Here is a 107,001-nt window from a genome sequence, read left to right on the forward strand (position 1 = left end):
AGATACTTTATTGTCATCAGGATACACACACGTTTCATATGACATGAAAAAACAAAAATAAAACTTTCAATGACTTATCCTCGGTCAGAAACGGTCACACTGCCTGATGTTCCAGTAGCGCCCATGAATGTCTGCCCCAGACACACATTCAGACCTGACAACTGTCCAGTAGTACACTAGCCTCGGAGACCGCAGGCGTTTTGTTAAAAAAAAAAAAAAAAAGGATCCACTAGGTTTTCACCAGCAATTTTGAATCTACGCCTCTAGACCTGAAATCATGCTGGCTGGGGCAAGCTAATAGTACACTGAACCAACTTTCCATTGTTGGCTGACCACTAAACGAGTGGTTCTCAAGCTTTTTTTTACTCTGGACACTCCTGTGAAATAACCTTTACTACAGCAACTTACATTTATGTCAAATCTTTCCGCCTGAGATACAGTATGTCACGAGGAAACTATCTGTTTCCCTATAGAGGGTATTTTATACTTGGCGTTTGCATTCTGGGGGGAAACTTTCACCAAAAATAGACGATCCACAAGCTCACAACGCTCCACAGCGTGATTCGCTGTGAGCTTGTAGATCTATTATTTTTGGTGAAGAGACTTGGGGCTATGTCTTGCACCACCCCTTATCCCTTATCCCTACACTTTTAAAATGGTTCAAAAAGCCGATCTACAGGCTCACAATGTCTCGATGTAGATCACCTAGTCAAAATATTAAAGAATGACATACTTTTCGGGATAAGGTGTAAGGTATAAGGCAAGATAGGGCCCTTATAGTGTACTGTAGACTGAAAAAGATACCAAGCACAGTGCAACTCAGGTTTCCCAAAGTTCAGAGGGTCTAAGTGGTTAAAGTGAAGTGATATTGATGAATTCCAAATATTATCAAAGACTTACGTCCCCGGACCACACTTTGAGAACCAAATATGCCATGCTTTTGTTATTGCTTAATGTAAGTCGCTCTGGATTAAGAGCGTCTGCTAAATGCCTAAATTGTAAATTGTAATTAGCTACAGAGGGTTTGCAAATTGAAAAGGAATAGACCTTAGCCTATAGTCTATAGGCTAAGGTCTATTCCTTTTCTAGGCCCTAGACAAACCCCACTCAGGACAGCAGTGAGTTCAGTCAACATCATTTGGATGAATACCAATGAAGTCGCCCTTTTACCAACTCGCACCGGATGTACTGCCGGCGGAACTGCTCAGCCTGGTATTCCTAAAGTAACCTAAGTAAATTATGTTTAACCCATTCAGGCCTGACGTCGAAATTTATTTTAATTTTTTTTCTAAATCATGAAAATTTTCGGAAAGATTTGAGGCACATTTTAACGATTTTTCAAAAATAGCAGACCTACAAGTTCATAGCGCGCCACTCGGTGGCGCGCTATGAGCTTGTAGATCTGCTATTTTTCAATAGCTAAATTATAACAATGTTTAAAACGCTAACGCTAACGTGACATGGATGCGTTCCAGGTCTCAATGGGTTAAACGGTTAAACTATTAACTATTAAAAATGTTATGCCTAACCCTAAACTTATTTCTAACCTTATTCTCAGTAAAACAAAATAAAGAATACAAGAACCGCCACAACAATGCGTTCGGCGTGAGGCTGGATGGAACACTTAAGAATGGCCGCCGCCGCACGTCATGAGTGCCGCCTTTTGCAGTCAATTGCTGTTCACCTTTTAACTGTATAATTCAATAGAATCAAAACTGCTGCACAAGCCTATATAGTTTACATTTATTTCAAAGGGTTAATGCATGGCTACATTTGCTGAATAGCAGAATTACATAATCACATGTGGGCTCTAAACTGCACAGCCCAGCAGCTCTATTGGATTTGTATTGTATTGTACATAATAAGTGCAGCTGTTCCGCTTATGGGTAAATAAATACAAGGGCCAAATATAGCGCCATTAGAAAGCTTTCCCATATGGTGCTATGAATTAATGCACGCCATGCGGTAGGATGAGGCTACATACACAGTAATATACAGTACATGATGTGTATATTGGATCTGTAAGGATTCTTTTATAATGTGACTTATTGTTATTAACTTGTTATTTCTTTTAGCATCTTCTACCTTCCCTCTCCGCACTCCAGAGTCCTTTGCCTTTTGTAACTGTAAATAATAATTTGTTCTTTATTTGTCTGGTTAAATTAAAGTTAAAATAAATAAAAATACCATGAAATGACCTGTTTCTTATTGCGACCGCAGGTCGCAGTTAACTATGAAATTGTGCATTTCGTCATGCCCCATATGGTCATGCCTCGTGACATCACGTGATGTCATCAATATTATGGAGATCCCTGATGTCATCAATATTGGCCAGCAACTCTACATCTCACATCAAACCTCAAACCCTTAGATCGCCATATATGTAGCTGACCTACATTCCATATGTTGATACTTCGGCGGTGGCTCAGGGGTAGAGTGGCCGGATAGTGTCGAAGTGTCCCTGAGCAAGACACTGAACCCCTAATTGCTCCTAATGTGCAGCTTGGTGCCTTGCATGCATGGTTTCCTCTGTCATTGGTGTATGAATGGGTGAATGTAATGCACAATCTATGTAAAGCGCCTATATATAAATGCACCATTTACCATTTTAACTATAAAGATTTCAAATAATTGCAGTAGGCCTAGATTTAAAGTACAATATTGCCTCTAAGATGTAACCTAATGCAGTAAAAGTATTGGAATTTGGAAATACTCAAGTAAAGTATACGTGCCTACTGCCTATCGCACAAAAATATGTGGTGGGGGACCCCCCTCCCCGTAGTAGCACTGAGGACCCACTAGGGGTCACGCACCCCTGTTGGCTGAAGACCCATGAATATAGCTCAATGCTTGCAGGGTGGTCTTCTCACAGCAGGGGGCGGGGCATGGCTTTATTGTGAGGAGGACTAGGAGGGGATGGGTGGTGTCACGGTGAGTGAGTGTTGCCAGGTCTGCTTGTTATTAAGCGACTTTGGGCTTGTTTTTCTGTAAAGTAGCTTGTAAATATTGGTCGTTTAATTATTTTTAATCTGGTTTCTAAAGTTTCTAAAGTATATTAGTTGCTTTTTTGGGCATTACTAATGTTTTGATTATTGTTTGAAGTTGAACCAGTCAGTGTCAAGGACCAATGTCAAGGATCCCTTGAGCATCAAGGACCAATGTCAAGTATATATATACATATATATATATATATATATATATATATATATATATATATATATATAGAGAGAGAGAGAGAGAGAGAGAGAGAGAGAGAGAGAGAGAAAGAGAGAGAGAGAGAGAGAGCTTAGATCTATACGATCAAAATATATTAGCTAGATAAATACAAATAGCAAACATTTAAAGTGGCACTTCTTTCGGGCTTGTCTTCATAGACCTGGGTGGCTTAGTTCTTCTCTCAAAATCTGGCAACACTGGTCATGGTGAGTGTATAGGAGAGAGAGAGAGACAGAGAGAGAGAGAGAGAGAGAGGGGTGGGGGCTTATCATCACACTGGTCCTCACCACACTGAAAGGATGCTGATGTGAGTATGTGACTGTGACAGACAGTATAACGCTATCATCTCGGCACAGTCACAAGTCAACACAAGTCGATTACCGGACCGGAGGGGGGAAAAAAACATCTTTTTCAGAGCCTTTGGAAGCTCGAGCGGGTCTGGTAAGCCAACATATTGGTCTAAACTAAAGATCTTTCTGCTTTCCGCTGTCTTTGATTGAGTTACTTTTCTTTCTTTCTTTTTTCTTTTTCTTCTGCACTGTAACTGTATCTGTTATTGTCTTTTATTTTATTCTTACTTCTTTTGTTTTATGCATCCTAATTGTGTTTTCTTTGCTTGATGTTCTGTGTAAAGCATTGAATTGCCTTGTTGAAACTGCCTTGCCTTGTCTACTTTAAATTATCCTCAGTGGCCATTTAGTAATGAGTAATAAGTAATTAACTATGAGTACTTTTTCAGATCCAATATTAAAGAATAATTTGATGTCGTTGGATAGTATTTTGTTGACAATTCCATGCTGTATTGACGTGGCATAGGAGAGATAACAGGCAAACATTGATCAAAATAACAATTCTTTTACATTCTCTAATTGTGTAGATTTCTTGTAAATTAAGTAATGCAGATTCTTTTACAATAATTTAACTCTTGGGACTGTAAGATGACACTGTAAAATGTACACTCTCAGAGTGAAAGATCTATACAAATATAGTCCATTTGGTTACCAACTCTCCGTCATTTAGCTCGGGACCACCTGGAACCCCCCCAAGTAGCCTACATTAACTACAGTACTTGGCAAACAATAGACAATAATGCACATGTTTTATAGCATCATTCTATGCAACTACTTCCAGAGTAGCCTAATAACACTAACAGAAATAGGATATAGTTACAATGTAACCTAAAGCTTTATAGTCAAGTCAATACATCCTCAGTTTTCATTTATCTAAGCACACATTACAGTGGCCACTCAATCCTGTAGGTTTACACTCTTTAACATTCTTAGGATTAGACCCTTCCTCACCCAGGAGTCAGGCTCAGCTCCAGTCATCAGTCATATCAAAGCTTGACTATTTATTTTAATGTTTTTTTGTGGCTTTCGCCTTTATTTTATATTTTTTATAGAGGGACAGACAGTAGGCTGACAGGAAATGGGGAGAGAGATAGGGGGAAGACATGCAGTAAAGGCCGTCGGGATCGGGAGTCGAACCCGCGGCACATTGCCAGACTGGATTACCAGCCAAGGTGCCTGGATCATTGAGCCATGGCCCAGGCAAGCTTGACTATTCTAACTCTCTCCTTACTAGCCTATCGGCATGCGTGTGCTCTTAAGCCTCTCCAATTGATCCAGAATGCCGCAGCACGCTTGGTCTTAAACCAGCCACATGTCTCCCCCCTTTTCCACTCCATCCAGTACAAAACTCTGATGCTGGCCTTCAAAGCATCCAAAGGTATGGCCCCCCATATCTTCAAAGTCTGATGGGACCCTACAAAGTACAAACCCTCCCGCTCGCTCAGATCAGCCAACACAGGGAGGGCTGGCAGAACCTTCACTAAAAGAGACAACGCTCCACACATCCCAGACTCTTCTCCCTTCTGGCTCCAAAACTATGAAATTATCTTCCCATTTCAATTAGAACTGTGCAGACTCACTCCCAATCTTCCGCCGTAGACTTAGTCTGAAAACTCACTTCTTCAGACTCCATCTTAGCCCGCAGCACTGGCCGTAGCACTTGCACTAGCCTCGACGACCTTACGTATATGTCTCTGCATATGTCGACATAGCACTCAGTCTATAGTGTATTCTCATAGTTTCATTGTATAGATATTCTATAGATGTTAGGTTCTTAGCTTGCTTATGATTGAAATCTTTTTTACTTGCACTTGAACCCTCGCATCCCTATAGTCCCGGGGGAACATTAGCCGAAAAATTGAAAAAGAGCAGACTCAAGTACCGAGCCAAAGGTCACGTTTGTTCAAGTATTGAGGGTTTAACTGGGTTAGATGTCTGAAAACACACATTTAACATGAATCTGTACATTTAGCAGTGTATAGTGTTTGGTCCCCTGCTGTGTCTTTCTGGCCCGAGGGAGCAGGCAGCTGGCCAGATGTAATGCACAGTGACAGCAGTGACGGAATAGGTCACCATGGTGGAGAGACATGCAGGAGGAGTGGTGTGTGCACTGTAAAAACCCTCAGTAACCATTCAGACCATGGTGGAGAGACATGCAGGAGGAGTGGTGTGTGCACTGTAAAAACCCTCAGTAACCATTCAGATCGGGAAGGTCTAATAATGGTCGTGGTTCCAAAAGAGACCAATGGAAAAGGGGAATATCCGCACTCAGAGAGTCAGAGAGTGCGGATATTCCCATTTCCCATTGATCTTCAAGAATCTGCACCCATCAGCTATACAGAGACTATCAACTTGACTCCCTGAGTAGAGCACGCCTTCACCTATAACGGTTTTGTTGTCCAAAATAGACCATTCATTTTCCCATAGAGGTTTCTGATTAATTTCGTTTTTTTTATCTCAATTAATTTAAGCCTAGAATCAAACCATCCACAGGATCCCGGTGAATCGTGATTCTGTGATTATTTTTTCTTTGAAAACCCGGCCTCAGGTTCTAAATGAGTGTGGTACAAATGAGACCAATAAGGTTTACATTACATTAGTACCTACACACTGCCGCTCTTGAGTTGCGGACCCATAAAGGTCAATGTTTGGTTTTGAACTTTTACAATCGCATCATGTCGTTACTCGTTTGGCAGAGTTGGAAATGGGTTAAATTAACACTGAGGACTTTTACTGTGTGTGTGCGTGTGTCCGTGTCTGCGTGTGCGCGCGTGTGCGTGTGTGTGTGTGTGTGTGTATGTGTGTGTGTGTGTGTGTGTGTGTGTGTGTGTGTGTGTGTGTGTGTGTGTGTGTGTGTGTGTGTGTGTGTGTGTGTGTCGGAGGGAAGAAAGTGATCAAAGGTCAATTTGGTTCTGAACTACAATCAGATCATGTATACATCATTTAGCAGAATTGCAAATGGATTGAATTAACCCTTTTTACTGTGTGTGTGTGTGTGTGTGTGTGTGTGTGTGTGTGTGTGTGTGTGTGTGTGTGTGTGTGTGTGTGTGTGTGTGTGTGTGTGTGTGTGTGTGTGTGTGTGTGTGTGTGTGGCTGCATGTGCGTGCACGTTTTTGTGGGAGGCATAGATAGAGAGTGATTAATTTCCAGTCCTGGCCTTTGATTAGCCCTTCAATCACCATCAGCCTTTGAAAGCGCCGTCATTTATTGACCACGGCTACTTTCCCATGCCCCCTCTGTCTCCACTCCCCCTGACCCCCCCCCCCCCTCTGTCTCCACTCCCCCTGACTCCCCCCCTCTGTCTCCACTCCCCCTGACTCCCCCCCTCTGTCTCCACTCCCCCTGACTCCCCCCCTCCTGTCATCCTTATGGTCAATAGCTGCTTACCGCATACCTTGAGTGAGGAAGGGGCAGTGGCGTAAAGTAACTAAGTACATTTACTTAGGTGCTGTACTACAATTTTGAGGTGTTTGTACTTTACTTTGAGTATTTCTGATGTCCAGTACTTGTACTTCCACTCTGCTACATCTCTGAGCCAAAATATTGTAGCCTACTCCACTACAAGTAATATTATAATAATAATAATAATAACGCTTTATTTATATAGCACCTTTTAAGAACAAGGTCACAAAGTGCTGAACAACAAGAGCATATTTTACATTGTAAAATATTGTTGTACATATATTTGAAAACTTTAGTTATAGTTACTTTGCAGATTTTGATTATTATTACAAAACATGCACTAACAATTTCAGCCCTATATACATTTCGGCCATTTGAAAATAGCCAATCTACAAGCTCACAATACGTTGCGATGCAACAAATATGTTTATACATTTGAAAACTTGAAATGAGACATTCTACCTAATGAGTGCTTATACGGTTGGTACTTAAGTGCATTTTGATACCAATAGTTTTGTACTTTTACTCGAGTATAAATTCTGAATTCCGGACTTTTTCTTGTAACAGAGTATTTCTATTTTGCACTTGTATTTGTACTTTTACTTAAGTAAAACATTTGAGTACTGTTCCCACCACTGGGAAGGGTCTTATTATTCATGGTGCTGCTGACCGCTGTAGATTAGATGCTGCGTAGGCAAGCCCTTGATGCCATGAAGGGAGCTATACCTACTCAACACCTTCATTCTTGCTGAATTCAGAGAAAAATAGCCAAGACTCAGTCAGTCTGGCCCTTTCCCATAACGACTTAAACCCCTATAACCGCCGTCCCCTTTTTTTCTTGGCACGTCATATTAATATGTGTCGCATTGCGACTCCTTGTGACCTCGTTGAAAATTGGTTTGTGGAAAAATTGGTTTGTGGAAAGGGGAGGGGGGGTGGGGGTGTCAAGGACCCCTAAATTAATGTGTGTTAAATCGTGCCACGGACCCCCATATCTGAAAATGTTTTGTGCCTGGGCCCTCCAGAAGAGAAGATTTGTGTTAAAAACAAATCATTATTCAAAATATGTTCGATATTTTTCTAAAATGTTAAAAAAATAGCAGATGTACAAGGTCTGAGAAAGGTCCCTGGGACCACAGTTCTAAATCATAAGAGTATGTTTTTATATATCTCCGCTGTCGGGCAGAAACCAAACAAAATGAAGAAAACCCATATATTTTTAAAACCAAGCACTACTGCCTGATCAAAGTTGCTATTGTGAATTTATACTGGCATTGCATATTATCATCACTTTACGCAAATCCAGCTCAAGTGGAGTTAGGAGGTTTTGTCCATCATTTGATGAAAACAGCTGACAATGGAATTCATGCCTATAGACAGTTTGAGGACCCAATGGAGTTAGCTGGTTTTGTCAGAAGCACTTTTTGAACACACAAGGGTGTTCAATAGCATTGATTTATGAAAAAAAATAGTTTTTTCTGCCTGACAGCAACTATATACGGTATACACACACACACACACACACACACACACACACACACACACACACACACACACACACACACACACACACACACACACATACACATACACATACACATACACATACACACACACACACACAAATTTGGCATTCAACCACAAAGTTCAATGAGGCTTTAATTGACCACTTGATTTACTATACTGTAGTTGAATGATCACTTGTATGGATTGTGTATCACTCTTTGTCCTGTTAAATAGAGGCATTGTTGTTGCCTCCTGTCACTGCAGAGCAGACGCACTGTGGTGTGTGTGTGTGTGTGTGTGTGTGTGTGTGTGTGTGTGTGTGTGTGTGTGTGTGTGTGTGTGTGTGTGTGTGTGTGTGTGTGTGAGAGAGAGAGAGAGAGAGAGAGAGAGCGAAAATGGTGATCACTATTTTGATGGTATAATGGCATGCCCAAAATTGGGCCATATTATTAATAGATTATTTAATAAAATTATTGACGCCCCCCTCATCTAGACTGAGTGGCTAAACATTGAGCACCATGGAGCGTTGGAGTTTGGACTGAGTGGCTAAACATTGAGCACCATGGAGCGTTGGAGTTTGGAAGCGCTTGTTGGAAATCACTCAACGGTCCTGCGTTCCACCTGTTTTTAAATGTCACATAATGCAGGAGGCAGCAGGACGTTGCTTTGAAACGTTTTTGAAAACGAGCGTCAAGTATTAGAACGTTGCTTTTTTGCCACTCAGACCGCGTTCCCGCATATACCTTCCAGGTTTCAATGATGTCACGCACATGAAGCCTCTATAGGCGACCGACTAAGCTTGCAACGTGTCACAAAACGTGTCGCAACTCCGGTCGGCCATGCAGGATTTAAAGTGGTTAATGTCCTCTTCTGACAACAACCGCAGGGATGTCAATGCCCTCCCGCCAAAGGATTGAAGACTTAGGATTTTTTTTCCAATATATCTAACCCCGGCTTTACCATAGAAGTGCACCACGCGCGTGCACAGAGTGATCGGACGGGGGATGAAATGAGTGGTGATGACCTGGCCTGGCCTGTTTAAGCTCCATAAGCTGCTGTCTTTACACTGCTCTGACAACTCTTAACAGAGACAGACAGAATGTACTATACGTACTGTACATACAGTACAGTCAGGCCAAGGACCCCTTAGCAGAGAGAGAGATGAAATAGGGACCCCCCCCCCCACACTATTGTAGTGGGGTATTAAACTTGTGTTGCAAATTAAACCTTTTCATAGATTCATAGACTTGACAACATTATCATCAGATTTTGTCTCCACAAAGGCATGGGGGAGAGAGTATGTTTTGCACTCTGTCCGTGTGTCCTTGTGTCCATGTGTCCTTGTGTCCGTGTGTCCTTGTGGCCATCCGTCTGTGTACAGCTAATCTCCGGCACCGTTGGTCCAGCCGATGTCAAACTGTGCACACACACTCCCTGGAGGCCGTAACGACGAAACTCTGCCCCAATTGTTCCACTAAGGCCTGTTATAGCGCCACCATGAGGCCGACTTTTGCAAAACACATTCCTGTACATTACACATTTTATCCATACATCACGCAAATCGGTACACACTATCTCTACAGTCACGTTATCCTGGTGGACAGGACTTTTTCTAGTTTTTTGTTTTTTTTGTATTAATACAGAAGCTGTGTCGCAGTGCAATCTGAGTGTGTGTGTCTTTGGCCGCTGACCATGTCTCTGTGTTTTCCGTGCTGGGCAGGTTGTGTTGTTTTTCCTGGTTGTTGTTGTTTCTCATTTTGTGCAGGCTAACTTGTACTTGTAAAGCCTGCGACATTCTATAGGTCTGTTCTGTACCAATAGTCTCAAGGAGCTGGAATGCCTTGCTTTGCTTTTACTGTTTGTTTGCAGTGGTTTTTCTCTGTGACAGGTTCTCTCTCTCAGCACATTGAGGAGGGGGACGCCGGAGGGGTGGGGGGGGCTGGGGATGGGTGGGGTGGAGTGGGGTGGGGGGGAGGTGAGTGGGTGCACACATCAGTGTTTTTAGAGCACCGTTTTCCAAACAGTGGGCCGGGACCCGAGTTTGGGTCGTGGGTCCATTTTTATGGGTTGTGAGTAAATATCCCCTTATTTCTGTTTTTCTATATAATTTTTATAATCCCCCCCCCCCCCCCCCCCCCCATTTCTAATACAGTGTCCAGGTGTCCTTGAGCAAGACAATGAACTCCTAACTGCCCCCGATAAGCAGGTTGGTTGCCTTATATGGTTTCCCCCAAGCGTGTGTGTGTGTGTGTGTGTGTGTGTGTGTGTGTGTGTGTGTGTGTGTGTGTGTGTGTGTGTGTGTGTGTGTGTGTGTGTGTGTGTGTCTACGTGCGTGTGCGCATGCGTACGTGAGTGCGTACGTGCGTGCTTGCGAGAGAGTAATGCACATTGTAAAGCGCTTTGAAGCAGGGCACTAAGCGCTATAGTAAATGCACCATTTACCATTAATTACATGCCCCCATCAGGTTGCCAGGTCTGCTCATTAGATGCGACTTTGGGCTTGTTTTTCTGTTAAGTTGCTTAGTTGTAAACACTGGGTTTTGGCCTTGTTTCCAATATATCGTTTGTAAACTAGTCGGTCCTCAAACATTTCCATGTCAAGGACCCCAAAATGAATGTGTATTTAAATTTGTGTCAGGGACCCCCATCCCCCATACTAGATTTGTGTAGTTAAAATTTTCCACATTTTGCACTTTTACCTCAAGACTATTATTATTATTATTATTTAAATAGCAGCTATAGCTCACAAGGAATCACATCTTGACGCCTTGTGTGCTTGTAGATTGTCTATTTTTAAATAACCGATGTATATAGGTTTAATATATTGCCTATTAGTCGCTTCTTTTGGGCTTGTTTTCAAAGACTTCATATTCCTCTCGCAAAACCTGGCAACACTGGCCCCCATATATGAAAGGGCCATCAGGTATACAGACGGGTGCAAGCGTTCTCATGTACACACAAAGGCTTTCCAAGTCGCTTTTTGACTGCTCCTTAATTTGACCTCAGCTAAAAGTCAATATTTCTCGACTTTCTGGACAGAAATCCTTTTTTTCCCTCCTCCTCCCCCGAGCTGATACACATGCATGCAACGCATGCATCACTGGGTCTCTTCGTACTATAGTGATGGTATAAATCAAAGCCGGGTCCATTTGCGGTGACAAGTCGCCCTTCTTGGAGGTCATGGTGGAGAGCATCATGAAGCATGGCCTCGTGCATGAACACCTCCTGTAGGCTAGTCCTGTGGCCAGTGGTGGAAAAGTAACCAGGGTACATTTGGTGTGTAAATGTGGTGGTGCTCAACCTTTTTCATGTCAAGGACGCCCAGAATTATCTGTATTTGGCTGCGGACCCCCATCTGAAAATATGTTGTTACAGGGACCACCCCCAGAAGCAACGATTTGAGTTAAAAACGTTCGCTCTGAATATATATTCAAAGATTTGCGCCACATTTTCACAATTTTTCAATAGCTAAAGTATAACACAATGCTTAAAACACCAAAAGGGGTTTCCATCCACGTGCAATTCTGAGGTATTTCCAATTGCCAATGTGTTTATTTCTACCCCACTACATCTCAGAGGCAAATATTGTACTTTTAACTCCACTACATTTATTTGAAAACTTTCGTTACTACTTAGATTTGTATTATTATTACAAAAATATACATGAACCACTTCAGCCCTAAATACATTTAGGCCATACAAGATTGTTGTGAGCTTGTAGATCTGCTATTTTAATGTTTTTGTGACCAACTTTTTTTTTCTTTTTTTTTAAGAAACCCCTCGACAGACCCCCAGGGTTAGCACAGACATTAATCTACTAGATCAGCTATCTTCAAAACATTTTTATATATTTGAAAACTTGTGGGCATAATTAGTAGCCTACTTTTACTTTTGGTACTTGAAATACATTTTGATGCCAATACTTTTGTACTTTCACTCAAGTACATTTTGAATAGCAGACTTTTACTTACGAAATGGAGTATAGTTTTATATTGCAGTATTGATACTTTTACTTAAACAATTGAGTACTTTTTCCACCATGCACGGGCCTCAGACAGCGGTGGAACAAAGTACTCACATGCTTTACTCTAAGTAAAAGTATGGTCTGGTAATCAAAATGTACTTGAGTAACATGAGCAAAAGTGTTGGCCTCAAAATATACTTAAAGTACCAAAAGTGAATTAAATATATATAAAATGTATAAAAAATCTTTTTAAAATGGCCGATCTATACAAGCTCACCACGCGTCGCATCGAGACGTGTAGGAAATACTCCAGTGCAGTAAAAAAAAAAAAAAAAACTACAGCAAATAGTCCAAACAGTCCAAATTGAACCTTACGGGTCCATTTGCACCCGTCTCTGTGTGTTTCTAATGGACCCTTATGGGTCTATTTGGTTCAATTTGCACACTCTCTGAGTTAAATTACCAACTGAGGATTTGACCCTCACAGGTCTATTAGGTTCCATTTGTACACTCTCAGAGTTAAATCAACTGAAGATTTGACAGTGTTGAATGGGTTTCCCAAGGGATAAAAAGCCTATATGTATCAAATGGCGATTGGTGGCCGTATACAATATACCGGCGTAGACATACATCTACAAGTATATTAATGCACGTCAACCAACCGTTCAATGATTATTGCTGTACTGCTGTACATGAAGTCCCAGATCCACACCATAGCTACTATAGATGGATGACGTGTCACTTGTATATAGGTGATCCGTAATAAAACAAACTAACTTTATCGCAATTTGTTTAAATGTAATGGATCAGACATTGGTCCATTATTTTTTTTTATAGTTACTACTATAACTATAACTCAACTATAATATTTGAACTGGGTCACCAGTTCAAATATAATTATTTTGGGGGGTCATAGCCTGAAAAGGTTGAACCGCTGGTCAGGGGTGTCAAACTCATTTTGGTGTTGGGAGGGCCGAAAGGTGACTTGATGTGTGCCGCGACCAGTTACGGATGCACATTCGATACAGCTCTGTTTTTCCATCATGTTGTCTCGTCACTGCTACAGTATAACTACAGCATATCACTTTAAGAATTGTGTTTATTATGAAGAATGGTATGATGCGTTGTACATCTGCTATTGTCAAATGGCCTAAATGTACACAGGGCTGAAGTGGTAAATATACATTTTGTAAGTATTGGAACTTGGACATACTCAAGTATAAAGTGCAAATTCCTCAAAATTGTAGCCTACTTATAAGTAAGTACTAAAGTAGGTCTACTCTACAGTACAGTACTTATACTGTATACAGTAGATGTACTGTAAGTGTGGCCGTCATCTTAATTCCAATGAACATTCATCCTCTTTGTTCTCCTGTCTCCACTGCTGATGTTATTGCTATTGTCATGTTGACATGGCCCTGCAAGCACGCTGACACTGATTTGATAAGTAATGGCAGCGTGTGTGTGTGTGTGTGTGTGTGTGTGTGTGTGTGTGTGTGTGTGTGTGTGTGTGTGTGTGTGTGTGTGTGTGTGTGTGTGTGTGTGTGTGTGTGTGTGTGTGTGTGTGTGTGGGGCAGTGGCACACATGTGTTGTGACACTGGCTAAATGTGTCCGTCATTCTACAACATTCCCTTAATTCACAGTTATTGTCACTCGATCATCATCCCTAATACACACACACACACACACACACACACACACACACACACACACACACACACAGACATCAGTCTGTCCAGTTTAACCGTGACATTTAAATTACAGTCATCATGGACACATTTTTCAAGAGGGATGAACACACCATACAAGCACTAAGTGGCGTGCAAATCACCACCACCATTCCTCCCTCCCTCCTAATATTTATCAAAGGATCTTTGACATGGCAAGATGTGGATTGTTCATAGTAGATCCATAGCAGATAGGCCTAACGTCCTTAAAAGTATAGTAATAGTGTAAAAGGTGGATGCTAAATTACTAAATTACAGTTTTTGTATTGAGTTGTATTTGAAATGTATTGTAATTCTGCAAACTGTCAATAAATACTAAAAATAATATATACAAAAAAACTATTGTCCTTATTCAAATCCAGTCACATTTGTTTGTTAAAATAGGTATTCTCATGGTAATCATTACTATAAGGTCCCTCCTCCCTGTCTTTCTAGCTCTTTAGTAGTACAGAAAAGGTCAGGATATACCAGTCCAATTTCATCCAATCAGGAGAGAGAACATGCAGGGTATACAGGGTAAACCAGTGGAAGTGGAAGTGATGATGACTCAGCAGATATAGAACTGGAACACTGTCTAAATTGAACCACCAGAAAACTGTTCAGTTTTAGAAGACATTTGTAGAATCGACCTGAGGTCTTAATGTGTGAGGTATAGGCTATGTATGAAGGCAGCACAATTTAGAAAACTATCTTATTTGTTATCTGATACCAAACTTGACAAATACAGTACAGCAGTGTCCACCGTCTGTTGTGAAAATAAAAAGGGACACGTTTACAGTAGGTCTTCAGAAAACCCTGCAGTGACTGGTCAGTGAAGCAACAATAAAGGCTGACCAAAATGATAAAGGAGATTGTGTTACCTTACCGTCAAACCTGAAAAGAACAGGTGGCCTCCATGTGAAACTGAGGATAATGTGGTGAGATTATAACCAGGATTAAACGAATAGAATGAAGGGGTTCATGGAGACTGTTGCCAGGTCTGCTTATATTATTGTAAGCGGCGTTGGGCTTGTTTTAGCTGTAAAGTCACTTGTAAATGTTGGTTGCGGGTTGCATTTTTATGTGTGTGTGTGTGTGTGTGTGTGTGTGTGTGTGTGTGTGTGTGTGTGTGTGTGTGTGTGTGTGTGTGTGTGTGTGTGTGTGTGTGTGTGTGTGTGTGTGCGCGCGCGCGTGTGTGCGTGCGTGCGTGCGTGCGTGTGTTTACTGTAAGTACTGTATATTCCAAATGTTGTTTAAACCAGTGGTTCTCTGAAACATTTTCATGTCAAGGACCCCCATATTAGTATAGTGTAATAATAAACCTTATCAGTAAGGCCAAACTAAATCTGTGATTTTTTTTCTGTTTTTCTGCGGTGATTCTGGAGGAAAATCTCCGGGATTTTTTTTCTTTTAGTGTTTTTTCTTTTCTTTTAAGGTTTTAGACAGTTATCCAGGACTATAATCAATGTGTTTAGAGCAAAAATAACTCTAGGCCAGCTTGGGGGCTTTCTCGAGGAATATCTACCTCAACCAGAGCCTTTGTAACATCCAACACAAACTTGAGAGGCAGGCAGCCAGGGTTTCAGTCCTAGATCGTACTGCAAAACAATTTGTTATAATAGTTGTGTGTTATATATAAACACTATCATTGTATCGAATATCAAACAATGCAAACATACTGTAAACTCACATATACAAGTCTCTCTGTCTTTCAGAGGTGTAAGTGATGGACTGCTGGTCACAATACAGCTTTATTTTCTTTGCAATTATAATACTAAAACACATTATTGTCAATGATAACAAGTGCACACATGAACAGTGTCTGTCAGTGTCATTTGATAATACAAAAGAAATCTCTCACATACACAGAAATGTAGCCTATACTTTACAGGTTGACTATAATCATTCTGGCTGCTAGACTAGGTACGTGTAACAAAACAAACTGAAAACTAATATATTTCTAACCATCACACTCGCTACATTCTCAATAGTCAATACTCAATAATACAAGGATCTTCAACAGGGGGTCCGAGACCCGTAGGGGGTCCTCCTCAGTGTTACTACAGGGGTGCCCCCAATCTTTGTGTTTTACATGCGGTTTCAACTTGTTTAAAGGGAGTGACGTCAGCATGACGCGTGAGAATGGTAGTGCTGGAGGTACAAAACAGCATTTTGGGGAGGACACAGGCCATTGATAGGTGAAACTATTAGAGTGGTTGCAATGATGGAAACAGGGTCCCAAGACAGTCGGAACTTCATGGACACCAGGACAGAATGTCTAGAGAGACAGCTGCAAGGTGACCCCGATGACCTCTTCCTCTTCCCCAAGCCACTGTCCAAGCAGAGAAGCAAAGAGCTCCTTTGGTCCAACTACGGACTGAAAGCCAAAAAGACCCGTCCCAAATCCACCAGCCGCCCGATACTAGACGAGAACGGCGTGCCGGTCAGCAAGGCGAGGCGCACACAGAAACTGCAGAGAGAAGTTGAGGCCGAGTTCTGGGCCTCGGCGGTCGCCCAGGAAGAAGCCTGGCTGGAAGAAAAGGACAATTTGATTAGAGAGAACCAGATGATTGGGAAGAGGCTGGACGCCACGCAGCAGAGGATCAAGTTTCTGGAGGACGAGCTGAGAACAAAGGCGGCCAAGGTGAGGAAAGGCATGGCTAACATCGACGACAGGTCCAACAAACTCCTTTACATGCACGTGACGGCCGCCATGAATGAACTGAAGAGCAAACAGGTCCAGTGGGGGAAGGAGAAAATGGCGCTGGAGGACCTCTTTAAGAGGGAGATAAAGGCGATGGAGGTCAGCTTCGACAGGGAGAGGAGGGACGTACTCCTCGAGAAAGACGCCTTGTACCGAGAAAAGCTGGCCGTCACCAAGAAGCTCCGCTTTGCAGAGCAGACCGTCTCGGATATGGAGCAGCACCTGGAAATGGCGGACCACGAGATACAGGATAAGAAGGAAATCCTCCTCCGGAACCTAAAGGACTTCGAGAAGAAGTTCACCCTGATACCGATCGACATCAGTGAAATGTCCAAGAGTCAGCTGGTGGACAAACAGGACGATGTTCTGCTGCAGCTTCTCGTAGCAAAGCTCACCGTTCACCACATTGCGGCCGGAAGCGAAGAATCTTGATATGGCAAGGCTCCTTTGTTGAGGGGCGATATGGCAAGGCTCCTTTGTTGAGGGGCGATATGGTAAGGCTCCTTTGTTGAGGGGCGATATGGCAAGGCTCCTTTGTTGAGGGGCGATATGGCAAGGCTCCTTTGTTGAGGGGCGATAAGGCAAGGCTCCTTTCACTGCGCAAAAAGCATGGAATACGGATGTGTTTATTACAGGAAACTCCCGTTAAACTTTCCAACAAACTCCGGTAAACTCCCGAATTGTACCATCAAACCTGTATATTACCGTATATGCCCGCTAAACTTGAGGTTTACGGGCAAAAAACAGTGCCCATAATTGTCCGTTAACTCTTTTCACGCAGTGTTTATTGTTGAGGGGCGATATGGCAACGTTCCTTTGTTGTTGAGGGGCGATATGGCAACGTTCCTTTGTTGTTGAGGGGCGATATGGCAACGTTCCTTTGTTGTTGAGGGGCGCTGTGGCAGCCAAGTTTGTCTTATTCATGCCCCCGTGACGCCATGTGGCAGCCAAGTCTTTTTAATGTTTGTGTTATTCATTCACCCCCCCTCTCCCCCCGTCTTAAGCATGCTCCCTGTGCATGTGGCAGCCACAGTTGGCGCCCCTCACTTCACAGTTCACACGAGTGTGATTTTTAGTTTCAAATTCGTGACATCTTTTGTTTCAGTAGATACGAGACATGATGAGTGCATCTGATGTCCACATACTGTATACAGACTCCCACAGCCAGAAATGTTAATAAACAGCTTAAAATTTGCTGTTAAAAATCAGTCTTCAATCAATTTCAGGTCGATCATATAGCCTACCAAGAGTATACAATGCATGAGAACCTCCATCTAAACGTATTTATAAGCCGATTATGTCACTGTGGCACGCTAATTGAGATCTTTTAGTAGCCTAATTAAAGCCGTGCTGGCTTGATTGATCAAACACACCAAGTCTATAAGACGAATAATCGGAGGGGTACCCTCATATAGTTTATATATAGTCTACAATCTAGAGACCAGACAACCCCGCCCCCAACTATATTCATTTCAATGGAAGTTGCTCAGTGGCGCCACTGTTGCTATGGTTCGCTCGAACGCGGTCTCAACTTTGAGCGCTGCTTTTCTTTGCATTCACATCAAAGTCCTCTCTCTGGGGTTGTGGGTGTGTGTTGTGTGTGTAGAGCACTGTCACAATTATTACATAATGGCCTAATCGCAATTGTTTCATATTATATCGTTTTTTGCATAATCGTAACATAATTATTTCCGTGTTGAAAAATGTTCATATATATTTTCAAACTTTCAAAACTTTGTAGAGCGGCTATTTCCACTGTTGTTGTTTTTTGTAGAGCATAAAGTTATTTGTTGTATCTACCCTGTGCAACTTTAGTTTACAACGCCTAAAAGCCAAACGGAAATGTCATTTCTATTCATAATGTTCCAGAATGTAAACGCATTAAATCGTAAAGCGCAAGTAGGCCTATTTGAGCAATTATGGATTGGGGGGGTCGAGGGGGTATAAAGTAATGGGTTCTGGCTCCTGCATATCGTCAATGTCGGGTAGAAACCTTTTTATTATTATCTAAATGTAAAAATATAGTGATTGGATGTTTTCACTGCTTTGTGTGGCACTGGTGTATGATGAAGTAGGCCATTAATTTGACCAAATAAAACTGTTATCCTCATATGGCAAATGTAATTATGTTACAGTCGATAATTCTACATCAAGAAATGTAAGAGCCCACTCTCGTTATCGTAAAGTTGTTGTAAGTGATTGGTTATAGGTATAAAAGTTTGGTTAATACAAAACGCTTTTGTTAACGCATATTCAGTATAGGCTATTATTCTAGTAATCATTGCTATAAAGTGTTGTCTCGTATACACTGTGACTTTCAAAGTCGTCAGGTGGTTATATACGGTAGGACACAAACTGTTGTGGTTGCTCTAGCTAGCATAGATACAGCTAGAGCATACATAATATGGGCCCATTTGGTTCCACTTGTTCATTCTCAGAGTTAAGTTGAACTGTGACGCGCAGATCATGATCCCAGAGATTACAATAATCATATCAAACGGGGGTCTGTGCCCTATAATGCATATGAAACTGGGGGTCCCTGGAAGTCAAAAGAGGCAGACATGGGATTGGAATAGCTGATCTACAAACTCAGATTAGCTATTTTCACAGTTTATCTGTGGAACCGAATCAAACTAAATGTAGCCTAAATGCTGTTTCAGACGGGGAGCAAGCTTTGGCCTGAGAGGTTTGGCGGGAACCTGGCCTTGCCGTTGGCCATGCTGAGCTGTGTATATTGTATACATGTATGTCTGGTGGTGTCCCCTACGCTTCTGTGTGCTTTGGGTGCCCCAAATAATTGTCGAGTCTCTCTCCTTGCGCTGTGTGTGTGTGTGTGTGTGTGTGTGTGTGTGTGTGTGTGTGTGCGTGTGTGTGTGTGTGTGTATGACAGCGGTTTTCAACCAGTGGTCCGGGGGTTCCAGGTGTCCCCAGCTAAATGATGGAGAGTTGGTAACCAAATGGACCCTTATAGATCTTTAACTCTTGAGAGTGTAACATTTTACACTCTCAAGAGTTACATTATTATTGTTATATATTAAGTAAGTTAATTTACAAGAAGTCTACACAATTAGAGACTGTAGAAGAATTGATATTTTGATCAACGTTTGCCTGTTATCTCTCCTAATGGTACCACCATCAATACAGCATGGACTTGTGGACAAAATCTTATCCAAAACGACGACAGCAACATATTCATATATACTGTGTGTGTGATGTGTTTTAGGAAGGTGGAAGGATGTCCATGTCTGGTGGTGTCCCCTACGCTGCTGTGGGGGAGGAGCTCACCGATGAGGAGAAGGAGGTCATCAACGCGGTCATCGCGCGCGCCGCCATGATGGAGGCAGTGGACCAGGAGAGGATCGGGTGAGTGAGTGAGAGACACACGCGCACAGCGGTGGGGAAAGTACTCACAATCTTTTACTCAATTAAAAGTATCAATACTGCAATGTGGAAATGCTCTGTTACAAGTAAATATATCTGGAATTTCAAATAGGCCTAAGTAAAAGTATAAAAGTATTGGTGTCAAAATGTAGTACCAAAACATGGCTACTATTTGGAATTTTACTCAGACTAAAACTAAATCCAAATTTGCTGTCCAAATCAACACTATTGTGCAGGCGCCTGGCCTCTCGTCTGGACACCATAAAGAAGACGGCGTGTGGAGATGGACAGTCCCACTGTCTGCTGTGTGGTCAGTCCTTTGGATCGCATGGAGTCCAGACCGTCCTCTGTGCCAAATGCAACAAGGTCAGCATGTACTTTATTTTCTCTGTCTGTAGGGGTGGAAACCTCACATGTCCAAAAGCTGTGATTCACAGGGATTCACATTCAAAAGCGTTAAAGGCAGCAGATCTGTCGCTTCGCGTTACTTTTGATTGTTTTATGTCACGCTTTAATATGATCAAGTAGAAAGGAGGAAGTGTACATAACGTGTTGAAGTGATGTTTTTTTGTGGCCACAGCCACCATTAAGTATAGACAAATCCACAGAAGGGTGCCCTGGGCGCATGCAGCCATTAAGAGGTTTACACTTCAGCACTGATGGCACACATGGCCTACAGGGCACCGCTCCATGCATTCAGTGCCCTGTGAGCCTTTTGACTCAAATTTAGGGCTTTCAGCTTTCAGGAAGAAACCAAAAATACACAATGAAAACATAATTGAATATTCTAACCACACCTGGGGGACTATTAGAGTAATGTTAACTCCATATACACATAATAAACAGAAAAAGTACAAACATCACGGCACTCCATCTTTAAAGTTTGTGTTGGTAGACGCTAGACAGGCATGTTTTTGGTGTACAAAAACAAAAAACAAACAGTGAAAACACCAATTGCAACGAGAGGGCAGTGTGTTTGTGCAGGTAAACACCGCCACACTACTTCAGTGGCTGACGGCTGCTATAGAGAAAAGATGGGTACTAGAAATGTATATTGTTTTATTATCCGATACATTGTAACAGCGATACTATACGCATGACGATACATGGACGATACTGGTTCATTCATGGCGATACGATACGATTCAATGATTTTTATGATATTTTTGGCTTTTTCTGCCTTTTATTGATAGGTTGAAAGTAATCTGACAGGAAATGGGGAGAAAGATGGGGGGGGGGGGGGGGGTTCGGGAGTCGAACCCGCGGCACGCCGTCAGGCTGGGTCAGCAGCATATAGGTGCCCGCAGACGGTTGAGGGCCACGATTCAATGATTTAAAGTCGATACAGTAACTATTTATCAAAGAAATTAAAGTTTTTTAAGGGAAACTAAGTAAAAAAGTAAACACATGGGCATTGTATTTGAACACATATGGACATGAACACAGAGAATACACACATGTATCAATAGACACAAGTACTTAGTATCGATACAATCGATTATTTGCAATGCAAAACCATTTGATACTGATTATTTGCATTGCAAAACGATACGATATAAATACAAAGTCAAACCATATGTTCCTATATTTACATATCGATATACTGTTATCTCTCCTATGGTACCAACATCAATAGAGGGTATGCGCGTGACATCATCATCATACCAGGAAGTTATGCAGGAATGCCTACTGAGTGGCAAAACACTACTTTCTGGCCTTGACAGCCCATACATCCAAACAGAAAAGTCCTATTTCATTGCATGATCTGACTTTTAACAACATTAAATTCACTTTGTCACTCACTTTGCCACTCGATTTGCCACTCGATCTGCTATTCACTATATGCATGCGCATACCCTCTATACAGCATGGACTTGTGGACAAAAAAATCTTATCCCACAACAATTACGTCTTTAGTTTGGGGGTCTGAGAGGATAAATGTCATCAAACGGTGGTCCGTGGCTCAAATGGCGAATAGAATAATGGACCTTGATCTGAAAAGGGTTGAAAACCACTGTGAATGATGCTTGTGTTGCAGCACATGTGCAGTAAATGCGGCGTCCAGAGCAACAGCCACTCCTGTCCTGTGTGGCTGTGTAGGATCTGCAGCGAGCACCAAGAGGTGAGACATGGTGGGGAAAGTACTCAAATATTTTACTTAGGTAAAAGTGTCAATACTGGTATGTAGGTGTACTCTCCGTTACATGTAGATGTTCCGTATTCAAAATGTACTCAAGTGAAAGTACTAAACATAAAAATATAAGGAGTAAAAGTAAAAGTATTGGAAATTGGAAATACTCAAGTAAAGTACAAATACCTCAAAATTGTACTGTACTTGAGTAAATGTACTTAGTTACTTTACACTGTGAGGTTTATCACCAAAAACATGAACATTCCTGTGCTGCTCAACCACTGTTGATTTTGACAGCTACTTTATTATATATATTTTTTTGTCAATCTTTTTAATTACATTTTATATAGTTTTACAGTAGTCATATTGTGGTCATCTGAGATGTTTTAGTTTTAGTCTAGTTTTAGTCGAGTAAATTCCATAAGATTTTAGTCAACTATACCTACGTCTTAGATTTAAAGACGTAAAATGCAAGAAGTCTACAGTAGATAATGGAAAATAATTGTTATTTTGATCAACATGTTATCTCTCCTAATGGTACCAACATCAATACAGCATGGAAATGTGGACAAAATCTTATCCATTGACAGCAAACTATTCCTTAGTTTTGGTTCTGAGAGGCTAATTCCCATCACATGGTGGTCCGTGGCACAAATGCCAACTAAATAATGGTCCTTGATATGAAAGAGGTTGAAAACCACTGATCTGGTTTATTTAGTCATAAGCTGGTTTCACACTGAGGCCAGCTGGTCTGCTGCTGGGCCTTATGACTAAAATAAACAAGACATCCTAAGAGAATCAAGTTTGCTCTTTACGAAGATGTTGTTCTTTTAATCAACAAATAGTTTCCACCCAGGTTTAGCCCCTAAATTGAATTTATATGTCACTACTAGACACACAAATCTGGCTTAATTCTGCTGATCCAGAATGATGCCGAGCAACATGATGTGTTGATTAAATCAAATCAACTTGATTTGATTTGATGTGATTTGATCTATTTAATTGCTTGCGACCAACATACATAGAAGGTTAAAGTGGCAATGGGGAATAAATAAACTATATGTCATAGACCTATTTGACTATTTCCAATGTAGTCTCTTACAAATATATGTACTGTAACACTGAGAATACCATGAAAACTATAGTACAGTTTACATCAAATACTATCAAAGTATAATACACATTCCTTAAATTTGTTGTTCTAACAATATTAATACCACATTTTAAAAAAGCTAACAGAATTTACCTCAAATACTATCAAAAAGATTCGAAATACGCATTCCTTCCATTTGTTGTTCTAACAAGTAAATCAATTAGGAGCTATTAGCATCATTAGCTCACTACCACTCTTCAGGATTGGAATGCAAAATAGTTGTGTTGTGTTGTGTTGTGTTGTGTTGTGTTGTGTTGTGTTGTGTTGTGTTGTGTTGTGTTGTGTTGTGTTGTACCGTACCGTACCGTACCGTACCGTAACGTATAGCCTGGCTTCCTGGCCATACCTTGTTTGTTCTGCTGACTTAACGTCACTGGTGTGTACAGATGCTGAAGCGGTCAGGAGCCTGGTTCTTTAAGGTGTTCTTTAAGGTGTTCTGCTGACTTAACGTCACTGGTGTGTACAGATGCTGAAGCGGTCAGGAGCCTGGTTCTTTACTTAACGTGTGGTGTGTCCAGATGCTGAAGCGGTCAGGAGCCTGGTTCTTTAAGGTTCTTAACATCTCTGGTGTGTACAGATGCTGAAGCGGTCAGGAGCCTGGTTCTTTAAGGTTCTTAACGTCTCTGGTGTGTACAGATGCTGAAGCGGTCAGGAGCCTGGTTCTTTAAGGTTCTTAACGAATCTGGTGTGTACAGATGCTGAAGCGGTCAGGAGCCTGGTTCTTTAAGGGACAGAAGCAACAGGTGCTGCCTCCCCTCCTTCCACTGTCCAGACCCAGACAGACTGACCCCACCCCACCCGACCCCACTGTCACCCAGGGACCACAGGACACGGGTACGCATGCACGCACGCACGCACGCACGCACGCACGCACGCACGCACGCACGGCACGCACGGCACGCACGCACGCACACACGCACGGCACGGCACGCACGCACGTACGGCACGCACGCACGCACGCACGCACGCACACATCATGTGAGTCTCTTATCTTGCATATTATTGGGCTCCACAGATGCCAGTATACAACAACAACAACAACAGCGGTCCTGTGAATCTCAAGTGAACTCGGCAGTGGCCTACAGTGACAGCATGGCCAGTCCACCGGCGGTCCCAGATATGGAGGCCACCTCGTCCAAAGTGACCGCACAGGATGCCAAGGCCAACGCCTCGGCTTGCACGGGTCCTCTAAAGAGTACGTTCCCTTGATTTTGTTTACTAAAACTTACTCTAACTGACGACAAGCTAGTAGGCTAAAACTAAGACTAAATATATTGGCAATTTCATCAAAAAATAAAAACAAAAAACTAGAAACCTGCTGACACTTTTTGGTGTTGGCGGGACAAATTCGTTTTTTCCCCCACCTCATAGCGGACTTGTTATGCATTCACATCCATTTAAACACTATTTAAAATATTATAACGGGTTAGGGTTAACTTTTCATATTCCAATATAGCACGTTTTCTTTATTTTTTTTAATAATATTTATTTTATTTGGAAAAAGCAGTACAATAACAGCATTTCTATGTATACATAGGACACAAGTGCAGTTCCCAGGATTTTCTTTTCACCCCTCTTCCCTCCCTCCGCCCTCCAAGTGACTCCATCTCCAGTGTCTCTGTAACATCCTTGCTTTCTTCAGGACTACATATGGCATCAAGTCAACACTTAACAATATCGCTTCAGAGTGTACATTTCAGAAGGAGAAAAAGAAGAAAGAGTGGGCAGACAAAAGAAAAAGACAAAGACAAAAAAACAACAACAACCAAGCACGTTTTCAATAACACACATGTTGACGGTCCTGTGGCCTCAATACCACTAGGTTTACCTCTGTTAATAAAACAATGTCAATGATTTATTTTGACACATTATTTTGTCAGGTCACCAATTTCACAGTAAGCCCAACATGTAAGCCCAACATGTTGGGCTTACCTACACAAATGAGGTGAGGATATACAGTAGTTTATATATAAAATAATTGTGCCGTGTTGACTTATGTGTGTTTACTGTTAACCCCACAGCTGCTGCTCCTCCAGGCGTACAGGGCAGATACCCACATAAAGAAGAGACAGCGCCTCCTACAGTCGGGGAAGAGAAAAGACAAGCGGTGCTCGGCCCTGTTTCCACTCCAGTAGTACATCCAGTACACTCCAGCATACCTGCTCCAAGCTTAGTGCCCCGTGTCCATTCCCCTCCCTCCAACCCCACACCGCCACCTGCTACAGCTGAGGAGGACGACACCAACTATGACTCAGATGATTCCAGTAAGATTCAATTTACTCTCATTTTATACTTATTTTACTCCATGGGGGTTGTTCTCAACCTTTTAAGGCCACGACAGACCCCATAGTTGGTGTCAAAGTGTCCTCGAGCAAGACACTGAACCCATAATGCTTATGCTCCCGATGTGCAGGTCGGTGCCTTGCATGGTTTATGAATGTGTGTGTGAATGGGTGAATCCATCCATCCATCCATCTGCAACCGCTTATCCGTATTCGGGTCGCGAGGGCAACAGCTCCACCAGAGAGCTCCAGACTTCCCTCTACAGAGCAACATTAGTAACTTCCTCCTGCAGGGGGATCCCGAGGCGTTCCAAGGCCAATGAGTCGATGTGATCCCTCCATCTGCGCCTTGGTCTCCCCCGGGGTCTCCTCCCTGTGGGACGTGCCTCGAGGACCTCCCTAGGGGGACGCTCGAGAGGCAGATGCCCGAACCACCTAAGTTGGTTCCTTTCCAGGCGTAAAAGCAGTGACTACTCCGAGTCTCTCTTGCGTGACTGAAATTCTCACCCTATCTCTAAGGGACATGCCAGCTACCCCGCTTGAATCTCTGTAAAGCGCACTATATAAATGCAGCATTTACCATTTACTTATTGATTGAATACTTTATTAGCAGTTTGCAAGAAAAAGAACAGGAAAGTACAATTCAATATAAGGTCTGCTAAGAGGATGGTTAACCCAAGAGAGCCTATGGCTTGTTTCCACTGGGGTACTTTGTACTCAATTCATCGAAACATGTAATGCAAAAACATCATATATGCGGTTAGAAATCAAAATGAAAAATATGTATGGGGGAGGGGGGGGGGGGGGGGGGGGATGGGCAGCCATCTGTAAGTGCTCTTTTAGAGCGGTTTTGAAGGAGGGTTTAAGGATTCACATTTCTTTATGACTGTTGGTAGGGCGTTCCACATTTTCTGTAGTATTGCAGTAGAACGAATGTAATCCCTTGTTTGAGACAAATCTGGGTTGAACGTGATTTGTGGAGCTCCCTTTGGCGTTATGCCTATGACACAGATGGTTTTGTGGTTTTAATGGTTTTAACCTGATGTCCATGGTTTGGGCAGCTCATTGTAGGCGAAAAGGGTTAAGACAAAAATGTCAACGATGGTCGCAAATTTTGAAAATAGATCTACAAGTTCACAACGCGTTGCATCGTGGCACGTTGTGAAGCTTGTTGATCTGCTATTTCTTTGCTAGGGCTTTCAGTAATTCATAGCATGTACCATGTTTTTTACCATAATGCTCTTCGGTTCCATTGATTTGGTTATTCTTCAGTTGTGTGTATGTTATTGATTTGCGTCAAAATACCCACATTATTTTGCCTCAGAGCTGCACTAGGTAATTTCCCACTGGACTTGTGAGCATATCAGTCAAAGCTTTACAATTCCACGTGGACACCTGCTTTCCCAACAAGGTTCCAATGAAATAATATAATGTGTAAACGATTCATGTCGATAATATACCTCTGTTGCTCATTTGTCTTTGTGCTTTTCGTTCATTTCCAGCCACTCTGGGCTCTCTGGAGTTCAGTTTGCTTTACGAGCAAGAGAACAACGCCCTGCACTGCTGTATTATCAAAGCCAAGGTACACACACACACACACACACACACACACACACACACACACACACACACACACACACACACACACACACATGCACGCACACACGCACGCACTATAGCATTACCTGTCCCAAGGGTCACTGCCCATGGTGCTGAAGGGCTGCAGAGGGCTCCATCATTGTGATCTTGCTTTGTTTCAGAGCCTGAAGTCAATGGACTCCAATGGACTGGCTGATCCTTATGTGAAGTTACACCTCTTACCTGGAGCCAGTAAGGTATTGTTACATACTTTTCTCACCAATTTAGTCACACATTTTGTGCTGTCACTGCTGTCGTATCCTACTGACTCACCTACCAGTGAGGAGCCCCCACCGGGAGGACTTTGTCCCACTCCTCCCAACCAACACACCCTGCTGACAGGCTCCGCCCCCAGCCCCTAGGATAACATGCAGTGACTATAATCGCCCTCCATCACCCGGTTTCCCTCCCCCAAACACGGGTCGATTCTGTTCGTGTAGAAGACGCTCAACAAAGCCGGATCGATGCACCACGGTGGATTCGAACCTGCAACCTCCGCGGTGGTGGACAGCCACTTAACCACACCCGCGTGCCCATTCTTCCCGTCTTTACACACCAGGGAACAAACCAAACTGTCTGGAAGTATATGTCGGCCAATATTTCACATCAAACTATCAATTTTGGCGATTCCTCATTCATACAGGTTGATGATTTTTATTCACACCGAAAAAATGGATTAAAACAAAAAAAATCACACCTGTGTAAAGTGAGGGGCGATCTTATCATCGTACAAACAAATTCATTTCAATTTGGAGGTCCGTACCATTAGTGAAGAAGAAGTTAATTCCGCAAACCCAGATCTGTTTAAAAGCAGGTGCGTATAGGCAGTAAGCACTAGATGAAATCAATAAAAGATACTGTCACTTACACATTCAAGAGAAGGTCTTTAATTTACAGTAGGAGCAACGTTTCAGTTTATTGTTGATTTAAACGACTGTGTCCCAAACAGCTAAAAAGCTCAGGAACCACTGATTAAACTCTGAGGTCCGTAACATGGACATGTCTGAGACCCACTGCTCTAAACCAGGGGTTCTCAACGTTTTTGGCCGGGGACCCCCGGAAATGCTTTGGCAATGTCTCGGGACCCCCGCCCCGCCCCCTCCCGACCCCCAATATAAATTGACTGCTACAATAACCTTAAACCATTTTGGGTGGGAACCCCTTTTGGTGTTTTAAGCATTGTTATAATTTAGCTATTGAAAAATAGCAGATCTACAAGCTCATAGCGCGCCACCGAGTGGCGCGCTATGAACTTGTAGGTCTGCTATTTTTGAAAAATCGTGAAAATAAAATTTGAATTTTCTTTTTTTTTTTTTTTTTTTTAATATTTTGGGGACCCCCTAAAATAATTTGGCGACCCCCCGAGGGGTCGCGACCCACGGGTTGAGAACCCCTGCTCTAAACCAGTGGGTGCACCATCGAGTACCCCTCTGCAAAGCTCCTCACGTATATGTGGACGACGCGGTGACATTGTCTGGTGTCCTCGGCGAGGCCAGTGTGTCACCGTCCTGACAGCAGGCCGAGCAACTGGCGTTCCAACAACCTGAGGGGCCTGGCGGGCTGAGGTGGCCCTGACCTCCGTGACCTAGTATATCAACAGCGCCGCAATCACACGTTTTCAGGAAGACAATTCACGTTGCCAGGAAATATTATACCTCTGACCTCGGGTCGGGGGAGAGGAATGCCTCATTCATAGAGGTCAACGCTTTAATTGACCTTGTTCCCGAATGAGAATTGTGTTGCTTTTATTGGTAGGCTATGCGACATTTCATGCATGTACTACATGATGGCACAAACACCGATTCGAATGAAATATATTTCCGGGTGATTTGAAAAGACATGCCAAGGACCCCCACAAGAGAAGATTTTTACGGCTCTAGCAGTGATTCCCAACCATTTTAATGTCAAAGACCCCCAGTTTGACATGCATTAGGGCGGCTACAGACCCCCATTTCATGTAATTTCTATCTCTGGGACCAGAATGTATACTGTATAATCAATTATAGTTAATGTAACTGAGAGTGTGCAAATGGAACCAAATGGACCCTGAAGGATGCATTTGGTTCCATTTGTACACTCTCTGAGTTACAGACCCATAAGCGGACACTTGGTTCCTAACTTTCTATCATTTATCTGGGGACCCCCTGGAACTCCCTCAAGGACCCCCAGGGGTCCCCGGACACCACTTTGACAACCACTGAACTTGACGGGCTGTATTCCGGGATGCGTTAACGACGAGGTATATACGTATAAATCAGGCTCAGCCAGTGGACTGAGAGAGACCATACTGTAATGTGATTACAGTATTGCTCTCCAAGCAACGCTTCCTAGCGTTAAATCAAACCCAGAGTGATTTGTGTGCCAGGTTCATCTTTATTGATTCACCTCACAACATCTCACATCTCGTTAGAAGCATGCAGTGATGCGGGGCGACCCAACAGCTGGCCGGGGCGGCCCGCACCACTTCCTCTATTTCCTCTCTCTCTCTCTCTCTCTCTCTCTCTCTCTCTCTCTCTCTCTCTCTCTCTCTCAGGAATCTTTTTTACTGGTAATGAAATGTTATTGATTTTGTTCTTTGCCTTTCTGTCACTAAAACAGGGGTCTTCAACAGGCGGCCCGGGGGTCCTCTTATTACAACAGTAATAATACTAAGAGGACCCCTTACTCTGAGAGGTCCTCAGAGTAAGGGTCCGCCAAATCTTTGTGTGATGGGGAACACTATAGCCTATAGCAAAACAAATAGCTTGTAGATCTGATCTTTTCGGAGAGTCGGCATAGAGGGGAAAAGAGCAGACCAAGTACAGAGCCTACAATCAAGTTGATTAAATATTGAGGCGTTTAAAATAGAAAACTGATGATTGTGCTGTCAAACAAGTCTATGAAGTCTATGAAGCGCTCTATGAACTTTATGAAAACGTTTAATCAACACAATGCTATACAATATGTAGTGGGGTCTCTGCTTCATCTCTCTCTCAGCTAAGGGTATACGTCCTTGGCCTGAAAGAATGTTGAAGACCCCTGCACAAAAACATTCTGAAAAAATTATGTCTGACTAGTCAGATCAATGTTGTAATAATATGAGAAAGTATCTTTCTAATTTGCCTCACTTACTGTACTGTTCTGTGTATCCTTTTATTTTTCCCTCAGGCTAACAAGCTCCGTACCAAGACTCTGAAGACCACCCTGAACCCGGTGTGGAATGAAACTCTGATCTACTACGGCATCACTGATGATGAAATGACACGCAAAAGTCTGCGGTATAAAAACAACGTTTTTTAGAGAACCTCTATAATAATAATAATAATAATACATACATGCATACATTTTATATAGTGCTTTTCAAGGTACTCAAAGTCGCTTTACAGAACAAATTACTAAGCTCTGTCTCTCCGCAGGCTCTCGGTGAGTGATGAAGACAAGTTTGGTCATAATGAGTTCATCGGAGAGACACGCGTGGCCCTGAAGAAACTCACGTTCAACCAGAAGAAACTATTCAACGTGTGTTTGGAGAGAGTGATCCCGGTGAGCCTCAACTAAGACACTGTACTGCTACCTGCTACGAGTGGTGTAAAGCAAGGGTGGGCAACTTTGACGATGGCGAGGGCCAAAGGGCGAGGTCGCTTTTCACCCTCAGGGCGTCTTACTGGTACTAGTATTTCTACATTGCGATATTGATACTTTTACTTTTACTTAAGTTATGTGAGTACTTTTTCCAGCACTGCCTGCTATACTCTAATGTAGGCTAAAAGTTAGGTCTCACTCAGACCTTTAAAACATTGATGCATGCTTGTTGTATGAATGTTGTGAGTGTCATGGCCACCCCAATGCATTTCCAATGGAAGTCACATGGTTTGTAGTCCACGTTTTGGACTACAAGCTGTTGTATGGCTTTCGGCTGTGTTTCGACTGCGGCCCTCCACCTCATACAACACAAATGTTGTGTCAAACCATGTGACTCCCATTGGAAATGCATTGGGGCAAGATGTGTCACACCCTTTGTATACAACAAGCATACAGCAATCTGTTGCGACCGTGTGAGTGAGGCCTAAGTTGGGTTACTACTGCATGGGATTTTTATTCAACAAATGAAATGGACAGACGTGTACTGCATGGTACAGTAAGACATTAAAGCTAAAAGGAAAACACAACAATGTACTCGGGACTTGTTTCCATTGTGGTCCTACGTATGTACTCAATTCATCAACATAGCATAACAAAACAACACAATATAGGCTACATGTCATCAACATTACAAAACTAGGCCTATCTTGAACCCTTACCCCTTCCTTATCCCTAAACCTTTTTGCCATTTTTTACTATTTCGAAAAACATTTTAAAATTGTTCAAATTGCTAGTTGAACTATTTTAAAATGTTTTTCAAAATAGTAAAATCTGGGTAATAATAAGTTTAGGAATAAGGGGCAAGGCGGCGCTCAAGGGGAACAAGTAAAAACGGCGGCAGTGAATGGCACGTCCTTTCTATGGGAAAGAGAAACTGCAAAAGCAGAAAGCTCACAACACTCCAAATTAGATGAGAGTGGTGCCCGTTGGGCATGGCCAACTTGGAACGATGCAAGTCGGAAATGCATGGCCCAGTTATTATGTCTGTGTCCCTTTTATGCACATATATGGAGTTCTTTGTCAGGCATGCCCAAATATGGAGTCTGTACAGATGTCAGAACACATTGTGATGTCAGAACAGGCCAGCTCCATATAGAGAATTGGAGATCTAGGGGTGACCAGGTGTGACCAATTGTCCGGATCCTGGGCAGAGGCTTTTGTGCTGGTTCTGGACAACCGGCTATCCTACGGACTCAACACCAGGTACTGCACTCCCTGTAGTGGTGTGGAACGTGTGTGTCAAATCTGAAGTCAATGGGGGGGGGGGGAGTTACGTGGATTACAGATGCACATACGTACATACACACGTGCAGAGATTGGTCTTAAAGGTGCAAGGCTCAAAGGTGCAATTACAGGGGATCCCGCCGTCTCTATGAAGGAATAGCCACACAAGAAATGTCCTTTTCACCTCCTTTCTATGGCCTGATTTTTCAGGCCAGTTTTGAAAGAAACCAATTTGCATATTTTAAATTGTGCTTTTTTTCCTCCTCTCTCTCTTGAAGGTAAAGAAGGCGACTGTGGGAGGTGCTGCCCGGGGAATGGCGCTGTACGAGGAGGATGTAAGACCATAATCTGACCTCTTACACAGTGGTGTAAAGCAACTAAAGTATATTTACTCAAGTACTGTACTTAATTAAGTAAAGATCTGAACTTTTACTTCTACAGCACTACATCTCAGAGGCAAATATTGTACTTTTACTCCACTACTAACTACACTCATTTGTATTTGCACTTCCAAATGTTGCTACAAAGTGCTTAGTATAGATAATCTTTGACATAGATATATATGATCCTCCATTAGTCACATGTAATCCTACAGTACTAGCGATGCATGTCACTACATCACTGTTCATGTAAATCTGCTCTGTCACTTGCAATGCACATGAATCATGTGTGCCTGTGTGTGAGGCACGTGCAGGGGTGGGTGGGAGGCCTTTGGTGAAAGAAATGGCCTACCCAACATCTATGGTCCTTATCAATATTATATATTTTAATGTTTACATGGTAATGAGAACTTATTGCTTATCTGTCCAATGATACAGTATGGGCCAAGTGACCCCCCAAAAAGACCATCCCAAAAAACGGCACGCACATGTGTCCATTTCTGGGGTTTAGGCACCTGCCCCCTCAGTGCTCTCTGCGCGTCACAGTGCTCTCTGCGTGCGTGCGTGCGTGCATGCGTGCGTGCGTGCGTGCGTGCGTGCGTGTGTGTGTGGGAGGGAAGAAAGTGATCAAAGGTCAATTTGGTTCTGAACTACAATCAGATCATGAGTGTCCATCATTTAGCAGAATTGCAAATGGATTGAATTAGCACTGGGGATCTTGACTGTGTGTGTGTGTGTGTGTGTGTGTGTGTGTGTGTGTGTGTGTGTGTGTGTGTGTGTGTGTGTGTGTGTGTGTGTGTGTGTGTGTGCGTGTGCGTGTGTGCGTGCGTAGCTGAATGACGGTTGTGACACGGAGGATAGGGGGCGTGTCCTGGTGTCTCTGACCTATAGCAGTCAGCAGGGAAGGCTGCTGGTGGGTGTGGTCCGCTGTGCACACCTGGCCGCCATGGACTCTAACGGCTACTCTGACCCCTTCGTCAAAGTGTACGTATCTATGCTTCATTTAACGCCCATTGAGACTGGAGACCTAATTCTACAAATGTGTTCTAAATCATAACAGTTTTCTGAAAAATAATAAAACAATTTCTGTATTGTATCAGTGGTTCTCAAACTATTTCATATCAAGGACCCCAAAAAATATATGTAATTGGCCACGGACCCCCATCTAAAAATATGTTGTTCCAGGGACCCCCCCTGCAGAAGCAATGCTATGAGTTCAAAAAGAAAATTGTGTGAAAGAATATATATTCAAAGATTTGCTCATCATTTTTCTGTGAGCTTGTATATCTGCTATTTTTAAGAACCACTGTTCTAAATCCTAAGAGTTTTCTGAAAAACCTATATTGTTCTATATCAACTCTCATTAATTCGCAATATCATCCACAGCTTAATATGTACAGTATTAGTAGGTACACACGGCAAAATCGTGGGTCTTAACTTATCTGAGATAACAATGGACCCCTTTGTTAGATTAATATCCTGGATGTGTTGGTTTATCTATGTGTGCTGTGTGCGGTATAGATGTCTGAAGCCAGATATGGGGAAGAAAGCCAAGAACAAGACGCAGACAAAGAAGAAGACTCTCAACCCAGAATACAACGAGGTCAGTCCTTCACAACGATTTTAAAGGGGCATTTTTATAACATTTTTATAATGTATATTCTATTCAATAATTTTGTCAGGTCCAAATATTTTTTTATTTTTAGCAATGCTCAAGGCAGCCAACACATTACAAATGCTGCAAACTGCAGGAGTGCTGCCTTACTAGGCATTACTCAGGGAAATAAGGAACCTTATGCTGTTGTGATGTGTGGAGTGGAGTGCGGCATCATCTAGTGGCTGAATGTTGTCTACAGTCTACTGCACCTTGAATCGTAGATCAATTTGGGCTTTTGCCCACCCTGATGTCAACTGTATAGGCTACATATACTGTATGTATTGTGTTAAAAATATAATAATAACAATAATTTCGTCCCCACTCCTTTGATCAGTTTGATGTACTTTTGTCAATGTACATTTTGCACACATTTTGTAAAATGTGTCCTTTGCTTTACCCCATCCCTTGCGTAACTTGCGTTGCCATGTTGCGTTGTTGAAGCTCACGCAGCAACACACCTTTCGATTTTGTTTCAGGAGTTCGGCTATGAAATAAAACATCCTGACCTAGCCAAGAAAACCCTGGACATATCAGTGTGGGACTACGACATGGGCAAATCTAACGATTTTATTGGTGAGTCTGTCCATCGGTCCGTCTCCGTCCGTCCGTCCATCCAGTCAATCACTCCACAAAAGCCTTAAAAATGGTAAAGGTTGATGTTGATTGAAGGTTGAAGGAGATAGGTTATTATCGAATAACGAGTGGTACAGGTGAAAAATTACATAACATCCAGAGCGCACCGCAGCTCAGAGCATGCGCTCCAGGTCATATGCTTGTATGTGTTTGGCTTCTTCTTTTTACGGAAGCCCATTTGGGACAAAACACTGTGCAGCCTATTTGGTCATGAAAGACAGATGTGTCGGAAAGGCAAAAGAAAACACTTTTCGAGCGATCAAAATGCGCGATTTATCATATGACCCAGCGCACAAGGTCGGAGCTGTGGTGCATTCTGGATGGAGTTATGTAATTTTTCACCTGTACAACTCAGATTAAGGTAAGAAAATGGTTAATCCGAAGTTGTTATTAAAATGATATTTAAATAGCATGTTATTGCGACCAAAGGTCGCATTTACTATGAAATCCTGCGTCTCGCGTCCGTCAAACCACCATATATGGTTGCCAATCCATCATGCCTTGTGACATAACGTGACATCATCTCCATATCATTATGGATCTGACCTCATGACATCACGTCACATCATGATGTCACGTGATTGCCCTTAACGCCTCCATATATGGTCACACGGTTCACACCTCATAACATCCCGCCTTGTGACACGTCACGCCATGGCCATCTCCATATATGAAGTTCATGACACTGATCTCATCTAACCCTGGACAACCCTCAAAATGCCAATGGGAGTGTCTGAAAAATTGTAAATTGCATATTTGTGCATGCTGATCAATAGTGTTCCTTTGCCCATACAGGAGGATGCCAGCTGGGCATCCAGGCTAAGGGGGAATGCTTGAAGCACTGGTACGACTGCCTCAAGAACAAAGACAAGAAGATTGAGCGCTGGCACGTCCTACGGAACGACAACCCTGTTCAGTTTGATGACTGAGTCCTTTTCTCCTCGGTTTGTTTCATCCCCCCCTCACTCCACCTCTCGCATAGATAGGGCTGTCTGTCACCAATCATTTTACAAGACCATTCATTAATCAACACACTCCCAAACCGGCCTATAGTGACTTCTTGGGACAAATGTGACCGAGAGTTTGTCGGGACGGGATTCCGTCCCTGGGGGTCATCTGACGACGTCCCGGTCACTTCTGCACTTCAGGAATGCGGAAGTGCCGCTCTCAAACACAAGACGTAAAAGGTTGATGGCTCCACAAAAAATACAAAATGTACACTTAGGAATGACGGAGGCGCACCGCCTGAATCAGACTTGAGCTTCGAGAGGCACTGTGCCGAATGTTGCGATGTACACTTCAGACGATGCAGCACCGTCTGTAACTCACATCCCTGCTAGTCAACATGTGACCCCACGGGCACGGGGTCACGTTTTCCGGAGTGAGAATGTGTTGAATTGTGGGTTTGTCATGCATACACTTTGCTTGCACCACTGAAGCATAATCAATTTCAACAAATTTCACTTTATCGTGTTATCGTGCATTTTATAGTGCATGGAATGCTTTCAAAATATACTGTGGATAATTATGGATGTCAAGATATTAAAATAATAGGTAACAGTTTCTGTGAAGCCAATGTCATATTGTATTATAAACATAATTGTGATGCATTGTGCTTATAATTATTATAAGCACTCCTAGATGTAGACAATATGTATTGTGTTATTATTATTCTTAAAACATGAGTAGTTATTACCCCCATATGGAACCTCTCCCTCCGCTCTACTGTAGCTCCGATATGAGGTGCCGCCATCTTAGCCTATCGGCAGCGTTTCAGAACCGGCGCATATTCTCCACTATACACAATTCTTACCTTTTTCCGCACATGGTATCCAAAAAGTAAAGGTCGTGGCCGCAGAGGCAGCATTACTGCCTCCCCTGGTCAGATGTTGGAATTGGATTTTATGCATGAACATGCAGGTGGAAAATCCAACATGATATGATTACTGACAGTGCTGGCATCTCATAATGAAGGATAATTGTATTACAAAAAATAAAAAGCAAACACTGGGATGCAAAGATGGCTTACACTGAAAACCGCTGCTGAATGCTGCACAAAGACTTACCGTGGATTTGAAAAAATAATGTCTCTTCAGGCAATATATTGTATTATGTGCACCATTGCATGTGCAGTACTGTATGTGTTTAATAAAGAAATACACCATAATGAAGGCTCCGCTGTACTATACAATCAATGGCAAATGCCTGCACCCTCACTGACTTATGTGACGTCAGCTGTAAGTGCTTGAGGGTGAGAGGCTAGAAGGCATATAGATATTAAAAAAATAGATGCCTCATTGGCCGCTGCAGTTCGTTGGAGCGATGTGTGTTGAAGGAGGGGCGGAAGAATTTTTCACTGGGAGAGGAAGTACGCCGGAAGTGTGGAAGGCACGTTAAGTCACGCTGCCACTCAAGTGATTACTGGCCAATCACAGCGCATCTTTTCCGGGACCCTGATCAGACCGAACATGCGCTCTGTGACGCACGCTCATGCTTCCACGGTGCTTCGCAATTAAGGAATCTCGGGAAAGTTTTGCCCTCCCTTGAGCACATACGCTCCAGAACCGGAAAGGGCTTCTACGTTTATATGTCTATGCTGCAAGGGCTCCAAATTGTAGTAGTGAAAGGAATGGGACAGCACTTTGAGGATGAGTCCGCCATTCATGACACTTTGCATCACTTTCAAAACTCTTGTCGCGTATATCTGGGTGTACCCTTACCGATTTCAAATGAGACAGCCCTCAAGCCCTCGCAGACTTCACATGAACACACACCTAAAGTCAGTGACAGACAGTACTCCCAGACAGTAGACAGTTGCCCCCACTGCAAGTTGAAGCCACGCGCGAGCTTCATTTCCATCTACCAGCTGACGCGCCTGTACTATAAGCTGCATCTTGCATCATCGTGACGCTACTGTATGAGAGTACTGTAAGGGAGCCGATTGGAATTGGGCCAATGTTGTGAAAACTTACCAGTGTTGCCAGATTTTGCCAGAGAAATAAGCAACAGGTCTATAGGCTACTGTTTATGAGCACTTTATAAACCTATATATACGTCGGGAATGTGAAAATAGCCGATCTACAAACAGCGCACTGTGAGCTTGTAGATTATTATTATATATTTTACCAAAAATATTGGGGATTTATTTTTTAATATTTTGAAAACATTTTAACAACACATCTGTTACAGGGGTCCCTGGCAGGAAATATTTTCAGTTGGTGGTCCTTCACATGAAAATATTTGAGAACCACTGGTTTAAACAAGACTAGGAAACAAAAAAAATGCAAACCGCAACTACCAATTTAGAAGCAACTTTACAGGAAGAACAAGCCAAAAGTCACTTACCGGTATTTACTTACTTCAATACTCAATTACTTACCTGGCAACACTGCCTGTGACATGGAAGGAAACTTTGTTTGGATCAGGTGAGGTCTGGACCAATCAGCACAGACAGACACGCAGCTGGAGTTTTGGGGAACTTTGACCCATCTTGATAAAACTGCTCTCCTCCTCTGCCCAGTGGGTGAAGGTTCATGGACCCAGTTAGCCCTACAGACCGTAATTCTTTAAACACAGGGTCAAGTTGAATCACGTCATGGTTAAAAGTCTCTTCCAGTGTTCTGGCCCGGGACATGAATGAAAAGAAACCATTGTGGCTGCTGTGTCCGTAAGACTATATGTAACCCCAAACCCAAGGTACGTAAAAGAGGAAATTGCCAGTGATGGAACAAGTCGCCCTACTCACATGTATAGGATACTCACTGTATAGGATACTCACTGTATAGGATACTCACATGTATAGGATACTCACTGTATAGGATACTCACTGTATAGGATACTCAAGTAAAAGTCTGGTATTCAAAATGTACTTGAGTAAACGTAGGCCTATACTAAAGTCTTGGCATCAAACTTATAAAGAATGCTAAATGCTAAAACAAATGGCCATTTCAAATATATGTTTTCAAGAATGTAAAATGAAAATAGCTAGCAGCTAGCAGCTATATATATATATATATATATATATAATTGTAGTGGAGTAATACTGCAATATTTAGACTGAGATGTAGTGGAGTAGAAGTACTCCACTACTCTTTTAAAGTAAAGAAGTAAAAGTGCCTGGAAATTACACACCTACAGTACTTGAGTACTTTCCACCACTGGAAATTACAAAAGATATTTCTCAGTGAGAAGAACCAACAGTTCTTTGACTGTTATAAAATATTTATAATATTTCTTTTAGTAGTAGTAGTTAATTTATTTAAAATGTGATAGTAGGGTGCTCATGGAGGGGCGTGGTTACATTGGGCTGACTTTTGAGTGACAAGCTTCCCAGTTCCCACTCACTGAACGTACAGTAGGTTTGTTACTTATTCACAGTTAGCGTCGGGAGTCGGGACCTGATACATACCTCATCATACCCCTACATGTCAAACTAAATCAAACTAAATGTATCGCCTACAATTCCAAGTGCTTGTCAGGGTGGGGTGTCCCCAGTTCAAATATGAGTATTTAAAAGTATGATAACCCTTGATCTAATGCATGGTTGAGTGGAAACATTACAAGTCATGAAATCTGCATACCGGTATACTGAAAAGTGAAATGTTAATCTTACAGTCTACGTTTGTAATGTGACCGAACCAGCTTGAGGATATTGTAAAGAAGTTATGATAGGCCTGATAATAGAATGGTGTTGTATATAGTTCAGGCTCATGTATCAATATAACCTACTGATGAGGTATACATGCATGGTCAGGTTTGTTCATTGATAGACCTACTTATCTCTCTGTGAACATCTATTAATCAATATCACTTACCATTCGCATTGCCCTTCACACACACACACACACACACACACACACACACGCACACACACACGCACGCGCGCACGCGCGCAGTTCACTCCCATGCGTTGTGTAGCACACATGCAGTGCACGCAGATTCACACGTGCAATGTTCTAATCCAGGTTGTGGGCCACAACCTGGATTAGAACACGTGTGAAATGATATTCGAACCGCCCTCCCACTCATAAAACACTGTGTGTGTGTGTGTGTGTGTGTGTGTGTGTGTGTGTGTGTGTGTGTGTGTGTGTGTGTGTGTGTGTGTGTGTGTGTGTGTGTGTGTGTGTGTGTGTGTGTGTGGACTGGAGCTGTGGACACAGGCCGTAAATTGAAGTCCTTTATAAATTTGCATGGCTAGAGTAGCCTATTCTGTGTGTGACAATGGCCTGCACTCAGCAGCAGCTGGGCATCCCATAGCGTCTATATGCATGGGAAAATCATCTCTATGGGAAAGATTAATGGGCTTTCCATTTGTGGAACCACAACCACTGCATGCCCCATAACGGAATTAAGGCAATTTGATCTTTTTGAGCGGTGCTACGCTCCAACACTTGACTGTGTGTATTAGTCTGTTATATTTCAGCGTGGTTACTGCGGTTACTGTGTCTATGGTGTCATTACCTCATCAAAACCCTGCATCAAAAGCACGTCACACTGGGACCCCTTTTCCACTGGTTGGGAACCAGTTCAGTTCAGAACCAGTTTTTAGTCCATGAGCCAGACCTCCAAAATTGGAACATTGTAATGATAACCCTACCAGTAGTTGCTTTTCCATCTTTTTTTTTTTGTTGCATATTTTCCTACGTAATGCCTAATTTGCATATTTAAATGTACAATTTCAGAAACTGTGTAACACAATACATCATTGTGTTCGTGTAAGTAATCAACTGGGGATGTTTCCTGGTGATATCTATTAATTACATTTGTACTGTGGAAGGGTTATCATATAATTTACTCAACAATTTAATATGCGTATGGTTTTGCCCGCTCAATTAATAATTAATGTTCTAATTTTGGAGGTCTGGCTCATGGACTCATGAACTGAACCGGTTCCCAACCGGTGGAAAAGGGGCCTGGGTGTGATTTTTCTATTGAGAGAGAGAGAGAGAGAGAGAGAGAGAGAGAGAGAGAGAGAGAGAGAGAGAGACCCCTCTCGGCCCTCTCTCTCTCTCTCTCTCTCTCTCTCTCTCTCAGGAGGGACAGTCAGGAGGGACAGTCAGAGTGAGGAATTCAGAGAGAGAAAGAAAGAAAGAGAGAGGGGGAGAGAGGGGAGAGCGAGAGATGGAGAGAGAGAAAGGGGGCCCAGGAAGGCCAGTCAGAGAGACAGAAGGACTCGCAGTTCTCTGGTGTTTTGGGTTACATGATACAACAAGTCAGATTTTACCACGTGTTCCTGAGCTGTGGCCGCTATCAGGTGTTGACAACTTACTTGACATCACTTATAGTACCGCGGGAAACTCCCCCTGCTCGGTATAAAGGCAACCAATAGGGACCGTCCGTTACATTCATTCAGAGGGAAGAAGAGAGGGAGAGACAGTTTGCATTCATAGGCTAGCTGTGTTGTCAGACACCCACATCAGACAGCAGCATTATGCACCACGCATCTCTTCTCCTGTTCATGTTGCTGTCACATCATCATCTGACACGGACCACCGCGGAGGAGCAGGAGACCCACTGCGGGTGGACCAAAGTCATGGCGAACCAGGAGGAGACGCACTATAGTTTCCTCCGGAAATCCTCTCCCTCCTCGTCCTCTCCATCCGTGCGTCTGTACCACTCCGTGTGGTCGACGGCGGAGCGCGCTCCGCTCGGCTGCGCGTGGAGCGACGACGCGGCGGTCATAGAACACTACTTGACTCTGTGTGTGGAGGAGTTCACCCAACAACATCATCATGATGAACCCTTTGATCTCAGCCTGCTGTTTGATCATGATGGGATGATGTGCGTCGACTCGATGTCTCCAAGTAAAGCCGGGCGAGAGGAGGAGGAGGAGGGGAGGACGGGGGGACAGAGGCTGGCGCGGAGCGTCGCTGAGATGAATGCCCACCAGCAGGGCCATGGTCACCTCATCACGGGGGGCCATCGGCGGGTGAAACGTGGCTTCATTGTCCCTGGAACTCTCTGGTGCGGCTCTGGGAATAAAGCGCCTTCATATGCAGACCTGGGTAAGTTAAGTAAAACAAGGTGTTTCCCCGTCTGTGTGTCTGTGTGTGTGTGTGTGTGTGTGTGTGTGTGTTGGGGGGGGGGGGGGGGGGGAACGTTGTGGTGGCTGGAACGTTACACAGCAAAAAGCAGAGCAGGAGTGTTGAAGCTGCAATGTTTCAGCTCAACCACTAGGTGTCCCGCTTGACACCAGGGACTCTAAAGCAGAGAATGGGTATAGTTCTCAAACTTTTTCATGCATGTTTACTAAGGACCCCTAAAATGTATTTGGCCCCGCAGACCCTCATCTGAAAGGAGTTTGTATGGAACCCCCAGAAGCGACGATTTATATAAATATATTGTTATGAGATGTTCTTTTTCAATTCAAAAATAGCAGATGTATACAAGCTCATCAGCATGTCACTTTATGCCACAGCTGCAAACTTGTAGATCTGCTGTTTTTGAAAAGTCACCATATAAAGTGGTTGTGATAACTACTTTTGCCGGGGACCCCCTGGAATCCCGGGACCCTTCGCGGCCCCAGGACCCCACTTTGAGTACCAATGAAGTCTAATTGTGTTAAAGATTACAGTGGCTGTAATTATATAATTTTGATGCTACATGTAGGCTATATTATGTAATTTTGCTTGGGACCCCCTGGAACATCACTTATTCACTTTGACTGGTTTAAATATGTAAACGTGGAGAGATCATGCTCTACCATACAGATGGGTTAAAATATCCTTTTTAAGTGGTGCAACCACTTCCTTAAGTGACTATGTGTGTGGGTGGCTGGCTGGCTGGCTGGGTGGGTGGTTGGCTGCAGGGTGCGTCTGAGCACGAAAACAGCATGGTTGTTTTTCACCACCTGTGCGCAACCTAACGCACACACAAACACACACGCACATATTAACTGTATATATGGTGATTTTGGGTGTGCCAGTATAGTACAGTGACAGTACAGTACAGTACAGTAGACGGTACAGTGGAGGGACCCCCACACGGTAACTCTGTCATTTCTCAACCGTTTCGGACGCGGGGTTGCAACACGGAGTTGCACCACTTACTTCACACGGGTGTGATTTTTTTTAATTAAGTCTAATTGCTGCTTTGATTAAACTCTAATGGTCCATAGCTGCACTCAGAGTTAGAATGTAATAAGTTAAAGGTATAGGGTATAAGGATATTCCTTTGTTAAATATTAGTGTTAAATGGATTTTTATTCTGATACTCATTGCTAATAGAGTGTTTGTTCAGTAACACGTGTCTCCATGTCTCTCCAGCTCTTCATTAAACAGAAAAATATCACATACCCTGCATTGCTCCTCTCTCCTCTCCCTCCCTCCCTAGCCCCCCCCCCCCCCCCCCCCCCTCTCTCTCTCTCTTTGATTGTGTACTGTATAATTACATCATGCATATCACCACTCTTTACAGTTGGTCACACTGATCATGAATGGTTGTCTGGGCGTCCGGTTGATGTCTTGCAGGTGTCTTCTCAGGGACGGACAGCTGCTGCCGGGAACATGACCAGTGTAAGGACACCATCCTGTCCTTTCAGTCCAGTTATGGTGTCTTCAACAGCAACATCTTCACCATGTCTCACTGTGACTGTGACAAAAAGTAAGAGGACGCACATCTGAAAATGTCTGTGCATGTTAAGGGACCCCCAGAAGAGGAGATGTATGTAAAAAACAAACAAACAAAAAGTTAATTAGCAGTGACACGCTGTGAGCTTGTGGATGTGCTATTTAGACACTATGACGTAACATTGTGCATTCATTGTCATTGGGAATTTAATGTTTGTGTAGGACAAAGTTTGTGCACATACACCAAAAGCTGTACATAGGAGGGGCTGGCTAGTGCCTCTCAAAAAGATGGCTCTTTGACTTAAAAAAAGGTGTAGATAGTCCGTTTAGGGGGAACAGGTGCTGTAGACATGTGCCGGTGATATACCGGTACTATACAGTATATCCATATTTTAGTGTTCCACAGGCAATCGGCTGGGTCAGCGTGACTTGTTCCGAATAATCTTACTATCTGAAGGTTATTTTGCAGCAAGAGGCACAGTTTATTCAGACAGAGACAAAATAGCTAGATTGTAATATCTTCAGGGTCTAAACCGGTAGTGAGTCTAAATCAGTATTTCATGTCCCTGAAGTTACAGTTTCTTATTAAATTTTATCTTATTAAAATACCAGGAAAATATAATTAAACATAAACAACTCTTAACACCCCCCTCAAGGTCCCCAGACCCCACTATGAGAACCAATGCTAGTCTAAAACCACGTAGCACCAATCAATATGGAATCTTAAAGTTGTTGGGCAATCTTTCCTGACAGAGTTTGTAAATTTTTTTTGTAGATTCCGCAGCTGTCTGGCGGCGGCAAACGACAGCATATCAAATGTAGTGGGATATACGTTCTTTAACGTGCTGAAGTTGAACTGCTTTGAGTTCTCCCACAAACTCCAGTGCACACTAAGGAACTGGTTTGGAAGGTAAGTGAACACCACTGTTGTTTTTTGCGATATTGGCTTAAAATCTGGCAATCTGCAAAGATGGAATCCCTGCAACGGCCAGGGGGAGAGTGCTTATACAGTATGTGCTGGAGGCAGCACTACCTGCCAACATCCCTTGTTATCCTTCTAGCATTATTGTATAACTGTACCCCTGTACATTTTGTATACTGTAAAATAGTCAATCAATCAATCAAGCTATTAATACAATACAGATTGGTTAAAATAACATTGAAGTCCTTTAACCCATTTAGGCCTGACCTCGAAATTTAAAAACATTCTTCTAAATCCTCCAGTTTTCTGAAATAAATATTTTCACGATTTAAAAAAAATAGCAGACCTACAAGCTCGTAGCGCGCCACCAAGTGGTTCGCTATGAGCTTGTAGATCTGCTATTTTTCAATAGCTAAATTATAGCATAATGTTTAAAACACAAAAAGGGGTTCCCCCCAAAATGGGTTAAAGGGCGGCTGTGGCTCAGGAGGTAGAGCAGGTCGTCCAATGATCTCTGGGTCGGCGGTTCGAATCCCGGCTCCTCCTGTCCACATGTCAAAGTGTCCTTGGGCAAGACACTGAACCCTACATTGCCTCCAATGAGTTGGTCGGTGTGAGCTCGCCACCATTGGTGTGTGAATGTGGGAAGTGAGGTCGCTGGCGTCGACTGTTCGCCGCTTCACCTCCCAATGCATGAATGAATGAACCATTGTAAAGCGCTTTGAGCACTTGGAAAAGCGCTATAAAATGCAATTCATTATTCAATTATTAAATGAAGTTAATGATTGCCTCTTTAACAGATATTCAATTTGGAATTATATAACACAGACAATACCTAAGATGGACCATTATACCGGATAATAGATAAACTCATTCCAAGCATTTACTGTAAACCTCCATGAACTCATTTACTGTAAACCTCCATGCACTCGACAGCTGTAAGGAGAACAAAATGGCACCGTATGCTGTGGTTCACCAAGCCACCCAGTACGGAGGCGACGAGAGCGGCAGCAACAACAACACCACCACTCACTTCAACATCTCAACCGTCATCAGTGCCACCTTCTCAACTCAAGGCCGGGTCACTACAGGAGGCCAGGAGGAGAACAGTAGCACATCACAGCCAGGGTCGGTGTCCCTCTCTGGGAGGACGGCGTCCAGCAGCACCTCCGGTGTCCCAGCAGTCTCTCTGACCACTGGTACCGCCCGCTCCACACCCATGTCTACGCCGGCGAGAACGAGCACAGGTCTGGATAACGTGTCTACCGGAGGCCCTCGCATCGTCACGCCTAGTCCTCCTCACACCGTCAGACTGAGTGTGTCAAATGGACTGACTCTGTCTCAGCCTCAGCAAGACACATCAGCCAATACAGGTAGGCTGTGCAACGTAACGTAGGACAGACACACATAGACGAACACACCGCCAGACGGACAGAGCAAAACATACTCTCTCCACATCTCCTACCTGTAATACAGACACTTCTCTGGACTCTCCATTAATAACCACAACAACATCTGGTGTATTAGCTCTCTCTCTCTCTCTCTCTCTCTCTCTCTCTCTCTCTCAGATGAAGAAGAGACCAGATGTTTATATTGATCTGATATTGATAATATTATTGTCTGTAATCTCTACATATAGGCAAGCCACCGTCATGTGAGGTCTTTACGGACCTAGATGGATGTAAGTTCAAGATCTTTCCACAACAGAGGAAGTATGGCCTCGACAACCAGGAATCAAGGACCCTCTACCACTGCAACTGCACCACTAGGTAAATCTAATGTTTGGCGTCATAGACATACAGTACTGTAAAGCCAGATTTACACTTACACATCCATATGATTAGTTGGAAAATTATCAAGTAAAAATGTTTTGGAGGCAGTCACTGTAATTATAGGATTGCTCTGACGTTAATATGCATTTTCACAATTTCACACCACTGTGTGACCTTACAGTAAAGGGCTTATCATGCTATTTGCAACGCACGCACGCACGCACGCACACACACACGCACACACACACACACACACACGTGCAGTGCTACCAGTAAACTCACTGTCTGCACATAGATTTGTGTACATAGTAAGATCAGCAGACTATGGTGTGTTGTCAGCACACCATAAAAGTTCAAATGGAGAATGAGATAATAGATAATGTGTACACTCTCAGAGTAAAGTAAACATTTATGGCTATTATCTCTTTATGTGTTTCTGATAATATTATTATCTGCTCATTTGTTTGTCTGTGGCAAGAATAGAATATTGACAAAACTGCCCACCACAAGCGAGCATGGCGACGATGATCGCTGGTAGATCAGCAGATTATGGTGTGATGTTTCTTAACATAAAAACTAGGCCAAATAGCGTCCGTGTGTGTGTGTGTGTGTGTGTGTGTGTGTGTGTGTGTGTGTGTGTGTGTGTGTGTGTGTGTGTGTGTGTTCCTTTGTCCCTCTGTCAATCACACTCTGGGTCGAAGGTTATGAGGTGATGTTCTTCCTTTTTTGCACTAGGTATGTTGGTGTGTGGTTTTTTAATGTGCCTTTGTTGTCTTGCATTGTGTATTGTTTTGTATTGTATTGTATTGTATTGTATCTGTATGCTGCAGGGTGGGTCCTTGGGGTCCAAGACACATTTCTCCCTCGTGAGACAAAATAAAGAAACCTTAAAACCTTGAACCTTGGTAACTTGGCGCTCCATCTCCCAGAGGTCCGGTCCATTGAACAGGGGATAGAGGGATGCTCTCATTGGGCCCATGCTGACAATTAACTGCTCCTCCCGACCTACTTACTTACTTCTTTGATGTTTATCTGTCCTGCCAGATTGTTCCAGAGTTTGGCTCAGCAGGAGGAGACCACTGTGATTCAGGCTCTGCTGCTGGATTATGTGTCTGATTCCTGCTTCCTCACACAGGAGGCCTGCAGTCAGGGGAAAACGTCAGTATAGCATGCACGCAGCCAGCCACGCGCGCACACACACACACACACACACACACACATGCACAGTTTGTGCTTGAAATGTACTGTAATTCTGCAAACTGTTAATAAATATTTCAATCAATCAAAATCAATCAATCAATCAATCAATCAAAAATGCACACACACTTACCACTGGTTTTAGTAATGCAATTACACATCATGGCCTGCGTAGATATTATATGATGTGACATGTGCTATGATATAATATACTGTAGTATACTGTATAACTGTGTAGGGTAACCCATTGGTTATCAAAGTGGGGGTCCCCAAATATTTTTTTGGGGGTCCACAGATGATTAGCTTAATGTGCAACAGTGTTTTCTCACTCAACAGTAAACAAGCCAGCATCCAGTATAAGTGTAATGGGGTATCTGCACATTTGTAAAGTGACAATTTAAGTACTTTTAAGACATTTTGAATACCTCTAAAATAAAATAAAATAATAATAATATTATTATTACGTCAAAAGTAACTATATAAACAAAATGACAAACATTGGTAATATGTTCAAATTACCTATTACCTAAGAAAGTACACCTAAGAAATATTGTAAAATAAAATAGCAGATCGGCTAGTTAATCTTTATCATTGGAACAGAGTCAAACTAAATGTAATACCTCAGCTCCTACAATTCAAGTGCTTGTCAGGTTTAGCCTTGCGTGGCCAGACTCTAATCTGCCGGTGCAAAGAAATTAATAATTCATAAAAATAAAAACGTCCTTTTCCAGAAGACCAATCAGGACCCAGTATTGAAATATGGGCGGGTTATATAGAATAGATATAGTCTGGCCAGTGGCCACGCAAGGCAATGTCAGGGTCTCCCGTTCAAATATATGATTATTTTGCGGGGTCGCGGCCTGACAAGTTTGGGAACCTTTGGGCTAACCCATAATTCCCTTTTTGTTTGCTCTCAACAGTTGCTCAGCAGCTGTGGTCAAACAGGCAGCTCTGCTTCCTCAGCTGAAGAAGCCCAGTGGCGTCATGGAAGCAGGGCGCCCTCTGGAGGCCATCCGGCTGAAGGTCAGGAAGCGGCCCAACTCCAGGAGAGCCAAACGGAGGGAGGGAAGGCCTGTCAGGTTGCAGAAGCTCTGTGTGAGGATGAGCAGCAACAACAACAGACGCAAACAGCCAAGCAAGAACACCAAGGTCCACAGCACTGAGGAGGACAGATGATGAGGACATAAGAAGGTCATGTTCACTTTCTTTCACTGGGATTTGAACAGTGGTGCGAGAAGTACTCGGATTAGTTCTAAAGTAGCACTATGTAACCTTTCTCTTACCATTAAGATAATAGAATGCTTGCTAGCTCAGGGAATAAATGTAATCTTGTCAGAATCTCTGAGTGAGACATGACCTTTGACACGATCAATAGAAGACCAGGTTGACGGAATACAACTCCCCCAATTGTATAAGTTATATTATATTTACATACTTTACCATACAGATTGAATAAGTTATATTATATTTACATACTCTACTATACAGATTGTATAAGTTATATTATATTTACATACTCTACTATACAGATTGTATAAGTTATATACTCTACCATACAGATTGGATGAAATTACATTTTATGCATTAAAAAGGTTACATAGTGCTGCTTTTATCATCTCGGTCTGGAAAGCAACTTGTAACTATTACTAAAGCTGTCAAATATTTTCTGTGGAGTAAAAAGTACAATATTTGCCATGGAGTAGAATATATACATTTTTGGAAATACTTAAAATAAAGTCAATGCACCCCAAATTTGCACTTACAGTATTTGGGCTAAATGTACTTACTTTGGTACGTTTCTACCACTGCGATTTGAACACAAAGAACTTGTAAAATAGTTGTATAGTGATGAGTTGATATGAATTGTTTCTGTTTGTAATTTGATTGAACTGACCAAGAGAAGATGGTGTAGGCCCAATCTATAAACTTGAAAATCCTACAGGGGTCATCCCTATGTTCCCCAGGTTCTATGTTCCCCACTCCTCTCACCCCCCAAAAAAGGTTCTATGTTCCCTGCTCAACCAAAAAGAGGTTCTATGTTCCCCGCTCAACCAAAAAGAGGTTCTGTTCCCCGCTCAACCAAAAAGAGGTTCTATGTTCCCCACTCAAAAAAGGTTCTATGTTCCCCACTATGGCTCTGCACTCAATTCATTATTATATTGGGGGACATAGGTATGCTCCCTATCCTACATGGTGTTTTGTACTGTATGTTTTTTATATTTTTATTTTTTATATCAAAAAAGTTCACATTAAACAAAATAAATATGTTAATGTACATGACAAGATGGGAGATAAAATATGACAGCAATTCAAATGACAAGAGGCCAGTAGATGACCAAATACATTGTTGTAATGGGTTAGATAAGGATGTCTCACTGTTTATTTTTATATATACAATAAGTTTCTGATATTTTATTTAAAGGTTTTTTTTGGTCCAAAATAAACACAAGCTGTGGTCATTTCATGTGTGGACTCCATTCACTGAAAAAGAGCTGAACTCAATATATATTCCACTGAACACATACATTTTAGCCTAATGTACAATTCCCACTATTCTAATATAACAGAGGTTTTAAACAGGGGGGTGGGGACCCCCAGGGGGTCCTCAGAGTTACAACAGGGGGTCTGCCAAATCTTTCTGTGATTTTCTTTACATTAACCACTTGAACCCTAGCATTATTCTGAGGAGAAAATAGCAGATCTACAAGCAGTCTCGTGCTGCATGTGAGCCTATTTTTGGCAAAGCGGTTTCGGTGTATAGGTAGAGAGTAAAAAGAGCAGAGTACAGGGTCAAAGGTCAAGTTCACTATAAGGCCTCACATGCATCAAAACATTGATGCATGCTTGTTGTATGAATGTTGTGAGTGTCATGGCCGCCCCAATGCATTTCCAATGGAAGTCACATGGTTTGTAGTCCACATTTTGGACTACAAGCTGTTGTATGGCTTTCGGCTGTGTTTCGACTGCGCCCCACCCCCTCATACAACACAAATGTTGTGTCAAACCATGTGACTCCCATTGGAAATGCATTGGGGCAAGCTGTGTCACACCCTTTATATACAACAAGCATACAGCAATCTGTTGCGACCGTGTTAGTGAGGCCTATAAGTGGTTAAATGTCTGAAAATAGCCTATATGAACATGAATCATGAAGTCAATGAAGCGATCTATGAAATCTATGAAAAGGTTTAATCTGCAACACAATTCCATACAATATGTTTGGGGTCCGTGCTTCATCTCTCTCCTGAAGACCACGTAGACCAACTTAAGTGGCTAAATGTCTGAAGATGCACATTGGCATGACTCCAACATATTAATAGAACATATATTGTGGAAACCTGAATGAAATCTATGAAAAGGTTTATTTGTTGGCTACGAATATGCAGTGGCCGCCTGTGGCCGGGGTCCCTGCATCATAAAGTATTCCACTACAGCATGGTGTAAAAAGTGAATTGCCTTTGCACAGTGGTGAAAAAGGTACAGACATTTTTGACTTGAGTAAAAGTATCAATACCACAAGTAAAAGTTGGGAATTCAAAATGGACTTGTGTAAAAAGTACAAATGTATTGACATTAAAATGTACTTAAACTAAGTACCAAAAGTAGAAAGTACTCATTATTGTACTTAAGTAGGCCTATATACAAACAATACTTGAGTAGATGTACTTAGTTACTTTACAACACTGCCTTTGCAATGAATAGCCTCTGTGTGGCTTTAGGCTATCAGGTAACTGCTCTCAACTCCGGTGTGATGTCACAGACAGCTAACTCTACAGTAGCCTAATCATAAGTGTCACACAGACAGTAAACTGAAGCCCCATGCAATGCATATAGCAGACTAGAGGCAGACCTAAAGATGAACGAAGGCTTCTTCACCCATATGGATTAATCTGAGTTTCCAGAAGTTTTAATGCGTTAGGTTGCAACTTGCTCGCTGCGTCCATCATGTGTATGGCTGAGTCCAACTGACTCCACACCACCGAGGTCCCCGCCTCTTACAAAGCAGCCAACAATCCGCTAGGAAAAAGAAGAGAGAGAAAAAACGGATGTGAGTCTTGTGAGAAGTGAGAACGCAGTCTCTAAAAGAAGAAAACACTGGCAGTCAGTGGCCGTTCGGACTGTCGCTTTAACATGTCCTTTAAGAACATTTTAAATGTATATATCGGCGACACCAAACTATTTGTGCGCTTGATGGATCGTGTGCGCGTACGGGGCTATAATTAGGTCCACTAGCGACGCAACGGTCCTGGTCTGTGTGGTGTGGCATTGTTGTGGATAATACTGAGAAGAAGTGGAGAAAGTTTTTCTTTCCCTGGACTCCTTTGCCTGGCTCAGGGCAGGCATGCTGTTGGAATTGCTTAGTAGATGAAAAGTTTGGAGTTCTATACTTTTGCTTGGAAATTGGAATACAAACATCATTATAGGAGAGGATGGAGAAACAGAAAGCGAGGAAAGAAAAGGTAAGGCTTGCCTTGAACGGAAGCGGTGTGTGTGTATAAATATTTAATGCAGTGTTGCTTCTGTAAAGTAGACTAAATGCACTTAGAGCTTACAGTGCGCTTTGGGGAGCGAGGCCGAAAACAGCCGATCTCCAAGCTCACGACGCGTCGCGGCGCGCCGGCGCGAGCTTGGAGATCGGCTAATTTCGGCTATCAAGTACTCGGAACTCTACTGTTACTAACTTACTGTATGTAGGCCTAGTTCGTCATTTCTGCTATGAATTCTGCAAAAACAACAGTTAGCCTAGCTGTTAATTATCTTAGATGTCATGTTACACGCTTTTAGAGCCAAACTTTAAGCAATTGCAAATCGTCCTAGTATTACCAATTTGTTTATGGAGGCATTGTTTTGTGTATGCCTTTGAAGAGCCGCTGCATCTGGTTATAACATTAGCCAAACTGACAGCCACAAAGTGGAACTGGTGCTGTTGTGACTGTGTAGGCTAGCAGCAGCTATAGGGGTTTTCAACAGGGGGTCCGGGACCCTTGTAGTTGAACTACAAGGGTGCCAGGGGGTCCGGCACCCTTGTATGGGTCAAGCCTTGACTTGTAGTGATACAAGGGTGACCCCTTGTAGTGATGACCCCCAGGGGGTCTTTGTGGGGATATTGTTTTACTTTAAATACTTGAACCATAGGCTATAGCAACCTTTTTCTGAGGATTGATTGATGGATTGATTGATTGATTGATTGATTGATTGATTGATTGAAAATTGTATTAACAGTTTGCAGAATTACAGTACAAACTCAATACAAAGGCTGTTAACTGTGAGTGGACGACCCAATTAAGCATTACACTTGTTTACAACAGGGTCCACCATGTTCAATTCATCAAAACATTTAGAGACGTACAAATAGACACTTCTATATAGACAAAGAACAGAACAGGAATTCATCATAATGGAGGTAAAAAGGGAAAAGAAACATATACAGTGAGGGGATTGATTGTTTTATTAGACAATAACAAATGCAAAACAGTACATGGTACAGTCAAAGCACATTGATCCAAAAGGATAGCACCGAAACAAGACCTTGCGGTCTTGTTTCCATTCGGGTCCCATGCATGCAGGAGAACTTTAAAGCCAATATAATAGCAGATCTACAAGCTCACAATGCCTCTGGCTGCAAGGCGTTGTGAGCTTGTAGGTTGGCTATTTTCAGTTTGAGGTTTGGTGTATAGAGGGAAAAGTACTACAGAGTGAAAGGTCAAGTTCACTAGGGTTTGAGTGGTTAAATGTCTGAAAATACACATGAATCCAACATGATTGTGCTGTCAAAAAGTCTATCAATTATGATATCCATGAAAAGGTTTAATCCACAACACAATTTTATACAATATGAAGGGGGGTCCCTGCTTCATCTCTCTCTCAGCCTAGATGACAGTGAAGTGACAATTTAAGGACTTTTAAGACCTTTATAATACCTAACAAAGAAAAGAAGAAAAAGACCTGGTCAAAACTGGTCAAACATTGGCCAAATTGTCCACTGTCCCACTGTCCAACTGTCCAACTGTCCAACTGTCCCACTGTCCAACTGTCCAACTGTCCACCCATGGTCCAAAATATAAAGGTTTCAGGGGTCTGCAGTGTTCTGTCAGTGGAGAGGTCTCAACGTCATTTCATTCCTCTCGGAATGTAGCCTATACCCCCTTCTGACTGGGACACAGGGGCCTGACTGAGGAAGTGTGTGTGTGTGTGTGTGTGTGTGTGTGTGTGTGTGTGTGTGTGTGTGTGTGTGTGTGTGTGTGTGTGTGTGTGTGTGTGTGTGTGTGTGTGTGTGTGTGTGTGTGTGTGTGTGTGTGTGTGTGTGTGTGTGTGTGTGTGTGTGTGTGTGTGTGTGTGTGTGTGTGCGGCTGTGCACATGGGTGTGCATGCGTGTTTGTGTGAGAGAGGAGAGAGAGAGAGAAGAGAGAGAGAGAGAGAGATAATGAAGGCCTTGGTGTAGGCTCTGGTGAAAAGGACAAATTTGGATCAGGGAGGGAAGCGCCTTTTTCTAAACTTAAGGCAAGAGAGGGCTGACCTCAAAGTCCAAGTGAATGTAGCAAAATGAGACGAGATGAACACAAATGTATGTTTTATATCACTATATTCTTTATCTGTCTCTCTTTCTGATCTGCTTACTTGGAAGGCAGGGTGCAAACAACTGACTTGAGTTTTGCAAACTTAACCAGTGATGGAACTTAGGAAGTACTCATTGTTTTGACTTAAGTTAAAGTATCAATACCACAATGAATAAATACTCTGTTACAAGTAAAAGTTTGGTATTCAAGATTTACTTGAGTAAACATACAAAAGTATTGCCATCAAAAATGTACTTAAAGTTCTAAAAGTCAAAGCACTCGTGCAGAATGTCCCATTTCACAAGTTTTCAAAATGAACAAAATATAGATAATAATAAAAAAAAAAATCTGCAGTAACTATATAAACAATAGTTTCAAATAATAATGATAGTGGATATAATTAAAAGTATTGAAAATTGGAAAAAGTTAAAAGTAAAAATGCCTAAAAAGACATACTTAAGTGCAGTACTTGTGTACATATTAAGCTACTTATTTACATTATGTACTGAACGTAACCACATGAACCCTAGTGTCCCTGCGGGAGGTGAACAGTCTGCAAAACAATTGCAGATTTAGCAGATCTACGAGTTCCTAAATCGTCCGTTTTCAGCAAAGTTATTTGGTCTTGACGGAATAAAAGAGGGGTCCTATTATAGACCCCTGGGGTACTCAGGCCGGTCAACTACCGTAAAAGGGTTTAAGTGGTTGTACAAAACCTGCCATGCAAATGATGTTGGAGCAGGGTTGGCATTCCATGGGCCTTGGACTGCACTTGAAACACACTGGAAGAAGAGAGGAAGTCTTTCTGTTCCACAAAGCGCTATAGCAGTGGTTTTCAACATTTTTCATTTTGAGGCCCATTATTTGTTCGGCAGTTGAGCCATGCACGGACCACCATGAGATTTAGCCTCGCAGACCCAAAACTTAGGAATATTTTGTTATCGTTGGATAAGATTTTGCCCACAATTCCTACTATGCTGTATTGATGTGGTACCATAGGAGAGATAACTATTATCTACTACTATAATTATGTGTAGACATCTTGTAAATTAAGAAATGCAGATTTGTAACAATAATTTAACTCTTGAGAGCATAAAATGACACTCACTCTCACACTCTCAAGAGTTAAAGGGGAAATGTGGTTACCAATTCTCCATCATTTAGCTGGGGACCACCTGGAACTCCCCCAGTCTTACAGCCATAATCATTTAGACATTTCATATGTGTCTCCAAATTGTCCAAAAGCTCCAATCCCACATGTATGTTAATGAATAAAACATGCTTTTAACCAATCTGTATTATACTGTCTGTAACTAGTGAAAATAGCAGATCTACAAGCTCACAATATGTCGATTCGCGCCACATTGTGAGCTTGTAGATTGGCTATTTTGTGTGTGTGTGTGTGTGTGTGTGTGTGTGTGTGTGTGTGTGTGTGTGTGTGTGTGTGTGTGTGTGTGTGTGTGTGTGTGTGTGTGTGTGTGTGTGTGCGTGCGTGCGTGCACACACACACACACACACACACACGTACGTACGTGCGTGCGTGCGTGCAAAACGCTGCTTTACACTTTTCCGCTCACAACTTTGTCAGTGTCTGTCCTCAAAACTGCGTAAGCACTGTCCTTTTTATACCAGCCAATGTTGTAAATTTGCAAAATGAATCAAGCATACGGCATTTTTCATTTCAAAGTTGCTTTACCTTGAATAAACCACCCGATCCCCAAGAAATCAAGCCATAGTATGGGCTCCAATCAGCAAGCATCCATTCCATACGAATGGTGATAGTTGGATCCAATCGCCCCAACCAGTTGGGTGGGTTGGGGGAAATCAGCCTTTTCTTTGGGTGATTCAATGTTAAGTTTGACAGCAAATTCTGATTTAGTCTTAGTCTTTTGAATAACACACCATTTACCCGTAGTTTTAGTCCCATTTAGTCATCTGAAATTGTTTAGTCTTAGTCTAGTCAACTAAATTAACACTGCTCTACTCCTCTCTCTCTGATTGTCTTCAGTTCTCTCTGTTTGGTGCTCGCTCCACCAGCAGCAGGACCACAAACCCTCCCTCTTCCTCCTCCTCCTGCTCCTCCTCAGCGATATCCGCCGCGGCCGTCGTCCAGTCAGTGAAGAAGACAGACCTGCAGCGCCCCGGCGGCTCCGGCCCGGGCCATGGCTCCGGCCCGGGCCTCCATGGCTCCGGCCCGGGCCTCAGCAAGGCAGAGTTCCTGGAGTGCGTGCGCCGAAGCAACCAGGCGTGCCAGCAGGGCGAGTACGCCCTGGCTGTGCGCCTCTACAGCGAGGCGCTGAGTGCCGACCCCCAGAACTGCATCCTGTACAGCAACCGCTCCGCGGCCCACCTCCGGCTGGGACAGTACGGCACGGCCCTGGACGACGCCCTCAAAGCACGGCTCTTCAACCCCAAATGGCCCAAGGTACGTGAGTGACCAGTGACCACCAGGCACCGCTCACGCGCCATTTTGGAAAGAACTTGGGGCCCCTTCCCTACTTCCTTCACAGGTGTTACCGATGATACTAAATTAATGAAGGCTCGATCTGTTCCATTCTGGTCAAAAGTTAGGGTGCTGCTATTGTGCATGGTAGCTCACTGGAAACACTCTGCTACACCATTGGGTCTCAATGTGTCCTTGAGTGGGTTCCAATTCCAAATGGCTGCGTACGGTTCTGTAACTCTGAGAGTGTACCCTTACGGGTCCATTTGGTTCCATTTGTAAACTCTCCGAGTTATGGGGGTCCTTGAAATAAAAAAAGTTTGAAAACCTAATTAGTCTGTAGCACCCATGTGAAGGAAATAGTGTAGCAGCCCAGAAGTAGGAAGAGTTATTCTGTGTGCATATAGAGCCCATTGGCTTGATGTGAGGTTTCTGCAAATTAAAGAGGAAAGCTGATGCTGTAAGCAAGTGGTTCTCAAACCACCAAATTGACACTTATTAGCCCTCGGACCCTTATTTGAAAAGATTTTGTTTCCTAGGTTTTGAAATAGACAAGAATCTAAGACATTCCATAAATTAGCGGAGTGGGGTGGGGGCTTTGAAGAAGTAATGAAAATAGCAGATCTACAAGCTCACAACATGGCACAAAGCAACGTGTTCTGCTATTTTCACTAGTCTGACTCTCAGGCAAACTTTTTGTCTTTTGGGTGAAAAGGTTTGAGAACCACTGGTATCTAGACAGTCTGGACGTGTAGGGCTGGACCAGTACGCTCCACTTCCTCTCTCTGTGCAACAGAATGGACGGAAGTGCCCACTGTGTGTGTGTGTGTGTGTGTGTGTGTGTGTGTGTGTGTGTGTGTGTGTGTGTGTGTGTGTGTGTGTGTGTGTGTGTGTGTGTGTGTGTGTGTGTGTGTGTGTGTGTGTGTGTGTGTGTGTGTGTGTGTGTGTGTGTGTGTGTGTGTGTGTGTGTGTGTGTGTGTGTGTGTGTGTGTGTGTGTGTGCGTGCGTCACTTTGTTTTTCAAAACCTGACCTTGGAGTGCATTTTGCCGGTAAACACAATAACTGCAGTAACATAACATTCCTGTGTGTGTGTGTGTGTGTGTGTGTGTGTGTGTGTGTGTGTGTGTGTGTGTGTGTGTGTGTGTGTGTGTGTGTGTGTGTGTGTGTGTGTGTGTGTGTGTGTGTGTGTGTGTGTGTGTGTGTGTGTGTGTGTGTGTGTGTGTGTGTGTGTGTGTGTGTGTGTGTGTGTGTGTGTGTGTGTGTGTGTGTGTGTGTGTGTAATGCACATGCTTGTATGTGTGCCAACCAAGAGAGTTTGCCTGTGTGTGTGTGAATTTGTTTGTGTGCGGGAATGCTTGTGCGTGCGTGTGATTGACAGGTCTGGCAGTGTCACAGTAGTGAGGGTCAAAGGCGGGGTCAAGACTAATGAACCACCAATCAGAATAGAGTTCTCATACTTACTTCTGCATGAGCTCTTCCTTTCACCTCTCTCTCTCTCTCTCTCTCTCTCTCTCTCTCTCTCTCTCTCTCTCTCTTCTCTCTCTCTCTCTCTCTCTCTCTCTCTCTCTCTCTCTCTCTCTCTCTCTCTCTCAGTCTGCGTCCCACCGTTCAACCCACTGCTGTTCTGCCGGCCTTTCTGTTGGCACAACAGGCTCACACACACATGCACACATGCACACATGCGTCGCACGCACGCACGCACGCACGCACGCACGCACGTGAATGTGCGCTTGTGTGAGAAGAAGTAAGAAGTAAACGACATCTGATGGCAGCAGCCGAATGAGCACAAAAGTTTTTTGTTTGTTTTGTTGTGTCTGATCCCCCCCCCACACACACACGCTCTCTGCGGGGGGTTTGGGCAGCACAGACAGATTTTGAACGTCTTTATTCCTCTGTGATACAAATTAAGCTAGAAGTGAAAGCGTTTCATCTGTGTTTATTTCTTCCCCACATACGCTTGTCGTGTGAACGCTTTTACCATTTGCCAGGTTACTGCTGTCTAGTTTTAACCCATTTTGGGTGGGAACCCCTTTTGGTGTTAGCATTATGTTATGCTTTAGCTATTGAAAAATAGCAGATCTACAAGCTCATAGCGCGCCACCGAGTGGCGCGCTACGAGCTTGTAGGTCTGCTATTTTTGAAAAATCGAAGAACGACTGACATAGAAACATAGCTTTTTCAGAAAACTGTCAGGATGTAGAAGACATTTTTAGAATCTGATCTCAGGTCAAAAAGACTTTTCAGGCTGTGACCCCCCAAAATAATCCTATTTGGACTGAAGACCCCCCACTTTGACAAGCACTTGGAATTGTAGTTGAGTTGAGGCATTACATTTAGTAGTTGAATCTGGCAACTCAACCATTCGGCGACAGAAAAATCACACCTGTGTGAAGTGAGCGGTGCAACTGTACATTTATTGTTATAGTTACTGTACTGTACTGTGCTCTGTACTGTATTGTAGTGTACTGTGCTCTGTACTGTATTGTAGTGTACTGTGCTCTGTACTGTGATTATCTTTGGAAAAAGTCGTGCAGTAACAGTAAGGATTAGGGACAGGGTTAGTAATGTGGCGACTGGCGAGTCAAGCCAACGTGTCGGCGTAATAATGCCGCGGGCCCCTTCTTATTAGTGTTTTATTTTTATTTTTTTAGAAGTATTAAAATACCTTCAATTGTGACTTTAGAAATGTGCAAATGCCCTGTCATACTGATTTGTCTGTTTGTCTACTGTAAGCAATGTTGCACATCAAGCTAATCATCTGGAGGACCACCCAAAACATTTCCCCCCAGTTTGGGAACCACTGGACTAGTGGCTAGTGAGTGACTAGTACTGTCAGGGCCGGATCTACCATATGGGCACTTTGGGCCCTTGGGCACGTGGCAACAATGCGCTAGATTGGCTGTCACTTTGGGGGGGGTAGGCGACCGGAAATAGGCCAATATAACGGCATAAAACTGCCCCAAAACGGCTCCAAAACAGCAAAAATGTTGCGCGCGCGTGAAGGGGGGCCCTTCGAGCTTCAGTGACCAGGGGCCCTCAGAGGTGTTAATCCGGCCCTGAGTACTGTAGTTACAGTGACATCATCACTCTTTACTAGGGGAAGGGAATTGAAATCACATGAGCGTGTCGGAGGTGCAAACAAAGGTGGGCATGGGATTTGGCTCCTTTTTGATTGAATACTTTATTAACAAGCTTGTTAACAGTACAAAGTTTATGCCCCAGGTGGCTTGTTTCCATTGTGGTTCATTGTACTCAATTCATCAGTAATACATACCAGTAAGACGCCCTGAGGGCGAGAAGCGACCTCGTGAGGTCGCGCTGAAACAACAGAGCTTCTTAATACGGCACAGTTGAGAAGCAGGAGATAAACCATTAATCTGGTGTCAGTGAGGTCAGATGTAGATTTGCTGGCCGGCTCCATATATGCAGATGTAGGTGATGATCCAGTATTCTCCATGTTGTGTTCTTCATATATGGAGACTGCCATATATGGAGTATGTCGCGAGGCGTGATGTCACATGAAGGCTTGATGTTCTGACAACCATATATGGAGGTGTGACCGACCGACTGGTTTTGCAGGTTTTCATAGTAATCTATACTATTCTATACATATTGATACACAGAATACAAGGAGTATTTTGTCAGATTAAAGAGGTTACTTTTGAACGTTTTTATTAATTTGTTTGAATTTCATAAACATTCTTTTAGGTGTTTTTTTATTTATTTTTTATTTATTGAATTGCATTTATTTATCAATTTATTAGTCAGTAATGTAAACACCACTCAAAAATCACACCCGTGTGAACTGAGTGGTGCAACTACACATTTATTGTTATAGTTACTGTATATATCTGTGATGTCAGTGACGTCACATACTAACCATAGCAACCATGCTCTTTTTTTGGTTGCTAACCATAGCAACCATGCTCGTTTTTTTGGTACGAACAAACACGGGTACACGGGTACAAAGCCAGTTGTTGGAGTGGTTTGCACCACTCAAAAAGGATAACACAAAAATGTCCTTGTTTCCATTGTGGCCCTATGTATTCCATTCATCAACATACTGCAGTACGAGGGCTTATGACCCCCATGGGCAAGGCATTATTTTCCTTCTCCTCTTGCTCAATTCGTTTTTGAACCCTTGACCTAGAAACAGTCTGTGTGTGTGTTGCTCATGATGATCAGTGGACTGTGATCCTAAATTGTGTTAAATTGTGCTAAATCCAAAGCCTTGGTTGTGTCATGGGGAACCATACGGGGGTCAAGAGGGTAATCCAGGACTTATTGCAGACCATGTGAGGAAAGGATTTGTAAACCACCATCACCCTCCTGGCAGGCCCCCTCCCCTGGCAAAAATGTGCACAAAACTATATTGTTGCTATTGGGCACAAGCCTCTTATCTCCATATTTAAAGGAGCATTCAGTGATTTGGAAACAAAACCCGGTCCGCCCCGGTAACAAGATGTGCACATGCTGCACATGCACGCTCTACAGTGGGGGAAGTACAACAGACCAACAGCACATGCACCAAGGCCCGCCCCACTCGATCATGATTGGATGAAGGCCCCTCTCATCCTGATTGGATGAAGGCTTTGCCACCCAAAGCCCAAACCGAAACTAGGGTTTTTTGACCTAACCCCAGGGGCTCACTGGGGACAGGGAGGAACTCCTTATATGGTTAGCACCCTTTATAGTAGGGAGGATTATCCAAAAAATAAGAAAAAATAAGTGATATTTGAATTAAGTGAAATCACTGAATATACCTTTAAACTTTTTGTGTTTTAATGTTTCTCGTACATTAATGCTCTACTTGATCATACTGCAGCGTCACACAAAAACATGTCGCTTCGCAACACATTTCAAGCTTGTAGATCTGCTACTGCAGGGGGCATTGATGTAGCCTCGCTTTGCCAGCCTTCATCTGTCTTTGCAATGCATATTGCCCCAGCCAGGCAGATTAAGTCTGGCCCCTCTCAAAATTAATGTGGGAGGACTTTGTGGCCGAAATTGCTACGACCAACCAGATTTATCTGGAACCAGGCTATAACCAACCAGCTAAGGCCCAGTATACAAATATGGGGCGAGACATTGCGGAAAGAAATCGAATGCTGAGAGGGACGAGACTAATATCCAAGCAGTAGTATCGCTACGCGAGGCTAGCAGTGATGACCCTCTGCAGACTAAATTAAATAAATGGTAATCCTGCATTAATATCAGTGGTTCTCAAACTTCAAGTCAAGGACCCCCAAATTGATATGTATTCGGCCGCGGACCTCCCTTTTGAAGATAGTTTGTGCCAGTGATCCCAGAAGTGAAGATTTGTGTTAGAAATGTTTGCTTAATAAAATAAAATAAAGTATTCAAAGACTAGATCTAGATTTTTCTAAAATAGCAGATCTACATGCTCATGCCGTGGCACAAAGTGCAGCACATGGTGAGCTTCTGGATCTGCTATTTTTTGAAAGTATAAAATATGGTTAAAGTGGTTAAAATGATTGTGACGCTATCAGTGTTAGAAAGTAACTAAAGTAATTTTAAGTTATATATTATATATTTTTTTCCAGTAACTAAATATAATTATTACCAATTATTACAATTACAATGTATATAATATAATATATGTTACTATTTATTTCCAAAAGTAACTTGTTACTATTTTCACGAGCCTTGGTGGTACTGTGGGCTTGAGTGTTTATTAATGGTAGAGTGTTTTGGGATTGAGTTGGTTTACAGGCTGCTGATCCGGTCTAGATCTAGACCATCGATACAGAAACGATGTGCCAAGTGTGCATCTGCCCGTGTGAATTATCAGATGCAGCAGCAGAAGAGCGGGTCTTAAACCGTCTGGAACAAATTGTGTAGTGTGACAATTTTATTGGACAAAAGATGCAATTGCTGGAGGTGAGAAAAGAAAATGGTAAAAAATGGTAACTATTACTTTTTGGCAGGGAGTAATATGTAAAGTAATACATTTACATTTTTTTAAGTAACTATAGGTAATACCATTTTTGAGTAACTTTTCCAACACTGGACGCTATATTAACTAATTATGCTGGGGACCTTCTGGAAATTTCACTAGTTTGTTTGGGTCCTGGGAAAATGTATAATTTGTGTCTAAGAAGAAGAAGAAAAACAAAACTGCATCAAAATAAATCGACAAACTATACAATAAAAACTGGTCAAACAAAAATTGTTAGATAATATAAGAAAAGAGGCAAACATTGTGAAAATAACGCCTCGCAAAATAAGGGAGGCGTTGTGAGCTTGTAGATTGGCTACAATAATTACCTGTGGAACTGAGTCAAACTAAATGTAATGCCTCAACTCCTACAAAGTTCAAATATGATACATTTTGGGGGTTCCCCAGTTCAAATGTGATTAATTTGGGGGGGTGTCCATGAAATATTATGATTAATTTAGGGGGGTCACGGCCTGAAAGGTTTGAGAACCACTGTAGGTGGAAACGTGTGGATACATAACACAGCAGATACTCAACATGCACGACCACTAGAGGGCAGCATCGACTTGTTACAGTGATCTCTGTGAATTACAAAAAAACAAAGCCATTTGTTTTACTGTTGGAAATACACATGACGTCACATGAGGCTTGGCAATTGACATGCATTATTTAGTTACAGTATTTCAGAGCAGTGATGAAATAAGGTTTTGAGATCCATAACTTCCATGTTCTGTCCGGGACGTGAACAGTGTTGCACATTTCTATGTAGTTACTAGTTTCTTCAGTCTTTCGAATACAATTCCCTTTAGTTTTAATTCATATTTTAGTCATCTGAAATGATTTACTTAGTTTTAGTTGACTAAATATCATAAGATTTTAGTCGACAAAAATGTATGAACATCGTAATCACTGATTTATACTTACTATACGAAAATAGCTGATCTACAAGCTCACAACGTGTTGCTCTGCGACACGTTGTGGACCTGTTTATTCAATTCATAGAGACATTTAAAGACATACAATAAGATACAATACAATACCAGACCATCAACACTAATAGCAAGAAAGCATATTTACTGTCGGGTCGTGGGTTCATCATTCTGGTGTTGAGCTTAGACGTAATCGGACCAGTTACCATTTGCAGACAGGTGCTCTTAAGGAGTCGTTCTCAAAGTGGGGTCCGGGGACCCCCAGGGGTCCTTGGGGGAGTTCCAAGGGACCCCCAGCTAAATGATAGATAGTATAGGAGCCAAATGGATCCGTATCTGGGTCTGTAACTCTGAGAGTGTACAAATTTAACCAAATGGACCCGTTAACATTGATTTTACTATTTCTATAATAATAATATATTGGGGTCCCAGAGATAGAAATGCCATTAAATGGGAGCCGTCAGTCTCGAAGTCCTTGAAAATCTTCTCCCTCGTGACTTGTCCCTGGCATATTATTTTAGAATGGGGGTCCGTGGGCTAATAAGTGTCAATTTGGGGGTCCTTGACGTGAAAAGGTTTGAAAACCACGAGTTTTAAGGAGTCACACGTTCCTACTGCCTATGTGTGTCTTTTACACTATCGAAATAGTCTGACAGGTACATGGTATCCCTGTTCCTTGGAGTATGTTGCAGACCTGCAGGCCCATTGCAAGTTTCTCCTCTACCCTGCAGCCATCCCACCCTAGCATAATGAGCAGGCCAGCAGAGGTTAAATTAGGTGAAGTGTGTGTGTGTGTGTGTGTGTGTGTGTGTGTGTGTGTGTGTGTGTGTGTGTGTGTGCATGCACACGTGTGTGTGTGTGTGTGTGTGTGTGTGTGTGTGTGTGTGTGTGTGTGTGTGTGTGTGTGTGTGTGTGTGTGTGTGTGTGTGTGTGTGTGTGTGTGTGTGTGTGTGTGTGTGTGTGTGTGTGTGTGTGTGTGTGTGTGTGTGTGAGCATGCACGCGTGTGTGTGCGTGCTTTAAAAGAGAGATGTTAGAAATTAAATACTGTACATATGAACAGAGCAACTGCATTTGAATGAATTGCTGCTATTTGTCGCAAAGGTTTTATACCAAGTGAATGCAAATCATATGAGAGAGAGAGAGAGAGAGAGAGAGAGAGAGAGAGAGAGAGAGAGAGAGAGAGAGAGAGAGAGAGAGAGAGAGAGAGAGAGAGAGAGAGAGAGAGAGAGAGAGAGAGAGAGAGAGAGAGAGAGAGAGAGAGAGAGAGAGAGAGAGAGAGAGAGAGAGAGAGAGAGAGAGAGAGAGAGAGAGAGAGAGAGAGAGAGAGAGAGAGAGAGAGAGAGAGAGTCGCTCGGCTCGCTGTCATATCAAGTGCCAAGCCGCAAGCAGGGAGGGTATTGTCCCTAGCGGTGTTCAGACACTCAGAGCAACAACAGACTGTAGTAGTGTATTAGGTAGGTTAGAAGCATGTTAGAACGGGACACCGCGTGTCATCAGGACTTTAGTGCCGCTCTGACTATACCCTAGCAGACAGACAGGCTGCCTGTCTGTCTCTCTAGCTCAACCCTCCGTTTATGATACCCGAATGCTGCGGGACACAGGGTCACAAATATGATGAAATGGCAGCCACGGAAGAAGGTAATTAAAGCTTTTCAGTCGTGGAAAAAAGTAGGCTACTCACATTTTTTACTTAAGTAAAAGTATCAATACTGTCTGCAATATAGTCTCTATAGCCCAAACATTTACTTGAGTAAAATCTGTCTACTAATGTATTGGCATTTTTCTAGTATAAAAATCTTGATGCGAGGCATTGTGAGCTCGCTGAAATGTATAGGCTAGGGTTGAAGTGGTTAATGTTAATGTTTTGTAAGTAACTGTAGCCTAACCAAAGTTGTCAAATAATTGTAGTGGAGTAAAAGTATTTACTTTATTTTTTACTATTACTATTTGCATCTGAGATGTAGTAGATACAAGTAGGCTACTGACAATTGGAAATACTCTAGTAAAGTAGAATTCTTTTACTTATTGTACAGTAAATGTTACTTTCCAGTTTCCACCACTACAGTACACTTTATTAGACTATTATGCGCTCCTTATTAGCAGCATTCAGAACAGACATAAGCACTAAGAAAAAGCTAATACGTTTTAGCAACATTACTAGAGGGAGGGGTCCATAGAGACCCCTGGGGGACCCTTATCATCTATGTTAGGCTGGCACGGCCATGACTAATATCACTGTGTAGATATTAGTCTGGAACTCAGTTGTGGAAGATTTATTTCCAAGGGGCGGTTACAAATGGATTCCAACGTCACAGCAAAAAAAGTCTCAAGCTCAACTCTCTCCTTCTCTCCTTCTCTCTTTCTCTCTCTCCCTCTCTCTTTTGTGTGTGTGTGTGTGTGTGTGTGTGTGTGTGTGTGTGTGTGTGTGTGTGTGTGTGTGTGTGTGTGTGTGTGTGTGTGTGTGTGTGTGTGTGTGTGTGTGTGTGTGTGTGTGTGTGTGTGTGTGTGTGTGTGTGCGCGCCTCTGGTATTTGGTCAAAAAACTATTGTGATATTTGATTCTGTCCACATCGCCCAGCAGCCCTACTCAGTTGTGTACTGTATGCGTGTCTAACTGTGTTCAAAGCGTGTTTGTTTCTCATTTGTAGTGCTGTGCTGTGTGGGAAAATAATGCTGGCTCGACACCACAGTGCTGCTTAGTCCTTATAAAAGCCTGTTTGAATCACGACGGCCTTCAATGAAAAGCAAAGTTCATTCATTCTTATGTTGTGAATAACGGTATATAATCTGTTCTCTAGAGAGGCCTGGTTGGTGTAACCCTAATAACCCTGATAATTGACCCTAATAACCAGGAGCGTTTTACAATGAGACACTTGTTTGGTAAATCAGCCTTCCTCTTGGGGACTGACTGGCCTTCTGGGTAGATTAGGAATGATCTCACTGGCTTTTCTTTAAAATATTATGTAAACTAACAGCTAGAGGCAGTGGTCCTCAAAGTCAGGTCCTTGCCTGGTGCGGGGGGGCGGGGGTCCTGCCAATATTAGTTAATAGAGTATTACTATCATTTTAACCGCTCTATCCTTAGACTGTTCAAAGCAGCAATGGCAGATGTACAAGTCACTTTGTGACACACTGTGAGCATGTACATCTGCTATTTTTGAACATTTTGAATAAGTTATAATATGTTATTTGGCCGTGGGAGTTCGCCGCCAAATAAATCTGGGGCTCCTTGACATGAGAAAGTTTGACAGTACTTGACAGGGATTTGAGAAGAAACGACAAAAACAAAGACATACTGTATTCAACTCTCATATACTCTCTGACTATACTGTTATATTAACCCTGGGTATTGTGAGAATACAGCAGAGCTCTTGGTTGCCAGGTGCAGTGACACCTGCCCTCTCCTCCCCATTGTCTGCTCAACATACTGTATCTCTATCAAATTACTTTGTGCTCCCTGTATACTCACATACTCACTCCCCACGACGCCATGTTTTGTGTGTGGATTCCCAATATTAGAGCAGTACGTTCTGTATGCGGCAGTGTTAAGAAGAGGTGGATAGAGACAGCTGGTGTACCTACTACCTAGACCCATATCACATTGCTGTCTCCAGCCTCAGGGCAGCCTCCACTGCTCTGCCCTGTTGCCTGGACCAGGGGCGGAGGAGCTGTCCTTTGGATTTTGTATAGACTTTATTGACTTGCGTGTGTGCGTGCGTGCGTGCGTGCGTGCGTGCGTGCGTGCGTGCGTGCGTGCGTGCGTGTGTGTGCATGCGTGTGGTTTTACTTAACCACATGAACCGTAACCCCTAATTCTGGGCATGTCATCTGCCAAAAATAAGTGAATTCTGCAGACAATAGCAGATATACTGTATACAAACTTTTTTTTTGTTTTAGGCTTTTCTGCCTTAATTGATAGTATCAAGTGAAGATAGACAGGAAAGAGGGAGAGAGAGAAGGGCAGAGACATGCAGCAAAGGTCGTTATGAATGGGACTCGAACACGCGACACGCTGTCAGGCCAAAGCCTACAGTATGTGGCATGTGTCTGGACCACTTGGCCAGCGGGCGCCCCACTGTATACAATCTTGTAGATAAGTTATTACGTGGTGGAGAGGGGGAAACGGAGGAGGGGACCAAGTATATCCCTGCGGGGAAACCTGGTCGACAAAGCATATCGTCACATATGTTTGGGTTTTACGAATATTGAACCATTAATACACATTAAAAAGCACTTCTGGGGGCGCCCACTGACCAGGTGGTCCAGGCGCATGCCACATGTAGGCTTTGCGTGTTGCATGTTCGCGTCCCGTTCATGACGACCTTTGCTGTATGTCTCTCCCCTACTCTCTCTCCCTCTTTCCTGTCCATCTTCACTTGATACTAGCAATAAAGGCAGAAAAATCCCTAAACTAGTTTTTCAAAAATACTATTTTGAAAAACATTTTTGAATAGTTGAAATAGCCAGGCTAGGCTAGTTGAACTATTCAAAAATGTTTTTCAAAATAGTAAAAAAGGCAAAGAATTTTAGGGATAAGAGGTTTAGCATGGACGAAAATAGATTATTTTTCTCCATTTCCTGATAGTTGGTTTCTGTCATAGTGCCTACGACTTTAAGTGGTTAAGACCTATTAGGCAGCTTTTAATTACCAACCATTTGTGCCACTTTATATTAATTAACAGTGTAATCTGTCTGTACCAACACATTCAGACTGAAAGTAACAAAGGCCGTATTAGTCAGACGTGACCCGTGTCTCCATTCTTCATAATGAAACTGTCTAGAGACAACAGAGCAGCCTGTCTGCTTAGAACCCAGGAGATGGCCTGTAACCTAATTGTCGATCTCTTTGTCTTCATTCGTTGCCTTTCATGTCATGTTATGGCAGAAGAGAAGGGTGGATGAAAACAGATGCTTATGAAGGGGGGAGGAGGATTTATTTTAGACCCGTGAAAAAATACTTAGAAGAAAGCAGGGGACTGGTGTTTATTCAAAGACCAGCAGGACCCGCTGACTTGAACCGATAGATAGATAAATAGTAGATACCCCTTTATTATCCCGCCCGGAGGAGGCACTGCAGTTAAGGTTACAGAGTTACAGGTAAAGTGTAAGAAAAACAAGTACTGTTATGAACAGCAATACAAGAAAAAATATATATAACAAGAAGCATCAACAATTCAGAGCAATGGTAAACGGAGGTAAAAACAAATTAAGTGAAAAAAATATATATATACCGGTATGTACTGAAAAGTGTATCATACACGATGAGGAAGGCCTGATGGCGAAAACGCCTCCGCTTATGCTACTTTGGCTTGCATGCCGGCTATTATTTTCTTATTGTGAGTCTTCGTGAGCCAACTGGCAAACTTCATTTACTGTATAAAGTGTGTTTTTTCTTTGTCCAGGCGTACTTCCGCCAGGGTGTTGCCTTGCAGTACCTGGGCCGTCATGCGGACTCCCTGGCAGCCTTCGCCTCCGGCCTGGCCCAGGACCCCAAGAGTCTCCAGCTGCTGGTGGGCATGGTGGAGGCAGCCATGAAATCACCCCTTAGAGGTACAGAGGCTTTCCTTTCCCTTTCCACCCATTAATAAGACCGGGAATGCATCCAGCTCAAATTTTTCAATTTACAATTTAGGCATTTGAGCTCGTCATGTTCTGAGTCATGATATGAGCTTGATATCTGCAGTTTTTTGAAAATGTGTGCAAATCTTCGAATAGTGAATAAAGACATGTCTAAAGCAAACACTTTTAACTCAAGTCTTTGCTTCTGGGGGTCCCTGGAACAAAATATTTTGAGATGTGGTCCGTGACCAGATCCATATAATTTCGGGGATCCTTGAAATAAAAAATGTGTGTGTGTGTGTGTGTGTGTGTGTGTGTGTGTGTGTGTGTGTGTGTGTGTGTGTGTGTGTGTGTGTGTGTGTGTGTGTGTGTGTGTGTGTGTGTGTGTGTGTGTGTGTGTGTGTGTGTGTGTGTGTGTGTGTGTGTGTGTGTGTGTGTGTGTGTGTGTGTGTGTGTGTGTGTGCGTGCGTGCGTGCATGCGCATTTCCACAGACACACTAGAGCCCACACACAAGCAGCTACAGAAGATGAAACTGGACAAGAGCCCGTTCGTGGTGGTCTCTGTGATTGGCCAGGAGCTGCTGACCCACGGGTTCCACGGGGCGTCCGCGGTGGTGCTGGAGGCGGGGCTAAGGATTGGCACGTGCTCGCTGAAGCTGCGCGGATCCGTCTTCTCAGCATTAAGCTCCGCCTACTGGTCACTGGGCGACGCGGAGAAGAGCACGGCCTACATGCTACAAGACCTGGAGGTCACCAAGACTCTCGGTGTGTATGGAAGGACACATCTATATGGACAGTAATACTTAAGTTATATATTACCAGTAGTTCTCAAACCTTTTCTTTTCAAAAAAATGCAGCTATGGCCACCCTAACCATATATTTATTAGAAGTCATAAAAGAAAAACACGTGACGTGTTTATCGGAGTTATCGGAGAAAATCGTCAAGGACATAAACGCGACAACGTCGTGAGACGTATTTCCATTGTGGTCCTTGCATCTCCTTATTGAATGTGTTTCCATGCAGGTGACCAGTTGGGTGAGTGCCGTGCTCATGGGAACCTCGGCTCCGCCTTCTTCTCCAAGGGGAACTATAGAGAAGCTCTGACCAATCACAGACACCAGCTGATGCTCGCCATGAAGCTGAAGGACAGAGAGGTGTGTGTGTGTGTGTGTGTGTGTGTGTGTGTGTGTGTGTGTGTGTGTGCGTGTGCGTGTGCGTGTGCGCGTGCACGTGCGTGCGTGCGTGCGTGTGCTCGCGCACATGCGTGGTGTGCGTGCGTGTGGATGTGTACTTATATTTGTAAGGGCCAAATATAATAATATTGTTGCTGTGTGTTGTTTGTGTGTGTGCAGGCTGCCTCCAGTGCTCTCAGCAGCCTGGGCCATGTGTACACATCTATAGGAGACTACCCCAACGCCCTGGCCAGCCACAAGCAGTGTGTCCTGTTGGCGCGGCAGACACAGTGTCGGCTCTCGGAGGCGCGCCAGCTGGGCAACATGGGGGCTGTGTACACGGCACTGGCAGACCTCAACAACGCGGTGCAATGCCATGAGCAACATCTGGACATAGCCAAGGTACAGTAATTACAGTTGGAATAAGAATGGGATTAGTAACATACACATACTGTAGATTTGTGTGTCGTGATTCTTTCCCACCCTAAATAAAATCGGGTATTATTATTATATATAAGAACTGAACTGAACTGACGTCGCACTACAGCTGGTTATTTTATGATAAAGGGGGAGGGGTTAGGGGAGGGGATGATATTGTGATGTCACTATATCACTGCTTTCTTTTCTGCTGTATTACAGTTTTTCTACAATCTCTTGCATTTGATGAATCAAAATGATAACAACATGCATCAAAAGATAGCCTACTAAGTCATTCAAAACATGTTTATGTATCACTTTCATCTTTTTTGATTGACACCTGCTTCTTGCTTCTTCTTTACGTAGAAGCCATCTCGTTGCTGTCGGGCTCTTTGTAACTTTTGGGCCCTGGCCTACTTGATCATACCACCACGTCACACAAAAGCCTCAAATGTAGCTTATCCACTTTTGATGCTTTTGAATTCTCATTTGAATCCTGAAAACAAAGTAACAGTTTTGGACATATGAGGTTTCCAGCCAACAGAGACGACATGTTTGTGAGAACAATTGTGTTCACAATTTGCGCCTGTGGGTTGGAAATAACAGTACACCGTTCTCTTTTACTCTTCGACTGTGTGAAGGGAAGTTACTTACTCCAGTAACCCGTCATGCTGGCCTAATCTTTTGTACAAACACAATGCTCATTGTACACAGTATTCTGCATGCAATGATTTACCTAATGAACAACTCTGTCAATGCGAATGGGAAATGTACATGAAAACGATCTGTTTTCGACTGGGAATGAGATGAATGAGAATTGCATCTACACACTATGACAACAGCCTTTTGCGTTTTGCAACAAAATGAGAAATTAAATAGTGCATTTGCTATTGGCTAATCGCCTTAACCCGTTTAGACCTGGTGCAACCTATTGATATTAAGCCATTCAGTACGGGAACCCCTTTTGGTGTTTTAAGCATTACGTTATACTTTAGCTGTTGAAAAATAGCAGATCTACAAGCTTGTAGGCCTGCTATTTTAGAAGAATCATAAAAATGTGGTGGATATCTTTTAATATATTCTTTCAGAGCGAACGTTTTTAAGTCAAATCTTTGCTTCTGGGGCCGTCCCTGGAACAACATATTTTGAGATTGGGGTCTGCGTCCAAATACAGATAATTCTGGGGGTCCTTGACATGAAGTAGTTTGAGAACCACTGACATATAGAAACATAGGGTTTTTCAGAAAACTGTCAGGATTTAGAAGACATTTGTAGAATCGCACTCAGGTCTAAATGGGTTTTAACATGTTTCGCTGCTGCTGTGACAGAATCTGCAGAACCGCTGCGAGGAGGCGCGAGCATACAGCAACCTGGGCAGCGCCTACCACTCTCAGCGGGACTTTGACAAGGCCATCTCCTACCACACACGGGTGCTAGGGCTGGCACAGGAGCTGGGAGACCGGGCCATCGAGATGAGGGCTTACGCTGGGCTGGGCCATGCTGCCCGATGCATGCAGGTTGGTACAGTCACATTCCACTGGGGGGGATCATTCACCCCCACCATTGCCCCAAACTTGGTGTGTTGTGAGTGACCATTAAGCCAGCGCTGTTACTCCGTCAGTGTTCCTGTTTTTATTTGACTGGAATGATGGAATGTGTGTGCGTGTGTGTGTGTGTGTGTGTGTGTGTGTGCACCCGGAAATAATGTGATCTAAAAAAACAAAAACAAGATGGTTTAGTAACTTTAGTCTAATATTATAGGATTTATACAAATAAAATCTTCCCAGACAGTGTTTTGGTGAAAAGCTGCCAATGACTAAAGAACAGAACATGACACATTTTGTTTTCCTGGTGAAAGTAGAGACTCTTCTTTCTTTTGGGATGTTGGTGTTTACATCATCATAGAACAAAATATTCTGTGTCTTGAAAGATTAGTAAAAACCCAAAAGAAACGCTGACAGTGTGTTTTTAAATAGCGGCGCGCATAGGATGCAAAATTGACGACACCGCAGGATGTCGTCAAAAAATGGTGTATATAATGGTCAATAATATCTGCCTCTTAATGACGACCACATGAAATAATAGTGGTGACCTTGTGTGAATGCGTTGCCTCCTGTAAGGACTTGGAGAGGGCAGGCCAGTACCACCAGCACCAGCTGGACATCTCTCAGGAGCTGCAGGACAGAGCAGCGCAGGGACGTGCCTCATCTAACCTGGGTAGGTAGGCTCCTGCCTCCTTTATTTGGGTACGTACGTACGCTACTACGCTCCTGCCTGGTGTGTGTGTGTGTGTGTGAGGGAGGGAGGGGCTCCTCCCTCTTGTTCCTACCAACTAGCCAATTGATTGATTGATAGATTGATTAATTGATTGAATACTTTGCAGCTGGACTGCCTCCCTCTGGTTAAATGCCTGAATAGTACTGTATATGGGATGCTGGGGTTCATGTCATCATCCCATCTACTCCGCTGCTCCTCACTGGACACAGGAGCTCCTGCTGTCCTATATATCACATGACTGCTGCAGTGCCTCGTCGTCCAATCAACACTCATGTTTTATTAACGTGGTTTTGGTTTTCTGCAGCCGCAGTGACACGCGAGAGCCTGTTAACCTGATCCTTATGCTGAGTGGACAACCCACCACGGTCTAGTGTGTGTGTGTGTGTGTGTGTGTGTACTGTGTGTGTGTGTGTGTGTGTGTGTGTGTACTGTGTGTGTGTGTGTGTGCGCGCGTGTGTGTCTGTGTGTGTGTGTGCTTGTATAGTGTATTATTATTTCTCATTTCAATTCTCATTGAGGCTATACCTATTTAATCCATCATCTGGTATTTTTCTTTTCTGAATAAATGACACAATCACTTTGCTTGATTTGACTTCTAAAAATAAAAGAAAAAGAAAAACTAATCACACCCGTGTGAAGTGAGGGGCGCTCTTATCATCATACATCAACTCATTCTGGCCAATCACAATTTGCGTCCTCACTTTTCCGTCTTCACCTTTCTGCCCTCACTTTATCTTCAGTATGTACTTTGCTCAGCCAATCAAATCATCGGTATGCGGTGATCAGCCAATCAAAAGCCAATGTTTGTGTTTACACGAACGAACCCGGAAAGCTGGGCATAGGAGGGGCTAGCGCCTCTCAAGAATAGAATAGAAAAATCACACCCGTGTGAAGTGATCTTACCATCGTACATCATCATATATCATCTCATTCCGGCCAATCAGAATTTGCGTCCTCACCTTCGTCGTCAATGTCTGTGTTACGCAATGTTTGTGTTTAAACGAACACTAAAAATTGGCCTTTCATCGTCAATGGGATTTAATGTTTGTGTAGGACAAAGTTTGTGTTTGCACATATACACCAAAAGCTGGAAAATCAAGTTAATTAACAGTATCACCTAGCGGTAGCACGGGAAGCTAATCATCCGTCCACACGTGGCCCTGTCCAGGCATCATCTACCAGATGAAGGGGGAGTATGAGAAGGCTCTGGAGCTCCACAGGGCCCACCTGTCCCTGGTGCAGGAGCTGGGGGACTACGCGGCTCAGGGCCGGGCCTACGGCAACATGGGCAACGCCTACAACGCCCTGGGTCTGCACGACCAGGCCGTGCGCTACCACCGCCAGGAGCTGCACATCTCCTTAGAGGTGAGATATAAAATAGATAGACAGATCACTGTTTCCCAAACACTGGGTCGTCGCAGACACATTTGTGGGTCACAAATGTTAATTTAAAAACGGTGTACATTGGTGACTATAACTATAACTATCTTGAGGCCTACAAAATCGAAGTAACAGGGCTCTCTCCCTGTCCCTCCAGCTATTTAACAAGTGTGAGTTCTTTGTCCTGATTGGAAGAAAAAAGAAATTGGTATCCCTTCCCGACCTGAAAAATGCATTTTCTGTTTTCCAAAGAGCTGGAGAGATATGTAGACTAAACACTCTATAGCAATGAGTACCATCAGAATATAGATCTATTTAACACTTATTTTAACAAAAATAAAATTACTTAACCTACTGTACCTTTAAGTCCTATTTCAAAGATGGCGGAAATAGCCGATCTACATGCTCAGAATGTTTTTGAAACCTATGACATGCCCAAAACAAGGGACGCCAGGTTGAAAAACTGTGGGTAAAACATAAGAAGAAAGCACAATATGGGCTCCTGGGGGGGAGCGAGAGCCCCTGGTTTTCCCACATACGATTCCAGGCCAGGCCAGCAATGTGTCGATGTGTGTCTTGAGCAAGAGTCACCTAATTGCTCCCTGAGCACCGTAGAATTACTGCTCACTGCTCCTAGTAGTTAGATAGGTAAATAGGTAAATGCATGAGACAAATTTCATATATGTGCAAATATACAGTGACAAAAAAAACACCCCAAGGAGTGGGGACTATTCTATCTGCAATGTTTCTATATGGCAAGTGTATAAGAGTGTTTTAAGAAAATATTTAAAAGAGAGCCCAGAATGTGCTCCATACACTCGGCCTAGATCCCACCCATGCACGTTCACATTACATTTCTCTTCTTATTTCTATTTCTTCTGGCGTGCAGGTGAATGACCGTCCGTCGCAGGCCTCTACGCATGGGAACCTGGCTGTGGCTTATCAGGCTCTGGGCGCTCAGGACCAGGCTCTCCAGCACTACCACCACCACCTAACCATCGCACGCGAACTCTGTGACGTCCAGAGTGAAGCCAGAGCCCTGGGTGAGACAAGAAAAGAGACAAGCCTGTATTCAATTGAAGCACTTGTGTTTTGTCGAAAGATGGAGGTGTAAATTAAAGCAATAAGTGGCTGTGGTTTTTGCCAAGACCAGTGTTGGGCATTATGCTGTGTTGTGTGTTCACACTGGCAGAGACAAAGCTACGGTCTATCGTTCATTTTCAATGGAAGCCGCAGCGACATGAAGATACAAAGCTGCAGGCTACCATTCGTTTTCAATGGAAGCCAGCGGCATGAAGATACAAAGCTGCAGTTGTATATCATTATTGTCTCCACCAGGCCGACGGCATTGGTTGTTGCTGGAGACGTCGATCTGGCGTGAAGTTTTCATAGGTATTCTCTAACCAGCCGCTTTTCAAGCAGCTGGTAAAAACGAAATGAAAACTAAACTACGATGACTTCAACAGAGACTACATTTTGTCAACAAACAAAAACTAGACTAGGGGAGGGACTAGTGGAGAAGAGATCGAGAAGTACTAAAAGATGTTATGCTTGGTTGCTTGGTCTCAGTGCGACACGTTGTGAGCTTGTAGATCTGCTATTTTCAGTGTGCAACCGTGTGTAAAATCGTTAAAAAGCATTTCGACGCCATCAAGGCCTGCCAAAATACATTTTAGTCGACAAAATCAACTGTAGATTTCGTCAACTTAAACTAGACTAACATGAAAACATTTCAGATGACTAAAAGTTGCTGTCAAAATCAACACTAATTGCAACCGAAACCCCCTTTAGCTGTTCTAAGATTGCATATTGCTTTTATGAAACAGTTTCCAAATAATATTGGCGACATGAATGTTCAGCATGTGCACCACTGACGCCACTGTCCTTCCCGTCTCGGCCTACCAGGGAACCTGGGTAACTTCCACAGCTGGAGAGCAGAGTACTCTCAGGCCCTGCCCTTTTACCAGCAGTACCTGGCCCTGTCCGCAGGCCTGCAGGACATGGAGGGAGAGAGCAAGGTCTGCCACAACCTGGCCTACGCCCACTACTGCCTGGGCCAGTACAAAGACGCTGTCAGGTGGGACATATCTGGTATCATAGTGGTGGAGTATGATAATACCATTTATTACACGGCTTGGTTGAATGCTTGATTCTGACTGGTCGATTGCTGAATTCAGCAGTGTGTTATTTCTTGATAACAGACTGCTCCGCTCTACAGTATAACAGGCCGCTGCCTAATCAAAGGCTCAGAACACCTGGCTGCGCTGCTTGGATTTTATGCTGTTTCCAACATTACACTGAAGACAACACACACACAATGTCATTTACAACTAAACGTTGCTCTCAAGAATGTATTACATATGAAGTGAGACATTTTATTTACCTGCCATAGTGTCAACCCCTTACCCCTGTGTCGGATCTGTGGTTAGACTGGCATATTCACTGATACCGATATGACCCGATATGACAAGTAAGGGCCGATCCGATACTTTTCCCGACAGCGATACAGTATCGGGACATCTCTGCTTCTAAGGCCAGTCAAAAAACCTACGGTATGTGTTTTAAATAGACCCTCATGCTTTCTAAGGTGTGATTTGGGGCCCTAAGGATGAATACAAAATGAATATCAACATCCTAATACTGTCCAATCTTTAGATAGGGAGGGAGTACAATCTGTATGGTTGAGTATGTTAATACAATATCATTTATAGTGGGTGGGTCTTTCCGTACCTTCATGATGCTCAGTCACATCATAGAAGGTTGGTTTGTTTCCCTCATAGATATTTAAAAAATCACACCTGTGTGAACTGAGTGGTGTAAGGTCTTATATAGCCTGTCTGACGTAATGGCTTTGTTAGTCTGTGCAGAAACAATGAGCATGGTTGCTATGTTCACCCTGTTCACCCGGGTGTGATTTCATTACGTCAGACAAGAGGGTGAACATAGCAACCATGCTCATTTTTTCTGCACAACAAAGCCAGTTGTAGGAGTGGTTTACACCACTCAAAAATAGATGCCTCATTGGCTGCTGCAGTTTGTTGGAGCCATGTGTGTTGACGGGAGGGCAGAAGAATTTACACTGGTACGCCGGAAGAAGCACACTATGTCACGCTGCCACTCAAGTGACTACTGGCCAATCACAGCGCATCATTTCCGGGACTTATCAGACCAGAACATGTACTCTGTGACGCACACTCATGCTTCCGCGGGGCTTCGCAAGGAATCTCGGGATTTCTTTGCCCTCCCTTGAGCACATACACTCCAGAGCTCCAGTACCTTTATATGTCTATGGTGTCCCTGCCCACATCCCTGTTTTTTCTACAGGCAGGTGTTTGGGTGAATTTCACCCGCGTTTAGTGAAAAAGTGAAAAGTCCCATACACCCACAATAATTTTTAGTTTTTTTTCCCCCACTGGATCATTCTCAGATGTCCGAGGAATGGGTGGACCAAAGGAGAAGTTCCCAGCTCCATTATTATTTTAAAATAATATATCCACATTTTTCACAGATTTTGCCCCCCTATGATAGAGCCCCCCATGAAATCTATTTTTCTTTTATTTATTTTTTTAACAGTCATGATGTAATATTAAAGAAGAGTAGGCCTACCTCAAGTATTGCTGTACTTCAATATTTTTTGACATATTTGTTATGGAATATATTACATTTAGTTTAATTTACCCGGGTTTAGTGATGCATTGACAATAGCGTAGATTAATTCAATATAATTTATAGCCTACAATATGTATGGTAGAGTATGTTAAGACAATATAAATAACGTTACTTATACAATCTGTATGGTAGTGTATGTTAATACAATATACTTGTATTTCGTCTCCCTGCTCTTCTAGTGAGACATTTAGTCTCAGTAACACAATTTTTTACCTGATGGTCAAGATTAAATTTATCCCCTGAGCAAACAGTTATAGGCTCTAGTCTATTAGCTCAATGGTAATAATTTCAGCACTTAAGCAGGAAACCGGGTGAAAGTCTCACTATGTCTAAAGTTCACATAGTGAGAGGTGTTCAATTCAGAACTAAAACGCAGTAAAACAAAATCATGTGGCAAGTGTAAGATACTGTATGTCTTGTATTTATTGTGCAGGTACTATGAACAGGACCTAGCCTTGGCTAAGGACCTCCAAGACAAGCTGTCCCAGGCCAAAGCCTACTGTAACCTGGGTCTGGCCTACAAAGCCCTGAAGGACTACGGCAAGGCGGAGGAGTGCCAGAGATATCTGCTGTCACTGGCCCAGGCCCTGGATAACAAACAGGTCACTACCACTGATACCCACTGCCTGTCACTGGCCCAGGCCCTGGATAACAAACCGGTCACTACCACTGATACCCACTGCCTGTCACTGGCCCAGGCCCTGGATAACAAACAGGTCACTACCACTGATACCCACTGTCTGTCACTGGCCCAGGCCCTGGATAACAAACAGGTCACTACCACTGATACCCACTGTCTGTCACTGGCCCAGGCCCTGGATAACACACAGGTCACTACCACTGATACCCACTGTCTGTCACTGGCCCAGTCCCTGGATAACAAACAGGTCACTACCACTGATACCCACTGTCTGTCACTGGCCCAGGCCCTGGATAACAAACAGGTCACTACCACTGATACCCACTGTCTGTCACTGGCCCAGGCCCTGGATAACAAACAGGTCACTACCACTGATACCCACTATCTGTCACTGGCCCAGGCCCTGGATAACAAACAGGTCACTACCACTGATACCCACTGTCTGTCACTGGCCCAGGCCCTGGATAACAAACAGGTCACTACCACTGATACCCACTGTCTGTCACTGGCCCAGGCCCTGGATAACAAACAGGTCACTACCACTGATACCCACTATCTGTCACTGGCCCAGGCCCTGGATAACAAACAGGTCACTACCACTGATACCCACTGTCTGTCACTGGCCCAGGCCCTGGATAACAAACAGGTCACTACCACTGATACCCACTGCCTGTCACTGGCCCAGGCCCTGGATAACAAACAGGTCACTACCACTGATACCCACTGTCTGTCACTGGCCCAGGCCCTGGATAACAAACAGGTCACTACCACTGATACCCACTGCCTGTCACTGGCCCAGGCCCTGGATAACAAACAGGTCACTACCACTGATACCCACTGCCTGTCACTGGCCCAGGCCCTGGATAACAAACAGGTCACTACTACTGATACCCACTGTCTGTCACTGGCCCAGGCCCTGGATAACAAACAGGTCACTACTACTGATACCCACTGTCTGTCACTGGCCCAGTCCCTGGATAACAAACAGGTCACTACTACTGATACCCACTGTCTGTCACTGGCCCAGGCCCTGGATAACAAACAGGTCACTACCACTGATACCCACTGTCTGTCACTGGTCCAGTAGGCCCTGGATAACAAACTTAATTTTATAAGTGTTATATAAGTGACTCGAAGAAGAGAATTATTTGGGGTCCAGCCACTAGATGACAAATGACTCTTCGAGAGGGACTTAAAGTAATACTCACTGTCTGTCACTGGCCCAGGCCTGGGATAACAACCACTCATACTCACTTTACTTCCCTCCTTAATGCCCTCCTTCATACTACAGCGTCAAACAAAAGCATCAATAGTAGCAGATCTACAAACTCAAAATGCAGCGCCAAGCAACACATTTTAAGCTTGTCGATCTGCTATTTGTTGCTACTTTAGAATTGTCTGTGTTTTGGGGGGTTGACATTGATGTCAAGATTACTGTCGACTAAATCTACAGTTGATTTTATCGACTAAATATATCTTTGTATTACCTGAAGAATACAAGGATTCTTTACTTCTCCCAATAGGGACTCCACAAAGTGTTTTTTAATGCTTCTGTGTGTGTGTGTGTTGCCAGGCAGTGTTCAGGGCCTTGGGGAACCTCGGGGATGTGTGTGTGTGTCGGGGTGACCTGCCCGGAGCTCTGAGGTACTACCACCAGCAGCTGACCCTGGCCCAGAAGGTCAAAGTTCAGAAGATGGAGGCTGACGCGTACTCAGCGCTTGGATCAGCTCATAGGTAACTGTTTTTCTTATTGCTAAAGGTAATTAACTTGTACAATGTTGAGGTGGGCCTACTTTACTATGGAATATTAAATATTTCATAATTTAGGGCTACTTATACTTCCTTTCATCACAAAGGCAAATATTGTACCTTTAACAATACAGTTTGTTACCAATTTGTTATAATTTGATGATTGCAAAACATGCATTAGTATATGCTAAGCTACCCGGCAGCACAAATTCATTGAAGTCAGTCTCACCTTTACCGGCTGAGCTGACCAGAACACCGTTTAGAACCAGTGGGTCTCAAATGTTTTAATTTCAAGGACCACAGAGTTACTGAGCTGTAAGGTTCTAACTTTCAATAAGTTAGACCCTTGCCCTTATGCGTAATGTTGCTCGGGAAGACCCCCCCCCCCAAGGGCCCCTGAGGGTCCGCGGAACTTTAAGAACCACACTGAGTATCTAACTTGATTCTATTTCACATTGTAAGGCTATGGTGTGATGCACTTAGTATTTTCACTCGAAACAGCATCATTCTACAGTACTTGTATTGTTTGGTGTGGATGGAGGGGTGGGTATACAAATTAATGACTGAAGGAATGAATAGGCCTACATTTGTTTTAATGTCTAGCGGCCTTTCACAGCCCATCCCTTAATACGGAATTATTCAGACACAAAGATCATAGTATGTCCAGTGCCAACATGCTGACACCACCAAGGCTTTATTAAAACAGAACACAAATAAAACTTTAAAACTCACAAGTTAAAAGACAGAAGTTAAGACAGTAGCATGAAAGCACATAAGACCATCTGTAAAAGCAGGTAATCTGGCAAGATACCTACTGTACAGTATAACAAATAAATAAGGTGTCTTTTATCGCACACTCGTATACACACACACACCAAGTCAATTTGGGAGACGTAGAGGCGTGAGGGTCAGAGGCTTGCGGTCAGATTGCGTGCACAGGTATGGATGCAGACTCTCACCAAAACTCTGGCCAAAGAATGTGTAGATGTGATAGTTTGCGTCGACATCATAAAAGGAGACCTGTCCCATGTCGTGGTCTACAAAGACCCCCACCGCCTGTGGTTTCTCCGTCACAAACAGGTTGCATGCAGAAGACACTGAGCCATATGCTCGATATTGGCCAGCATCAAGCACCATGACCCAGCATCCATTCCTAACTGATAGGCCGACTGCATTCTTTCTGTTAACGGACACTCTCGCCACTCCTACAGCCCAGCTAGTCTTCCCCTTTACCTGAACCTCATAGTAAAACTTCCCTGATGTGAACCCTTCCTTTGACAACACTGCGTGATATTTAAATCTCCTAGTATCAGGGACATTCTGAGGAGTTGCCCCAAGCATCACCGCTTTCCCATCAGGGGACACTATGAGGTTACAGTGTGCAGTGTCTGGGTCAAGGGTCACATCCACTGCACAATCCTTCAGCCTCTGCAGGTTGATTTCCTTAGACAGTAGAGCTGCACATCTTCTCACGCAGGTGGCGTCAGGCAGACTGAAGTCCACCACGGTTTTCGTCCTGTCCTTGTTTAGCAGAGGGGGCAGGCTCGACAGGAACAGGACAAGGCGATGGGGATCCTCAGAGTGAGAGAGATGTTCCAACTCCTCACGTTTCTTCTCGAGCTCAGCGATGTCCGCGTTCAGTTCTTTAAAGAAACCCTCCGCTTGTTGCTCTGCCGTTTTACGCCGGTCCTCAATCACCTCAACAAGGTCTGGCCGGGAGCGGAGCAACTTGCCGCTGAAGACCCGCATCCTCTTGGTTGAGCGTTTGATGTCACTGATCTGCTGTGACCGTGCATTTATCACACTCTGGAATCTTTCCATCAGCTCGGGCACTTCTGCTAGTTTGGATTCATATTCTATCTCGAGCGGTACGACACTGTGATTTTTGTGGTGCGTTTTCACGCAATCAACACAAATGCAAGTCTTGTCCGTCCTACAATAGAGGTCAGGGAGCCTGTGATGTTTCTGGCACAGCCTGTCCTCAAGACCTGCTACAGGAGCAGTTAAAATGTGGCCTCTGAGGCCTTTAACTCTCTGGTGAGGCTCCAGGTGCGTCTCACAGAAAGACGCCAGGCATACCAGACAAGACGCGACAGCCTTGCCCTTCGTCACAGAACAGCCATCGCAAAGAATCCTGGCAGTAGCCATATCTGGATAGAGAGAAGACAAACAAAAGCGTGCATTTACGATATGAATCTTAAAACATTTCAGTTGTAGATACATTTACCCCTAGTGTGTCCCCAACATTCAGTGAAAATGGCCAATCTACAAACTCGCAACACATAGCGTTACAACACTTGGGAGCTTGTAGATAGCCATTTTCAACAATATTTAGGAAAAACATGAGGGGTCCCTAGTATAGAGCCCTTTGGATCTGTTCAACTGAGTATAAGGTTTAACCCATTCAGGACGGGAACCCCTTTTTGGGTACTTGTTGCCATGTACAGTATATTAGCAGCATAACATTTTTGAAAAATTTGAATTAATATTATATATATATAACATTTTCAGAAAACTTAGTTCAGTATTTAGAAGGCATTTTTAGAATCGGCCTCAGTCCTAAATGAGTTTTAAGTGGCTAAACCTTATATGTAGTTGATCAGGGCAGTGGTGTAGTTTAAGTAAGTACATTTACTCAAGTAATGTACTGTATTTCCAATGTTCAGTACATTTACTTCTACTCCATCTCAGCAGCAAATATTACACTTTTACTCCACTACAATTATTATTATTATTATTTTACTTCGTAGGATTAAGTGCAGTGACAATTATTACCCTCCCCCGCTCGGCTTCCATCCCCCCCGAATCAATTAATTGGGTTTGCGTACACGCCTGACAACGGTGGATTCGAACCCACAACAAACACAATGCCTAACTAACCTTCTGCTAAAGTAAAATGATAATGTGAAATGGGACGGTCTGCATAATGAGTACTTTCAACTTTTGGTACATTGATATCACATACTAATACTTACTGTATGTACTTTTACTTGTAACAAGAGTATTTCTAATCTACAATGCAGTGTTGATAAGTTTAATTATGAGGGTACTTTTTTCCCCATCACTAGACCAGGGTCCCACAGAGCTAATATTTCTATTGGCACCCTTTGTTGAAAATAGCAGATCTACAAGCTCGCAACACAATGTCATGTGAGCTTGTAGATCTAGTTTTGCAGAACATTTGTCCCAGAAGAGAAAAAACACTGGGCTTGAAGTGGTCAATCAAACATGTTAGCACTGTAGCACACAATGAACAAGTGAACACATTTTACATTTGATTAAATTAATAATACCTTTTCTTATCTCGAACTGTGGTGCAAAAACTATTAAACTAAATGCAGGGTTCAGGCAGGGTGGCTGTTGTCATGTAGAATACCTGTGGAAAGTTTTCTGACTGAGCTTTTTGAAAAGTAAACACAGCTGAAACTAATCACATTAATTGCGGGTGTGTTTCATAATTAACCTTCAGCTTACCTCTAGTCTATACTAATAAGTAGCTGTGAAAAGGGCCCATGAGAAGCACTCTAGGGTGAAGTTAGCCAGAATGACCACAAGATGTCAATGTTGTTCAATATTCTGGGATGTACTCTGGCTGATCTGTCATTTTGTTATAGCCTACATTCTTTTGTTCCCACTTTCTGTCAGAATGTGTTGCTGAGCGAGCCTTTTGTACAAGGCTTGTTTTATGTTCAGTTGATTTTCACATTTGTCAAGCCTGACCCAGGTTTTGTTAGGCAATGTTAGGCAATGCGCGATGCGACGCATTGTGAGCTTGTAGATCTGCTATTTTCAAATTATTTTTTTATACATTTGAAAACTTGAAATGGGACATTCTGCATAATGAGTACTTTCACTTTTGGCACTTCAAGTATATTTTGACGCTAACACTAACACGCTAAGTACATTTGGCATTCCGGAAACTTTTACTAACCGGAGCATTTTTCACCATTCACCATATTGATACTTTTTTACTCAAGCAAAACATTCGAGTATACTTTAAATTTTTCCCCCCACCCACAATTTTCGCAGACAACTGCGACAGCTGGACTCGGCGCTGTCCTTCCACAGCCAGGAGCTGACCCTGCGCAGGGACCTTGGCGACCGGGCAGGGGAGTGCCGCGCCCTGGGCCACCTGGCCGCCGTGCACATGGCCCTGGGAGACTACGTCACCACGCTGCAGTGCTACCAGACACAGCTGGCCCTGGCCGTGGGGCTCCGGGACGCCCGGCTGGAGGCACAGGTCAGTGGGGGCCAAAGTAACTAAGTACAGTACATTTACTTATTTTGGGCTGGGGAATTTTTCAGAATAAAGGCCCTAGGCCTCACTCACACGGTCACAACAGATTGCTGTATGCTTGTTGTATACAAAGGGTGTGACACAGCTTGCCCCAATGCATTTCCAATGGGAGTCACATGGTTTGACACAACATTTGTGTTGTATGAGGGGGAGGGGCGCAGTCGAAACACAGCCGAAAGCCATACAACAGCTTGTAGTCCAAAATGTAGTCCTCAAACCATGTGACTTCCATTGGAAATGCATTGGGGCGGCCATGACACTCACAGCATTCATACAACAAGCATGCAGCAATGCTGCAAAGGTCTGAGTGAGGCCCTAAAGTGCCAAGATGAGGCAGATTTTACTCTGGAAAAGCCCCGCCTTCCATTATCCCCCCTAAAACCGGTAGGTGAAATCTTCCATTACTACCTCGCGCTAATTAGTCTGAATCTCTCTTTAGAAGCGTGAGATGCATGATCAAATCAGACATTTGTACTCAAGTACATTTTGAACTCCAGACTTTTACTTGTAACAGAGTATTTCTACATTGCCGTATTGATACTTTTACTTACTTACGAGTACTTTTTCTACCACTGGTGCAGGTGCACGGGAACATGGGCATCACGCGGATGAACACGGGCGTGTTCGAGGAGGCCATCGGCCACCTGGAGCAGCAGCTGGCCACGCTGCAGCAGCTCAGCGGCTCTGAGAGCATGCTGGACAGAGGTACCGTGTGTGTGCACCGCCCTTCTTCCTCTGGTGTGGCGCCCGCGGGTGGCGCCTACACCCAGTGTTGAGCACATTTTAGTTTTTTTTTGTTTTAGTCATACTCTTTTGAATAGTTTTCATTTAGCTTTAGTCACATTTTAGTTACCTGGAATGTTTTAGTGTTAGTCTAGTTTTGGTCGACTAAAGGTCATAAGATTTTAGTCGACTAAATCTACAGTTGATGTAGTCGACTAAAATGTATTTTGGCAGACCTTGACGCTGTCAATGATTTTACACTTGCTGAAAATAGCCGATATTCTGCTATTTTCAGCATGCAACCAAAACGTAAAATGACTTATATTGGATCTCTTGTCCACTAGTCCCTTCCTAACATTAGTCTAGTTTTTATTTGTTGATGAAATTGTCAATATATTTAGTCTTAGTTTTTTGTCATCATTGCTTAGTTTTCATTTAGTTTCCATTTAGTTTTCGTTGACGAACATTGTTTGTCATATTATTATACAACACTGCTTTGGTAAGATGCCCAGGTGGCACCTACACACTGCACACTGGCACCTACACACCTACACACTGCTGTTGCATCCCACTAACCTATATTTTTATCCCCCCAAATCAATGAATTGGGTTTCCGTACACGCCTGACAACGGTGGATCCGAACCCACAACCTCCGCGGTGGAGCGCAAGGAGGGACTACTGCCCTAACCTCACAAACACAATGCCTAACTCTAACCTTCTGCTAAAGTAAAATGATAATGTGTTTCTGTGATTGCAGGCAGAGCCTACGGGAACCTGGCAGAGTGCTATGAAGCTCTCATAGACTATGAGGAGGCCATCCAGTACTATGAGAAATACCTGACGGTGGCCCAGAGTCTCAACCACCTCCAGGACCAGGAGAAGGCCTACAGAGGACTGGGGAACGCACACAGGTAATCACCAAGGAAGTCACGTTTCGATCATCACCTCCCTGAACTCCCCGTTCAGGCCATGTCATAATAGAGGAACATTCAAGCTAAACATTCTGCAAAAATGACCAATCTGCACTCTCACAGATCGGCTTAATTTTAACAATACATCTCTAATCTTTCGGCCTTAGCAAAATACTTGAAGCCCAAGTATCAGCGCCAAGTAAATCAAGTTCTTGACCTACAGATGATTTTAAACCCAATGCAGTCAGGGTTCAGAACATGACACATGCTGTCACAGGATGCCTTTCTGTCTTAGATCACAACGCATGTGAGCTTGTAGATCTACTATTTTAACACCTGCAACCAAGTTCACCCCCCAAAAAAATCTTATTTTCATATAAATTGCACACCCCATGAAGCCTTGAATTCATTGAGAGTTTTGTGATCATGATTTGAAAATGTTGAAGTGGCATTTCTTCCTCAGCCTAGTGGGAATGTGCATGTTTCACCGCAAACGGACGCTGCGTTCATGAGTTGTGGCATTTTGTTAAACGGGCCAGTCATGCAAACTTTAGATGTCAATCTAAAGTTATTCAGGATGGAATATGAAAAATCAAGCAGATCCGTGTTGATCACATGACACACATGACTCAAAAATAGCAGATCTACAAGCTCACAGATGCGTTCCCGACCATTCTCTGCATTGCGTGCGCTGTGTGTCTCTCTCTCTCCAGGGCCCTGGGCAGTCTCCAGCAGGCTTTGGTGTGTTTCGAGAGGCAGCTGGTGGTGGCTCATGAGCTGGGCGGGGAAGGGGGAGGCAAGGCCCAGGCGTACGGGGAGCTGGGCACCCTGCACAGCCAGCTGGGGAACTATGAGCAGGCTCTCTCCTGCCTGGAGCACCAGCTCAACATTGCACACACTGCAGGGGTAAGGGTTCAGATGTTCACTTTCAATCATGATGTTGATTTTCTTTTTGGCCATACAGTATGTTTTTGTCAGTTTGTGGCAGTGGAGAACAGGGTACGATGCTCACTTTCTATACATTTTAAATGTCCATGTCCAGAAACTAATCAAATAATTTGCTCTAATAAAGTGTTAATATATCTGGTCTATTGTTTTCTATTGTCCTTAAAAACGATATATAAAGAAATATGCCAGCATGGATGTCTGGCTTTAGCAACATGGATTGACACACACAGTCAAGACAGTAGAGAGCATCAGGGAAATTATCTCTTATATAAAACAATGACTTCACAGCTGATGAATACTGTAAAAATCTTTACATGCCTGAACCTTGGTCCATATGGATGTGACATTAGCATGCAGAAATGGAATGTAGCAGAGAATATCTCCTGTTTGTTTTGCCCTCAGGATAAATCACTGGAAGGGGAAGCCAGCAGTGCACTGGGAGGAGTGTACCAGCTCATAGGAGACAATGACACAGCACTGCAGGTTAGTGTACCATAGGAGACAATGACACAGCACTGCAGGTTAGTGTACCATAGGAGACAATGACACAGCACTGCAGGTTAGTGTACCATATGAGACAATGACACAGCACTGCAGGCTAGTGTACCATATGAGACAATGACACAGCACTGCAGGCTAGTGTACCATATGAGACAATGACACAGCACTACAGGCTAGTGCAGGGGTTCTCAACGTTTTTGGCCGGGGACCCCCGGAAATGCTTTGGCAATGTCTCGGGACCCCCGCCCCCATCCCGACCCCAATATAAATTGACTGCTACAATAACCTTAATAATAGAGACAATACACCATAAATAAATACTGAAACCAGATATAATCATTAGGGAAGGTGTATGCATGTACTATGTGTACTATATGAAAACTCTTCATTTCCATTTTCCAGCAATTCAGTTGCAAAAAAAGAAATCACACCCGTGTGAACTGAGTGGTGTAAGGTCTTATATAGACTGATCAGCTGTGGTCTGACGTAATGTCTGACGTAATGAAATCACACCCGTGTGAACTGGGTGACCATAGCAACCGTGCTCATTTTTTGAGCACAGACAGACAGACAGACAGACAGACTAACAAAGCCAGTTGTAGGAGTGGTTTACACCACTCAAAAAGAAAAGGGTTTTTAAAAAAAATATATATTTGGGGTCCCCCCAAAATAATTTGGTGACCCCCCCCGAGGGGTCGCGACCCACGGGTTGAGAACCCCTGGGCTAGTGTACCATAGGAGACTACGCCAGTCGTTCGGGCCAATATCTGGCTACGTGTGACTATATAATCTCACGGATTCAAGTGTTTAACTGACTTGTCTTCCTTCCAGTGGCACCAGAGGGCCTTGGACATCGCGGAGCAGACGGGCTGCGTGAGGAGCCAGGGCCGGGCGTACGGGGACCTGGGCCTGACCTACGAGGCTCTGGGGAACTTCGAGAGAGCCGTGGTGTTCCAGGAGCAGCACCTGAGCGTCGCCGCGCAGACCAACGACCTCAATGCCAAGACGCTGGCCTACGGCAGCCTGGGGAGGACGCACCACGCACTGCAGAACTACACGCAGGCTGTCATGTACCTGCAGGAAGGTATAGGAGCACCAGCTGTCTGTGTTGCAGTGTTGATTTCACCGACTAAAACTACGACTACCCTTTTTCCACTGACGAAAACTAAATAAAAACTAAGCTATGATGACTAAAACTATGACTAAACATACTGACAATTTTGTCAACAAATAAAGCCCACAACGGGTCGTGGACGCCTAGTTTATGCTTAGTTGTACCATTATGCCGTGCACCGAAAATAGCCAATCTACAAGCTCTCAGAGCATCAAGCGTCAACACGTTGTGAACTTTTACTATTTACGGCGCTCGACACTGTCATGCAACAACGTATACATGGTGTCACCCCAAAATGGATAGAAACATTGTTATGCAACGAAAAATAAATTATTATAATAAAAAACCTGCAAATAATAGCCCCAGCGTTTACTTGGACCCTGGTGTTAAATATGCAAAAGGGGCTCAGACCCCTGGCTGCTATTAGGTTCCGGCGGCTATTTGCTGCCAGGTTACTATTGGGCGTGTCATAATAGGCAAACATTCTGTCAAACTAGGCAAACATTCAGTGAATAAAGCAGATCTACAAGCTCACAAAGCTTGTGGAGGTTGCAGAGTGGCTATTGTTTTGCGACGTGGTAACGAAGGCAAGGATGGACGGCATTGTTGATGGAATGAGCAGTTATGACTTCTCAGAATGTATGTAATGTAATGTAGCCACAAGGCCTGAAAATAATATGCCCTGTATTAGGGTGTCATATAAAATATACTGTATTTAGGTTTCATACACAAAGGAAGGAAGGAAGAAACCATGCAAGGCACCAACCTGCACATTGGGAGCAATTAGGGGTCCAGTGTCTTGTTCACATTTCTACAGTAACTGGTTCCCAAGTGGCTCTTTTCCCCTCCTTTCTAAAGCATGTTGTCAAAATAAAATATATAACAAGCTTTTGGCTCTAAGCTCCTCCTAAAGCCCAGTTTAGTTCAGTTCAGAGATTTGCCAGTGCTTTTCACCCCTTTTGTCTCCTAGGTCTACATGTGGCAGAGCAGCTGGGTAGGAGGGAGGATGAAGCTAAGCTCCGCCACCACCTTGGACTGTCTCTGTGGTGCAGTGGCAATCTGGAGGAGGCACAGCACCAGGTGTGTTCCTGTCTCTGTCCACACGTGTGTGTAGAGGAATTATTCTACTGTACTACTATATCGTACAGTATAGGGCAGAAACCTCTTATCTCCATATTTGAAATGTTTGTTGTTGTTTTAAATGAATGCCCTACTATGAATGAATGAACACAAAAACATCCAAAGTTGCAGATCTACAAGCTCGAAACGCGGTGTGAAGTGACACGTTTTGAGCTTGTAGATTTGGTACTTTAGCTATTTTTGAACGGTTTTGGACCTATGAGGTTAATTTCCACCCGACATAGACTATATATTGTCTGTTGTTGGTTTTTTTATAAGGCTTTGGCTCATTCGTTTATTCGTTCATTCGTGTACTAATACTGCCACCTGCTGGTGGAACATTGCGTTCAATAGGATTCCCTTGTAACCATTCTGTCATCAATCATAATAATTAATGCCTAACCCTATTGTATGTTTTGGCTGTACTAGAAATAATGTGTATTCTTCTACCATTTTATCTAAGACAGTGGTTTTCAACCAGTGGTCCGGGGACCACCAGTGGTCCCTGACGGGGTTCCACGTGGTCCCCAGCTAAATGATGGAGACCCTTAGATCTTTAACTCTTGAGAGTGTAAAATGAAACCAATCATTTTACGCTCTCAAGAGTTAAATTATTGTTAAACATCTGCATTCATTAATTTACAAGAAGTCTACACAATTAGAGAATGTAAAATAATTGAATTGTTATTTTGATCTGCATGATTTGCAGATTTCCTAATGTTACCAACATCAATACAGCATGGAATTGTGGACAAAATCGCATCCAACGAAAACTAAAATATTCTTTAGTTTTGGGTCTGAGAGGCTAAATCTCATCAAATGGTGGTTCTGTGGCTCAAATCCAGGATAAATAATGGGCCTTTGATATGAAAAGGGTTAAAAGCCACTGATCTAGCATATTATGGTGGGAGTGATCTGGTTAGTTGTTTCTTTTCTCCACGTTCCAGCTGTACAGAGCATCTGCCTTGTTCGAGACCATTCGTCATGAGACCCAACAGAACACGGACTATAAGCTCTCCCTGTTTGACCTGCAAACCAGCTCCTATCAAGCTCTCCAACGGGTTCTTGTCAGCCTAGGTAAACATCATTTACAAATGTCGTGCCTGTTGTATATCCACTATTCTTTTATTATGTTTTTAATTCATTAAAATTCATTAAAGGCATGTTTTTAATTCATTAAAGGCATTCTATATGTATGGTATGTAAACTACCAGGGAATCACAGCTCACAACATTTCAATAAAAACAACTGGTCCGGAATTCGCCTTTTGGTGTTTTAAACATTATGTTATAATTTAGCTTGTAGGTCTGCTATTTTTGAAAAATCGTAAAAACGTGGCGCAAATCTTTGAATATATATTCTGTATAAGTGAATGTTTTTAACTCGGGTCTAAATGTAAGGCATTCTCACTTTTTGGCTTTCTCCAACATTTCTTTTGTCACTGAACTCACGCACCGCCACTTGTGTCTAATGACTCTCTCTGTCTCTGCAGGCCGCCATGACGAGGCGTTGGCCATAGCGGAGCGAGGCCGCACCCGGGCCTTCGCTGACCTCCTGGTGGAACGGCAGACGGGAGGTCAGCAGGCCATGACCTCTGACCCTTACGTCCCGGTCACCGTGGAGCACATGCTGGACACGGTGAACAGGGAGAAGGCTCTGGTTCTCTACTATTCTGTTGCCGGGGAGTTTCTGTACAGTTGGCTACTGGCTCCTGAGACAGGTACAGTATATATTTACAGTATACGGTATACGACTGTCATTGTACTGTATGTCCAAAACACACACTTCCTATGGATGCCAAAGCCGAACATCTGCCCCGAATGTTTTAGATCGGCCTGTTATAGCGCCACCAGGATTATATACACAAGTTATACAAAGGAAGGTTTATACATGCAGAGAGGAAATCTTCATTATATATCATTTGATTTGGGTGTTTTAATCCAATAACCACAACATATTTGCCCAGGTTTCATTTCTTCTAAATTCGTCTACCAGAAGAGCCGTTCTTAATCTCACCTTTGAATCTGAATGAAAAAAGACACCCCCTGTCTCTGCTTTATAAAACATTCAGTGGTCATCTTCGTATCTCATCTCATCTCTCATCTCATATAAAGTGTTAAAGATGTAATCCAAATGTGGTTATTGTTATTTAGTGGTGTCCCTAATATTTGGGCATTTGAAGTGGTCAACCTAGCAATAATGTACAGAACCATCTTCTATAAAATCATAATGGTCTGGGATATTTCATAATAGCAAAACATGTTAAAGCCTCAATCTGTGATTTCTCCTTTCACACTGTTTCTCTAAATGGGACACCATTTTTCAGTCTTGAGATGGTATTTTTTTCTTTACTCCACACGCAGGTATTGTGAAGTTCCACGAGGTGTACCTGGGGGGAGAGGCTCCAGGACGGGAGGAGGACAGGGCTGCAGGAGCCAGTGGCGCTGCAGTGTCCCTGGAACAATACATGTGCAACGCCAGAGTGGCTCTGGGCCTGGACAGCCATCCCAGCAGGTACTGTAACCGCCATTACTGTATCAAAAGTAGCAACAAACGTACTGAAAAAACCTACTAAAATGTTGACCAAATTTTCAAATAATATAAGAAAGAGGCGTTGTGAGCTTGTAGATTGGCTATTTTCACAATATTTATCTGTGGAACCGAATCACACAAAATGTAATGCCTCAACTCTTACAAGTCCAAGTGCTTGTCGGGGTGGGGGGGTCCCCAGTTCAAATATGATTATTTTGGGGGTCGGTTCTCAACCTAAAAAGGTTGAGAACCTTGTAGATCGTAGACCAGCTATTTTCAGAGCACAACACAATGAAAATGACTTGTCTTCTACTTGATCTCTTCTCCACTAACCTTTTAGTCTAGTTTTTATTTGTAGATGAAATTGTCAGTATAGGCCTGTACCAGTCTTAGTTTAAGTTATCACAGCATAGCTTTTATTTGGTTTTCGTCCGCGGAAAAACGGTAGTTGACAAATCATCACGGGTGTGTGTGTGTACTTGTGTGTTCAACAGAGCATTCTCCAGCAGCGAGACAGAGAGTGAAGCGGGAGATCTCTTAGAGCAGCAGCTGGACGACCCCACAGGAGGATATGTGCGGATGGTGTCCAGAAACAACCTGTTCAACAGGTAAACGGACCGTCATGATGTGCACACTGAAGATGGACAAACACACTGTGGCTCAGTGCAGGCACGTGCACACATAGACATCAAAGGGGGCTTCAGCCCCTGCCCTTTAACCCGTTTTACAACTGACCTCTCCAGACCACGAATGCAGCATTTACTGTGGTGAAAGAAATGCTCTCCTTTCCATGCCATACCATGGTAAATGCTTTTTTTCTGAACTCTGCTGATCTTGAACATGGCGAGAGCTTGTAGATTGTAGAGCTTGTAGTTTGTAGAGCTTGTAGTGATAAAGTTTTGGAACCTCTAGTGCTGTAGTTGTTACCTTTATCTGTCGTGTATTCTTTGAGATACACTTGGATACCATTGGAATTGCATTAGGGAACGACGTTACATTTGATGGATTTCGTCATGGCACAACATATGGTGAAGTATTGTAGTGCGGGTAATTGCAACAACCACCAATGCTGTAAAGAATGAAAACGGGGCCGCCAATAATCATATTGTTTGAGACACCCATCCGAGTTTTTGCGGGGTCAAACATAGAGTTATGTGACGTTGATCGCCTACCCCTATTCGCTCATACTAGGACATGACGTACTGGTATTTGTGCGTGTGCGTGTGTGTGTGTGTGTGTGTGTGTGTGTGTGTGTGTGTGTGTGTGTGTGTGTGTGCGTGTGTCTCTTTCTCTCTCTGTAGGAGTTGTCAGAGTATGAGCAGCCTATTCAGTTCGGCTGTATCTCCAGTGAAAGATAGCTCTGCTCCTCATCGACGCAGCAGCCCCGGCCAGCCTCCTCTACGAGCCCTCTATGACTTACTGATAGCTCCGATGGAAGGGGTATGCGTCAGTATTGATTTTGTCGACGACGAAAACAAGTTTGCTGACTACCTTTTGTCACTGACAAAATCGTAATAAAAACTAAGCTATGGGCCTGGGCCATGGCTCAGTGGTCCAGGCACCTTGGCTGGTAATCCAGTCTGGCAGTGTGCTGCGGGTTCGACTCCCAATCCCGACGGCCTTTACTGCATGTCTTCCCCCCATCAAGCTATGGAAACTAAGACAAAATATATTTGACAATTTTGTCAAAAAATAAAAACTAGACTAAAATATTAGGTAGGGACTTGTGGAGAAGAGATTCAATAGAACTAAAAGACAAGTCATTTTTATGTTTGGTTGCGCTCGGGAGTTGCACTTTCAAAATAGCCGATCTACATGCACACAATGTGTTGCGCTGCAATGCGTTGTGAGCTTGCAGATCGGCTATTTTCAAAGTGCAACCAAGTGTCTTCATGTCTTTTCTGTGTCTGTGTCTTCTCTGTCTGAGCGGGGTTGTGACTCTGTGTGTTTCTCTACCGTCCCCATGCAGGGCCTGATGCACAGCAGTGGTCCCGTAGGGAGACACAGACAGCTGGTCCTGGTGCTGGAGGGGGAGTTGTACCTCGTCCCCTATGCCTTGCTCAAAGGCAGCTCGTCCAACGAGTACCTGTACGAGCGCTTCAGTCTCATCTCTGTGCCCTCGTTGGCCAGCCTGAGGACCACCCACAAGGTTGCTTGAGAAATCGACACAACATAAATAGACAAATAAGTAACATGTGTAGCAGTCGATAATGCGATAACTGCAAATAACGCAATACCTGGCATAAATGTATGAACATTTTTCAACATGGAAATAGTTATGACGATTATGCAACATGATTATGATTAGACTATTATGTACTAATAATTGTGATAGGCCTACATACATGATGATTTGTGTAAACACAAACATTGAATGCCATTGACAATGAATGGCCAGCTTTGAGTGTTTGTGTAAACACAACCATTGAAGACGAAGGTGAGGACACAAATAGTGATTGGCCGGAATGAGATGATGTATGATAAGAGTGTATGATAAGAGTAGTAGTGAAAATAGCTGATCTACAAGCTCGCAGCGCGAAGCGCCACATGTTGTGCGCTTGTAAATCTGCTTTTTTTCACTAGTTTGGGTCCCGGGCAAACGTCTCTAATGTCTCTTTTGGTGTCCCCATCCATCACACGCACAGCCCCATCCTCGGCGTGGAGGAGGAGGAGGAGTAGGGGTGTGCCCCGGCGGCTCCATGGCCACGGTGGTGGGGGGAGGGGGCTCTCACCTGCCCTCCAGCAGCGTGATGGACCGCTGGCTGTGGGGACCCCTCCCCTCGGCGCAGGAGGAAGCGCTGTGGCTGGTGGAGCAGCTGGGCTGCAACCCTCTGACCGGCGCCTCGGCCACCAAGGAGCGCGTGCTGGCGGCCCTCTCTCAGGTAGGGATGGAGCTCCAATCAAAAAACTAAAACAATAACAAGCTTATTGAGTACCCATTAAGCTGTGGGCTTATCAAGCCTGTTATCGAGCATAGCGGCCCATGACGTCATGTTTAAACAAGCAAGACAAGAGGCGATCAAGAAATAAATCTAATCACCCATGCTGGCACAAACATGTCGGTCTAAAAGTGTATTGAGATACCTGCCAACCAGCGCTGCTCAGGTAAACAAAATTACACTTGTGACGGTACACATATTAACCAGTTAACAGTGTTTCTTCAATATTTTTTTCCAAAAGTAAAACGTTCCATCTATTAGAAAAGTACTGTATTTGAAAGTTACTGGTTCTGTTCAGAATTTGTCATCTCCCGTCTTTCCACAAAATTATAGAAAGTGCTCGATAGTGGGCTCGATAAGCCTGATCGATAAGGTGCTCGTTATCAATAAAAATGAACGAGCTCCATCCCTACTCTCAGGCCGAGTGCGTTCACTTCGCCACCCACATATCCTGGAAGCTTGCCGCCGTGGTCCTTGCCCCGCCCGCTGGCCAAGAAGACTACCGCCGCCGCCGCCGCCACCACCACACAGGGGGAGAAGAAGCAGCAGGCGGCAGAGCCAAGCACACAGCGCCCCATGTGGCCGGTTCTTCTGCGACTTCAGGCGGGACGATGGTGGATCGGTGTGGCAAGGTATGGCAAGCATTTAAGATGGTCGAAATTGTGCCCTCAACCTGACTACAGTACTTCTCCAACGTGAGTGAGACCCGCACAGACACAACACTAGAGGGAACAACCATGATCTGGGAGCACCCAATTTAGAACAAACTGGATTTGTATCACTGGTTTCCTTCGAAATTGGCCTGAACAAAACATCTATCAGGAGACCACAAGGGGAGGTAAATGTAAAAACATCTATCAGGAGACCACAAGGGGAGGTGAATGTAAAAACATCTATCAGGAGACCACAAGGGGAGGTAAATGTAAATACATCTATCAGGAGACCACAAGGGGAGGTAAATGTAAATACATCTATCAGGAGACCACAAGGGGAGGTAAATGTAAAAACATCTATCAGGAGACCACAAGGGGAGGTAAATGTAAATACATCTATCAGGAGACCACAAGGGGAGGTAAATGTAAATACATCTATCAGGAGACCACACAGGGAGGTAAATGTAAAAACATCTATCAGGAGACCACAAGGGGAGGTAAATGTAAATACATCTATCAGGAGACCACAAGGGGAGGTAAATGTAAATACATCTATCAGGAGAACACAAGGGGAGGTAAATGTAAAAACATCTGTCAGGAGACCACAAGGGGAGGTAAATGTAAATACATCTATCAGGAGACCACAAGGGGAGGTAAATGTAAATACATCTATCAGGAGACCACAAGGGGAGGTAAATGTAAAACACATCTATCAGGAGACCACAAGGGGAGGTAAATGTAAAACACATTTATCAGGAGACCACAAGGGGAGGTAAATACAAATTTCCATTGAAAGGAGGTGTCATTCACTACTGACGTTTTCCCCTTTTATCCTTTGTACAGTGTTTTGTATTTGTTGATGTATAATGTATTATTTTGTACATTTTTGTATACTATGTTGATGAATTGAATACATAGGACCACAATGGATTTGTTTGTGTTATCCTTTTAGCCTGTCTAGCATGTCTTACTGTACCACGTGCTGTTGTATACATTTCTCACTAATAATAAAGTATTCACAGCCGAGTCACAGCCGTCCGGAGAGACTCGGGGGAGGAGGAGGAGCGGAGGAGGACGAGGAGGAGGACGAGGACGAGGAGCAGGGGGACAGCCTGTGTGAGGTGGACAGTGTCTGTGACGACAGCCCCCCACTGCAGGACGTCCTGCTGACCGCAGCAGACATCCTGGGCCTGAGCCTGTCCGTCAGACTGGTCGTTCTGAGGTACCGACCGCCTTGCCGTTCCGCTCCTTCTGGTAGCAATTACAAGTTTAAGTTGACAATTCAACAATATTTTGCGATTAAGGATGAATTGTGTTTTTGGCATTGAACATTGGAACATATGAATAAATAATTAATTTCTGTTTGCCTGAATGCCTGGTAATCAAAAAATGCACAGGGCAGATATGACAATATACAAAGAAATTACTGACATATTCATTATTTTTATACTTAGCGGAAAAAGCTTATCTACAAGCTTACAACGCGTCCCTCAAGTGACGCGTTGAGAGCTTGTAGATCTGGTATTTCAGCTTTTTTTAAATGTATGAAATCTTTTCAACATGGATGGAACGAATATGATGATTATGACAATATAATATATTATATCACTAATAATTGCGATTAGACGATTACGTAATAATTTTGGCAGCCGGTCTCGCGCCATGGGAAAAGAATTGTGTTACGGCATGTAGAATGATGTTACCATAGGTGTGCGTCGCTGTTTGATGACATTGCGTAGAGTGGTCCTAATGGGCAAAATATTTTTTTATATTAACTGTACAATATGTGAAAACAGTGAGGGCAGGCTAATGGATGCAGCTGGTGGATGGAAATGATCGCGCGGCTCAACTCAACTCGCAAGCTACAAGTTGAAGCCGCACGCAAGCGTCATTTCCATCCACCAGCTGTTCAAAAACCAGGAAGAGACGCCTGGACTATAGGCGCTTTCTTGCCGCTTCTTCACGCGTATATGTGCCTGCGCCCTTACTGACGCTACTATGCTCTCCTCACGCAGGTTGTTCCCAGAGTCCGACGGCAGGGTGACGGCGGACGGGGTGGTGGGTCTCACGCGGGCCTTCCTGGCGGCAGGGGTCCAGTGCGTGTGCGTTTCCCTGTGGCCCGTGGCCGTGGCCGCCTCCAAGGTGTTCACCCACGCCTTCTACACAGCCCTGCTCAACGGGACCAAGGCCAGCACGGCGCTCACAGAGGCCATGAGGACGCTGCAGTGCAGCGAAGACTTCTCACACCCCTCCAACTGGGCTGGTAAGAAGAACTCAATGCCCAAACTATGGATACTAAGGGTTACCACACTTTGCAGGCCGTACCACAAGAAGAAGCCCCTTTACACGCCGTCTTATTTCACATGCTGTCGTGTGGCTTATACTGTACATGTTCTTTTAGGTTACATGCTCATTGGCAACGATGTGAAGCTCAACAGCCCCATGTCTCTGGTTGGCCAGGCCCTTACAGAGATCCTCCAGTACCCAGAGAGAGCCAGAGATGCTCTTAGAGTCATTCTGCACCTGGTAAGAGAACACCCACACCAGACATGTACTGCATCATGTAAGCCACTGGGTCGAGAGGGGGGGGGGGGGAAATAGCAGATCTACAAGCTCACAACACCACGTTGCATCGCGATGTGTGTGTGTGTGTGTGTGTGTGTGTGTGTGTGTGTGTGTGTGTGTGTGTGTGTGTGTGTGTGTGTGTGTGTGTGTGTGTGTGTGTGTGTGTGTGTGTGTGTGTGTGTGTGTGTGTGTGTGTGTGTGTGTGTGTGTGTGTGTGTGTGTGTGTGTGTGTGTGTGTGTGTGTGTGTGTGTGTGTGTGTGTGTGTGTCCAAACCACATTTTCCCGTCAATAAACCAATAATAGGGCTTTTGAAGTGTTACCTTCAAAATGAGACCATGGCCATGCATTATTCCAAATCGTTCAATAACAACAATCGATTTACTCTGGGTATGCTGTGTACAGGCATTTTTTGCAAATTATACAGGATTGTCTTCCTCCTTTCTATGCTCGTTACAGGTAGAGAAATCCCTCCAGCGTATCCACAGCGGTCAGTGTAACCCCATGTACACATCACAGCAGAGCGTGGAGAACAAGGTAGTGTGAGAGACTGTTCATGGACTTACCTCCATGTCCACTGCACTGTTGATTTTGACCGCAAATTTTGATGTAGTTTTTGTCATAGTCTCTTGAATAAAATTACATTTAGTTTTAGTCATATTTTAGTCATCTGAAAAGTTTTAGTCTAGTTTTAGTTGACTAAATCTACAATTGATTTTGTCGGCAATCATGTATTTTGGCGGACCTTGATGGCATCATAATGCTTGACCTTACACTTGGTTGCATGCTGAAAAGTGCAGACCTACAGAACAGTACAAGCTCAAAACACGTCGCAGCGCGACACGTCCTCACTGATGTTCATAATAAATGTCTGTGTTTCATAGGAGGGCTATGGTCAGCTCAGAAGCCTGTCCACCAGTGACATTATCAATGGGGAATCCAAGCTAATAGAAACTGCAGGCTTTCTATTCCTGAGAAGATGCAACGTGATAATGGAAGCCATCGTTCTGACGATAATAAAAATCTAAATATTTATTTTCTTGTTTAAAAAATCTGCCTAACGATGATGTCACTGGTGGACGGGTTTCTGAACTGCCCACAGCACTTCTATGAGACACAGACGGAGTAGAAAATGGTGGTATTTCATCATGAACATTATTGAGGACCAATTATATGAAGATAAGTTGAAAAGTGGTGAAGCCGTCCTTTAAGTACATTTTGATGCCAATACTTTTGTACTTTTACTCAAGTGCATTTTTAATACAGGACTTAAGTAGACTTTAGTTGGGTACTTTTTCCACCACACGTCACTAAAGGTAACGTGTTGCCCCCTTTCTTTCTTTCTGCATCAGGTTGGCGGGGTGCCAGGTTGGCAGACGCTGCTGTCAGCGGTGGGCTTCAGGTTGGACTGCTACGGTGGTAGTGGTCTGCCCGCCGCCGTCTATTTCCCCACGTCGGACCCCGCTGATGTCCTCCAGCAGTGCAGCACCACTCTGCAGTCCCTGCTTGGTACTATGCATACATACCGTACCCACAGCATTTATATTGTTCAGAGCAGGGGTGGGCAACTTTGAACATTGCATAATATACTCTGTTATATATTTGAATTGAAATCCTGAATTATTGGTTTGATAATTTTTGAATTGGAATCCTGAAAAGTACAAATTTTATTTAATTTCAAATGCATTTAGTTACACTTATGTTTAACTTTATTAACTTAAATGCAAATAGAGCGTCGCAGTCCCGCCTCCTACCCGGGACCAGGAAATGAAATCCAATGCATTATTCTCATAGACATTTCGTAAAGTATTTATTTAAAGACGGTTACGCCGCGGACAAAGCCAACTCGAGTCGTGACAACTCATGACAACACAAACAATATTTTGGACCAAACAAATAATTAGAAAGAAGAAAAAAACGGCAGGTTACAACACTTTTTTTGTTGTTTTTCTTCTTTCTAATTATTTGTTTGGTCCAAAATATTGTTTGTGTTGTCATGAGTTGTCACGACTCGAGTTGGCTTTGTCCGCGGCGTAACCGTCTTTAAATAAATACTTTACGAAATGTCTATGAGAATAATGCATTGGATTTCATTTCCTGGTCCCGGGTAGGAGGCGGGACTGCGACGCTCTATTGCAGAGAGAGGGAGAGAGGAGAAAGAGAGAAATACAAACAACAATAGCAACAATGATAATGACAAGAATAACAATAATAGAAGGTTTATACATTGGACATTAAAAAAGACAATACAATTTTAATACTAGTCATTTAGCTACTAATATAGACTAAAAAGGTAATTAAAGCATGTCATGTTTGCATGTTTGGAATTGTAGAAACCGACTGTATCAAATACGAGTGACTGACTGTCGTAAATGATACAGAGCCATGTATGTCCCCGAGAATATCGCAGAGACAGTTTGTTTATTTTTGGACTACAATTCTTGAGATTACTAAATCTACAGTTGATTTAGCCGACAAAAAAGTATTTTGGCCGGTCGTGATGGCGTTGAAATGTCTGATTTATACTCGGCTGTGTGCCGAAAATAGCAGATCTAAAAGCTCACCACGTGCCACGCTGTGACACGTGGTGAGCTTGTAGATCGGCTATTTTCAGAGAGTGACACCCTCACACAACCATGCATAAAATGACTTGTCTTCTCCACTAGTCCCTCCCTAAAATTTTTGTCGACGAAATTGCCAGTATATTAGTCAGAGTTTTAGTCATCATAGTTTCATCATTTCTTTTTTGTCAGTGAAAAAGGTCGTTTTAGTTGACGAAATCAACACTGTTATGTACCTAATCATCTCCTGTATGTAAACCTACATTCAGGTCTTACTCATCCAGCTCTCCAGGCTTTCTGCAAACTAGTGACATCATCTGAGGCTGGTGAACCACTCATTAACAAGGTAATTAACCCGGCCTGAGGGTTAGGGTTAGGGTTAGTTGTCTGATATACTGTTGTTGTCAGCACACTGCATGTGATATGGACATGGATGTTTTTTTCTCACATTTGTCCTTCCCCCAAAGACAGATTGCATGTTGTTGCACTGTTGCCTCCCACAGTTTTCATACAGCCTGGAGCACAGAAGCAAGTGTGACGCATCCTCCTCCACTTTTCCGCTTTGTCTTTACAGTCACACAAATGTATCTGAATATAAAGCAAACATCATCTATTAAGCAAATATAGCGTGCTGCTCAGCAGAAATGGAAATAAAGCATTTTGATGTAAAGATAGACATAGACACTTAGACAGTAAAAGACATATTTTCATGAACGGAAATTGACTGTGTTAATTGATCAATTTGTAACGAAACTGACCCTTGTGGGTCCATTTAGTTACATTTCTGGGTATTTTACTGTGTAGCTGAAGTCAGACCTTGTTGTTGTTAGGTTTAACTATTTTTTTTTAAATATATGGAGCCCACAGTATTTTGGTCTTTCATAGATGTGTTGCCAATACCTGGCACTGATGCTTGGCAAGTGTTTATCTGCCGCCTTACCTCTTATCTTAAATTATTATCCATATCTTTATGATTTTGGAAAACATTTTCAACATAGCTCAACTAGCCGATCTACATCGATGCGTTGTGAGCTTGTAGATCGGCTATTTGAACTATTTTAAAATGTTTTACAAAATTGTAAAAAATGGCAAAAAAATGTTTAGAGTTTAATTCTTTATTTTTTTATGATAGGTGTATAGCACATCTTTATGGAAAGTTGCCATAATGACAAACTCTGATGCCGCAAACACTTCTAAGAAGCTTGAGAACCACTGACAGAATAACATCATTTATTTGTATCTATGTGTTACGTGGTTTTTGTGTCCATGTCCTTTGCTCATCCTCTCTTCATGTTGAACTCGACCCCATCGCCTCCTCCCAAAGCTTCACCAGGTGTTGCAGTCAGGTGACAAGGAGCAAGACTTCTCATTGGCTCCCATCCAGGTGTCTATCAGTGTACAGCTTTGGAGACTGCCAGGCTGTCATGAGTTCCTTGCTGCTCTTGGTATGTTACCAGTAGACTAAACCCATTTAGCTTTTTTTTAAAGATTGCAGATAAAGCATTGACTAGGTGCTTGAGTGGCACTGTGGTAAAGTCGCTCACACTAGTGGTGCTGACATGTCGGGACGGGGGGGGATGCAAGTCCATGCCTGGACTTGCATCAAGGCACCATAGGGTACCACGGCACCCACGGCACCTACTTTGAGAAACCCTGGACTACAATACACAGAGAATTACCATAAGGACTAAATGGGGAGGGAAAAGCTAATAATAGAAGCATGACGTGGCATACAATAAATCCATGTTTCTCCTGCGTCTCTTTAGGGTTTGACCTTTGTGAGGTGGGTCAGGAGGAGGTGGTCCTGAAGACAGGGAAGCAGGCTACCAGGAGGACCATGCACTTTGCACTGCAGGCTCTGCTCGCACTCTTTGGTAAGACCAGATTTTCATATAATCAAGGTCCATTCACCATTTGATGAGATTCAGCCTCTAAGGGTTGCCAAATGCATAGGTCTACAGGAATACACAGGCCCCAGTAGGCCAAACTACAGGGGGCTGTGACACCCTCCCCCTACAAAGACTTAGAATATTTTGTGATACGATTTTGTACACAATTCCTCCACAATGAAGTAGTTTAGTTTAGTTTAGTTTAGTTTAGTTTAGTTTAGTTTAGTTTAGTTTAGTTTAGTTTAGTTTAGTTTAGTTTAGTTTAGTTTAGTTTAGTTTAGTTTAGTTTAGTTTATTAGTTATTTTTTCCCATACAAAAACATTCTTAGTTCATCACAGTTTTTTTCTTAGTCTGGGAAAAAAAGGTATAGACTGAAGCCTAAGCTTATTACATCTACCCTTTTGTCATTTAACTTAAAAAAATAAATGTATACCCCTTTTACAGGTTTTCAAACAAAAACAGTTCATGTGTCTCATTTCTACTGAACAATGTAATATTCAAGTAAAAGAATAAAAAAAAAAAAAAAGTGCTTACATGCTATTGTTTTGGGTTTTTTTAATGTAGTAATGTAGGTGTTTAACAATAATTGAACTGAGAGCGTAATATGAAACAAAATGGACCCGTACAGGTCTATTTGGTTTAATTTTAGAGTTAAAGATCTATGAGGGTCCATTTGATTACAGTGAGCTTGTAGTTTTCTTGTATACCGGGGGCCCTTGAAATGAAGATGGTTGAAAATCTGCTAGAGCTGTAAAAAATATTTTCAAATGGGGGTCCGCATGCTAATGAGTATCATTTTGGGGGTCCTTGACATTAAAAAGTTTGAGAACCACTGCCTTATGGACCTTGTTCCCCTCCTTTCTCCGTCAGACTCCGCGGAGCTCCCTAAGCGTCTGAGCATGGACAGCTCCTCGTCTCTGGAGTCCCTCTCGTCCTCCCAGTCCGTCCCCCAGCAGCCTCACTCCGTAGCCTGGTCCCAAGGCGGCGGCTACCCGGCCCAGCATCGTTCCCTCGCGCCCCCCCAAATCTGCCCCGGCGACAACCTCTCCGGTGATGCCGTCTCCGTGTACAGCCTCAGCTCCCTCGCCTCCTCGCTCAGCTTCCTGTCCAGACCGGAGCCGGCGGGAAGCGACGTAGAGACGGAGAGACGGCAGCACGGGCCGCGACACCCCGGCGGCGGCTTGTCGAGGGGTCGGCCGGCCAATCACGGCGGAGGAGCAGTGGGCGGAGAGGGGGAGGACGGCGAGTACGAGGGATTCTCCATCATCAGCAGTGAGCCACTGGGAGCGGCGACGGGGAAGGAGTGTGACACACTGGCACTTCCCGGGGGGGGACACAAGCTCCACCGGAGGGGGGGTGGCGGGAGAGGGTCCGTGGGGAGTCAGGGGTCCGCCATGAAGGGGAGTGTCATCGGCACCCCCACGTCTCCGCTTAGATCTCCAGCGCCGCACCTCACCGTTGCCACCAGTCCCACGTCCAAGCCTGCGATGTAAGTTGGAAGTCATTGTTGTTTTCTTCACTCTCCTAATAAATATCTTAACCCCATTAAGAACTGAGAACTGAGGCTACAAAATGCCCACATTGGAGGAAAAAAAACTAGGGTTGTGGTGCATAGTAGTGTAATACTGCTTCACCATGTTTTGTTCTAACTGTGGGTCCAGCATATCTAATATAAGATGTAGCTGGGCCAAATATACCTCTCCATATATTTCCTCCTCTATTTGGTATTTTAACTTTTATTTAACCTTTACTTAACCAGTATAAAACAAATGAATAAAAACTGTTGCTGTGTTCATTTGTTCCAGCTCGTCCTCGCAAAGGGCCGGGGAAGGGAAGGTGAGCAGCTCAGAGTCGGACCAGTCCAGCACAGAGACGGACAGCACTGTCAAGTCTCAGGAGGAAACCTCCTCCTCTGCTGGGAAGCTGGACGCCCAGGAGCTGGCCCAGAGGATTCTGGAAGAGACACAGAGCCACATGCAGGCTGTAGAGAGCCTGCAGAGGACCAGCAGCGTAGAGAAGACGTCGACGGAAGCTGAGAAGCAAGGAGGCGAGAGTGTTGTTAAGCAACCGCAACCCCTTCTCCCCGCACGCTCGCTGACCTCACCTCTGAACCCCACTGGAGGAGGGCTAGGGTTTCGTCCGTCTAAGACCAGTGCTTTCAGCAGGCCCGGCAGTGGAACGAGTCTAAAAGCCAGTTCGTCCCCCCTCCTCTCCCTCTCTGCTCATCTTTCCGCCTCTCACTCGACGCCTCCCCCGACTCTGCCTAAACCGCCCTGCCGTTCCTCGTCCTTACAGAAGATCAGTTCTGGCTGCAGCAGCCCAGCGCTCTCCGTATCCTCTCCTTCTCCTTCCTTCAAAGAGCGGAGCTCCCTACATTCCTTGGACCCGAACGCCCAACCTTTGAAATTCCCTACTTCCGCTTACGCCGCACACAGATCACCTTCACGCTCCTCCAGTAACCTCTCTGTCTCCACCATCTCTGATATCCCTTCTCCAGCCGGCAGCTCCCCTTCCCCTGCCCTATCCATTTCTTCTTCCACCGGATCCACCTCGGCATGCACCAGCCCTGTGAACGGCGCCACAGAACTAAGCCCGCTCAGACAGAAGAGCGCTCCTGGCAACAAGGTCCAGGCCATTCACAACTTGAAGACGCTTTGGGCGAACGCCACCCAGAAACACGAGGTGCCCGACTCCGCCAGCATCCTCCGAGGGGATAACTTGAAGATGAGCACGGTTCGGAAGGACGTTTTGGGTTTGCTACATCTCTCGCCTAGACTGGAGTCTGCCAGAAAGAATCAAGAGGGACCTCAGGATCAAAGCTCTGATAGCCAAACTAACGGGCACAGAAAACTGGAGCCAAAATCACCTCCGCCACCCCCGCCTAAGTCTGGCACAAACTCCAAGGGGAGCGGTTCTGGTGATCACCCTCATCCCGTCAGACTTCCCTCAGGGAATGGTTACAAATTCCTCTCATCTGGAAAGTTTTTCCCCTCTTCTAAGTGCTGATGGTTTCAATACATGCCCTGTTGCTTTGGGAACCACTGTGTCCGTCTTCTGTTTGATGACCGGTTTATGTATTGTCAAATTTGTTATATGCATTTCTTTTTCAGCAATCTACAGTACAAGCATATTGAAGCGATGCCTGCTGTAGACAAGGAAGACCATATTAAAAGTGACATTTGACATGTCTTGACATTTTTGTTAATGTTTGTTATTACACATGTTGTGATGTGCCTTCCTTCTCCTGGAGAAAACTGGAAAGAGAATATGTGTCTTAAAAGGGACGTTGAATGTCTAGATGTTATTCTGATCGTGTCTGACTAGAGAGCATTATGTTCTGCCTCCATCAACACTGTAAGAGTTTTTTAACTTAATATTTACAGAAAGCATTTTGCAGGTAAGGAAAAAGTATTGATGTCCTAATTAAATGCTTATTATGTGCTTATTGTGTTATTGAACTACATTGTTTGGGCAGATTTGGATTTATTGCGATAGTTAAATGCCCTTATCAATGAATGTTGTTTATATTGTACATTTAACTTTCCCATTGACTTATTACATTTTATATAAACTTGACAAGCAATTAAATAATGAAAACATTTTGATATTTGTTATGGGCATGATTTAAATGTCTTATTTCATGTGACATGATTGTCAGCCTGGTATCTTATTGTATTTTATAATGTACATTTTTTTTTTGCACAACTGCCAGACTACCATTTACAAAATGCACCACAGCGGTATAATAAACATGACGTTTATAGGTTATAAGAACTTGTTTTTGTGTGTGTGTTTGTTTTTGTTTTTTTAGGACACCCTTAGTTTACTAGCCTGCAAGTACCGGTAGCTTGAATACAGGAAATGTGGTCACCTTGGAAGAGTGGGCACCAGGGGAAACTGGGCACTAGGAAGAGTGGTAAGTAAGCCTTGGCGAGCCCTGAGGCCCATAGGGCAGGAGCCTATCCACTGTTTCCTTAGAATGAGGCAGCTTGATGTACAAGTACAACCCCTGGACATGACGCTGGTATGTCTCAGGGACTTACCCCAATCCAACTCGTGATGCTGAGTGCCAAGCAGGGAGGCATTTGG

General features: G+C 43.5%; 4 protein-coding genes across 4 annotated transcripts; 3 read left to right on the forward strand and 1 right to left on the reverse strand.

The window, feature by feature from the left end:
* Window positions 1–20,084: 20,084 nt before the first annotated feature.
* rph3aa (rabphilin 3A homolog (mouse), a) lies at window positions 20,085–35,878 on the forward strand (the record flags this gene model as incomplete). The annotated part of the gene is made up of 15 exons (XM_079523983.1): window positions 20,085–20,212; window positions 20,467–20,596; window positions 22,269–22,352; window positions 24,210–24,348; window positions 24,530–24,709; window positions 25,536–25,778; window positions 27,299–27,378; window positions 27,557–27,631; window positions 30,582–30,691; window positions 30,830–30,956; window positions 32,558–32,614; window positions 33,492–33,643; window positions 34,181–34,262; window positions 34,793–34,889; window positions 35,745–35,878. 15 exons carry the CDS (start codon window positions 20,085–20,087, stop codon window positions 35,876–35,878), a joined length of 1,818 nt encoding a protein of 605 aa, XP_079380109.1.
* Window positions 35,879–41,320: 5,442 nt separating this feature from the next.
* pla2g3 (phospholipase A2 group III) lies at window positions 41,321–49,867 on the forward strand. The gene is made up of 7 exons (XM_079524449.1): window positions 41,321–41,953; window positions 43,418–43,550; window positions 44,292–44,426; window positions 45,375–45,811; window positions 46,078–46,207; window positions 47,255–47,368; window positions 48,328–49,867. The coding sequence occupies exons 1-7, from the start codon at window positions 41,380–41,382 to the stop codon at window positions 48,581–48,583; spliced, it is 1,779 nt and encodes a 592-aa protein (XP_079380575.1). The 5' UTR covers window positions 41,321–41,379; the 3' UTR covers window positions 48,584–49,867.
* Window positions 49,868–51,539: 1,672 nt separating this feature from the next.
* On the forward strand, window positions 51,540–106,670 carry LOC306939278 (tetratricopeptide repeat protein 28-like). Its single transcript, XM_079523847.1, has 38 exons — window positions 51,540–51,867; window positions 55,973–56,389; window positions 68,699–68,846; window positions 69,348–69,620; window positions 69,880–70,010; window positions 70,209–70,430; window positions 71,774–71,962; window positions 72,566–72,662; window positions 73,891–74,087; window positions 74,992–75,145; window positions 76,008–76,179; window positions 78,205–78,373; window positions 79,985–80,145; window positions 84,190–84,400; window positions 85,039–85,162; window positions 85,939–86,092; window positions 86,806–86,998; window positions 87,443–87,523; window positions 88,373–88,625; window positions 89,626–89,735; window positions 90,722–90,851; window positions 91,267–91,494; window positions 92,138–92,288; window positions 92,801–92,914; window positions 93,608–93,746; window positions 94,276–94,455; window positions 94,952–95,188; window positions 95,665–95,877; window positions 96,921–97,120; window positions 97,914–98,161; window positions 98,300–98,424; window positions 98,921–98,998; window positions 99,814–99,970; window positions 101,292–101,368; window positions 102,347–102,467; window positions 102,789–102,896; window positions 103,783–104,401; window positions 104,718–106,670. The coding sequence occupies exons 1-38, from the start codon at window positions 51,838–51,840 to the stop codon at window positions 105,916–105,918; spliced, it is 7,812 nt and encodes a 2,603-aa protein (XP_079379973.1). The 5' UTR covers window positions 51,540–51,837; the 3' UTR covers window positions 105,919–106,670.
* On the reverse strand, window positions 80,818–83,592 carry LOC306939279 (E3 ubiquitin-protein ligase TRIM39-like). The gene is made up of 2 exons (XM_079523848.1): window positions 83,454–83,592; window positions 80,818–82,310 (listed from the first exon to the last, which is right to left on the reverse strand). Exon 2 carries the CDS (start codon window positions 82,306–82,308, stop codon window positions 81,040–81,042), a length of 1,269 nt encoding a protein of 422 aa, XP_079379974.1. The 5' UTR covers window positions 82,309–82,310; window positions 83,454–83,592; the 3' UTR covers window positions 80,818–81,039.
* Window positions 106,671–107,001: the final 331 nt, after the last annotated feature.

The sequence above is a fragment of the Electrona antarctica genome (genome assembly GCF_951216825.1).
Source record: "Electrona antarctica genome assembly, chromosome: 16".
In the NCBI taxonomy this organism is placed as follows: Eukaryota; Metazoa; Chordata; class Actinopteri; order Myctophiformes; family Myctophidae; genus Electrona; species Electrona antarctica.

Excerpts from the sequence above, each read along its gene's own strand:
- pla2g3 (XM_079524449.1), top strand. The coding sequence starts at position 41,380 with ATGCACCACGCATCTCTTCTCCTGTTCATGTTGCTGTCACATCATCAT. Across the intron at positions 43,551-44,291 it reads CACTGTGACTGTGACAAAAA|ATTCCGCAGCTGTCTGGCGG; the intron begins GTAAGAGGACGC and ends TTTTTTTTGTAG. Across the intron at positions 45,812-46,077 it reads AGACACATCAGCCAATACAG|GCAAGCCACCGTCATGTGAG; the intron begins GTAGGCTGTGCA and ends CTCTACATATAG.
- LOC306939278 (XM_079523847.1), top strand. The coding sequence starts at position 51,838 with ATGGAGAAACAGAAAGCGAGGAAAGAAAAG. Across the intron at positions 86,999-87,442 it reads ACATTGCACACACTGCAGGG|GATAAATCACTGGAAGGGGA; the intron begins GTAAGGGTTCAG and ends TTTTGCCCTCAG. Across the intron at positions 92,289-92,800 it reads CTGGACAGCCATCCCAGCAG|AGCATTCTCCAGCAGCGAGA; the intron begins GTACTGTAACCG and ends TGTGTTCAACAG.
- LOC306939279 (XM_079523848.1), bottom strand. The coding sequence starts at position 82,308 with ATGGCTACTGCCAGGATTCTTTGCGATGGCTGTTCTGTGACGAAGGGC.